The sequence below is a fragment of the Pristis pectinata genome, chromosome 40 (genome assembly GCF_009764475.1).
Source record: "Pristis pectinata isolate sPriPec2 chromosome 40, sPriPec2.1.pri, whole genome shotgun sequence".
NCBI classification, from domain to species: Eukaryota; Metazoa; Chordata; class Chondrichthyes; order Rhinopristiformes; family Pristidae; genus Pristis; species Pristis pectinata.
In genome coordinates, this window is record NC_067443.1 from 6,389,494 (window position 1) to 6,519,551 (window position 130,058).

The following is a 130,058-nucleotide window of genomic DNA, read 5'->3' on the forward strand; positions in this document are numbered from 1 at the left end:
GCACAACATGGTAGGGCGAAGGGCCTGTTCCTGTGCTGTTCTGTGTTCTAAGTGCTGGTAAATGGGATTAGTGTCAGCTGGTGCTTGACGTTCATTAAAAGTGGGCAAAGGAACAAATAAAAGAACAAAATTGTACAAGCATGTCCCAGCCGTGGAGTTGTCCAGCACAGAAACAGGCCCTTCGGCCCTTCTCATCCATGCTGACTGCCCATCAGAGAGAGGAAACTGGATAGACCCTGAAATAAGGTAGGGTTAACCATGTCCCTTAATCACAACAGTGACACACTCTAACCTTCAGCTGCCTGTTCACCTAAACGGGCCCCGTCTTGATTGCCTGTTAGCAATTCTGAACTTTCCTCAACAGCTTGGAGCGAGGCCTGTTAAGAGCTGACATCAAAGGCAGTGAAGAAGGATATCAAATAGGTAAATTGGTTTATTATTGTCACATGGCATTGAGGTAGTACAAGGGAAAACTAACAATGCAGAATAAAGTGTTACAGAGAAAGTGCAGTGCAGGCAGACAGACAATAAGGTGTAAGGTCACAACGAGGTAGATGTGAGGTCAAGAGTCCATCTTATCGTATTCAATAATCTTATAACAGCGAGATAGAAGCTGTCCTTGAGCCTGGTGGTACGTGCTTTCAGGCTTTTGTACCTTCTGCCCGATAGGAGTGGGGAGAAGAGAGAATGTCCGGGGTGGGGGGGGGGGGTGTCTTTGCTTACGGTTATGGGGGAGGGGGGTCTTGATCAGCTGGGTAAGTGGGCTGACGAATGGCAAATGGAGTTTAATTCAGGTAAGTGCGATGTGTTACAGTTCAGGAAGTCAAATCAAGGTAGGAATTTCACAGTGAACGGTAGGGCCCTGGGTAGTGTTGCAGAACAGAGGGACCCAGGAGTACAAGTACACGGTTCCGTGAGGTGGCACTGCAGGTAGACAGAGGGGTGAAGAAGGCGTTTGGCACTCTAGCCTTCATCAGTCGGGGCACTGAGTGCAGGAGTTGGGATGTTATGTTGCAGTTGGTGAGGCTGCATTTGTAATATTGTGTTCAGTTTTGGTCACCCTGCTGTAGGAAAGATATTATTTAAATTGGAAAGGGTGTAGAGGAGCTTTACAAGGATGTTGCCAGGACTCGAGGAATTGACATAGTGAGAGGTTGGGCTGGCTGGGATTTCATTGCTTGGAGCGTGGAGGGAATAATTAGCAAAAGTTAACGTGGGTCCTTACAGCGTGTGACAGGAGAAATTATACCAGGGATATGGAACGACTGTTTTGTTTCTGGCTTCACAGGAAACCTGAAAATACAGGAGCGATGCGGGTTCAGAGGGTACGGGAGCTAAGGAAATTGATGTTATTGCAGCAAATTACTGGGACTGAGGGACGAGAAATCCCAGGACCCGATGACCTACAACCCAGGGCTTTGAAGGAGGTGACGGCGGGAGCCCTCATCGTCCAAGATTCCATGGGTTCCAGAATAGTTCCCACAGACGAAGCTGTCAAAGGTAACCCCACTGTCAGCAGGAGAGGGGAAATGGGGAACTATGGACTGGTTCACCTGACGTCAGTAGTGGGGTAGGGACTTGGGCACTCCTGTACACAAGTCACTTACAGTTAACATACAAGTTTAGCAAGGAATTTACTGCCAGAGGACTGGAGTACAAGGGACCACTTGCTCCGGTTGTATGGAGAATTGGAGAGACTGCTTTGGAATATTCTGGACATCTGGTCTCCCCTCCACAGGAAGAATGGAGAGAGTGCAGCAAGGTTTAGTGTTGGTTTATTATTGTCACATGTACCGAGGGGACGCGGCCCAGCGCGTCACAGACACCAGCCTCCCCTCCACGGACTCTGTATGTATCTCTCGCTGTCTTGGTGAAGCAGCCGGCATAATCAAAGACCCCACCCACCCGGGACATTCTCTCTCCATCAGGTAGAAGATACAGGAGCCTGAGGGTACGTACCACCAGGCTCAAGGACACCCCACTGTGATAAGACTATTGAATGGTTCCCTTATACAATGAGATGGACTCTGACCTCACGATCTACCTTGTTGTGACCTTGCACCTTATTGCACTGCACTTTCTCTGTAGCTGTGACACTTTACTCTGTACTGTTATTGTTTTAACCTGTACTACATCAATGCACTCTGTACTAACTCAATGTAACTGCACTGTGTAATGAATTGACCTGTACGATCGGTTTGTAAGACAAGTTTTTCACTGTATCTCAGTCCAAGTGACAATAATAAACCAACACCAAGTACAGTGAAAAACTTGTCTTGCATACCAATTGTACAGATCAATTCATTACACAGTGCATTGAGGTCGTACAAGGGAAAACAATAACTAAATACAAGGTTGGCCGGATCGGTTCCTGGCTTGGCAGGTTTGTTGCATCAAGACATTAAGCAGACTGGGCCAGTACACACCAGAGTTTCGGAGAATGAAAGGTGATCCTATTGACCCCAAACTATCTGACCTCCCTGCATCAGGCCGATCGAGCCCTGGCAGAAAGAGACACAAGAGACTGCAGCCGCTGGAGGCTGGAGCAACGAACAATCTGCTGGAGGAGCTCAGCGGGTCGGGCGGCATCTGGGAGGGGTGGAACGGACAGTCGACGTTTCGGGTCTGGACCGAGAGAGAGAGAGAGGGAGGTGGCCTGTGCACGGGGGGGGGGGGGGGGGGGGGGGGGAGGGGTGAGTAAGCGACAGGTGGATCCAGATGAGGAAGGGGGTGATTGGTAGATGGAGTCAAAAGCTGGGGAGGGAAGGGAGGAGAGAGCAGCTCCTGCCCGCTGGCGGCACTGTGGTCCAACCCCTCAGCTGGAGGTACGGTGTCCCCGCACCCCCCCTCACCAATCGAGGACCTATCGATCTCTGCCTTCAATACACCCAATGACTTGGCCTCCACAGCCCTCTGGCTGAAGAAATTCCTCATCTCTAGAACTAAAGGGACGTCCCTTTATCCTGAGGCTGTGCCCTCGGCTCCCGGACTCTCCCACTGATGGGAACATCCTCTCCACGTCCGCTCTATCCAGGCCTTTCAGTGTCCGGTGGGTTGCAGTGAGTTTTCCCCCCTTATCCTGAACTCCATGGAGCTCAGGCGCAGAGACATCAGACGTTAACCCTTTCATTCCCAGTGTGGGGCCAGGAGTGGGAGATGTGGGGCTGGTGCTGAGAAGCTCAAGCCCGCCCCATGGGCGCAGGCAGCAGCCCAGTGTTAAGGGCAGAGGGTGTGCCCCACCCCACCAACTGCCCAGCCACCCGTCCCCACGACCGGCTCGTCGGTCAGCTTGGGACCCGTAGCGAAGCCCACAGCCGGTGCACAGACTCCTCCCGGCCGCCGGCGGCGCTGCGGGAGAGCCCTCGGCCGGTGCACTGACTCCTCCCGGCCGCCGGCGGCGCTGCGGGAGAGCCCTCGGCCGGTGCACTGACTCCTCCCGGCCGCCGGCGGCGCTGCGGGAGAACCCTCGGCCGGTGTACTGACTCCTCCCGGCCGCCGGCGGCGCTGCGGGAGAGCCCTCGGCCGGTGCACTGACTCCTCCCGGCCGCCGGCGGCGCTGCGGGAGAACCCTCGGCCGGTGCACTAACTCCTCCCGGCCGCCGGCGGCGCTGCAGTCCAGCGCCCCCCTCCCCCCCCCCCCCCCACTTCTCAGCCGGAGGGACAGTGAATGGAAACGGAAAATTACGGAAAAGATCGGTTAACGTTCCGGGTCGGGGACCTTCCGTCAGAACTGCGGGTGCGGTGATTCCGCGGGCGGCCAGCGGGCCCGCGCCTCAGCTGCTGGCGATGGAGCTGCAGTGATACCTCCCGACCGCCGGCGGCGCTGTGACGCCCCCTCAGGTGGCGCTGTATTGATACCTCCCGACCGCCGGCGGCGCTGTGACGCCCCCTCAGGTGGCGCTGTATTGATACCTGCCGACCGCTGGGGGCGCTGTGACGCCCCCTCAGGTGGCGCTGTAGTGATACCTCCCGACCGCCGACCGCCGGCGGCGCTGTGACGCCCCCTCAGGTGGCGCTGTAGTGATACCTCCCGACCGCCGACCGCCGGCGGCGCTGTGACGCCCCCTCAGGTGGCGCTGTAGTGATACCTCCCGACCGCCGGCGGCGCTGTGACGCCCCCTCAGGTGGCGCTGTAGTGATACCTCCCGACCGCCGGCGGCGCTGTGACGCCCCCTCAGGTGGCGCTGTAGTGATACCTCCCGACCGCCGGCGGCGCTGTGACGCCCCCTCAGGTGGCGCTGTAGTGATACCTCCCGACCGCCGGCGGCGCTGTGACGCCCCCTCAGGTGGCGCTGTAGTGATACCTCCCGACCGCCGGCGGCGCTGTGACGCCCCCTCAGGTGGCGCTGTAGTGATACCTCCCGACCGCCGGGGCGCTGTGACGCCCCTCCCACCCCCGGGAACCGGCCGCCTCCGAACACCGGGGCCTCGGAGACGGCGGGGGAGCCGGGCCGCGACATGGAGCTGGGGCTGGAGCTGGAGGTGAGCTGCGAGTCCGCGGCCGGAGCTGGAGGCCGGGGCCTGTGAGGGACCGACCGGCGGCCCGGTTCCCGCTCCAGCTCCGGCGCATCGCCTCAGAGCAGCGCGACCGGAGCCGGGGGGACGAGCGGGGCCGCCCCGCCTCAGGGAGCCGCCTCCACCCGGGGGTCCCGCCTCTCCCCGGGGTGCTGCCCTCTCTCTGTGGGACATGACCCCCCTCTCCCCTGGGTGCTGCCCCCGACATATGGGGAACAGGTCCCTCATCTCCCATGGGTGCTGCCCTTGACTGGCAGACGGGTCCCGCCCCTCCCCAGGGTGCTGCCCTCTCTCTGTGGGACATGACCCCCCTCTCCCCTGGGTGCTGCCTCTCCCCAGGGTGCTGCCCTCTCTCTGTGGGACATGACCCCCCTCTCCCCTGGGTGCTGCCTCTCCCCAGGGTGCTGCCCTCTCTCTGTGGGACATGACCCCCCTCTCCCCTGGGTGCTGCCTCTCCCCAGCATCGCCCCCTCTCCCTGTGGAACGGATCCCTCTATTTCTAGCCCCTCTCCCCACCCATCACATCTCCTCACATCCCCCCCCCCCCACCCTCTCTGTGCCGGCACCCCTCACCCCGCTCCCACCGCAGCAGCCGAGAGGTTCCCCTCGCACCTGCAAGCGCGCGTCAGAGGATCATTCACCACCTCTGAGTCAGCCGGGCACGTCCGCTGCTTCCCCGGGTTAGGCGCGATGCCTCATGCAGCCAAACAGCCCGGCAACTTTCACTTCCAGCACGCACGCTCGGGCGCAGTGACTTGTCTCCCGCGGGCAGATCGAGTCGGGAACACAGTTTGGGATTTTAAAAAAAAGCCCTTAATGTGCCCGGACTGTTCGTCCCGTAAACTGGAGTAAGGATCAGCAGCCCATCACGGGTCAGTAATGGGGGAGGGGGGGGGCTGGTAAATACGAAGGGGTCACTTGCACAATTTCCTACTGTGAATTCCAGTGTGGTTTGGAAATCAGCGCAGAACCATGCTGGGCGGTGGGGGGGGGTGGAACCAGGAGCAAGGGTGGCTCGATGAGAAGCGGCTGCCTGATGTGTCGTGACACGTCCGTGGCTGTTGTCGGCGAGAGGGGAAGCTGAGCGTTCAGTTTGTTGCTCGAGGCTGGACGGCTGCTATGGTTGTGGTGCAGGGTGAGTACCGTGGAGGAGCCTCGGTCGAGGCCCCAGCTGTGTCCTCGTCTGATATTGAAGCAGCCGTCCCCGACTTCCTTCCTTCCTGTCAGAATCTGTCACACCCTTCTCCCGAGGGACCTCTCGCTGACGGGGTGGGCGGTGGGGTGGGAAACGGGTCTCATTGTAACCCCAGGGCGTTGTATCCCGCAGATCCCTCTTCTCCCCAGAGTCCCTCCTCTCCCTGGGGACAGATCCCTTCTTTTCCGCAAGGTCCACTCTCTCCCTGGGAGGGGTCACCCTTCTCCCCGGGGTCCCTCTTCTCACTGGGGAGGGGTCTCTCCTCTCCCCAGGCTTCCTCCTCTCTCAGGGTACTTCCTCTGTCCGAGGGACAGACCCTCTCTAAACACCACTCACTGAACATTGGAGTTAGGACGGGCCATTGATGTGGGTTGTGCCTTGGGACTGACGGGGCCCAACGTGAGAGATTGCAGATGTGACCAAGTGTGATTAAGATATCCCCAATTTTCTTCTGCGCGGGGTGGGAACGAGAGGGGGATTTCCAGGCTTTGGGGAGGAGCACAACTTGGTGCACGGGAATTAGCAGATTCCAAGGCACATGTGCTATTGAACTCTGTGTGTGTGTGTGCACTCCGTATTCTGTCACTGTGGTGGGGTGGGGGTGGGGGGGGGGGGGGGGGTGGCAGCGGTGAGAGAGGGAACGAGCTGTCAGAGACCACAATGAGCAGCCTGTCTGCACCAACACAGGACCCAGTCTGCAGGCCACACCAGGAGGCACTAGGCTCCGGCACACAGCTGGCTCTGGTTCACAGATAGACGTCACTCTCTCTGAGGACTACTGTAAACATCTGGCCTTAAACTTATGTTTGATGCCCACCCCCGCCCCCCCTCACACCCTTCCCCAACATACAACGTCCTGGGGGACATCAATCTCACCGGGGTTCAGTACCGGTGGGGACGGGTCTGCCACTGTATAACACCGGGGTACGGTACAGGTGGGGATGGGTCTGTTGCTGTATAACACCGGGGTATGGTACCGGTGCGGATAGGTCTGTCGCTGTGTAACACCTGGCTACTGTACTGGGGGGGACTGGTATGTTACTGTATGTCACTGGGGTATGGTACTGGTGGGGATGGGTCCGTCGCTGTATAATACCGGGGTACAGTACCGGTGTGGACGGGTCTGTCGCTGTATAATACCGGGGTACAGTACTGGTGGGGACGGGTCTGTCGCTGTATAACACCAGGGTACGGTACTGGTGGGGACGGGTCTGTCATTGTCTAACACCGGGGTACAGTACTGGTGGGGACGGGTCTGTCGCTGTATAACACTGGGGTACGGTACCGGTGGGGACGGGTCTGTCGCTGTATAACACCGGGGTACAGTACTGGGGGGGCAGTTAATTCTGGGGTGGAGAGCGGTGACTCAGCAGGGAAGGTGCTGAGTCACCTGTTTCCCGGAAGAGGAAGAGGTGCAGCTTCCCCTCTGCGAGCCGGCCTGGCTTCCCAAAATGCAGAAGTGATCTGCGCTCTGCCTGGCTTGTTCCTCCTTCCGTGTAATCACCCCCTTCCTCCCAGCAACACGAATCCACTGCTATGATGCTGATCTTCCTCCAGCCTCCCTCCCCCACCCACACCCACACCCACACCCAGCTCTGAGCCCTGCCTGCTGTTCGCTTCCCAACTCGAGGCGGAAGTGGGGGCCGTTTCACCAGCAGGCGTGCGCCACTCTGTCCCTCTAACCTACCTCACTGTCTCATCCAATCAAAGCTTCTGCTGCAAATGCCTCTCCACCCTGCCAATCTCTCACTGACCTCTCCTCCTTTGCGTTTTCAGAATCTTTGTCTCCTTGCCTTTAAATATTCAGAATTTCTGCCCCCGCCACCCTTTGAGGAAGAGTCTTCCACTGTCTCACCACTGAGAGAGAGAAAGTAATCGCTTCACCTTATTTTTAAGAAGTGAGACCTGGTTCTCGATTCTCCCATGAGAGAAAACACTTCCCTCCACATCAACCCTGTCGAGACCTTCCTCATTATTGAAACAGAGCTCGGCGTGGTACTGTTGGGATCAGTGTCATAGACCGTAGAACAGTGCAGCACAGGAACAGACCCTTCACACTGTTGTGCTGGACTAATTAAGCTATTGGTATTGTTTATTATTGTCACTTGTACCAAGGTACAGTGAAAAACTTGTCTTGCAAACCGATCATACAGGTCAATTCATTACACAGTGCAGTTACACTGAGTCAGTACAGAGTGCATTGATGTAGTACAGGTAAAAACAATAACAGTACAGAGTAAAGTGTCACAGCTACAGAGAAAGTGCAGTGCAATAAGGTGCAAGGTCACAACAAGGTAGATCGTGAGGTCAGAGTCCATCTCATCGTATAAGGGAACTGTTCAATAGTCTTATCACAGTGGGGTAGAAGCTGTCCTTAAGTCTGGTGGTACGTGCCCTCAGGCTCCTGTATCTTCTACCCGATGGGAGAGGAGTGTCCCGGGTGGGTGGGGTCTTTGATTATGCTGGCTGCTTCACCAAGGCAGCGAGAGGTAAAGACAGAGTCCAAGGAGGGGAGGCTGGTGTCCGTGACGCGCTGGGCTGCGTCCACAATGACACCTCATCCCTTCTGCCTGCACATGGTCCATATCCCTCTATTCCCTGCGCCTATCTAAGAGCCTCTTAAGCCTCCACCACCACCCCTGGCAGCCCGTTCCAGGCACCCACCGCTCTGTGTAAAATAAAAATTTGCCCCACACATCTCCTTTGAACTTTCCCCTCTCACCTTAAATGCACACCCTCTAGTATTAGACATTTTGACCCTGGGGGATAAAGATACTGGCTGTGTACTCTATCTGCACCTCGTATAATATTATGAACTTCTATCAGGTCTCCCCTCAGCCTCTGACACCCAGAGAAAACCACCCAGGTTTGTCCAACCTCTCCTTGTAGCTCATACCCTCTAATGCAGGCAGCACCCTGGTGAACCTCTTCTGTCGTATCTGCTCTGCATTACAGTAAGATCGTGGCTGATATGACTAAATTCATCTCCTCTCCTCTTCCTGCCTCCCCATGGTAACTTTTCAACCTTTCCTCTCATGTCAACAAACGATCTACCCCAGCCTTAAAAATATTCAAAGGATCTGTTCCCGCTGCCCTTTTGAGTTCCAAAGACTCACTGCTCTCTGAGAAGAAAGAAGTGTTGTCTTAAATGGGTCAGCCCTTATTTTTAAACAGCGACCCTGGTTCTAGGTTCTCCCACAAGAGAGGTCCAGTGGATCAGTGTGTAGAGCCACTACCTCTGGTCCTCTGTGTGTGTGGCGTTTGCACGTTCTCCCTGTCACTGCGTGGGTTTCCCCCCGAGGGCTCCAGTTCCCACCCACATCCCAATGACGTGCGGGGTCGCTGGATCAGTCGGCTGCTGTAAATTTCCCCCCTTTGTGTGTGGGTGAGGGGTAGAATCTGGGCGGAGTTGCTGGGAATGTGGGGAGAATGAATTGGGATCAATGTAAACGACTGGTTGATGGTCAGCAGAGACTTTGTCGTTTTAATTGGTTTATTATTGTTCCGTGTAGCGAGATACAGTGAAAAACTTGTTTGCGTGCCATTAAGACAGATCATGTCGTACATAACTACATTGAGGTAGTAAAAAATAAAACAGAATGCAGAATAAAGTGTTACAATTACAGAGAAAGTGCATTGCAGGCAGACAATAAGGTGCAAGGGCTACAATGAGGTAGATTGGGAGGTCAAGAGCTCATCTTTTAGCAGATAAGAGGTCCGTTCAAGAGCCTTATAACAGCGGGGTAGAAGCTGTCCCTGAGCCTGGTGGTACGTGCTTTCAGGCTTTTGTATCTTCTGCCTGATGGGAGGGGGGAGAAGAGAGAATGTCCAGTGTGGGTGGGGTCTTTGATTATGTTGGCTGCTTAGGCAGCGGGAAGTGTAGACAAAGTCCATGGAGGGGAGGCTGGTTTCCGTGATGCGCTGGGCTGTGTCCACAGCTCTCTGCAGTTTCTCGCAGTCCCGGGCAGAGCAGTTGCCGTACCAAGCCACAAAGCATCCGGATAGGATGCTTTCTGTGGTGCATTTGTAAAAATTGGTGAGGGTCATCGGGGATATGCCAAATTTCCTGAGGAGGTACAAGCATTGGTGAGCTTTCTTGGCTGTAGTGTCTACGTGATTGGACCAGGACAAATTGTTGGTGATATTTACACTGGGAACTTACAGCTCTCAACCACCTCCGCCTCAGCACCACTGAGACAGACAGGCGTGTGCACTGTCCTGCTTCCTGAAGTCAATGACCAGCTCTTTTGTTTTGTTTTGAGGGAAAGGCTGTTGTCATAACACCATGCCACTAGGCTTCCTATCTCCTTCCTGTACTCCAACTCATCGTTTTCCGAGATTCAGCCCCAGCACGGTGGTGTCATCTGCAAACTTGTCGATGGAGTTAGAGCAGGATCTGGCCAGACAGTCGTGTTTCTGTGCTGTCTCTCTCGATGACTCAAAGTAACAAGCTCTCCGCACCCGCCCTGTTGAGGACCCCTCGGGATCTTGTATGTAGGCCATCCCCGATTTACAGGACAGCCCTGCTTACGAGCAAGCTCCCATATTGTCATTAAGTTCAAAAGTCTGACGTACGTATATGTGAATGGCAGTCTTGTTTCCCCTCCCTCCCCCCTCCCTCCCCCCCCCCTCCCTCCCTCCCTCTCCCCCTCCCTCTCCCCCTCCCTCTCCCCCTCCCTCTCACCCTCCCTCTCCCCCTCCCTCTCCCCCTCCCTCTCCCCCTCCCTCTCCCCCTCCCTCTCCCCCTCCCTCCCTCTCCCCCTCCCTCCCTCTCCCCCTCCCTCCCTCTCCCCCTCCCTCCCTCTCCCCCTCCCTCTCCCCCTCCCTCTCCCCCTCCCTCTCCCCCTCCCTCTCCCCCTCCCTCTCCCCCTCCCTCTCCCCCTCCCTCTCCCCCTCCCTCTCCTCCCCCCCTCCCTCCCCCCCTCCCTCCCCCCCTCCCTCCCCCCCCACATTTAATATTCCTTTTTCTGTGCTTTTGATATCGTTCAGTACAACACTGTGGAGGCGCCGTTGCCAAAGTGAGGGATATCTGTATATTTTCCAGCCTATTGGACAAAATCGACTAATGTGTGTCTGTAAAACCGGAGGCCTGTTCATTCCTGGGGGAAGACCTGTGCTGTCAGTGAAGTCCCTTCTCCCTCCAGAGGTACGAGCCCAGGCTGTGTGACCTTCACAAGGCAGCTGGCCTGCTCCATGTTCTACCCACCACTGCCGTTCGTGTTGGCTGCTTCACTGCCGCCTGTGGTAGTTGACGGGAGCCCCGTGTAGGTGTAGCACTGAGTACCCCGGCGTAGAATCCGGCTCCCACTGGCTATTGTGTGTCAGGGTGGAGTGGTTAAGGACAGGTAGAGGAGGGCACAGGTGTTGGCCTCTTTTCCCCCTTGCACTGCCCGTTACAATGTTGACTCCTCTCCTTGATCTGCCAGTTCGATGTTGACCCCTCTCCTCCCTCTCTGTTCCAGATGTTGCTGATGTAGCCATGGCGGAGGAGAATGCCCCACAGCTGGCAGACTACTTTGTGGTGGCGGGCCTGACGGAAGGCTCGAAGCCACTGGAGGAGGGAGGCCACCGGCTGGCCCGGCCGCTGGAGCCCATCTCCGACGTGGCCATCGTCATCCGCTCGCTGGGCGAGGAGGTGCCCGAGGGCTTCACCTGCATCGAGACCACCCCCAGCGGCCAGTCCGCCGACCTGAGCTGTGGCCTCCTCACCCCCTCCCACATGTACCTGTGCTACAAGCGGGGACGATGCAAGGCACCCCTCATCGACCTCGGGTCAGTCTCCCACCACCGCTGGGTCAGGTTCTGGGGCAACAGGCTGGAGATGGGCTGAATGGTCTGGTTCATGTGCGAGCCCCTGATCCCATCAAGATTCTTCTCCCTCCCCTCCCCTCCCCTCCTCTCCACAAAGTGCGAGGGCCACGACGAGGTAGATTGAGAGATCAAGAGTTTATCTTTTATTGTACGAGAGGTCTGTTCAATAGTCTGATAATGGGGATAGACGCTGTCCTTGAGCCTGGTGGTACGTGCTTTCAGGCTTTTGTATCTTCTGCCCGATGGAAGAGGAGAGAAGAGAGAATGTCCGGGGTGGGAGGGGTCTTTGATTATGTCGGCTGCTTCACCGAGGCAGCGAGAAGAGTAGACAGAGTCCATGGAGGGGAGGCTGGTGTCCGTGATGTGCTGGGCTGTGTCCACAGCTCTCTGCAGTTTCTTGCGGTCCCAGGCAGAGCAGTTGCCGTACCAAGCTGTGATACATCCAGATAGGATGCTTTCTGTGGTGCATCGATAAAAATTGGTGAGAGTCAACGGGAACATGCCGAATTTCCTTTGCCTTCTGAGAATGGTGGGTCAGGGGTGAGGGGTCATTGGCGGGGGGAGAGGGGATGTTGCTGTGGCTGACTCCCTGGCTGTTTAAGTGCAGGGTCCTCTGCGAGGGCAAGGAGAGGCTGAAGGCCGGATGCAGCACCATCGAGACCACCCCCTACAGCCGGCCCGCCCACATAAGCGGCGGGGGGGCGAGTCTCCAGCCCCGCACCTTCATCACCTTCCGCCGGGCCACCGACTGCCAGTCCCACACCAGCCTGGCCGTCACCGACATCTGCCTCATCGTGCCCAGCAAGGGCGAGGTGCCCCCACACACCTTCTGCAAGGTGGACAGGAACCTCAACACCGGCATGGTGAGGGGGCGCGGGGTGGGGGAGGGGGGCCGGGGACTGAGGGAGGGAGGGGGGCCGAGGGGGCGGGGACTGAGGGAGGGCGGCGAAGCTGGGGAAAGGGGTCTGAGAGGAGGGGGAGGGAGGGATGGGCTGAGGGGGGGCAGGGAGGGACCGGTGGGGGGAAAGGAGGGCAGGGAGGACCGTGCAGGGGGTGGAAGGGAGGGCAGGGCAAGGGGGTTGGGAGGGCAAGGAAGGACCGAGGGGGGGAGAGGGAGGTGAGGGATGACCTGGAGGGAGAAGAGGAGGGACAGGAGAGGAGGGAGGGAGGGACTGGGGGGGGGAGGAATAAAAGGAGGGGTGAGTGGAGGAGGGTCGAGGGAGCGGGATGGAGGTGTGGGGGTGGGGCACCGGTGTGGAGGGTCTGCGTCGGCGGAGGGACGTGGTGGGGAGTGTGGGGGTAGATCTGGGTGGGACACGGGGCCTGGGGCGGGATTTCTCGGCTGCCCCTCCCTCCAGCTCTGACGGACAGTTGGCTTCTGCCTGCAGTGGGGCCCTGGGATCTACCTGTGCTACAAGAAGTCCATGGCCAAGGGCACAGCTCTGACCTACGAAGCAGGTGAGGACGGTGAGACGGGGTCTGACGGGAACCAAACCCGGGTCTCTGCCAGAGAGTGACGGCAGGCAGGGTTCAAACCAGGGTCACGGGGTCAGTCCCATGGTGACAAGATCGGTCACAAGGTGATGGGGTCACACTGTCAAGGGGTCAGTCACACGGTGATGGGATCAGTCACACGGTGACGGGGTCAGTCCCATGGTGACAGGGTCGGTCATACAGTAACGGGGTCAGTCAAACGGTGATGGGTCACACTATCGAGGGGTCAGTCACACAGTGACGGGGTCAGTCAGGCGGTGATGGGGTAACACTGTCGAGGTGTCAGTCACACGGTGACAGGGTCAGTCACACAGTGACGAGGTCACACTGTCGAGGGGTCAGTCAGACGGTGATGGGGTGACACTGTCGAGGTGTCAGTCACAGTGACAGGGTCAGTCACACTGTCGAGGGGTCAGTCACACTGTCGAGGGGTCAATCTCACAGTGATGGGATCACACAGTCGAGGTGTAAGTCACACGGTGACCATCAATGGTCCTGTCTTCAGAGGGAGGGCTTTGTAAATTGGCAAAAATGATAGCAGGATTCCAAGGTTCAAATTACAAAGGCAGATTACAAATCGTGGGTTGGATTCACTGGAATGTAGAAGGTAAGTGGACAAAACTGAGGATTTGCAAATATTGAAGGGTGATTTGATCAGGCAGGGGTTCAGAAACCTGCTCAAGGAATCTGGGATCAGACTACCTGACCCTAATGGTTATCACCAGGGTTTCAGCATGGGCTTTGAAGTGCTTCAGGTGACCGCTGCCTCTCAGCCCCAGAGACCCGGGTTCGATCCCGACATCCACCGCTCTGTGCGTGTGTGTGCGTGTGTGGAGTTTGCATGTTCTCCCCGTGACCGCCTGGGCTTCCCCCGGGTGCTCCGGTTCCCTCCCACATCCCAACGACGTGCGGGGTCGGTGGGTTAATCGGCCGCTGTAAATCCACCCCTTAGTGTGTGTGGGTGAGGGGTGAAATCTGGGAATGTGGGGAGAATGAAGTGGAAGTGGTGTAAATGGGTGGTCGATTGTCAGTGGAGACTGTGCTGTATCTCTCTATGACTCTGACTGTGATGTCTATGTCTAGAGGACATTGGGAACTCTGGATCTGATGTTTGCCAGATCTCTTGTTAACTTTATATCTGAGCTTGCTCAACTTAGATCATAGAACATACAGTACAAGAACAGGCCCTTCGGCCCACGATGTCTGTGCCGAACACGATGCCAAATTAAACTAAATCCCTTCTGCCTGCACACGACCCATCTCCCTCCACTCCCTGCACATTCATGTGTCTGTCTAACAACCTCTTCAACATCTCTGTGGTATATGCCTCCACCACCACCCCTGGCAGCCCGTTCCAGGCACCCGCCACTCTCTGTGTAATAAAAAATTTGCCCCACACATCTCCTTTAAACTTTCCCCCCCTCACCTTAAATGCACGCCCTCTGTTGATAATTATGATAACAAGAATATTGGGGGTGAAAAATAGAATTTACTGCAGATGCTAGAAATCTAAAACAAAACCAGAAAATGCTGGGAAAGTGCAGGTCGGGCAGCGTCTGCAGGGAGAGAAGCAGTTGACGTTCCGGGTCATCAGGGCTGGGGACGAGACAGAGAAGCTCGTAAGGCTGCCGGAAGTGTGGGGTAAGGACGTCACTGATGGATGTAAAACCGGAGTGACCATGGGGTATAAGCTGTAAACAAGACTGCAGACGCCGGAATCCAGAGCAACAAACAACCTGCTGGAGGCACTCAGCGGGTCAAGCAGCGTCTGTGGGGAGAGGAAGGAATTGTCGACGTTTTGGGTTGAGATTTTCTGCCAGATTGCTTTGCCTGTTGCAATTTTTCATGCCCAATTATCCTTGTTATCAGAATTATATCAGAAATATCTGAATACTAGAGGTGAGAGGGGGAAAGTTCAAAGGAGATGTGCGGGGCAAGTTTTTTTTCACACAGAGAGCGGTGGGTGCCTGGAACGGGCTGCCTGGGGAGGGGATGGAGGCAGGACGGGTTTAAGAGGCTGTTAGACAGACACATGAACAGGCAGGGAACGGGAGGAATATGGATCATGTGCAGGCAGAAGGGACTTAGATTAATTTGGCATCGTGCTCGGTTCCATCAAGTACGGTCTCAACCCAAACATCGACTGTCCATTTCCCTCCACAGATGCTGCCCGACCCGCTGAGTTCCTCCAGCAGAGTGTGTGTGTGTGTGTGTGTTGCAAAAGGATGTGCCATTTGCAAAGTGCAGGGGATGGTGGGTGGGTGGGGGATTCCCCAAGGTAGAGGGGCAGAACGGCCTCCTGGTTGGAGTCAGTGGGATAAAGGGTGTCGTTTCCAGGGTTGGAATGTGACGTACTGACAGCTGCCATCTCTGTGCCACACTAGGACTGATCAGCAGGTACCCAGAGACTGACAGTGAGTCCTTCCCTCTGCCGCAGACCGTGCCCGTCTTCTGCCTGCCCATGGGGGCCGCCATCGAGAGCTGGCCCGCCCAGCCCAAGTACCAGCTCCCCGTCTTCTCCACGTTCGTGCTGACAGCTGCCACCGGAGTCAAGGTGGGGAGGGGGGGTGGAGGGGAGGGAGGGAGGGAGCTGGGGTTGGGGAGGGAAGGGAGAGATGCCTCACTTCAGGTGGGGTAGGGGTGGGGGGAGGCTCAGAAGGGAGCAGGGAGAGGGAACAGGTGAGTGGTGTGACCCTGACACTCTGCAGTGTACAGGTTTGTAGCTCTGACACTCTGCAGTGTACAGGTTTGTATCTGGTTTTGTGTTGCAGACAGGTTTTTATCTCTGATGCTGTTCCAATGCTGTGTACGGGTCTGTATCTGTGTGTGTGTGTGTGCTTGCTGGGTACAGGACTGTATCTGTGTGCGCTGGATACAAGTCTATCTCTGTGTGTGCTGTGTACAGTCTGTATCTGTGTGCTGTGTACAGTGTACAGTCTGTATCTGTGTGTGTGCTGAGTAGGGATCTGTGTGTGTGTTGTGTACAGGTCTATCTGTGTGTGTCTACTGGGTATGGGTCCCTATCTCTGATGCTGTGCTGCATACAGGTGTACGGCGCCGCCATCCAGTTCTACGAGTCATACGCACTGGAGAAGCTGTCGGACAAGCAGCGCCTCAGCCTGGGGCTCCTGAGCGTCATTGACCGGCGCCCCATCCTCACCAAGTCCGTCCAGACCAAGAAGAGCATCTGCGTCCTGTCCCACTGGCCCTTCTTCGACGTGTTCCAGAAGTTCCTCACCTTTGTGTATCGCTACTCCATCTCCGGGCCGCACGTCCTGCCCATCGAGAAGTGAGTGCCGACCTTCGCGGCTGTCCGCCCTCCCATTGGCTCAGCCGTTGCCGTGGGGACAAGGATCGTAGAACAGTACAGCACAATACAGGCCCTTCGGCCCACAATGTTGTGCTGACCTTTAAACCTCACCTAAGACTATCTAACCCCTTCCTCCCACATACCCCTCTATTTTAAATTCCTCCATATGTTTAGCTAGTAATCTCTTGAATTTGACCAATGTACCTGCCTCCACCACCACCCCAGGCAGCACATTCCATGCCCCCACCACTCTCTGGGTAAAAGAACCTCCCTCTGATATCTCCCTTGAACTTTCCACCCATTACCTTAAAGCCGTGCCCTCTGGTATTGAGCATTGGTGCCCTGGGAAAGAGGCGCTGGCTGTCCACTCTATCTATTCCTCTTAATATTTTGTACACCTCTATCATGTCTCCTCTCATCCTCCTCCTCTCCAAAGAGTAAAGCCCTAGCTCCCTTAGTCTCTCCTCATAATGCATACTCTCTAAACCAAGCAGCGTCCTGGTAAATCTCCTCTGCACCCTTTCCAAGAACTCCACATCCTTCCTATAATGAGGCAACCAGAACTGGACACAGTGTGGTCTAACCAGAGTTTTGCAGAGCTGCATCATTACCTCGCGGCTCTTAAACTGGATCCCACGACTTATGAAAGCTGACATCCCATAAACTTTGTTAACTACCCTATCATAAAAGCTTTCAAATCTTGTTTCAGGCACATCTCGAACTTCCTGCACAACGTTCCCTTCCCTTCACCGCAGCGACCCCGCATCCTTGTCCAGGTCAGTAGCGGTGGCTCGCGCGTCAAGTACTGTGTTGTGGGCATGTGCGTGCGCAGCCCCGGGTCCTGTGCACGTGCATTGGCCGGACGTGGTTCACTTCCCACATGGGCTGGCGCTGTGGCACAGCGGGTACAGCCGCTGTCTTCTGGCCCCGGAGACCCGGGTTCGATCCCGACCTCTGGCGCTGTCTGTCTGTGTGTGGAGTCTGCGCGCTTTCCCTATGACCGCATGGGTTTCCCCTGGGGGCTCTGGTTCCCTCCCGCGTCCTGACGACGTGCGGGGGTCGGTGGGTTAATCAGCCGCTGTAAATTTCCCCCCTGGTGTGTGGGTGAGAGGTGGAATACAAGGGATAGATTCTAGGGAAAATCAGTGGGAGGAATGGGCTCGATGGGCCTAATGTCATGAGGGAAGTTCGAAGAAGGGTCAGGGTCTGTGCTGGTCTTCTGAGCAATCCCGTCTCTCTCACTCCCTCCACACATTTCCCTGCAACCCCTTCTCCCAGCATTTAAACAGGCCCTTCGGCCCACAGAGTCCATGCCCACCCATCAACCACCCATTTACACTGATCCCATGTTATTCTACCCACATTCCCCCTGGCCTTCCTCCAGGTTCTACCCCTCGCCCACACATTCGGTGGGGGGGGGGGGGGGAGGTGTTAAGGGTCACAGGCAGGAGAATGGGGTCGTGGGGGGACAAAGGTCAGCCGTGATTGAATGGCGGAGCAGACTATATGGGCCGAGTGGCCTGATTTTGCTCCAATGGCTTGTGGTCGAATTGGTGGGGGGGCGATTTACAGTGGGCGATTAACCCCAGCCCCCCCCCCGCACATTGTTGGGACATGGGAGGGAACCGGAGCACCCAGGTGGTCACAGGGAGAAGGTGCAGACCCCACACACACACACACACACACACACACACACACACACAGACACACATCTCCAGAGGTCAGAATCGAACCGGGGTCGCTGGCGCAGAGGGGCAGTGGCTCCACCTGCCGCCCAAGTAGCGATAGGGAGTGGTGCGGGACCTGTTTACGACACTCAATGTGCCTGTGCCTTGTGTGTGTGTTCCAGCTCTCCCCCTACGACAACCTGCTGATCTGCCAGCCAGTGACCTCGCCCCTGCACCTCAGGTAAGTGCCTTGCGGACTCGGCAGAGCCGGTTCCTCCTTCCCATCCCCCACCCCGCAGCCCCCACACCCTCACCGCCCTCTCTCTCTCTTCCAGCGGGGCCAGTTACCTCAACCTGCTGCAGAACTTGGCGCCGGACAACACGGTCAGCCTACTCCTGGCTCTCCTCACTGAACAGAAGCTGCTGATCCACTCGCTGCGGCCTGCAGTCCTCACCAGTGTCTGCGAAGCCCTGGTCTCGGTGAGTCCTGGGAGGTGGGAGTGGGGGACGGGGGGGGGGTTAATCCCAGCCGGGGAGGCGGAGAAGAGGTTCCGAGCCCCGATTATTGCCGGAGTGGGCTCCAGCGGTCTCCCTGGATATTAGAGGTGGGGGAGAAGAGAGGGGAAGGGTATACTGGCTTTGGAGGCGGTGCAGAGGAGGATCACCAGGTTGATTCCGGAGATGAGGGGGTTAGCCTATGAAGAGAGATTGAGTCACCTGGGACTATACTCGCCGGAATTCAGAAGAATAAGAGGGGATCTTATAGAAACATATAACATTATGAAAGAGGTAAATAACATAGAGGCAGGAAGGTTGTTTCCACTGGGAGGTGAGACTAGACCTAGGGGACATAGCCTCAAGATTCGGGGGAGGAGATTTAAGATGGAGATGAGGAGGAACTGCTTTTTCCCAGAGAATAGTGAATCTGTGGAATCCTCTGCCCTGGGAAGCAGTAGAGGCTACCCCATTAAGTATATTTAATGCACAGTTAGATTTTTGCATAGTAGGTATTGGTTTATTATTGTCACTTGTACTGAGGTACAGTGAAAAACTTGTCTTGCAAACTGATCGTACAGATCAATTCATTACACAGTGCAGTTACATTGAGTCAGTACAGAGTGCATTGATGTAGTACAGGTAAAAACAGTAACAGTGCAGAGTAAAGTGTCACAGCTACAGAGAAAGTGCAGTGCAATAAGGTGCAAGGCCACAACAAGGTAGATCGTGAGGTCAGAGTCCATCTCATCGTATAAGGGAACCGTTCAATAGTCTTATCACAGTGGGGTAGAAGCTGTCCTTAAGTCTGGTGGTACGTGCCCTCAGGCTCCTGTATCTTCTACCCGATGGAAGAGGAGAGAAGAGAGAATGTCCCGGGTGGGTGGTGTCTTTGATTATGCCGGCTGCTACACCAAGGCAACGAGAGGTAAAGACAGAGTCCGTGGAGGGGAGGCTGGTGTCCGTGATGCGCTGGGCTGTGTCCACAACTCTCTGCAGTTTCTTGTGGTCCTGGGCAGAGCAGTTGCCATACCAAGCCGTGATGCATCCAGATGCTTTCCATGGTGCATCGATAAAAGTTGGTGAGAGTCAAAGGGGACAAACCAAATTTCTTTAGCTTCCTGAGGAAGTAGAGGTGCTGGTGAGCTTTCTGGGCCGTGGCACCTAAGTGATTTGAGCAGGACAGACTGTTGGTGATGTTCACTCCCAGGAACTTCAAGCTCTCAACCCTCTCGACCTCAGCACCATTGATGTAGACGGGTGCATGTACACCACCCCCTTTCCTGAATTAAGGGTTGTAGGGAAAAGGCATGATCTTGTTGAATGGTATAGCAGGCTCAACAGGCCGGATGGCCTCCTTCTGCTTCTATTTCACGTGATAGCCACGACCCTCCACAATACAGTTACGTAGCTGCCAGGGGTGAACGGTGAAGGTTACACTGGCAGGTCCGGCTGAACTGGGGGCTTCGTATCACTGGATACAGAGGCTTCTGTTTGATGGGCCGATCCACACTTCTCGGGGTGATTAATTCTCTCTCTCTCTCTTTCTCCTCTCCCTCTCACCCCAAACCCCCTCGCTGCAGATGATCTTCCCATTCCACTGGCAATGCCCCTACATCCCCCTGTGCCCACTGAACCTGGCGGATGTGCTCAGTGCCCCCGTCCCCTTCATCGTGGGCGTCCACTCCAGCTACTTCGAGCTGTATGAGCTGCCCCAGGACGTGGTCTGCGTTGATCTGGACACCAACACCATCTCGCAGTGAGTGCTGAGCCTGCCCCTCCCCACACCCAGGGCCAGCTGTGCTGGGGGGGCGGGGAGACCCTGGGGAGAGGGTCAGTGGGAGTTGCTGGATGCTTGGAGTGGAGGGTGGGGGATGGGACAGAACTGTGGGTGGGGGGGTTCACCTGTGGGTAGGGGAACAGGGACATCTCGGGGGCAAAGCTGGAGGGAGAGGGTAAGGGACAAGGAGCCGGGGGGGGGGGAGAGGGGGTCAGTGATGGGAGGGATGGTACTGGGGGTTTGGGCTGTGGGCAGGTAAGGGACGGGTGAGGTGGGTGGGGGGCAAGGTACGGGAGGGGAAGGGGAGAGGATGGAGGGATATGGGAGGGTGGGGGGAGGGGAGAGAGATGGGTGAGGGGAGAGAGAGAGGGGCTGGGGAGGGAGGGAGGGAAGGAGCTGGGTGGGGAGAGCGGATGGGGTGGGGGCAGTGGGGGAGGGGTTGCGGGGGAAGGGAAGCGGAGGTGGGAGGAGGGGAGAGGGGTGTAGAGGGGAGGGTGCGGTGGCTGGACTGGGGAGGGGTTCCGTGGGGCAAGGGGTTGCAGCCTGTCGCTCAGGGAGGGTGGGTGACTCCCCCCGCTCAGTTCCACCCCCTCCCCCCGCCCCCACCCACCTCTGGTTCTCCCTCCTGCCACAGGAACGAAGACAGGAAGAATTTGTCGGTGAAGTCTCTGCCCCGCAAACCCTACAAGGTCCTGCTCAGCTCCCTGCACCACCTGTACCAGCAGCTGGACCAACGTGAGTGAGTCCGCAGTGACCCCCTGACCCTCGCCTCCCTGACCCTCGTGCTGCCCCCCGACCCTCGCCCCTCTCCACGTCCACCCTACCAAGATCCCTCCGCATCACTCAATTCCCCTCTTGCTTCTCTGTTGACGGTGGGCTCACTCAGTGCAAGGAAGCCCCCCCTTGTCCTAAAGGCCGGGATGTTCAGGTAACGGTGCAGGATTGGCTGGACAGTGTTGAGGGAAGGGTTACAGCTGGATGAAGGGCGCCGTGTTGGGGGTACAGTGTTGAGGGAAGGGTGTGTGGTCAAAAGGAATTGTCGAGGGAAGTGCGTTCGGCTGGGCGGATGGTGAGGGAACGGTGGATGTTTTGATGAGTGGTGTTGAGGGCACAGTGTCCGGCAGTTTGACAGTAGTGTCATGGGAAGTGTGTACGGTGGGATGGACGGTGTGTAGAGGGATGGACGGTGTAGGGGGACTAGTATACGGTTGGATGGGTGGTGTGTAGAGGGATGGACAGTGTAGATGGACCAGTGTACGGTGGGATGGACAGTGTATTGGAGGAATTCTCCCTGCCTTTGGTCAGTCCCTGGGCTCTGACAGAACTGTGTTAGTGTTGGGGCTTCCCGTTTAAGGCACCTTCTCCCCTCTTCACTGTCGCCCCAGTGAACCACTCTGCCCAGACCTGAGAATCGAACCCCCGGGTTTGCGACGAGGAGGGTGGGGAGATCGCGTCCTCACCCCAGCCGAGCGCTCTGACCCTGCCGTGTCTCCTCGCAGTGTACAACAAGCCGGCGGAGGAGGCGACGCTGGAGTACCTGCTGACGGACTACGACCTGATCTATGGCCGCAGGAAGCAGCTGGAGCTGGAGATTCAGGAGGCGTTCCTCCGCTTCATGGCCTGTAGCCTCAAGGGATACCGGTCCTACCTGACGCCCATCACTCAGGCCCCCTCGGAGACCACCACCGACTCCAACTCCCTCTTCAACCTGCAGGGTGAGGCCCAAGCAGGGGGTTTCCGTGATAGTCGAGGTCCCGAGACCACTGCCCCTGGGTAGAGCCACTGCTTCTCGGTACTAAGGAGACAGGTTCAATCCCCACCTCCGGCGCTGTCTGTGTGGAGTCTGCACGCTCTCCCTCTGACTGGGTGGGCTTCCTCCGGTTTCCTCGCACATCCCAACCACTTGCGGGGTCGGTGGGTTAATCACCCCCCCCCCTCCTAGTGTGTGGGTGAGGGGCAGAATCTGGGGGGAGAATGTGGGGAGAATGACATGTTATCAGTGGGTGGTTCATGGTTAGCACGGACGGTGGGCCGAAGGGCCTGTTCCTGCGCCGTTTGAGCGTGGGGGGGAGTGATTACAGGGAAGGTTAGCTGGGCAGCGCGGTTACTCTGTGAGCTAGCAGAGACGAGATGGACCAAAGCGGTCACCTCGTGTTGTGAGGAAATGTGAATATCCCTCTCTCCCCCCTTGTTCATCCCCAGGTGGGCTTTGGTGACATTCTGCCCTTTGAAACCCCTCCCTGCAGTCGGGCGCCCTCCAGGGTGGAGTTATAGCGACTCGGCACCGTCTGAGTGAAGGTGCACCTTCTTGTCCCAGTCCTCACACTCGAACCCCTGCACCGAGACTGTAGACCCCCTCCGTTTTAGACACCCCAGTGACTCGAAGCAGAGCGGACCCAAGCACTTTGCGTGTGACCTTGCACGCGTGTTTGTGTGTGGAGAGAAGTCCCCGTCCACACAACCCCCTCCCCTCTCTTTCGAGCTCCCCCTCCCTGCCCAACAGTGTGACGACCAATCGGATCACAAGTTCACAAGACAAAGGAGCAGAAGTAGGCCATTCGGCCCATCGAGTCTGCTCCAGGAGCTAAACTAAAACTCTTCCTATCCAGCCCCAATTCCCGGCCTTTTCCCCATATCCCTTGATGCCCTGACTAATTAGATACCTATCAATCTCCTCCTTAAACACCCCCAATGATTGGGCCTCCACAGCTGTACATGGCAACGAATTCCATAAATTCACCACCCTCTGGCTAAAGAAATTTCTCTTTATTTTTGTTCTAAATGGGTACCCTCTAATTCTAAGACTGTGCCCTCTGGTCCTGGACTCACCCACCAAGGGAGTGAGGTTTTTGTTCGGATAGGTGTCGATCAGCCAATCTCACTGGACAGTGACTGGGTCTCTGGCTGTTGGGAAGACTTTCCCTCCCTCCAGGTCGGCGTGGCGTTCAGTCGTTGGGGATTAGGTGGTGGGGTGGGGATTAGGCTGTGGGATGGGGGAAGCCTTGATCTGTCGTGAGTTAACGGCAGCGACCTCTCCGCTCTCAGGGTTCCTCAAGAGCCGGGATCGGGCCAGCCTGAAGTTCTACACACTGCTGACCAAGACGCAGCTCTTCAGCCAGTTCATCGAGGAGTGCTCCTTTGTCAGCGACAGGCACTCCAGCCTCGAGTTCTTCGACGGATGCGTGGAGAAGGTCAGCCCTCCCTCACCGGGCTAAACCCACCGCCCGTTGCACCCTCGCCTGCCTTGCCCTCCTCTCCTTTCCCTCTCCTCCGGGGTCCTGGCCTGTCTCCCCTCCCCCTTGGGTGACGCTCCTCCGCGATCTCCCTCCTGCACCCTCGGGTGACCCCCTCTGCATTCTCTCCTGCACGCTCGGGTGACCTCCCCCCCACGATCTCCCTCCCGCACCCTCGGGTGACCCCCCTCCCCCCCCATGATCTCCCTCCCCCACCCTTGGGTGACCCCTCTGATCTCCCCCCAACCTTGGGTGACCCCCTTGGCGATCTCCCTTCCCCCACCCTTGGGTGACCCCCTTTGCATTCTCTCCTGCACCCTTGGGTGACCTCCCCCTGCGATCTCCCTCCTGCACCCTCGGGTAACCTCCCCCACCCTTGGGTGACCCCCTTGGCAATCTCCCTTCCCCCACCCTTGGGTGACCCCCCCCTTCCCTCCCACACCCTCGGGTGACCCCACCCTCCGCTCGGTCCCCCCCCTACAGGTGGACGTGGAGAAGATGGACGCCGTCCGCCTCATCGAGCTGGACGAGTCTCAGCGGAGCGAGCACACGGTCTTCATCATGCCCCCTGAGGTCCTGCAGAATCCCGATGGCAAGGATACGCCCCAGTTGTACAGGTATCACCTACCCCCTCACCCCACTGGCTTACACACTCCCATTCCCGTCCCCATTTGATGGGTGTGCCCCCTCGTATCCAGACTGGCCCACCTCTTCCCGAGTGCTCCTGTCTCCAGATGTGAACAAGAGTGGGCTATTCTCCCATCTTTCCACTCCCACCCAACGCTTGTCTCACCTTTTTCCTGTACTACGTCCGTGTAGCATGTCCGATCTCCATGCACACTGTACTACCTCCGTGCACCCTGTACTGCCTCCGTGCAGCGTGTCCGACCTCCGTGCACCCTGTACTGCCTCCGTGCAGCGTGTCCGACCTCCGTGCACCCTGTACTGCCTCCGTGCAGCGTGTCCGACCTCCGTGCACCCTGTACTGCCTCCGTGCAGCGTGTCCGACCTCTGTGCACCCTGTACTGCCTCCGTGCAGTGTGTCCAACCTCCGTGCACCCTGTACTACGTCTGTGCAGTGTGTCCAACATCTGTGCACCCTGTACTACGTCCGTGCAGCGTGTCCGACCTCCGTGCACCCTGTACTACCTTCGTGCACCCTGTACTACCTCTGTGTAGTGTGTACTACCTCCGTGCACCCTGTACTACCACCCAATGCTTGTCTCACCTTTTTCCTGTACTACTTCCGTGCACCCTGTACTACCACAACACACTCTCTAAGCCAGGCAGCATCCTGGTAAATCTCCTCTGCACCCTTTCCAATGCTTTCACATCCTTCCTATAATGAGGTGACCAGAACTGGACACAGTACTCCAAGTGTGGTCTAACCAGAGTCTAACCTCTGCCTTCTTGTTTTTGATTCCCCTACCGTGGGGGGGAGAAAGATTTTGACTATCTACCCTGTCGATGCCACTCATAATTTTATCTAATTCTCTCAGGTCAGCCCTCAGCGTCCGTTGCTCCCAGGGAAAACAGTCCCAGCCTGTCCGATCCCTCCCCAGAACTAACGTTCTCTGTCCCAGGCAACGTCTCCTCTGCACTCTCTCCAGCGCAGTCGCATCCTTCCTACGGTGTGGTGGCCAGAACTGCACACAGTGCTCCAAGTGCTTTGTAAAGTTTCAACGTGACGCCCCCAACTTTTATATCCTGTGCCCTGCCCTGTGAAGGCAAGCGTCACCAGATGTCGTCTTCACCACCCTGTCCTCCTGTGTGCCACTTTCAGGGAATGGTGAACTTGAACTCCTTGGTCTCTCTGCCCATCAACAGTCCTTAGCGCCCCAGCGTCTACTGTGTGAGATTCCATCGTTTGTGCAGTTTTGGGCCCCTTAGGAAAGATGTGCTGATGTTGGAGAGGGTTCAGAGGAGATTTAGAACATAGAACAATTACAGCACAATTCAGGCCCTTCGGCCCACAAAGCTGTGCCGAACATGTCCCTACCCTAGAAATCATCCTACGAGGATGATTCCCGGGATGAAAGGGCTTACATACAATGAGTGCTTGTCGGCTCTTGGACTGTACTCACTGGAGTACAGAAGAATGAGAGGGGACCTCATAGAAACATTTCGAATGTTGAAAGGACTGGACAGAGTAGATGTGGCTAAGCTGTTTCCCTTGGTGGGCACAGTCTTAGAATTAGAGGGTACCGGTTTAAAACAGAGATGGGGAGAAATTTCTTTAGCCAGAGGGTCATGGATTTATGGAATTCGTTGCCACGTACAGCTGTGGAGGCCCGATCATTGGGGGTGTCTAAGGAGGAGATTGATAGGTACCTAATTAGTCAGGGTATCAAGGGATATGGGGAAAAGGCCGGGAATTGGGGCTAGATAGGGCTAGTTTTAGTTTAGCTCCTGGAGCAGACTCGATTGGCCGAATGGCCTACTTCTGCTCCTTTGTCTTGTGATTTAAATAGACTGCAAAATGTTCTTATACAAATTCAGGGGCTCCAGTGCATTGAACCCACAAATAAACTCAGATGTGGGTGCAGCACGTAATCAGGAAGGGTGAGATGGGTGTTGGCTTTCATTGTGAAAGTAGGGAGGTTTTGATGCAACTTTACAGAGCACCGGTGAGCCCACACCCAGAGCACTGTGGACAGTTTCAGTTCCCGCATTTAAGGAGGGATGTACTTACATCGGAGGCAGTGGGAGGAAGGCTGACTGTGTCGATCCTTGGGACGGAGGGATTGGTGTACGAAGAGAAGTTAAGCAGGTTGGGGTTTGGAGAAACTGAGGCATCGGGTTCTGACAGGCGGGTGATGGGACGGTGCTCCCTCTAGAGGGATAATCTGCAACTAGGGCTTGCGGTTTAAAAATATGGGGTTGCCTACTTCAGAAAGGGAACAAGGAGGAAGTTCTTGTGTGCAGTTCTGGCTGCCCCATTACGGGGAGGATGCGGAGACTTTGGAGAGGGTGCAGGAGAGGTTCACCAGGATCCTGCCTGGATTAGAGGGCATGAACTGTAAGGAGAGGTTGGACAAACTTGGGTTGTTTTCTCTGGAGCGGCAGAGGCTGAGGGCAGACCTGATAGAGATTTATAAAATTACGAGAGACATAGATAGAGTAGACAGTCAGAATCTTTTCCCCAGGGTCGAAATGTCTAATATTAGAGGACTTGCATTTAAGGTGAGAGGCGGGAAGTTCAAAGGAGGTGTGCGAGGCAAGTTTTTTTTACACAGAGAGCAGTGGGTGCCTGGAACGGGCTGCCAGGGGTGGGGGTGGAGGCAGATACGATAGAGGGGGTTAAGGAGACACAAGTTTCTGCAGATGCTGGGATCTGGAACAGCACACTCAAAATGCTGGAGGAACTCAGCAGGTCAGGCAGCGTCTATGGAGGGAAATAAACAGTCCTGATGAAGGGTCTCAGCCTGAAACGTCGACTGTTCATTTCCCTCCATAGACGCTGCCTGACTTGCCGAGTTCCTCCAGTATCTTGTGTGTAGTGGCGTTTAAGAGGCTGTTAGATAGACACATGAATGTGCAGAGAATGGAGGAATATGGATCATGTGAAGGCAGAAGGGATTTAGTTTAACTTAGTATTGTAGTCAGCACAGACGTGGTGGGCCGAAGGGCCTGTGCCTGTGCGGTTCTCTGGTGGGAGAGTCCAGGAATTTAGAGATGGGCTTTGTTCCTCTCTTAGAATCCTTGGAATTCTCTGCCCCAGGGAGGGAGGCAGTTAAGATGGTCAAGGGGAGGATTGGACAGACACTTGAACAGGAAAGATGTGTGGGTGGGGGGTGGAAAGAACGGGTTTGTAGGAAGTCTGTCCATTAAGACAGACCCCGGCTGTCGACGAGCTGGCGTGATGATGGCTTCTCGTTCGTCCTTGCAGCTACGATGGGTTTCCCCTGCTCAAGCCCGAGCTGTTCGACGACCCCCGGGAGCTGCCGAAGAGCCAGCACTGCCTCAGCCAGCCCCGGAGCAGTGCGCCCAGCAGTCCTGCCCCCCGGCGAACAAAACAGGTACTGCAGCCCGCGGAAGTGCACGATGTACAGCACAGAAACAGGCCCTTTGGCCCAACTGGTCCATGCAGACCAAGGTTCCCATCTAAGTCAGTCCCGTTTGGCCCACATCCCTCCAAACCTTTCCTATCCACGTACCTGTCCAAGTTCCTTTTAAATTTTGTTAACATCCCTGCCTCAACCACTTCCTCTGGCAGCTCGTTCCATATACGACCAAAAGTTGCCCCTCAGGTTCCCATTAAATCTCTCCCCTCTCACTTTAAACCTGTGCCCTCTAGTTCTTGATTCCCCAACCCTGGGAAACAGACTGTGTGCATTCACCCTATCTACGCCCCTCATAATTTTATACACCACTATTAGATCACCCCTCATCCTCCTACGCGCCAATGAATAAAGTCCCAATCTCTCTCTATAACTCAGTCCCGGCAACATCCTCGTAAATCTCCCTCTGCGCTCTTTCCAGCTTAATGGCATCTTTCCTATGGCAGGGTGACCAAAACTGAACCCAATATTCCAAAATGTGGCCTTGCCAACGTCTTCTACAACTGCAACATCCCAACTTCTGCACTCAGTGCCCTGAGTGATGAGGGCTGGCGTGCCAAAAGCCGCCTTCACCACCATTGTTGAATAGGGGGAACCATGTGCTTGTACTCCGAGGTCCGCTGTTCTACAACACTCCCTGGGGCCCTACCGTTTGCTGTGAAAGTCCGACGCTCATTTGTCTTCCCAAAATTCAACACCTCGCACTTATCCAAATTAAACTGCATTTGCCATTCCTCGGCCCACTTACCCAGCTGATCAAATCCCCCTGTAAATCCTGATATCCACCGTCACTGTCAGCGACACCACCTATTGTAGTGTCATCTGCAAACTTACGAACCACGCCTTGTATACTCTCATCCAAATCATTGGTATGGATGACCCCGTGCTCTCAGCCGCAATTTGCACTGCGGCCGGCTATTCAACTGCAGGGGGCGTCACGGTCCTGATGCAAGACTAGGCGACCGATTTGCCGAGCACCTGCGCTCCATCCCCCGGATCTCCCAGTTAAGTTCCCCTCCCCGTTCCCACACTGACCTGTCTGTCCTCGGCCTCCTACGCTGCCGGGGGGAGGCTCAATGCAAACTTGAGGAACAGCCCCTCACGTTCCCCCTGGGTAGTCTGCAACCCAACAGCATGAAAAACCTGCTCTGCCTCGATCTCTTTCCTCTCTCCTCCTGATCTACCCAGTCCCTCTGACACTCACTCCTGTCCCCCATCACTCACACACCCCTCCCACTGGGATCCCCCCCCAGTTCCCATCTGCCCTCCCCAGCTCCCTTGTTTGGTTCCAGGCTCCACCTTCCTCTCCTATCAGATCCCACCGTCCGCAGCCCTCTGTCACCTCCACCCGTCACCTCCCAGCCTCTGTCGCTGTTCCCACCCACCCCCCTCCATCTGCCCGTCACCCCCTCCTCACCCGGATCCACCTATCGCCTCACCCCTTCTCATTTATTGGCTGTCTTCCCCTCAGTCGTAGATGAAGGGTCTCGACCTGAGACGTCGACTGTCCGTCTCCCCCCACCAGATGCTGCCTGACCCGCTGAGTCCCCCCGGTGTCTTGCGTGTTGCTCCAGATCCCAGCATCTGCCGTCTCCGGTGTCGCCACGAAATGGCTCCTGCCCCGTGGCCTCGAACAGGGCCTGAAGTTGTCGTAACGGAATCCCGTGGCCCTGTCAGCGCGGTCTCCCCATCTCCCACCCGAGCTCCGAGGCTGACCCTTCCGCGTGAGGCAAGAGGGCCACCCGACCCTTTGAGACTATCCCATCGGCGGCTGATGTGACCATGACCTCTGCTCCGCATTGCCGCCTGCCGCCCCCTTTGCTTGAAGAAGCCGTCTGCCTCTGCGTTAAAACACTCAATGCCCTTTGGGGAAGAGAAACCAAAGACCCGCCAACTGGCAAACCGCCCCCGTCGTGGGATCTTGCTGTGTGCCATGAGGAGCGGCAGCAGCTCATGGCACACCCGGTCAGCCTTCCGGCGCTGGAAGGTTCTGTCAGCGTCCCACAGAGCACGGAGACAGGCCCTTCGGCCCACTATGTCCGTTCCGACACTCCTGTACCTATCCCACACCAATCCCATTAACCCAGTACTCAATCCTTAGCCTTCCACGCCTCGGAGATTGAAGTCCTCGTTGCGAGAGTCTCTGCCTCCACCATGCCCTTGGGCAGTGAATTTCAGAATCCAACCGCCTCCAGATGGAAAAAATTCCCCACAAAAACTTCCTCTCCCCCTCCCCACCTCTAGTTTGGATAGCTTTGGAAAGTTTCTGACTCGGTTCAATTGCAAACAGAAACTGGAGGAACAGCTCCTCGTATTCCGCCTGGGTGGTCTACAACCCAATGGATTTCGGGTGATCTGCTCTCCCTCTGTCCATTTCAGCGCCTCTATTTCCTCAGGAGGCTAAAGAAATTCGGCGTGTCCCTTCTGACCCTCACCAATTTTTATTGATGCACCATAGAAAGCATCCTATCCGGATGCATCACGGCTTGGTACGGCAACTGCTCTGCCCGGGACCGCAAGAAACTGCAGAGAGTTGAGGACACAGCCCAGTCCATCACGGAAACCAGCCTCCCCTCCATGGACTCCTTCTACACTTCCCGCTGCCTCGGTAAAGCAGCCAACATAATCAGAGACCCTCACCTACCCCGGGCGTTCTCTCTTCTCCCCCCTCCTGTCGGGCAGAAGATACAAAAGCCTGAAAGCACGTACCACCAAGCTCAAGGACAGCTTCTATCCTGCTGTTATAAAATTATTGAACGGTTCCCTAGTACGATAAGATGGACTCATGACCTCACAATCTACCTCGTTTTGGCCTTGCACCTTATTGTCTACCTGCACTGCACTTTCTCTGTAACTGTTAGACTCTATTCTGCATTCTGTTGTTGTTTTACCCTGTACTATCTCAATGCACTGTGTAATGAATTGATCTGCATGGACGATACGCAAGACAAGTTTTTCACCGCACCTCGGTACGTGCGACAATAATATTCCAATTCCATTTCCGTTCTCTCTTCTGATCTGCACAGTTCTGACCCTAATGAGACTTTGCAGTTTGAACACAGGACACTACAGCACAGTCCAGGCCCTTTGGCACACGATGCTGTGCCCACATTTTATCCTGCTCTAAGATCTATCTAACCCTTCCCTCCCACATAGCCCCCTATTTTTCTATCATTCATGTGTCTACCTAAGAGGTTCTTAAATGCCCCTAATGTATCTGCCCCCACAACCTCTGCCGGCAGTGTGTTCCATGCACCCACCACTCTCTGTGTAAAGAACTTACCCCTGACATCCTCCTTATACCTTCCTCCAATCACCTTAAAATTATGTCCCCTTGTGTTAGCCATTGTCGCCCTGGGAAAAAGTCTCTGACTGTCCACTCGATCTATGCCTCTTCATCTTGTACACCTCTATCAAGTCACCTCTCATCCTCCTCCTCTCCAAAGAGAAAAGCCCCAGATCACTCAACCTATCCTCATAAGACATGCTCTCCAATCCAGCCAGCATCCTGGTAAAATCTCCTCTGCACCCTCTCTAAAGCTCCCACATCCTTCCTCTAATGAGGCAACCAGAACTGAACACAGTTCTAACCCGATCTATGCCCCTTGTAGGCCGAGTAGAGAGAGAAACAAGAGTTTGAAGTTTGAGGTCAAAGAGCTGATAACGGGTTTGCTTGCCTCCGCAGGAGATTAAGCTGGCACAGAAGGTGGCGCAGAAGTACTCCGTGATGCCCGAGATGTGGTCCAAGTGTCTCCTGGGCCAGTGCTACGCCCTGTGGTTCATCTACCTCCCCACCCAGGTGCGAGCCAGCCAGCTGAAAGTCCGAGCCCTGCACACCGCCTACGACGTTCTGAAGAAGATGGAGACTCGGAAGGTGGTTCTGCCTGACGAGGTGCGTGCTGCCCCCGCTCGCCGACTTCGCCCCACCCTCCTTCCACCCCGGTGTAGCAACTCCCAAACAGTCCCGCAGTCTGTGTTTCAATGGGACGTCAGTCAATACCCAAGGGCCTGTTCCTGTGCTACGACGCACCTTGAATTCCTGGAGGACTTTGTCGGCTCGGTGAAGCGTGCCGTTAGTATGGAGCGGGGTACCACGGGTGTGAAGTTAAAAGCAAAATGTAAAGAAGGACGTGGAAGCTATAGAAAGGGTGCAGAGGAGATTTACAAGGATGCTGCTTGGATTGGGGAGCATTCCTTATGAAAACAGGTTGAGGGAACTTGGCCTTTTCTCCTTGGAGCGACGGAGGGTGAGGGGGGACCTGACAGAGGTGTATAAGATGATGAGAGGCATTGATCGTGTGGATAGTCAGAGGCTTTTTCCCAGGGCTGAAACGGTTGCCAAAAGAGGACACAGGTTTAAGGTGCTGGGGAGTAGGTACAGAGGAGATGTCAGGGGTAAGTTTTTTACTCAGAGAGTGGTGAGTGTGTGGAATGGGCTGCCGGCAACGGTGGTGGAGGCGGATACGATAGGGTCCTTTAAGAGACTTTTGGATAGGTACATGGAGCTGAGAAAAATAGAGGGCTATGAGTAAGCCTAGTAATTTCTAAGGTAGGGACGTGTTCAGCACAGCTTTGTGGGCCGAAGGGCCTGAACTGTGCTGTAGGTTTTCTATGTTTCTAAGTCCCGTTGTTGGAAATCGGAAGTAAAATTGTTCTAAGGTTGTGGGGATGTTGAACAGGCCAGGCGGTCTGTGTGGAGGGGGAAAGAGCAGTGTTTTAGGTCGAGAGTTCGTCAACTTGAAGCGTTGGCCGTTTCTCAGATTCAAACGGAGCAAAACGAAAGTTGGGTGAGGATGTGTCACAGAGTCATACAGCACGGAACCAGGCCCGTCGGCCCAACTGGTCCATGCCGGCTATAATGCCCATCTGAGCTAGTCATACTTGTCCCTGTTTGGCCCATCTCCCTCTAAACCTTTGCAACCCATGCAAATGTCTTTTAAATGTTGTTACTGTACCTGCCTCACCCACTTCCTCTGGCAGCTCCTTCCACACACCCACCGCCCTCTGCGTGGAGAAGTTGCCCCTCAGGTCCCTTTTAAACCTTTCCCCTCTCACTTTGAACCTCTAGTTCTTGAATCATTTTCCTTGAGGAAAAGATTCTGTGCATTCACCCTGTCTATGCCCCTCATGATTTTTTTACACCTCTATGAGGTCACCCCTCATTCTTCTACGTTCCACAGGGTAAAGCCCCAGCCTGCCCAACCTCTCCCTTTCACTCAGGCCCTCGAGTCCTGGCAACATCCTCGTAAGTCTCCTCTGCACTCTTTGCAGCTGAATGACGTCTTTCCTACAACAGGGTGACCAAAGCTGTACACGATACTCCAGCTGTGACCTCACCAACATGGACTAGCTGTGTTGCTCTTAGAGCCAGTACATACTCAATGGGCCGAATGGCCTTGTTACATGCTTACTGACTGCCGTACAAATACGGGAGGGGGATGTCTCCCTTCCTTGCTCACTTGACGTTGGCACTCGGTGTCCAGAGCAGAAAGAAATGGCGGAAGGAGCTCCTTGGGGAAATGCCTCGAAGAACAGGCGTGAGAGGGTCCTAGAGGCCAGCTGGCACAGCGGGTAGAGCCGCTGTCTCACAGCCCTAGAGACCCGGGTTCAATCCTGACCTCCGTCTCTGTGTGCGGTGTGTGTGTGGTGCGGTGTCTGTGTGGTGTGTGCGCGCGCGGTGTGTGTGGAGTTTGCACGCTCTCCCTGTGACTGCGTGGGTTTCCCCCCGGGTGTTCCGGTTCCCTCCCACATCCCAACGACGTGTGGGGTCGGGTTAATTGGCCCCTATAAATCCCGCCCCCCCCCCCGAGTGAGGATAGAATCTGTGGGGAGTTGACGGGAACATGGGGAGAACAAAACGGGACGGGTGTAAAAGGTCAGCGCACTCTCGGTGGGCCGAACGGCCTGTTCCTGCGCTGCAGGAGCCGGGACGGGTGCGACCACTCCTCCCGTCTCCCTCCCCCTCCCCCTCGCCCTCCGTGTCTCCCTGTGTGACTCTCTGCCACCACCCCCCACCACTGGTTTGGGTGCCCTGTGCTGCCAAGTCCTCCCTCGCTCTCTCTCTTTCTCTCTCTCTCTCTCTTTCTTTTTCAATCTTTTTATTAAATTTTAAACGAATACACAATAACAACGGTAATTGTACACATGGTGCGAGGAGACCGGGATTACAGGAGTAACAGTCGACAGATACAACACACGGAGTAAAATGTATAATCTGAATCTCCCGGCCTCTTACTAAATGAACCTCATACAAAAGAATTTGAAAAGAAATTTGATTATATGAAAAGAGAACCCTGAAATTAAAAAAACCATAATAAAACAATAAAGATAAAGGATAATAAAAATTAAAGCAAACCAAAAACTTTAAAAAAAAAGCTGGACTGATATTTCTTCAGTTAAAAAAAACATTCTTATGCCATTAGCTCCGCTCCTCTGTATTCAAATAAAAGGTTATTGAAAGGGATTCGAAAGAGGTCTGCTTGCATCGCATGGAAGTACTGAATAAATAGGCTCCAAATTTAAGCGAAGGATCAACAGTGCCCCTCCAATTTTTTTCTAAGTTTAAACATGTTATAGTTTGAGAAAACCATTGAAACGTGGTAGGAGGTATCGGGTCCTTCCATTTAAATAGGATGGATGTCTTGGCCGTTACTGTAACGAACGCAATCCTTCGACAAGCTGAACCAGATAGGTGGCCGGAATCCATCGTCGGTAACCCAAAAATTGCAGTGATAGGATGAGGTTGTAGCCCTCTCTCTCCCCCCAGGTGTGCCACCGGATCCTGATGCAGCTGTGCGGGCAGTACGGCGAGCCGGTGCTGGCCGTCCGCGTGCTGCACGAGATGAAGAAGGCTGGCATCATCCCCAACGCCGTCACCTACGGATACTACAACAAGGTGTGTGCCGGGGGCGGGAGGGGTTCATGGGTCACGGGTGGGGGGTGGTGGAACCTTCACATTATCCCCTCTCCGCCTTGCCTGCCTCCCCCTCCCCCCACCCCGCCCCCCCCGCCTCACGTCCCCCTCCTGGCTTCCCCCCCCCGCCTCCCCCTTCCCCAATCCCTCCCTCCTTCCCTCCCCTCCCTCCTCCCCTCCCCTCCCCCCTCCTCCCCTCCCCTCAGTTCCCACCCCGCTCAGGACCATCGCTCACCATCGCCCCCCCCCCCCCCGTCACCCCCACCTCGGGAAGCCCGCTTTCACCCTCCATCAGTTCCCCCCCCCCCACCCCCCTTTAGGTTCCCTGTAACTACCCCCTGCTCCACACTGACCTCTGCCCCTCCCTCCCCACAGGCCGTACTGGAAAGTAAGTGGCCGTCCCGCAGTCAGGGGGGACGCCTGAGGTGGACGAAGCTCCGCAATGTCATCATGGCAACGGCACAGTTCCGCCGGCCCCTCCGGGAGCGCCAAGGGCAACTGGGGTCTCGGACCCCCCTGGGTGAGTAGAGGGCGGGGGGGGGGTGCGTTTGACTGACCCCCTCCCCTTCCCTGTGATGGAGGGGCCGGAGGGGGTCACGGAGACGGGGTTGGGGGGAGGGTGTAGGTGTAGGGGCTGGACTAACGTCAACTTCTCCTTCCCTTGCACAGACCAATCCCAGGAGGAGGAGGCTCCGAAGGCAGGGCCCCGGGCTGCTCTGCAGCGACACACCACCTGGGCAGGTAGCAGCGGCAGCCTGGAGGCCTGGGACGTGTGCAGACCCTCACTGGTCAAGAGCAGGAGCACCAGCTGCACCCGGGCCAAGAGCGGCCCCCTGCCCCCGGGCCGGACCCCCTCCCTCTCCTCCCCCCGCTGGGCCGGACGCCTGGTGGGCAGGATCAGCCGTTCCGCGTCTCGGGACCGTCTGCCCAACGGGCCATCCCGACCCAGGCACCCCAGCCCCAGCTCCCGCCCCCCGTCCCAGACTGAGGTCCCATCTCCTGAGGGTCCGGGGCAGCGGCGGGACGTCCGGTACAGCCGACGGGGGGCCAGGGAGCTGGACGAGAACTCCAACAACGTCCGGCTCACCACCCGCAGCCTGTCCCGGAAAATCCACAGCCTGCTGACCTCCTCGTCCAACCGGAGACCGGTGCACGGCGGGGCTGGCGGTCGCAGCCGTGGCTCCTCCCTGGCAGAGCTGACCGCCTCCACGGAGAGGCTGGGGCTGCAGTCGGCCAGGGACACGGACAGTGAGGTGAGTGCTGGTCGCTGCAGGGTCAGGCAAATCCCTGTTGTGAAGTGGAGGCGTGTGTGTGTGTGTGTGTGCGCGCGCGCCTGTGCCTATCTCCCTGTGTCTGTGTGTTTGTGTGCACCTGTATGTGTGTTTGTGTGTCTGCCTGTCTCTGTGTGCCTATCGGTGTTTGTGCCTATCTCTGTCTGTATGTTTGTGTATGTATGTGCCTATCTGTGTGTGTGTCTCTGCCTCTGTGTGTGCCTATCTCTATATGTGTGTGCCTCTCTGTGTGTCTATGTGTGTGTGTGTGTGTGTGTGTGTGCGCGCGCCTATCTGTGTGTGTGTTTGTGTCTGCCTGTCTCTGTGGTGTGTCTGCCTGTCTCTGTGTGCGCGTGTGTGTGCCCGTCTGTGCATACCTGTCTCTGCGTGTGTCTGTGTCACTGCGTGTATCTGTGTCTTTGTGTGTGTGTGTGTCTGCCTGCCTGCCTGCCTGTGTATTTGCATGTGTTTCTGTGTGTGTGTAGGAAGTTATAGGCTTCTATACTGCAGCAAAAATGATAAAATAAGGAAAAATCAGGTAAAGGCAGCCAAAAATGTAAAAACGGGTACGAAGAACACACTGGAACAAAAACAGAAAATGAACAGCAGGTCAGGCAGCATCTGTGAAGAGAGGAACAGTTAACGTTTCAGTCTGGAACCATTTGTCAGGACAGAGTGCCCGAGTGCGTGGTGGAGACAGACACTCTCACTACATTTAAGAAGCATCTTGACCAGCAATTCAGTCGTTAAGGCCCGGAAGGTTCCGGACCAGGTGCTGGAAGAGGATGAATGTGGATAGGTGATTGATGGTCGGCAGACACGATGGGCTGAAGGGCCTGTTTCTGTGCTGTGTGACTCTGAGATTGTTTCAGTGTTTAAAGGAAAAAGAACATGAACAAAGTGAACCCCAGGGAATGGGTCTCAGATAGTTGGATGGGTTCAGGGTGATAGGAAGGACGTATAGGTAGAGGGGGTCACAGAGTCGGGGAGGGGTGTAGGGGCCGGAGGGGGTCACAGAGACAGGGAGGGGCGTAGGGGTTGGAGGGGGTCACAGAGACGGGGAGGGATGTAGGGGCCAGAGGGGGTCACAGAGACGGGGAGGGCTGTAGGGGAGGGAGGGGGTCACGGAGAGGGCTGCAGGGGCCGGAGGGGGTGAGGAGCAGTGTAGGGGAGGGTGGGGAGGGTTGCAGGGGCCGGAGCCCCCCTGACCCACAGAGTGAGCTGACTCCCTGCTGTTCCCAGGACTGGGTGTCGGGGACGGACCGTGAATCCACCGACTTCGACTCGTCCAGCTCTGACCTGCGGGAGACGCCGGACTCCCGATCCCGGACGTCCTCCACCAGCCTGCAGACGGCCAGCATTGAGGTGAGGAGGGTGGGGAGGCGTCCGTCCTCTGCGTCACTCGAGGAGCCGCCCTCGACGGGTCCCTCGGCCTTACCCTGCCGCTCTCTGCTCCGCCTCCAGGTGCTGCTGTCGAGCTGCTCGCCCTGCACGAGCTGCAGTTCACTGGTGTACGACGAGGAGATCATGGCCGGCTGGACAGCAGACGACTCCAACCTCAACACCAGCTGCCCCTTCTGTTCCTGCTCCTTCGTACCTCTCCTCAACGTCGAGATCTACGAGCCTCAGCTCCAGCTGCCGAGGTGAGGAGCCCTCGTCAGCTCTCGGTCCCTCCGCTCCCCGTTCCCACAGCCCTGCTCCCCTCTCCCTCCCCCCTCTCCCCCTCCTCTCTCCCCCTCCTCTCTCCCCCTCCTCTCTCCCCCTCCTCTCTCCCCCTCCCCTCTCCCCCTCCCCTCTCCCCCTCCCCTCTCCCCCTCCCCTCTCCCCCTCCCCCCTCCCCCCCTCCCCCCTCCCCCCTCCCCCCTCCCCCCTCCCCTCTCCTCCCCCTTCCCCTCCCCCTTCCCCCTCCCCCCCTTCCCCCTCCCCCTTCCCCCTCCCCCCTTCCCCCTCCCCCATCGCTCCCTCTCCCCTCTCCCCCTCTCTCTCAGTCCACCAGTCACTGTCTCCTGTCTCCACTCTCAGTCCTGACGCAGGGCCTTGACCCCAAACATCGACTGTTCCCTCCCACCCACCCCCCACCCACAGATGCTGCCGACCTGCTGAGTTCCTCCAGCAGATTGTTGCTGCAGTTTCTTGTGTGTGTCTCTCTCTCCTATCTCCTGTTCCTCCTCCCTCGCTATCTCCGCCCCCACCCCCCCCCCACCACCACCACCACCACCTCCTCTGCCCCTCCTCTCCTCCTTGCACTTAACCCGCGCCCAGCCAGACACACCGTGAGCAGCGGAAGGGTTAACAGAGGTGTGGGCACTGTGCTTGGTTGCAGCTCGCGAGAAGGCTCAGTGAGCACCGCCAACATCCAGCCGTCCTTGACCGACCACCCCGGAGGCAGCGCACAGTCGCCGGTCCTCAGTGACCGCGGCCAGATCCTGACGGAGGATGAGCCCACGGCGGATGGTGCTGGCCGATGGAGCAGCACGCTGGTGAGTCCCGACGGGAGGGCTGTCTCCCTGCTACCTCTTCCCCTGCCGAGTCCTTGCATCTGCACTCCGCTGGGCGACGTTCAACCCAGACGCTGCACCGGCCCCCGGCGATCCCATTCGTTGAACATGTCCTCCCAATGAGGCTACAAGTCAGTTGGTGTTTCAGAGGGGCTATAAGCGCCAGACAAAATGCAACACCCTTCATTGCTCGGGGCATCGAGTCCAAGAGTCGGGAAGTCACGTTGCAGCTGGTTGGGCTGCACTTAGAGCATTGTGTGCAGTTCTGGTCACCCCGTTACAGGAAGGGTGCGGAAGGCTTGGAGGGGGTGCAGAAGAGGTTCACCAGGATGCTGCCTGGATTAGAGGGTCTGAGGTATCCGGAGAGGTTGGATAAACATGGGTTGTTTTCTCTGGAGCGTCAAAGGCTGAGGGTATTGGTTTATTATTGTCACTTGTACTGAGGTGCAGTGAGAAACTTGTCTTGCACACCGGTGGTACAGGTCAATTCATTACACGGTGTAGTTACACAGAGTTAGTACAGAGTGCATTGATGTAGTACAGGTAAAAACAATAACAGTACAGAGTAAAGTGTCACAGCTACAGAGAAAGTGCAGTGCAATAAGGTGCAAGGTCACAACAAGGTAGATCGTGAGGTCAGAGTCCACCTCATTGTATAAGGGAACCATTCAATAGTCTTATCACCGTGGGATAGAAGCTGTCCTTGAGTCTGGTGGTACGTGCCCTCAGGCTCCTGTTTCTTCTGCCCGATGGAAGAGGAGAGAAGAGAGAATGTCCCGGGTGGGTGGGGTCTTTGATTATGCCGGCTGCTACACCAAGGCAGCGAGAGGTAAAGACAGAGTCCATGGAGGGGAGGCTGGTGTCCGTGATGCTCTGGGCTGTATCCACAACTCTCTGGTGAATGGGATTAGTATAGCTCGGTCTGTGATGGTCAGCATGGCCAGGATGGGCTGAAGGGCCTGTCTCTGTACGATTAGGGGAAGGTGGGGGGGGGAAGACGGGGAGAACGCAAGGCGCTGTCTGCAATCGGATGAGGTGATGTCGGTCTGTTGGCTTTCCCCCTTCTACACGCTGCTGCAGAGCTGGTTGGGGTCCAGGCGCGGGGAGCTGAACGCAGAGAGGGTGACGGTGGCCTACGTCAGCCCGCTGGTCCTACGCAAGGAGGTGGAGAGCCTGATGGAGAACGAGGGCGACTCGGTGCTGTCGCAGGTCGAGCTTGTCGACAACCACCCCATCATCTTCTGGAACCTGGTCTGGTACTTCCAGCGGCTCGAGCTGCCTCACAACCTGCTGCAGCTGGTGGTGGGCTCGCACCACGTCCGCGCCCCGCCGCAGGTACGTGCTGCGCACCACGTCCGTGCCCCGCTGCAGGTACGCATGCACGCACCACGTCCGTGCCCCGCCGCAGGTACGCATGCACGCACCACATCCGCACCCCGCCGCAGGTACGCATGCACGCGGGCAACCATGCTTGACCATTCTCGCAAACTGTCCGGAGCGCAGCGGAGGCGGAGGGCAATGCCGGCTGGGAATGGTGCACCGAGCTCGACTTAAACTGGCTGCTCCACTCTGAGGAGGGGGTGGGGAGCTTGAGGAGGCGGGGGTGGGCGATGAAGGGTGGGTGCGCGCAGTGAGGATCTGTGAAAGTGTGAACACAACAAACTTTAATCTCAACATTGGGGGGGTGGTGGTGGGAGGTGTGTCTCAGTCTCTCTCCCTCCCCCTCTCTCTCTGTTCCTCTCCTCCCCTCCCTTCCTCCTCAGGATGACTGTGGAGTGAGGGGTCTGCCAATGGTGCAGTTTGTGGCAGTGCCAGCTGGAGCGTTGGGGATGCGCTGATCACCGGCGCTGTGTCTGTCTTTGCAGGAGCCGCCGGTCTGGGTGTGTGGTAACGTGATGCTTCGAGTCCGCATCCTGTGGGACGTGCTGACCATGGACCCCGAGCACTGCCCCCCGCTCTACATCCTGTGGAGGATGTACAGTAAGTCGCCCCCCTCACACCTCTCCGACTGAGACCCCCACACAGTCCCAGGCCTGTGTGCTGTCCGCTGGGGATAACCAGAGCCTCTTCCGGAGCAGGGAGGGTGGCGGATGCTCTGTGGGATGGGGAAGGCTCCCCACTGACCCATTGGATGGAGGGGGTTCAGCTGCTGAGTGGTACTGAGGCCGAGAGAGCCCACGGGCAGCTCCTGGGCTGGGGGAGGTGAAGGGGGGGCGTCGGTGTCTGTCACTCGCGTGGTGGGGTCAAAGTCAAAGCCAAGTTTATTGTCACACAAAAGTCTGTCTGTGCACGGGTGCAATGAAAAACTTACTTGCAGCAGCATCACAGGCATGCAGCATCAGATAAGCAGCATTCACAAGAAAAACATAAATTAAACACAATTTTTACAAGAACAGAACTAGAACCAAAGAAACACAGTCCATTTTAGTGCAAAGTGGTCCCAGTGTTGCTGAACTGTGGTGATTAGGGTTGTGCTGGTTGGTTCAAGAAACGAATGGTTGAAGGGAAGTAGCTGTTCCTGAACCTGGTGGTGTGGGACTTCAGGCTTCTGTACCTCCTGCCCGATGGTAGCTGTGAGACGATGGCACGGCCCGGATGGTGGGGATCTTTGATGATGGATGTTGCCTTCTTGAGGCAGCTCCTCCTGTAGGTACTCCCGATGGTGGGGAGGGATGTGCCCGTGATGTATTGGGCAGAGTCCACGACTCTCTGCAGCTTCTTGCGTTCCTGCGCATTCAAATTGCCGTCCCAGACCGTGATGCAACAGTCAGGATACTTTCAACTGTACCTCTGTAGAAGTTTGTTAGAGTGTTCGACGACAAGCCGAACCTCCTTAACCTTCTAAGAAAGTAAAGTCACTGGCGCGCCTTTCTTGTGATTGCATCTGTGTGCCGGGCCCAGGACAGGTCGTCCGAGTTGTTAACACCCAGGGATTTAAAGCTGCTGACCCTCTCCACCACCAATCACCCAATGTAGACTGGTGCCCGTTCGCCATCCTTCCCCTCTGTGAGGTCAACAATCAGCTCTTTTACTGACATTGAGTGAGAGGTTGTAGCTGTGGCACCACTCAGCCAGGATGGTGTTGACCGGGGTTGTGTTGCTCTGGCAGGTCAGATCCCACAGCACCGGTGGAGGACAGTCCAGCAACCCGTCACCCTGAGCTACCTGGAGGAGGTGGTCAGTCACGTGGGGCTGAACAAGGTGCACAAGGCCATCAGCCTGCTCCGGGACACACCGGGCCGGCAGGCAGCAGGGTCTCCACAGCAGAGGTAGGGGGCTGGGTGGGAGGTGTCCCAGTGGTGGGGGGGCAGTCGGCCCCTGACTTCACCTCGCCACTCTGAACCATCCCTCCCAATCTGCCCCCGAACCCTGCACTCCTCCCCTCTCTTTGTCCCCTCACCCTGCCCCCATTTGCCCCCAGGTCTGTCCCCTAACTCTGTCCCTTCCCCCTCACCCCCCCAACACACTGGTCTGTCTCTAACCCTGTCCCTCCAGGTATGTCCCTGAACCCTGCACTCCTCCCCCCTCTTTGTCTGTCCCCTAACCCTGCCCCCAGTTCCCCTCAGTCCGTCTCTAACCCTATCCCTCCAGGTCCGTCCCTTAACTCTGTCCCCCTGGTCTGTCTCGAACCCTGTCCCTGCAGGTCCATCCCTGAACTGTAACCGTGCTCTCCCCCTGGTCGTCCATCCCCTAACACTGTCCCCAAGTCCAATTTCTGTTGCTGCCTCACAACGCCCCCAGGTCCGTTCCCTAAACCCTGCCCAATCGGGGGGTCTCCTTTCCCTTTCCCCCACTGTTTGTCACCAAGAAGGCCCCCACTATCTGTCCCCTCCCTACTGGTCTGTCCCCTCTCCCTGAACCCTCTCCTGGTCTGTCCCTGAACCTTGCCCATGCTCTAGATCTCCCCTCCCCAAGCCCACCGCCCTGGAACCCTCCTACCCACACTGCCCTACCCCCATATCTTGCCAACCTCTCCCTATGTTCCACCCCTGCTCCATATCTTCCCTCTCCTCCCCCCCTTGCCCTCCCCCCTTGCCCTCCCCCCCTTGCCCTCCCCCCCTCCTGTACCCATGCTCCTCTGCCGCCTGTGGGGGACCTAGTCGATTAGGAACCCTGGAAGCCGATGGACTTGTTCTCTGTCAGAACCTCTACCCACTGAGCCAGTGGTGTGGTGGACAGGGACACACCAGCCACAACCGTTTAACCTTCTGCTCCCCCTCTCCTCCTGCAGGAGTCTGTACAGAGAGATCCTCTTCCTGACCATGGCTGCACTCGGCAAGGACAACATGAGTATCGGTGAGGATCAACAACGTACACCTGGGGGGTGACTGTGAATCAGCCGGGGGTCTGTGGGAAGGGTTCCTGTTCCTTGGTTTGGGATTGCCAGCGGGGGAAGTTCCCCAGGGACATGGCACACATCAGTCATGACATAGACAGCAGGTGCATCACTGTCGGCAGAATGATATCTTCAGTAGGGGTCAGACACAGGGTGAAGCTCCCTCTGCACCATCCCATCACACACTCCCGTGGTCAGGGACAAGGTGAACCTCCCTCCACACCAGTCCATCACACTCCCGGGGTCAGACACAGGGTGAAGCTCCCTCCACACCATCCCATCACACACTCCCAGGGTCAGACACAGGGTGAAGCTCCCCCTACACCGTCCCATCACACACTCCTGGGGTCAGACACAGAGTGAAGCTCCCTCTACACTGTCCCATCACACACTCCCGGGGTCAGACACAGAGTGAAGCTCCCCCTACACCGTTCCATCACACACTCCCGGGGTCAGACACAGAGTGAAGCTCCCTCTACATATCCATCACACTCTCAAACACACTTTACAGCATCATCTACGTGGGAAGCTTGTTGCTGGGATTGTGATTTCCAGTCACTTGTTTAATTTGCTGTGAATTCATCAATGCTGTTCATAAATAACTCCCTCTCCCTTCACTGTCCCCACACCACCATCCTCTTAAACCCTCTCTCTATCTCTCTAAAAACATCCACTCACCCTCCCTTTCCCCTCTCCCCCCACCCCATCTCCCCCCACCTCCGTCCCACTCTTTCTGCAGGCACTTTCGACAAGAGGTACCAGGCTGCCTGTGCGCATCTGTCCACTTCCCTGAGCCAGGAACAGCTCAGGCAGGAGCGCATCCTGCCTCCGAGCACCAAGGCCATCGACTGCCGGAAAACCTTCGGAGCCCTTCTGGAATGTTGAAACAGTGACCTCAGGAAAACGCTGCATCCAGGAGGCAGGAGCTGGTGTGTCGAAGACACCCCACCTGCCTGGGGTGTGTACATAATATATATATATTTATACATTATATTTTCTTGTGAGCCTAATCGGAATTGCACTGTGGGTGTGGCAAGTACGTGGCACCCTGTAAATATCAAAGTATTTAACTCTGCAATGTGATGTTGTGCGGGGTGCAGGGCAGGGCAGAGAGAGTTGATTAATGGACAACAGGAAGCTTGGAGGAATTATTTTTTTGATCTAGTCTGTGAAGCTGTGCGTGTGAACCTGTGTGTGTGTGTGTGAGCATGCACAACTGTCTGTGTGTGAGTGTGCATGTGGATGCCTGTGTATGTGTGTACACACATTTGTGTCAGTGTTTTAATTGTGAGCATTTCCATAACAAGCTATATGCACTCTGCGCGCGTGTGTGCGTTTGTGTGTGTAAACGCACGTCTGCGTGTGTGCGTGTCAGTGTTTCAGGCTGCGTCTGCCCCCCTGTTGCCCGCGCCGTCTCGTCTGCCCCTTGGGCCAGTGATGTTGACGCCGCAGGCTGGGCTGCCCTCCCAGAGCGATCAGCGAGCTCGCCGGGGACCGCCGATCGCTCGGCGCACCCAGGCATGAACACGGGGGAGCGGAACCTCCCCGCGTGCCCCTGCGGCTGGGGAATGGGCGTCGGTGACATCGGTCTCCACCCCACCCCCAACCCGCCCATCAAATCCCGTCCATTGCAGAAATCAATACCGGCCTCGGGACGTCAGGGAGGGAGAGGCAGTTCTACCCCTTCTCACACCACCCCCCACTCCCTCCCCACGCCCCCCCAGTGTTCCCTCTGATCGGCCTGGCTCCCACTGACAAGGTGGGCAGTGTGAGTGCGAGAGACCGGGCTGCATGAAGAGGCACCTGTTCCAGCCCTCCCCAGACCCCTGCTGTGCAGCTGGACAGGACCCATCGCCAACAGAGCCCCCTCCTCTGATGGCCTCCCCCTCCTCCCCCCAGCTCCTTTGAAAGCCCCGTTTATTTATTGTGTAAATAATCTCCAGAGCTGACACTGCTGCTGGGAGCCAAGTCCCCGCGTCCCGGCTCCTCGGTGACTGGGGGAAAGAGGGGTAACAGAGCGAGCGCCCGCGGGGTCCAAAGCTCCACCTGCTTCCCCTCTCCTGGCTTAAACCCCCCACCGAGGCAGCCTCCGTCTGACGTCACTGAAAGGCGCCCCTTCCCCTCCGCGTGTGGGTGTTGGAGGTGATTTTGAGGCTGGCCACTCTCCTCTCCCAGTCCTGTTCCCCACCCCCTCGCCAAACCCCAGGTTCCCATCGTCTAGTCCCAGCCAATACGCCTCCCCTGTCATCCCCCCATGCCGACCCCCCCCCTGCCCTCCCTCCTCACCTTCCCTCCCTCCTCACCTTCCCTCTGCTCCCACCCCAACCTCAATTTTCCCCCTAACCTGTTCCCCGCCGCGATGCACCTACCCCCCCGCTCGCAACCCAGCACTTCGTGGGTATAAGCCGTCCCGTACAGCCCCTCTCCCCTCGCCCACCTCTTGAATCTTCAACCCTCCCAGCCCTTAGCCTGCCACCCCTCCTGGCATCCTTGAGATGAAAGAGAGGGGAATGGATTTATTGATCCCCCTCTCCCCCCCCCCTCCCCCCAGCGGGATTGGCACTGGGGGGGCAAACCCAGCAGTGGGAGTGGCACTTGTTCGGTTGGCACAGTACGATTGGGAGGGGCTGAGACTCGGGCACCTGCTGGTTTGCACTGTTCGTTGTTCCTTTTGTTCGTATTTACCTGTGAAGCTGCTGAACGATCGGATTTACTGTATAAAGCCATCTGCTGATCAATAAACTAAGACCTTCGTGGCCAAGTCAGCAGCTGATCGTTTCATTCTCCTGACTCCTGAACCAGCAGACCAGTGTTGACACATCACATGTCGACAGGGCGGTGAAGGTGGCTTTTCACACGCTGGCCTTCATCGGTTAGGGCACTGAGTACAGAAGTTGGGATGTTATGTTGCAGTTGGACAAGACGTCAGTGAGGCCACGTTTGGAGTGCTGTGTCCAGTTTTGGTCACCCTGCTGTAGAAAAGGTGCCATTAGACTGGCAACCGTGTACAGGGGATTTACGAGGATGTTGCTGGGGCTCGAGGGATGGAGTTACAGAGAGAGGTTGAGCAGGTTGGGACTTTGTTCATCGAAGCGTAGGTGATCTTATAGAGGTGTATAAAATCACGAGGGGCATCGATAGGGTGAATGCACACAGTCTTTTCCCCCAGAACTAGAGGGCATGGGTTTAAGGTGAGAGGGGAAAGATTTGATAGGAACCTGAGGGGCAACTTCTTCCGTATATGGAACGAGCTGCCAGAGGAAGTGGTTGAGGCAGGTACAGTAAGGATACTTGGACAGGTACACGGATAGGAAAGGTTTAGAGGGATATGGGCCAAATGCGAGCAGATGGGACTGGATCAGATGGGAACCTTGGTTGGCACGGAACAGTTGGGCTGAAGGGCCTTTTCCTGTGCCATAGTACTCTACGATATTCCGCCTTGGACAATCAGAATCTTCCACCATAATGAACAAAGCCCAGTGGCAAAAAAAACCCCACAGGTAAGGTTGGGTGGTGAAGAAGGCAAGAGGTTGTTTCCTTCGTCAGCCTTGGCACCGTGTGTAAAGAGCAGGGAGGTAATGTTGTAGCTGGTGAGGGTACACCCAGACTACTGTGTGCAGTTCAGGTCTCCGCACTATAGGAAGGATATGGCTAAGCTGGAGAGAGTGCAGAGGTGATCCGCCTGGATTGGGGCGTTAAAGTTATGAGGGACTGGGTAGGCTGGGTCTGTGTTCCCTGCAGTACAGGAGCTGAGGGGTGACCAGACAGAGGTGTACAAAATCACGTAAGGTGCAGAGAAGGTGGGCAGAATCTGGAAATGTCTGAAAGAGGGCATGGGTATAGGTTGAAGTGTTTAAGGCCAGCACAGTGGGTAGGACCGGGTTCGATCCCGACCTCTGGGGTATTGTCTGTGTGTGTGTGACATTTGCATGCTCTCCCTGTGACCACGTGGGGATTCCCCCCAGGTGTTCCGGCTCCCTCCCACATCCCGACGACGTGCGGGGTCGGTGGGTTAATCAGCTGCTGTAAGCTGGCCCCCCCCCCCACCATTGTGGAGGGGAATGTGGGGAGAATACGGAGGAAATTAGTTGGGGTGAGGGATTAATGGGATTGTTCTGACAGCTGTCGCAGACTCGATGGGCTGAATGGCCTTGTATTTCATAAGGAAAACATGAAAGTGTTCAATTTCTTGGGTGTGGAATCTTACCTGAAAGATGTCGGTGCTGGTCAAATCGTACCCTCGCTGTTCTGGAGTATCAGCCTGGAGTAAGTCCGAAAAGCCCAACACACTGAGGGAGGGGCACACTGTGGTAGGGACTACTGTGGGAGTGCCACATTATCAGAGGAGCAATGCCATTAGAACTACTGTGAACACTTCCCACAGTTAAGAGGAGGATGCGGGAACATTGCACTGCTGATAGAGCAGTGCAGTCTCGTCAGCAGCGCCATGCTGGGGGAGCACTGCACAGACGTCATCACTGAAGAAGTGCTCTCAGAGAAACAGTGTTTAAACGAAACATTAAGCTGAGGCCCCTCTTTGCTCTTGGGTCGATGTCGCTGGTCCAGTGCCTCTTGAAGACGAAAAGATCAAAATAAAAGCTGCAAACTCAGAATCTGAAATAAAAACAAAACTCTGGAAAAAGCACTGCAGGTCAGGCAGCATCTGTGGAAGAGAAATGGGTAATGTTTCGGGTCAAATACTGAGGGGGAAGACAGGTTGGTTGAGGTAGCAGAGAGGTGAATGGGGTAGATCAGAGGGAACATCTCTGACAGGGTGAAACAATGTGGCTGCTAAGGAGCAGTTAAGTTCTGCTAATGTATTAAAGTCCAGGTAATATGTGGTCTACTGAGGTATGCCTAATGGACCAGAGAATACAAATAGACTTGCACCTTATTGTCTGCCTGCACTGCATTTTCTCTGTAACTGTAACACTTTATTCTGCATTCTGTTATTGTTTTTCCTTTGTACTACCTCGATGCACTGATGTGATGAAATGATCTGTATGAATGGCATGCAAAACAAAGTATTTCCGCTGTACCTCGGTACCCGCGACAGTAATAAACCAATTCACCAATCTGAAAGAAAACAAGGAGGAGAGAAGCTGCAGGCAAGATTGGCCAGGCAGTAAGAAAGAGCAAAGTTGGAGACTTCGATGCTGAGTCCGGCAGGCTGCAACCCACACGGACAGCAGATGAGGTGTTGTTCCTCGCACTTGTGTGGGGTCATATTTTACAGTACAGGAGGTCAGAGACAGAGGTATCAGCCTGGAGGTGGAATGGGGGAGTGGTATCGGTTTATTATTCTCACATGTACCGAGATACAGTGGAAAAACTTTGCGTGGCATCCAGACAGATCATTCTATACATAAGTACATCGAGGGAGTAAAAAGAATGCAGAATCAAGTGTTACAGAGAAAGTGCAGTGCAGGCCGACAATAAGGTGCAAGGGCCACAACGAGGTAGGTTGGGAGATCCTTAGCGTATGAGAGGTCCGTTCAAGAGTCTGATAACAGTGGGATCGAAGATACAAGAGATTCTGCAGATGCTGGAATCTTGAGCAACACAACGTGCTGGAGGAGCTCAGCAGGTCGGGCAGCAGCTATGGAGGGAAATAAATAGTCAACGTTTTGGGTTAGTCATCGGGATAGAAGCCGTCCTCGAGCCTGGTGGCACGTGTTCTCAAGTTTTTGTATCTTCTGCCCGATGGGAGGGGGGTGGAGAAGAGAGAATGACCGGGGTGGGAGGGGTCCTTGATTATGTTGGCTGCTTTCCCCAGGCAGTGTAGACCGTTTGGGTCCCTCAAAGGTGGGGGGGAAAGGACAGATGGTTGCATGGGTGAGTGCCACATGATAGGGAGTGGTGGGCCTGGATGCAAGAACAGAAGGAGTGATCCCTTTGAAAAGAGGAGTGTGGGGGGAGATGTGTCTGGTGGTGGAGTCTGGTTGGAGCCAGTGACAGATGATCCATTGAATGTGGAGGTAGGAGCTCTGTCATCTTTCACCCCTCCTCATTCCACCAATCACCTCGGACTCCTGTCTCACCCCTCCCTCTCTGGCCACCGTCCCTCTGCCTCCTGTAGATGCTGCCTGACCCGCTGAGTTCCACCAGCAGATTGCTCCGGATTCCAGCCTCTGCCGTCTCTCGTGTCTCCTCCGTTCTTGCTCTGTCCCGGGAGGAGAAAGGGGTGAGACGCAGGAGACTGCAGATGCCGGAAAAGCAAAGCAAACTGCTTGGAGCCAACGAACTCGGCAGGTCGAGCAGCATCTGTGGAGGGGAAAGGAGTGGTTGACATTTTGGGGTTGAGGCTGTAGGAGAAGGGGCAAGAGGAGACGTGCAGGGAAGTCGTTCAGATATTCTCTGCTGTGGTTGGGGGAAGCCGCAGTTTGAGAAAGGAAGGTGTTTGAGATGCACTTGTGCGTTATGTCCCATCGTCGGTCTCCTTGGCCCTTGGAGTTGATGTGACATCCCAGTCAGGGTCACTGGAGCAGATACTCTGGCTATTGTCACATTGCTATTCATGGGATCTTCCTGTGCTCAGTTCCCGACATGAATAGCAACATTTTTGGAAGCATTTCATTGGCTGAGGCACTTTTAGGAAGTCCCAAGGAGGCCCAAAGTTAATTTTTGGCCAATTAAAAATCACGGTGATATCCCTTTAATGAATGACAGCAAGCGCAGCGAATAAGGTGGTTTGTTTATCTCCACCTGCAAATGAGCTTCCACCAGAGGCGGGCATTAGGGAAAGACCAATTACAGAGTCCAACCCAAACACTTTTTTTAAGGGAACGACCAATCACCTAAGGCTTTACAACGCTGCTTCCCTCGCTATTACTGGGTAGGCCGATGTTGTGAGTGACAAGCACGGGAGCCTATCAGGCGGCAGGAAGGGCGGGACCATCAGTGCCGGGGGGGGTAGGCGGGCTTGAATTGATGGATGGTTCGGGTGTCCAATCAGACCGGCAATTTACTCCCGCTGGCCAATCAGCTGTAGAGTGAAGGCGGGAGCGGAATTTCGGCGGGAAAATGGAGTCGGGAGCTGCTGAGGCCGTCCCGGTCCGGGGGCCGGAGACTGAGGCCCAGAGTCCGGCGATGGGCCCGGAATCCGAGGCTCAGGCGCCGGACGGAGGCCTGAAGCCCGGCGGCAGCGGACAGGGCCTCCCCCCAGACACGGCCGCAGGAGCGGCGGGTGAGGCCGGGAGCTCGAAACGCCTCAGACTGTTCTCGGTGGTGATGGAGACCATGGTGGAGAAGCTGCTGGAAACGGCCAGGTATCGGGGGGAGGGAGTGAGTGGGGGAGGGAGTAGGGGCGAGGGAGGGGGTGGGGGGCGGGTGTGAGGGGTGGGGTAGGGCTGGGTGGGGGGCAGGGGAGGGAGGGGTGTGTGGGGGGCAGGGCTGGGTGGGGCCGGGGGCAGAGGGGGTGGGTGGGGGGGGCGGGGGCAGAGGGGGTGGGTGGGGGGCAGGGGCGAGGGGGTCAGGGGGTGGGGGGCAGGGGCGAGGGGGTCACGGGGTGTGTTGGGGGCAGGGGCGGGAGGGAGGGGTGGTGTGGGGCAGGGGTGGGGGGCATGAGCAGAGGGTGGGGTTGGGGGGCAGGTGGAGGGAGGGAGGGGACTGCCCCTTTAAGAACAAAATCCAGGAAGCCCCCCCCCCAATAGAAAGCCCCTCTTTGAGGGTCTCACCTCACACTTATGGTCCTTCAGCCCTCACTCTTGATTGACTGTCCATTTAATAACACCCCTAAAACTAAACGTGCAGGAACCCCCCCCCACCTTCGTCATTTTATGACAGAGGCAATAAAACGGAGCAGAGTTAATTGCTATTTGGGGAAGTTCAAGTGAAAGTTGGTGTGGAAAGAGGGCACAGACGGGTTCAGTGTGTGGGCAACAGTGAACAAACATCAGCTTGTGTTTCCGCAGAAAGTGAGGGGTAGACTATTTAGGACCAATGAAAAACTTCTTAACTCGAAGTGAACCATTTGGAGTTCTCATATCACTGAGATTCAGCTGTTGATTTTATTGGAAATTGATAATGGTAGATTTTTGGACATTGAAGGAATCGAGATGCGGGGAGGATGCAGGAGAAAGGCACTGAGGTTTTTAAAAGTCTAGTTTATTGTCATCTGCACAAATCCATGTGTGCACAGGTGCAATGAAAAACTTACTTGCAGCAGCATCACAGGCATAGAGCATCAGATAAGCAGCATTCACAAGAAAAACATAAATTATACACAATTTTTGCAAGAAAGAACACAATTAGAACAAAAACAAAGTCCATTTTAGTGCAAAGTGGTCCTAGTGTTTCTAAACTGTAGTGATCGGGGTTCTGCCGGTTGGTTCAAGAACTGGATGGTTGAAGGACGTAAATCTTGATAAATGACAGATCTACTGTCCGGGGGCAGGCATGGTAGTGTAGCGGTTAGTGTAACGCTTTACAGCGCCAGCCACCTGGGTTCAATTCCGGCCACTGTCTGTAAAGAGTTTGTATGTTCTCCCCATGTCTGCGTGGGTTTCCTCCGGGTGCTCCGGTTTCCTCCCACATTCCAAAGACATACAGGTTAGGAAGTTGTGGGCATGCAGTGTTGGCGCTGGAAGTGTGGCGACACTTGCGGGCTGCCCCCAGCACACTCTACGCAAAAGATGTATTTCACTGTGTTTCGATGTAGATGTGACTAATAAAGATATCTTATCTCATTTATAATGCTCTTTTGCAGATAGTTCTTAAAGTTCCGTAAAATAGCTGTTAGCCGTGTTAAATCATGGGATTAAAGGGAAAGTGAAAGTCGGCTGTTGGACAGCAGAGAGTAGAGGTTAAATGGGTGCTTTTCTGTATAGGAGATGTCTTTTTCCGAGGTGCAAGTATTGGCACAGCTCTGCTCCTCGATGGGCAGGTGCTGGACACAGGTACAAGGGGCAGCTTCAACAGATTAGACAAACCCCACCAACTGACCCCCCCCCCCCACCCCCGAGAAACACAGTGAGGAATTGAGAGAACTGACGGCAAGAGGGGGTCCTGGTGAAGTCGGAAGGTGAAACTTGTCACAGAAATGTGAAGCAATGTTTGGAAGGGAGAACGTTGCATTGAAAGGACACATTTTACTGAACTATCCCCACATCTCTCAATTCCTTTAATGTCCAAAAATCTACCAATATCAGTTTCAAATGATCGACCTCATTCAACAGGATTCCTGCACGAATATCTCGCTGTGCTGGAAGACCAACAGGTTTCAGGCAGACCAAAGAGTGCCTTTCACCAAACAGATGATCTTCCAGCAGCACTTGGTGTCTGTCGTGGTGTGTAGTACAGGGAACAGCCCGTAGATCAGACAGATTGTCAATGCAGAGAAATCGCGGGCATTTCCCTGTTGCTCAAGGACTGCTGGTTTTTGGGATGACTGAGGTTCCTTCCTTGCCATTCCAAGTCACTACGTTTCACCCAGGCCGTGCTGTGATGTGAGTTCTTTAATAATGGGAGCCCTCTTCCACCTTCTCCCTCTCTCCCCTGCAGCTTCGAGAGGTTCACTCAGTGCTACAAGCCCGTTCACGAGATTCAGCCGCAGTTCACGCACAGCGTCTACAAGCAGCTTGTCTCCCAGCTCCAGACCTCCATCCGGGTGAGAACCACAAAGTCTGAGGACTGCTGTTGTCCCGATTGCGATAGAGTCTTTTAAGGGACCGTGCAATTTGTCCGGCTTCTGTGCCCTTTCTCCCCCAACCCCTTTGTTGAATTTATTCAACTCGTCTTTGAAAGTTCAGGCTACCTTGACCATCCTTTCAAATCAAGTCAAGCTTATTGTCACGTGCACACGTGTGGTAAGGTACAGGTACAATGAAAAACTTGCTTGCAGCAGCGTTACAGGTACGTAGGTACAGACGACACACAGAATATACATTATACGAGGCAGTGAAGAGAGGAGGAGGAAAAAAAAGATCTTAGTTCAAAACAAAAGACACAATCGGAGACGTCCACAGCAGTGCAAGAGGTGGTCCATAGTGTTCTGTTGCTGAGGTCGTGTTAGGGCTGTACAAGTCAGTTGTAGGGAAGTAGCTGTTCCTGAAGCTGGTGGTGTGGGACTTCAGGTTTCTGTACCTCCTGCCTGACGGTGGCAGCGAGAAGATGGCATGACTGGGATGGTGGGGATCCTTGATTGCAGATGCCGCCGCCTCGAGCCTTCCCTGTGACAGCACTTCCCTTCTGAGGTACTGGTTCACGCCGGAGTAAACAGAGTCGTCGGGACTGGGAATGCCTGTATTAAATCGCCCCTTGACCATCTCTGTGAATGGTCCCTGCCCCTGTCTCAGCTCCTAGTGGAGCCGAACATCTTTAGAACGGGCCACAGGGTCAATTCTTCCTGCTCGTCCAGAGCGTCACGAGTCCCCACGACGTTCCTGTCTGGGGCCGCCTCTCTCCCCACTTGGTCTTTCCCCACCCCTGCCTCCAGAGTCTGTCCACCTCCCCGTTTCATGGAACCTACAGCTCGCAGGGCAGTGGACCACAAGGGGAGGAAAATGGATGGAGCCCACCATTGGATGGGGTCAGCTGTGGTTTTATTTAATGGCCACACAGGCTCGATGGGCCGTGGCCAACTCCTGCTTCTCTTTCCTTTCGCTTGCTCGTAGGATCATCACAGCGCAGGGGAGGCCATTCTTCCCAGTGCACCCATGTTGTTCGGTGTGGATTGTCCTGCTCTTTTCCTAGAGTCCCGCAAATTAGAGGCCATAGGTTATTAGAGTCGTATGGCATGGCCCTTAGGCCCACCGTCCGTGCCGACCACCTGCCGTCCATTTACACTGGTTGCATTTTTACCCTCCCTACCTTCCTTGTCAGCTGCCCCCAGATTCTACCCCTCACCCACACGCACACTGGAGGCAAATCACGGCGGCCAGTTAACCCACCGATCCCGCACGTGGTTGGGATGTGAGGGGGAGCTGGGGGAAATCCACGGGGAGAACGGGTGAACTCCACACACAGAGAGCGCCGGAGGTTGGGATTGAACCCGGGTCTCTGGAGCTGTGAGGCAGCGGCTTTACCCACTGCGCCATTGTTACCCAGGTACTTCTTTCAGGTACCTGACTAGTTCCCTATAGGAAGTCCAGATTGACTCATTTTCTGCCAGTGGCAGATCATCAATGTGTCCGTCACGACAACCAGCCTCCCCTCCACTGACAGACACAAGAGACCGCAGATGCTGGAGTCTAGCGCAACACACATACGCTGGGGGAGCTTAGCGGGTCAGGCAGCGTCTGTGGTGGGAAATGAACAGTCGACGTGATGCTGCCTGACCTGCTGAGCACCCCTCCATTGACTCTGTCTACACTTCACACTGCCTCGGGGAAAGCAGCCATGTTGGCTTATCATATACAATAAACATTATGTTAACCAATGATCCCCTCCCACCCTGGTCAACCTCTCTTCTCAAAGTCAAGTTTATTGTCATCTGCACAAGTCCATGTGTGCACGGGGCAGTAATAAACAGCATCACAGGCACATAGCATCAAATAAGCAGCATTCACAAGAAAAACAAATTTAACACAGTCTTTCTAATCTAATCTGAAATCTAATCAAGTGGTTCAGAAAGTTCATTTTTACAAGAAATAACACAATTAGAACAAAAAAAAGTCCATTGTAGTGCAGTGGTCAAATTCATAGTGTTGCTAAACTATAGTGATTAGGGTTAGAACATAGAACATAACAGCACAGTACAGGCCCTTCTGCCCATAATGTGCTGACATTTTATCCTGCTCTAAGATCTATCTAACCCTTCCCTCCCACATAGCCCCCCATTTTTCTATCATTCATGTGTCCATCTAAGAGTCTCTTAAATGTCCATAATGTATCTGCCCCCACAACCTCTGCTGGCAGTGCGTTCCACACACCCACCACTCTCTGTGTAAAAAAAAACTTACCCCTGACATCCCCCTTGTATCTTCCTCCAATCACCTTAAAATTATGCCCCCTCATGTTAGCCATTGTCGCCCTGGGAAAAAGTCTCTGACTGTTAGTTCGTTCAAGAACCGACTGGTTGAAGGGAAGTAGCTGTTCCTGAACCTGCTGGTGTGGGACTTCAGGCTTCTGTACGTCCTGCCTGATGGTAGCTGCGAGAAGACGGCACGGACTGGACAGTGGAGATCTTTGATGATGGATGTTGCCTTCTTGAGGCAGCGCCTCCTGTAGATACTCCCAATGGTGGGGATGAATGTGCCTGTGATGTGTTGGGCTGAGTCCATTCCCTTCCCCTTTCATTGGGCAGAAGGTACAAAAGATTGAACAGGTACCACCATGCTGAAGGGTACTGTTATCAGACTCCTGAATGGACATCTCGCATGATAAAGATGAACTCTTGATCTCACAATCTACCTGGTCGTGGCCCTTGCACCTTATTGTCTGCCTGCACTGCACTTTCTCTGTAACTGTAACACTTTATTCTGTATTCTGTTTCCCATTGCAGTACATCGATGTACTTGAGTTGCTAAACTGTAGTGGTTAGAATATAGAACACTTTAGCCAGAGGGTGGTGAATTTGTGGAACTCCTCGCCACGTATAGCAGTGGAGGCCAGATCAGTGGGGGTGTTCAAGGAGGAGATAGATAGATATCTAAATAGTCAGGATATCATGGAGAGGAGGCCGGAAATTGGGATTAGAATAGGTTTTTTTTGTTTCCCCCCCCCATTCCCCATTTCTCATTTCTTTTTTCCCCTTTTCCTTGGAGCAGACTCAATGGGCCAAATGGCCTGCTTCTGCTCCCTTGTCTTGTGATCTTGTGAGCACAGTACTGGCCCTTCGGCCCATAATGTTGTGCCGACATTTTGTCCTGCTCTATGATCAGTATGGATGGCACGCACACAAAAGCTTTTCATTGTGTCTCGGTACGTGTGACAGTAATAAACCAATTACCAATTATTTCTCATGCTTCCTCCCCTCTGTATCTTGTTTGTCCCCTCTGGGAGAGATCTTCCTTCCATCTAATCCAGGATCTCATCCATTTCCTCTTCAAATCTCCTCCTTACCGTCCCTGCTCCAAGGAAAAGCGAATGCTATGTGGGCATTCATTTCGAGAGGTATCGCGTATAAAAGTAAGGAAGTGTTGATGAGGCTCTATGGAGCACTGGTGAGGCCTCATTTGGAATACTGTGCGCAGTTTTGGGCCCCATATCTTAGGAAGGATGTGCTGATGTTGGAGAGGGTTCAGAGGATGATTCCTGGAATGAAAGGGCTTACATACGATGAGCGTTTGTTGGCTCTTGGACTGTACTCAGTGGAGTACAGAAGAATGAGAGGGGACCTCATAGAAACATTTCGAATGTGGAAAGGATTGGACAGAGTAGATGTGGTTAAGCTGTTTCCCTTGGTGGGTGAGTCCAGGACTAGAGGGCACAGTCTTAGAATTAGAGGGTACTCATTTAGAACAGAAATGAGAAGAAATTTCTTTAGCCGGAGGATCATGGATTTATGGAATTCATTGCCATGTACAGCTGTGGAGGCCCAATCATTGGGGCTGTTTAAGGAGGAGATTGATAGGTATCTAATTAGGCAGGGTATCAAGGGATATGGGGAAAAGGCTGGGAATTGGAGCTAGATGGGAATAGTTTAGCTCACGGTGAGGTAGTGGTGCAGACTCGATGGGCCAAATGGCCTACTCCTGCTCCTTTGTCTTGTGAGAACGACCTCAGTTTCTGCAGTCTAACTCCAGATCCCTGGAACTGTTCCGGTAAACCTCTCCCAGCGCACCCCCTGCAATCCCGCTCAAAGTGCAGTGAGCAGAGCCGGACCCTTGATTGACATGTGTTGTAGGATTTAATACTGTAGAGTTGGGGAATAATTCTGAGGTCCCTGTTCCCCAGAATACATGGCTCACAGTCCTGACCCTAACCCCGCTACCTCTCCCCCCGTAGGAAGAGATTAATCAGATCTCCGAAGATGGACTCTTTGAACGAGCGCTCCCTAAACTTGATCAGCTGGAGAGGGAGTCTGAAGCAAGGATGGTGCAAGCTTGGTAAGTGGGAGCCTTGAGTCGGCTTGGGGAGGTGGCAGAGGGCAGACAGCGTTGGTCCATGCTGACGTTAGGCAGCTTCCTGCTTGCCTTGGTGTAGTACAGAGGGGAGGCAGGTGATGGGAATCAGCCGGGGTTCCTGCCTCCCCATCACTGCCCAGTGACCCCAGGGGTTAGAGAGAGAGGGGGAATCAGCTGGGGTTCCTGCCTCCCCATCACTGCCCAGCGACCCCGGGGGTTAGAGAGAGGGAGGGGGCAATCAGCTGGGGTTCCTGCTCCCCGTCACTGCCCAGTGACCCCAGAGGTTGGGGGGGGGAGGGCGGTATCAGCCGGGGTCCGTGTTGGTTGGAGCCTGGCTAATGGTGTTTGCCCACACTCTGTGCTCTGGGTGTGGTAGTGTGTGGGTGTGGAGCGCTGCCAGCTGGGGGAGGCTGGCCCAGGCATTGCCCAGGTGCTGAGGATACTGTTGATACTGTTGCCCTCTTTTCCGCACCCACACCTCCCCCCCCCCCCCCCCACCCACAGGCGTCCCACAGGCGCTCCAGCCGAGGACCTGCGCGCCCACCTGGTGCCCTGCCAGCTGCAGCAGCGCCAGTACCTGCAGCTGAAGCTGAAGAGGGCACGGGAGGAGAACACCACCCTGGCGCAGGAAGTGCTGCAAGGCAGGAGGCGGGTGCAAGATCTGCAGCAACTGCGGGACGATCAATGCCAGGCCTGGGAGGTCAGTGACTGCTCGGCAGGGGGTGTGGTGGGGGTAGTGTTGGCTCGGGGTCACCACCGAACCTCCAAGGCCCTTCGAGCCTGCCCTGCAGTCCAATACAGTTGTGGCTGAACTGCCCTGTGCCCCATCTCCTCTTCTGTTCCAGTTCCCCACAGCCCTCAATCCCCCCCCACCCCCGATCGTTCCCAAACATTATAGGGATTTCCCACCCTCCTGCACACCTCGGCCCCCATTGACCACCAACCACTCCCCCCCCCCCCCCCCCCTCCACTACGTCCCCTCCTCCAAGCCACTCCTACTGGTGGAACCGTGCCCCCTCGAGATCTGAGGTGTCGCAGTAAGATCACCCCCATCACTCTTCTACCCTCCAAAGATCCAATTTCTTGAGCCGCTCTTCACAGGACAGCCCCCTCATCCCAGTGAATCTCCCGGTGTTACCTCCCAACGCCAGCGCCCCCTTTCTTAAAGGGGACTGACACTGTGCGCTGTACTCCAGGTGCAGCCTCACCAACACCCTGTACCACTGCAACAGTCCGTCCCTCTTTGTGAACCCCAGTCCTCCTGTAATAAAGGCCAATGTGCCATTTACCCTCCTACCCACTAGCTTCACCTGCCTGTTGTCTCTGCGATTCATGCTCTCGATTCCCCTAAACTTCACTCAAATGCAGTCTTTCTCCATTTTAAAAAAAACCCTCCTTTTGTTTCCTCTCACTGAGGTGCCTGACCTCGCCCCTCGCCCTTCCCCACATTAAACTCCACACCAGGAATTTTCTCCCACTCACTCCCCCCCCCCCCCACCCCCATCTATATCCCCTTGCAGAGTCCCAAACACTCTCGTTGTTGCGCATCCTCCCAGCTATTTCATTGGCAAACTGATCCGCATTGTGGGGGGGATGGGGGGGGTGGTTTAAGGTGGACGAGCTGTGTGGTGCCGTGTTTGGTGGTTCAGTGTCTGGGGTCCCAGTGAGGGACCGAGGGGGGTCCCAAGGAGCTTGGGTGAGGAGGGGTTAGTTGCCCCCGTGTGCAATGCCGGGGGGGTGCGGTCGAGGAGAGTTTGGGCTCGCAGTGTGCAGTGGGGGGACAAGGGGGTGGGAGTTCATGTTGCCTGTGTGGAGCCTCCAGAGTCGTAGTGTTACACAGCAGGCCCTTCGGCCCAACTCATCCATGCTAACCAAGTTACCTACCTGAGCTAGTCCCATGTCTGTGTTTGCCCCATGTCCCTCCAAGCCCTTCCTATCTGTGTACCTGTCCAAATGTCATTTAATTGTATGCACCTCTACCACTTCCTCTGGCAGCTTGTTCCATATACCCATCACCCTCTGCGTGGGGGGAAAAAAACTTGCCCCTCGGTTCCCCTTCAAATCTTTTCCCTCTCACTGTGACGAGACTATTGAACGGTTCCCTTATACGCTGAGATGGACCTCACGACCTATCTTGTTGTGACCTTGTACCTTATTGCACTGCACTTTCTCTGTAGCTGTGACACTTTACTCTGTACTGTTATTGTTTTTACCTGTACTACAACAATGCACTATGTACTAACTCAATGTAACTGCACTGTGTAATGAATTGACCTGTACGATCGGTTTGTAAGGCAAGTTTTTCACTGGACCTCAGTACAAGTGACAATAATAAACCAATATCAATAAACCTGTGCCCTCAAGTTCTAGACTTCCCGTCCCTGGGAAAACCACTGCAACTATCCACCTTGTTTGTGTCTCTCATGATATTGTATATCTCTATAAGGTCACCCCTCAGCCTCCTCCGTTTCAGGGAATATAGCCCCAGCCTCTCCTGACAACTCAAGCCCTCCTGTCCCAGTCACATCCTCGTGAATCTTTCCTGCACCCTTTCAGGCTTAATGATGTCCTTCCTATAGCTGGAAGACCAGAACTGCCCACAATACTCCAAGTGTGGTCTCACCAACGATTTGTACAGTTGTAACGTGACGTCCCAACTCCTGTACTCAATGCCCTTGCCAATGAGGAGTTGGGAAGCAGTCTGTGCATGAGATGGGGTTGTGGTTGGGGCGGGGTTGTTATTCACACAGTGGGGGTAAGGGCTATGTTGTGCTCCGGTGATGAGGGTGGGGTTAAAGTGGGAGTGGGGTGGCAATTTGGTTCCCATCCTCGCCCCCAACGGTGAGCATGTGCCCCTCGTACGGAGGGGTGCTGTAGTATTCCGAGCTGCCGGTCGCTGATCCCGGTGTCCGTTTGTTTCCCAGGAATGTAACTGCATCTGTCAGAAGTTGAAGCTGAGCTGGCAGTGAGGAGCGGCCAGGGTGCGGATCCCTGACCCGGCAGGGAGTCCCCGTTCGTCTCCCTTCCCGCTGACTCCTGAGAGAGGTGTGAACCTTCCCTGTTCCTGATCCCACTGGCACCTGCCCAACAGACTGATGAGGCCTGGAGAGGGAACCGGACGGGAGGGCGGGGTCTGCGTGGTTTTCTCTGTTTCACCCATGATTCTCTAGACCCCAAACTTATAGGCTGTGCTGCCCTTGTAGGGTGAAAATTTAATGTAGAGGGAGCTTCACCCTGTGTCTGACCCCAGGAGTGTGTGGTGGGACAGTGTAGAGAGAGCTTCACCCTGTGTCTGACCCTGGCAGTGTGTGACGGGACAGTGTGGAGGGAGCTTCACCCTGTGTCTGACCCTGGGAATGTGTGATGGGATGGTGTGGAGGGACCATCACCCTGTGTCTGACCACAGGAGTGTGTGATGGGCAGTGTAGAGGGAGCTTTATCCTGCATTGACATCCCCTTCCATATTGGGACACAGACTGTGTGCAGCGTTACTCAGAGCCTTGTAGCCCCGGCACCTGGTAAAGTCTGGGACGGTACATGGCTCCTCTCTTGTACCTGCACTGCAGGAGTTGGTCTGCCCCCGGGCAGTGAAATGTCGATGCCTGTGCACCCACAGCTCCCAACCCCAGCTCCCTGTGTGTCAGTACATGTACTGAATCAGACTCGGGCACCTGCTGAGTGCGAGTTTGTCTGGGATTATTGTAGGACTGGGGATGGGCTGACCCACCAGCCAAATGGCCTAATGTCTCCCCCCACCCCTCCCCCTGCATTGCTTCACCCTGCTGCAGTGCTTCCTTGGGTGGTATCTGTTGGGCAGAGTTTTCCCCTCGGGGCGCATCTTCCGCACCACCTCGTTCCCGTTTGACGTCGACCGTTTGGACCTGTAGTCGGATGGGCTTTCCAGGACTTGCGGCTCTCCAGTGCCGAGCTGTGCTGGCGTTGGGGAGGGGAGGGGTTGGCAAATGGAGGTGGGGTTAGGAGAAGGGGGAATGATTGTGTTGCAATTAAAAGGGAGCTGTCAATTCCAAAACCTTACTGTGTTCTGTCTTTTCACTCCCTGGCCCCTCTTCCCCCCTGTGGTTCTTACCTAGACCAGAAGGGGAGAGCTGGGTGGCGCAGCGGGCAGAGGCGCTGTCTCAGCACCAGAGACCCGGGTTCGATCCCGACCTCCGGTGCTGTGCATGTGTGTGGAGTTTGCACATTCTCCCTGTGACCGCGTGGGTTTTCCCCGAGTGCTTCTGTTTCCTCCCACATAACAAGTTTGTGTGGCGTTAATTGGCAGCTGTGAATTACCCTCCACTGCAGTAGAAGAAGTGGGGAGGGTGTGTGATGCGATGGGCAGGCGACAGAGAATAGATCACAGGGATTGCTGTGAGAGCTGGCATGGATTCGATGGGCAGAATGGCCTCCAGCGTCGTGTTGAAACGCGAAAGATGTTGAAGACTCGTTGTCGTTCAGAGAGATCTGGGTTTCCTCGTATGTGGGTCACAAGGCTGGTGTGTGATTACCGCCAAGTAATCGGGGAGGGAAGTGGAACGCCAGCCTTTTCTGCGGAGGGAGTGTGTTGGGATGGGGTAGAGGGAGCTGGAACGCTTGGCTGCATCCACGCAGGGCTCACCTGGAGAAATGCACATGGTTTTGGCCTCCTGGTTTAAGGAGGATCCTTAAAAACCGGAGAGAGTAGAGAGAAAGTTCGATGGGTGGGTCAGTGGGTGGAGCCACTGTCTCAGAGCTCCAGAGACCCGGGTTCGATCCCGACCTCTGGCGCTGTGTGTGTGGAGTTTGCACGCTGTCCCTGTGACCGCGTGGGTCCCCCCCCCCCCCAGGTGCTCCTGTTCCTTCCCATGTCCTGACAATCTGCAGGGTCGCTGGGTTATTCAGCCTCGGTGTGTGGGTGAGGGGTAGAATCGTGGGAGCATGGGGGGAATTAAACTGGCTTGGTGTAAATGTTCGGCACAGACTTGACGGGCTGAAGGGCCTGTTTTCCGCGCTGTGCCTCTCGGTGAACTGATGACAGGCCCCCTCAGTTCCAGGGTGGATTTTGGTCCCTCAGCCAACATCACCCCAACGCTGCCTGCCGTGTTTTCCTGCTGGTGGGATCTTCCTGTCCACCTTTCCCTTCGTGCGTCCTGAGGCAAGGAAAGGTGCTGCAGCAATGTGGGAATGAGGAGGGCGAAGACCTGGGGGGGGGCCATGTGGAGGGGGATCTGCATCCTGCTCCCCGCAGCCACCTCACCACCTAATCTTTGCACTCCTCCGACTGGGGTGGCCATACCTTCAGATCCCTGCCCCCTCCTGGCTCCGGAATTCTACCCCCCCCCCAAACTTCTCAAATTCCCTCCCTAAAATTCTCCGAGGCATCTGGGTGAACTTTTCCCCAACGTGATAACTGGTCGGGGGTGTCAGTCACAGTGTCCCGAGTTCCAAGCTGGGACTGTCCATAGTTTAAAGTCGGAGAACTCTCCCCCCACACACCTCCCACTCTGACACCACCACCCACCATCCCCCCCCCCCCCCCCCACCCCCCGAAACAATGTCAGACCCTGGGACCAGCAGTGGCAGATGTCACCGGGATGAACATCTTCCAAGGGGGAGAGCCGAATCCCACTGTCTCCCAACACAAAGGAGACGAAGTGACTCTCCACCCGGACGCTCAATAGCAGGTTAGAGGAATGTTGTTACTCAAGCCTGTGTGAGACCACTGTGACAGTCACCCAGCTAATGGGGTGAGGGGCAGTGAGCTCACACAGCCTCTGCCCTCCCCTCCATCTCCAGCCCTGCATATCAGTCTCCGTTGCCGGGGTATCTTCTGTTTTTGGTTTTGTCTCAGGCTGAGGAACACGGGAGGGGATTTGAGGACAGGGAGTGTGTGTGTGTGTGTGTCTACAGGGAAATCCACTCACTGCACACCACCCCCCCCCCCCCACCTCCCACCCTTTCCTCTTTCAAAGGCCAAGCTTTTCCAGCTGAACGAACAATCCTTTGGGTTCCCTCGTTCCCCATTGTTAGCTCCCCATTGTCTATCGAGTGACCCGAACAAAAAGGCAGGCTCGCATCTCTCCAGCGCCCTCCTCCACCCCCCCTCCCCATTCCAACCCAGGACCTCCTGAAGCTCAGCCACCACTACATCAACTTTGGCCACTTGTAGGGACTACGCAGTTTAATCAGCTGTTGATTCAAACAAAAGTCTTTCCTTCCTTTTCCCCCCCCCCCCCCCCCACCTTTATCTAAATACTTGCCCCTTGCTATAAAGCTCCCGTTATGGTTCAGAAGGGATGGGAAAGATTTTTGAGAGGGGGGACAGGGTGGATGGAGGGAAAAGAAATGAGTAGACAAAATGAGTCCATGTTTACAACTCCAATACGTCGATGTGAGGCTGCACGTGTCCCATCTAAGGGGACGGGTGTGTGCAGGCTGCTCTGTCCCTGGCTGCCTGCAGCACCGTGTTACCCTTCTCTACCGAGGAGTCCCGCTGTCCCCAGCAGAATGAGCTGCCTCTCCTGATCTCTGACCCGAGTGCTTGTTGTCTGATTACAAGACTCCGCGGGAAGCTGTTAAACTGCTTTATGCCGCGTTGTTTTAGCATCGAGTTAATTACCTAGTCCCAATCTATTTCCATGTGGTAATTGGCTTCAGTGTGATTTGTAATCCACCCTAACCTACCCCTCCTCCCCTCACCTTGCTCCCTCCTTGCTGCTCTCACATATATCAGTGTCTGTTCCTTTGTTTACCCCTCATTCAGGAGCTGTCAATGAGGACTGGGGAGGGGATGGGAAGAGGAGGGGGTGAGGCCAGTCAGACTGGGACAGTGAGCAAGGGAGCAGGGCAGGAGGAAGGACTAACCCAGAGCAAGCAGGAGGATAATGCCGGGAGTTCGGCTGCCGTGTCCGTCAGTTGGTTAAAGAGCTTCCCGCAGAATGAAGGGGTGTCCGCCCGAATCAGGGGCAGGATTCACCCTGGCCGCCGTGATGCTGTTGCTCTCCGTGGGTGAGTTTTTTTTCCGGAGGGAGTTAGTGGGGGGAGCCACCCCTCTGCTTTTTGTTACACGGACCAGGGTGGGGAGGGGAGGGTGTGTCGACAGAACTCCACCGATTCCCTCCCAGGCCCTGGGCAAGTTTGGTCTGGGTTAAATCAGTGTCTGCTTTGTGGAAATTCTAACTGAGCAGAGTTGGGTGCTATGGAAGTAGGATCAAGCCAACAAGGGATCCTGAGGAAAAATACCAAACTCTCCAACAGGCAGATTCCTCCAACTATCCGTTTCAGGACTTCTCCCTGTGGAGGTTAACCCTGTTGTTCCGAGGGAATCTGAAAATGCCTTGCCTTCGTGTTATTCCGCGGGTGTGCCTAACATCTGATCGGGAAGGCGCAGGTTCCGATGGGAGATTTGCAGGACTCTGGGAGAGGGGGGGGTCGACAGATGTTCACCATTGCTATAAGAAAGGTGCCATTGAGCTGGAAAGAGCGTAGAGGAGATTTACGAGGATGTTGCCAGGACTCGAGGGACTGAGTTACAGGGAGAGGTTGAGCAGGCTGGGAGTGTAGGAGATTGAGGGGTGATCTTGTATAAAATCATGAGGGGCATTGATAGGGTGAATGCACACAGACTTTTTTCCTCCAGACTTGGGGAATCAAGAACTAGTCCAAGTCAAGTTTATTGTCCTACACACAAGTCCATGTGTGCACAGGGGTAATGATGAACTTACTTGCATCAGCATCACAGGCACAGAGCATCAGTTACACAACATTCACAAGAAAAAGATCAATTAACAACATAAATTATACGCAATTATACAAGAAAACACAATCAGAACAATGAAAAACAAAGTCCATTATAGTGCAAAGTGGTCCCACTGTTGCTGTACTCAGGCAGTGATTAGGGTTGTGCTGGTTGGTTCAAGAACTGAAAGGTTGAAGGGAAGTAGCTGTTCCTGAACCTGGTGGTGTGGGACTTCAGGCTTCTGTACCTCCTGCCCGATGGTAGCTGCGAGAAGATGGCACGGCCCGGATGGTGGGGGATCTTTGATGGCAGATGTTGCTTTCTTGAGGCAGCGCCTCCTGTAGATACCACTGATGGTGGGGAGGGATGTGCCCGTGATGTATTGTGCAGAGTCCACGACTCTGCGCATTTGAATTACTGTACCAGACCATGATGCAACCAGTCAGACCACTTTCAACGGTACATCTGCAGAAGTTTGTTGGAGTGTTCAGTGACATGTGGAACCTACTTAAGCTTCCAAGAAAGTAAAGCCACTGGCACGCCGCCTTTGTGATTGCATCTGTGTGTGCTGGGCCCAGGGCAGGTCATCCGATACGTTAGCACCCAAGAATTTAAAGCTGCTGTGCATTCACAACGTTTAAAAGACAATCGGACAGGTACACGGATAGGAAAGGTTTAGAGGGATATGTGCCAAACGCGGGCAAATGGGACTAGTTCAGATGGGCACCTTGGACCAGTCAGAATCAGGTTTATTGCTGACATATGTCGTGAAATTTGTTTTGCGGCAGCAGTACAGTGCAAGACGTTTTAAAAGTTACTATAAGTTACAAAAATAAATAAATAGTGCAAAATAGGAATAAGGAGGTAGTGTTCACGGGTTCATAGCCTGTTTTGGACCAGACCATGATGCAGCTGGTTGGTGACGGCAAGGGGTTAGATCTGTTCTCCTGTTAAACTACTTCCTTAGTGTGACCCTGAAGTCTCCTCTGGCTAGAGGGAGACGGGATTCCAGCCCCTGATACCTGTACGCCAATGAGGGCGGCTCTCTAGAATGCTCTCTCAGGGACAAGAGAGAATTTAAACACTCCCCACCACCAGTGATTCGATAGGAACCCAAGAGGCAACATTTTCACGCGGAGGGTGGTCAGTATATGGAACGAGCTGCCAGAGGAAGTGGTTGAGGCAGGGACGTTAACAACATTTAAAAGATACTTGGACAGGAAAGGTTTAGAGGGATATGGGAAATGTGGGCAGGTAGGACTAGCTTAGATTGGCATCTTGGTTGGCATGGACCAGTTGGGCCGAAGGGCCTGTGCTGTATGACTACGACCACTGAGTATAATTACATTTATTCCCAAGTCCCACCCTATTCCTAACACTTCCCTGCAGACAGTAAATAGAACACAGAATAGTACAGCACAGGAACCACATCATGGGCCTTTCAACCCATGATGTGGTGCCAAACCGGTTAAACGTCTAACTAAACTAATACCTTCTGCCTACACAAGGTCCATCTCCCTTCGTTCTCTGTACATCCATGTGCCTATCTAAGAGCCTCTTAAACACCCCTATTGTATCTGCCTCCACCCCCCACCCCTGGCAGCACATTCCAGGCACCCACCGCTCTCTGTGTAAAACAAAAACTTTCCCCGCACATCTCCTTTGAACTTACCCCCTCTCATCTTAAAGACGTGCCCTCTAGTATTAGACTTTTCGATCCTGAGATGTTTCTAATCGTGGAGAGAGTGTTGAACAAGGGGACATACAGGCCCTCCCCAAATTACGAACGCCCGACTTGTATACAGCCCGTACGTACGTACGAACCAGCATTTGGGAGACCAGTGGGATTGGATTTGCTGGATGGGAACTCGGTTTCCGGCCACATTTCCGACTTGGGAACCGTCTGGGTTACAAGGAGTTCACGGGAACATATCCCCGCCGTAATTTAGTGGGGACTGTAGTTACAAGATTAGGGGGTGGCCGTTTAAAACGGAGATGTGTATGGAGGATGGCGAATCTCTGGAGTTCTCGATCCCAGAGAGACGAGGGGGATAAATATTTGAAAGGTTGGGGAATTCAGGGCAGAGGGCAGCTGGCACAGAAGAGGTGACGAAGCCCGGGGAAGATCAGCCACGATCGTGTTAAATGTCAGAGCTGAGTGAACTTTCCCTGCTATTTTCTTGTGTTCTCTGGCAGCTGATGAACCTTTCCTCACTGTTGGTAATTGGTTTATAATTGTCCCATGTACCGAGATACAGTGAAAAGCTTTTGTCTGTGTGCCATCCAGACAGACATTTCCATACACAAGTACATCGAGGTAGTAAAAAGGAAAACAGAATGCAGAATATAGTGTTACAGTCACGGAGAAAGTGCAGGCAGGCAGACAATAAGGTGCAAGGGCCGCGACGAGGTAGATTAGGAGTACAGTCAAGTTTATTGTCATCTGCACAAGTACATATGTGCGCAGGTGCAGTGAAAAACTTACTCATAGCAGCGTCACGGGCACAAAACATCAAATGCACAATGTTCGCAAGAAAGACATTAATTAACGACAGAAATTATACAAGAGAGCACAATTAGAACAAAAAAAATTAAGATTTCTTTACGAGTCACATGTACATCAAAACACACAGAGAAATGCATCTTTTGCGTGGAATGTTCTGGGGGCAGCCCGCAAGTGTCATCATGCTTCCCACGCCAACATAGCATACCCACAACTTCCTAACCTGTACGCCTTTGAATGTGGGAGGAAACTGGAGCACCCAGAGGAAACCCACGCAGACACGGGGAGAACGTACAAACTCCTTATAGACAGCAGCCGGAATTGAACCCGGGTCACTGGCTCTGTAATAGCGTTACACTAACTGCTGCGCTACTGTGCCATTGTAGTTCAACTTCTAGCATATGAGAGGTCTGTTCAAGGGTCTGACAGAAGCTGACCTTGAGTCTACTGGTTGTATTCAGAATCAGATTCATTACCACTGACTTACAACGTGAGATTTGTTGTTTTGCGGCAGCAGTACAGTGCAAAGATGTAAAATTACTATAAATTACAATCATAAATAGTGCAAAAAAGGAATAACGAGGTGGTGTTCATGGACCGTTCAGAAATCTGATGGTGGAGGGGAAGAAGCTGTTTCTGAATCGTTGGTCTGGCCAGCTTCTGTGGGCTGAGGGGTAGGAAGGAGATGCCTAAATCCACCTCCCCCCACCCCCTCGGCAGTTATGAAGCTAGTGACCTCCTTGCCCAGGCTGCTGTAATGATATGGGCCGTCTGAGCGAGAGGCCTGGGTGCAGCGGCAGCTGTGCTGAGCCGTGCATTCACAGCCTGTCACCGCACACAATGACCCAGGCAGAGGGCTCGGCTCCCATTCAGCCGGAGTCATTTGTCAAGGCTTCGTGCGGTCCCAGGACGTCAGCCGATTGTCGAGGACAAACCCCAGCCCAGGGGGAGTCCAGTCCCACTGGGGGGAGCGGACTGCCCCTCTCCTTCCCTCCCCACCCCAGTACCCTGCCCTGTGAGAGCTTCACTGGCTGCCTGACCACGTGGAGCATTTCGTCAGGGAGGGTGGATATCACTGGCTGTTGATTGCCCTTTGAGGTGGGGGGCTGCCTTCTTGAACTGCAGCAGTCAGTGCGGGGAAGGTGTTCCCATTGGGGAGGGGGTTCCAGGAACTTGACCCAGCGATGATGGTTATTCGCTCAACAGGATATGGGCTGAGCTGGCGTTTAGTTGCCCCTGAGAAGGTGGTGGTGAGCTGCCTCCTTGAATCGCTGCAGTCCTTGAGGTGTGGGTGTACCCCACAGTGGTGTTAGGGAGGGAGTCCCAGGGGTTGGACCCAACCAGTGACGGTGAAGGAACGGTGATATATTTCCCAGTCGGGGTGGGGTGTGGCTCGGAGGGCAACTCCCAGGGGGTGGTGTTGCTCCAGCTTTTGCTGCCCTCGTCCTTCCAGCCGGTAGAGGTGGTGGGTTTGGAAGGCCCAGTCCTCAGCCTGAAGACCCACACTCAACGATTCAGGAACAGCTTCTTCCCCTCCACCCTCAGATTTCTGAACGGCCCATGAACACTAACTCGTTATTCCTCTTTTGCACTATTTCATTTTTATGTCTTGCACTGTACTGCTGCCGCAAGACAAATTTCACATCATGTGTCGGTGATAATAGTTCTGATTCTGTTGTCTCAGGAGCCTTGGTGGGTTGCTGCAGTGCCTCCTGTAGATGGTACAAATTGCTGCTACTGTGTGTCAGTGGCGGAGTGAGTGGTTGTGGATGGGCTGCCCACCAAAGCAGGCTGTTACGTCCTGTATGGTGTCGAGCTTCTTGAGTGTTGTTGAAGCTGCCCTCGTCCAGGCAATACTGATGTACTTCCAAGTTGGATAGTGCATGACTTAGGGGGGAACCTGGTGTTCCCCCGCTGCCCTTGGCAGGAGAGGTGGCAGGTTTGGGAGGTGCTGTCGGGGGTAGCCTGGGTGAAGAACTGCATTTTGAAGACTGCGCACTGCATCGACTGCACACTGGAGTGTTTAGTACGGTAGTTGGAGTGACAAGCGGGCCGCTTTGCCCTGGGTGGCGTGGAGCTGCATTCACCCAAGAGACTATCCCCTCACGCTCCTGACCAATGACTTGTAGGTGGTAGAAAGCTTATCTGCCACAGGGGAGGGGGACCCCAAAACCCTGTATACCAGTGCCCCTGCAAGAGGAAAGCCAAACTAAAGCCTCTAAATTTCAACACACACAGTATTCGTAATGAGGGAGGGGAATTCACAGCATAAATACAACTTGAGACTTGGTTAAAGGTGACCAAGAAAATCAGGCAGAAGATACAAAAGCCTGAAAGCACGTACCACCAGGCTCAAGGACAGCTTCTACCCCACTGTTGTAAGACTATTGAACGGCCCCCTAATACAATAAATTTGACTCTTGACCTCACAATTTACCTCATTATGGCCTTGCATCTTATTGTCTGCCTGCACTGCACTTTCTCTGTAACTGTAACACTTTATTCTGCATTTACCTTGTACTACCTCAATGAACTGTTGAATCAGGATCTGATTTGTTATCACTAACATACAATGTGAAGTTTGTTTTGCTGTAGCAGTGGTACAGTGCAAAGACATGAAATCTATAAATTACAAAAATAAATATATGGAGCCAAAAAAGAAGGAATAACGAGGCAGTATTCCTGGGTTCATGGACCGTTCAGAAATCTGATAGCGGAGGGGAAGAAGCTGTTCCTGAATCGCTAAGTGTGGGTCTTCGGGCTCCTGTACCTCCTCTCTGATGGTAGTAACGAGTAGAGGGCATGTCCCGGATGGTGAGGGTCCTCAGTGATGGATGCCGCCTTCTTGAGGCACCGCCTCTTGAAGATGTCCTCGATGGTGGGGAGGGTTGTGTCTGTGATGGAGTTGTCTGACTCTACAACCCTCTGCAGCCTCTTTTGATCCTGTGCATTGGAGGCTCCGTACCAGGCAGTGATGCAACCAGTCAGGATGCTCTCCGCCGCACCTCTGTAGAAATCTAAGATAAGATATCTTTATTAGTCACATGTACATCGAAACACACAATGAAATGCATCTTTTGTGTAGAGTGTTCTGGGGACAGCCCGCAAGTGTCACCACGCTTCCAGCGCCAACATAGCATGCCCACAACTTCCTAACCCGTACGTCGTTGGAATGTGGGAGGAAACCGGAGCACCCGGAGGAAACCCACGCAGACACAGGGAGAATGTACAAACCCCCTACAGACAGTGGCCGGAATTGAACCCAGGTCGCTGGCGCTGTAATAGCGTTACGCTAACCGCTACACTACCGTGCCTTTGGTGACATGCCAAGTTTCAAACTCATAATGAAGTAGAGCCGCTGGCCTGCCTTCTTCCTGATTGCATCAATGTGTTGGGCCCAAGATAGATCCTCCGAGATGTTGACGCCCAGGAACTTGAAGCTGCTCACCCTTTCCACCGCTGACCCCTCAATGAAGACAGGTGTGTGTTCTCCCGACTTTCCCTTCCTGAAGTCCACAATCAGTTCCTTGGTCTTGCTGATGTTGAGTGCGAGGTTGTTGTGACACCTCTCAACCAGCCGATCTATCTCACTCCTGTACACTTCCTCATCACCATCTTAGATTCTGCCAACAGCAGTGGTGTCATCAGTGAATTTATAGATGGTGTTTGAGCTGTGCCGAGCCACACAGTCACAAGTGTAGAGAGGGTAGAGCAGTGGGCTAAGCACGCATCCTTGAGGCATGCCTGTGTTGATTGTCAGCAAGGAGGAGATGTTACTACCAATCCACACTGACTGTGGTCTCCCGATAAGGAAGTCAAGGATCCAGTTGCAGAGGGAGGTGCAGAGGCCCAGGTTTTGAAGCTTGGTTATTAGTACTAAGGCAATGATGGTGTAATGCCAAGCTGTAATCAATAAACAGCAGCCTGACGTATGTTTTGCTGTTGTCTAGGTGCTCCAAACCAGAGTGGAGAGCCAGTGAGATTGCGTCCGCTGTAGACCTGTTGTGGCGGTAGGCAAATCGCAGCAGGTCCAGATCCTTGCTCAAGCAGGAGTTAATTCTAGCCATGACCAACCTCTCAAAGCATTTCATCACAGCAGATGTGAGTGCTACCGGGCGATAGTTGTTAAGGCAGCTCACCCTGCTCTTCTTGGGCGCCGGTATGACTGATGCCCTTTCGGAGCAGGTAGGAACCTCCGACTGCAGCAGCGAGAGGTTGAAGATGTCCTTGAGCACTCCAGCCAGTTGGTCGGCACAGATTTTCAGTACCCTCCAGGTACACCGTCAGGGCCTGACACCATGCGAGGGTTCACCCTCTTGAAGGATGTTCCGACGTCGGCCTGTGAGACAGAGATCACAGAGTCGCCGGATGCTGTGAGAATTCACACAGGTGTAGTGTTATTCTCCCTTTCAAAGTGAGCCTAAAAGGTGTTGAGCTCATCAGGGAGTGAAGCTTCACTTCCATTTGTGCTGATAGGTTTTGCCTTATAGGAAGTAATGGTATTGCAAACCCTGCCACAGCTGTCGTGCAACCAATTGTGTCTAACTTCAATCGGAATTACCTTTTCGCCCTACCAATGGCCTTCCGTAGGTCATACCTGGCCTTCTTGTAGGGTTCTGGATCGCCGGTCTTGAACGCCACAGATCTAGCCCTCGGCAGACTGCGAGTCTCCTGGTTCATCCAGGGCTTCTGGTTTGGGAAGACTCGGTATGTTCTCAAAGGCACACACTCATCCACGCAGGTTTTGATGAGGTCAGTGACACCCGTGGCATATTCAGATCCGAGGATGAATCCCTGAATGTGGCCCAGTCCACTGATTCAAAGCAGTCCTGTAAACGCTCCTCTGCCTCCCTTGACCAGACCTTTGCAGTCGTCACCACCGGTGCTGCGGTGCTCAGTCTCTGCTGGGACTAGAAGTTGTAATGAATCAATCTGTACGGACTGTATGCAAGAGTGGTTTTTCACTCTACCTCAGTACAGGTGACAATAATAAACTGATTTACTGTGGGTGAACTTAATCTTCATTAGACATCGAGCAAATCAAATTTGCAAAGGGTGAGTGTAGTAGTTTGTCAGCTCAAACAGGGAACTCAACCTCAGATCTGGTCACATGTAATGAGACAGGATTAACTCGTGATCTCGCCCGTAGGGGACATGATAACAGGACAGAGATGGAGGTGAGAAACGTTGGTTTGAAACTAGTGAATTGAGGGTAAATTAGGGTGTTTATAAGAGGAACAGCTTAAAGTGGAGACTTTCATATTGGAAAACAATTGGTATATTATTGTCACATGTACCAAGATACAGTATAAATCTTTGTTTTGCACACCATCCATACAGATCATTTCAAAACAAGTACATGGAGGTAGTACAAAGAATCAAGCAATAACATTGAGTACAGGAATTGGGACATAATGTTGCAGTTTAAGTCGTTAATGAGGCCGCACTTGTGGATGATACAAAATTAGGAGGTGGTGTTGATAGTGAAGAAGGTTGGTGTAGATCACAGGGGGAGTCTTAGAAACATAGAAAACCTACGGCACAATTCAGGCCCTTCAGCCCACAAAGCTGTGCTGAACATGTCCCTACCTTAGAAATTACTAGGCTTACCCATAGCCCTCTATTTTTCTAAGCTCCATGTACCTATTCAAAAGTCTCTTAAAAGACCCTATCGTATCCGCCTCCACCACCGTTGCCGGCAGCCCATTCCACACACTCACCACTCTGAGTAAAAAACTTACCCCTGACATCTCCTCTGTACCTACTCCCCAGCACCTTAAACCTGTGTCCTCTCGTGGCCACCATTTCAGCCCTGGGGAAATGACTATCCACACAATCAATGCCCCTCATCATCTTATACACCTCTATCAGGTCCCCCCTCATCCTCCGTCGCTCCAAGGAGAAAAGGCCGAGTTCCCTCAACCTGCTTTCATAAGGCAGGTTAGGAGAGTGGGCTGGGGAGCAACACATGGATTTCAATACAGATAAGTGTGAGGTGATGCATTTTAGAAAGTCAAACCAGCGTAGGACTTATACTGTGAATGGTCGGGCACTAAGGAGTGTAATGGAACAGAGGGACCTAGGAGTACAAGTGCATAGTTGGTTGAAAATGGTGTCACAGGTAGACACGGTGGTGAGAAAAGTGTTTGGCGCGCTGGCCTTTATCAGTCAGGGCATTGAGAATAGGAGTTGGGACATTATGTTGCAGCTGTACAAGTCATTGGTGAGGCCGCACTTGGAGCACTGTGTACAGTTTAGGTCACCCTGTTACAGGAGAGATGTGGTTAAGTTGGAAAGTGCAAAGGAGATTTACGAGGATGTTGCCAGGACTGGAGGGCCTGAGTTATAGGGAGAGGTTGGCCAGGCTGGGTCTTTATTCCTTGGACCATAGGAGAATAAAGGGAGACCTCATAGAAGTGTTTAAAATTAGGCATAGATAAGGTGACAGTCTTTTCCCCAGGGTAGGGGAGTCCAAAACTAGGGGGCACAGGTTTAGGGTGAGAGAGGAAAGATTTAAAAGTGACCTGAGGAGCAACTTTTTCACGCAGAGGGTGGTGAGTGTATGGAACGAGCTGCCAGAGGAAGTGGGTGAGGCAGGTACAATGGTATCATTTAAGAAGCACTTGGATAGGTACATGGTGGGCTGGGGCTTGTAGAGAGGTGGGCCGAACGCAGGAAATTGGGACTGGCTGGGTGGGCACCATGGTCGGCACGGACTGGTTGGGCCGAAGGGCCTGTATCCCTGCTGTATTGCTCTATTGACTCTCTGTGACTCTAATCACAGAGGAAGTCCTGTGCAGGTAGACAATAAGGTGCAAGGGTACAAAGAGGTAGATTGAGAGATCAAGAGTTCGTCTTTATCATAAAAGAGGTCTTTTCAAGAGTCTTATAACAGTGGGAGAGGAGCTGTCCTTAGGCTGTGCATGTTTTCATGCTTTTGTGTTTTAACAATTGGGGTTCAGAGCTTGGATCTCGACTATATCTGTGCTGACTGGGAGGAAGGGAGTGCCTGCAAAGTCAAAGTCGAGTTTATTGTCACCTTCACAAGTCCGTGTCCTCTGGGTACTTGCAGTGTGGCCACATTCAGTGACGGTGCAGATATGGGTGAGGGAGCAAGCTGGGAGGAGCATTCAGGGGGGATATAGCTAGGTGCAGTGACTGGGTATCGAGTTGGCAGATGGATTACATCGTGTGGTGGCCCACTTTCAGAGGGAGGTGTAAAGCAGAATATCAAACGGAGGGAGACCTGTAGACACCTGAGGGACCTGGGGATGCCCGTACATGAACCACAAGCTTAGCATCAGGTACAGCAAGGAACTCGGATGGGAAATGTGGAATGACAAAAGCAATGCAGCATAAAGGTAGGAAGGCAGAGTTGGATGTTGGAGAGGTTGGAGCTGGAACACTCCATAAGGTTCTGGTTCCTGAAGGAGAGATCCACATGTTCTGGAGAGAACATACATGGGTAGACCCCTAGGATGAAGGGATTGTCTCATGGGAATTTGTATGAAGCCCCCAAACACTGAATTAGCTGATCTTACTCTGTGTCTGACCCCGGGAGTGTGTGACGGGACGGTGTGGAGGGAGCTTCAACCTGTGTCTGACCCCGGGAGTGTGTGACGGACGGTGTGGAGGGAGCTTCACTCTGTGTCTGACCCCGGGAGTGTGTGACGGACGGTGTGGAGGGAGCTTCACTCTGTGTCTGACCCCGGGAGTGTGTGATGGGACGGTGTGGAGGGAGCTTCACCCTGTGTCTGACCCCGGGAGTGTGTGATGGGACGGTGTAGAGGGAACTTCACCCTGTGTCTGACCCCGGGAGTGTGTGATGGGACGGTGTAGAGGGAGCTTCACTCTGTGTCTGACCCCGGGAGTGTGTGATGGGACAGGCCCCCATTTTTCTATTTTTTAAAAATAAATTTATCAACAAAGCAAATTAAAATGTGATACCAGGCAGCAGGACAATAACTGCTCCGTGCCACGAGGTGGGTAATGGTTCCACCCTGGGCCACCAAGGTGGAATTAGCGGGCTGGAGATTGGCACAGTCTCCGAATCGTGCCCTATCTCCACACTGGCCAGGCACTGTCCTCCTCTGAGCTCCAGAAGATGCGGCAGGGACCTGGGACTGAGCGTGAAGACGGAACTGCAGGCACTGGAAACATTCAGCGAGTCAGGCAGCATCTGAGGAGAGCAGAACTGTTACCACAATAATTACTGTATTGTCGTTAAGACCCCACGTGTTTCACGAATGTTGTATGGGAGAAGGAATCTGTTGTCCGTGCCCAGTCTGGACTCCCCTGTGACTTCAGATCCCAATGTTGGTGACTTTTAATTGGCTGAGTGAGCTATTGGCTTCAAGGGCACTGAAGGGTGGAGAGCAGAGACTCCCAGACCAATCCCGTGTCTCTGAACCACCTTCCGAAAGGGCCCAGAGAATCCATTCCTGTCACGTTTGGGCAGAGGAGGATCTGATCACCGAATCCAGTGGCGGGAATGTTATATACCCGACACTGTTGGACTTTCAAGGTCCTCCTGGCGGACATCCGGAGATCTGGTTACAGAGTTGGACCAGCGTACACCGTGCTGGACGCCCCCATCACGTCCCTGGGATGGGTCCAGTCTCACCCACCAGAGGAGGGGTCAGTCCTTGGTCCTCAACATCGACTGCAGGCCCCAGGATGTCCCAGGTCACCAGGTCGAACTCTGGCAAGGACACCTCCTGAATCCCACCTCCCGCTGAGGAACAACCCCTCCTCCATGTTGGACAATGCTGGGAAGAGGCGGTGGGAGCTGTAGGGGTGTTGGGTGGGGACCTCACCGTCCATCACCAGGACTGTAGGGTCTGTATCCACACTGTTGCTCTATGACTGGGTTTGGTCAGTGGGCCAAGGAGTGGCAAATGGTGTTCAATCCAGACAAGTGCGAGGCGTTGTGACTTGGGAAGTCAGTCCAGGGTAGGGCTTTCGCGGTGAACAGTCGGGCCCTGGGGAGTGTTGTAGAACAGAGGGACCTCAGAGTACAAGTACGTGGTTCCCTGAAAGTGGTGTCGAGGGTTAGACAGGGGGTGAAGAAGGCTTTTGGTACCCTGGCCTCCATCAGTCAGGGCACTGAGTACAGAAGTTGGGACGTTGTAGTTGAACAGGACATTGGTGAGGCCGCACTTGGAGTATCGTGTTCCGTTTTGGTTGCCCTGCTGTAGGAAAGTTGCCATTAAGCTGGAAAGAGCGCAGAGGAGATTTACGAGGATGATGCGGGGACTTGAGGGATTTCAGAGAGGTTGGGACTTTATTCATTGGAGCGTAGGAGAATGAGGGTGACCTTATAGAGGTGTATAAAAGCATGACGGGCATTAGACGGGGTGAATACACACAGTCTGTTTCCCAGGGTTGGCGAATCAAGAACGAGAGGCCATGGGTTTAAGTGAGAGGGGAATCTGAGGGGCAACTTTTTCACCCAGAGGGTGGTCAGTATATGGAACGAGCTGCCAGAGGAAGTGGGTGAGGCAGGCACATTTACAATATTTATAAGACACTTGGACAGGTACATGGATTAGCAGGATGTGGGCCAAATGGGACCAACTTAGATGGGAATCTTGGTTGGCACAGACCAGTTGGGCCAAAGGGCCTGTTTCCCTGCTGTATAACTCTAAATTCATGTACTGAAGGTCCAGAAATAGCTGTGCCTCTGGCCAGACAGTTCCAGTCCAGTTACAACACTGACATCTGTCCCACAATGGCCCAGGTTGGTCCTGTTCACAAATAACAAGGCAAATGCAATCCAGCTCATCACCACTCAGTCTGTCTACTCAGAACGAGCTGAAGGTTCAATCAGCACTGCCTTCGAGTAGCACTCAAGTTGAGTCTATTCTCATGTGCACAAGTACAGTGAGGTACAGGTACAATGAAAACCTTGCAGCAGCATCACAGGCACCTCGGCACAGACAACACACAGAACAAAGTATACAAGACAGTGAAGAAAAAAACTGCAAAACAAGACACCAGTGCAAAAGCACAATCAGAGAAGTCTGTGGGAGTGCAAGAGGTGCTGTAGTGTCCCATTGCTGTGTTGGGTTTCACCAAGATCCCTTGTCTCCAGAGCAAAGTCGAAGTCAAGTTTATTGTCATCTGCACAAGTCCGTGTGTGCACAGGGGCAGTGACAAACTTACTTGCAGCAGCATCACAGGCACAGAGCATCAGATAAGCAGCATTCACAAGAAAAACATAAATTTAAAATAAATTCTGCACAATTTTTACAAGCAAGAACACCATTAGAACAAAAACAAAGTCCGTTTTTAGTGCAAAGTGGTCCTAGTGTTGCTCAACTGTAGTGATTAGGGTTGTGCCGGTCGGTTCAAGAACCGAATGGTTGAAGGGAAGTAGCTGTTCCTGAACCTGGTGGTGTGGGACTTCAGGCTTCCGTACCTCCTGCCCGATGGGAGCTGTGAGAAGATGGACCCAGCACAAGTGAGACGGCTCGGTTCCAGAGGTGGGAGTGACTGCCCTCGTGGTCGAGGCAGCGTTTGACCCAGTGTGAGGCACTGGGGAGCCTGGGCCAAGCTGGTCAGTGGGCTTCAGTAGATGGAGTCGGACTCCAGCTATAGTTTGGATGTCCTAAACCCTTCTTGAAAGGGAGCAGAGGCACTGGGTGCAGGGACAGAGGGAGGGTTTGAAGAGGGATGGCTTGGTTTACAACAGCCCTGGGAGAGCAATATTGATGCCCCACAGATCCTGGATGTCCAGACAGTGGAGGGGTCTCCCCCTCGCATATTCACCCCACCCCAGCTTCGTCTACCCTAGACCAGGTCACTGGGTCAGGGAGGGAGGTTCATGGGGCAGGCACGGGAGCCCCATCCTGGGAGAAAGCCCAAAAACTCCAGCACGGATAGAGAATTCCTGCTCCCCATGGAATGGCAAACACACAGCAGATCAGGCAGTGGCTGTGGAGAGAGAGGGAGAGACAGGGTGACAATTCAATCCGATGACCTGACGTCAGGGCAGGACATTGACCCCACTGTTTCCTACTCCACGAGCACTGACCAACCCACTGAGTGGTTCAGTGTTTTCTGTTTGTGCATCAGAATCCCGGTTGTTGCTTGTTCCGTGAGGTGGTCTCAGGTGTAGAGGGAGCTTCACCCTGTGTCTGACCCCGGGAGTGTGTGATGGGACGGTGTGGAGGGAGCTTCACCCTGTGTCTGACCCCGGGAGTGTGTGACGGGACGGTGTGGAGGAAATTCACCTGGGACCTTAATCAGCAAAGAAAGTTTCTTACTCAACCTTATTGGATCGACATGAAATCCTTGCTGAGGTCACTTGTTAACTTACCTTACTCAAGGAAGAACTTGGTGTGTCTGACCCGTCCTCAGGCGTTAACCCTTTGTGGACTGGAGGGCTGTACGCTGCCAGGGTGGGCGCCTCTCTGAGCCCGGGTGCTGTGTTTTGGTTCCAGGCAGGGGGTGGACGTCGGAGCTGTCCTTCCTGGAGGAGCCGAGCAACGTGATTGCCGTGCGCGGGAGGCCGCTGGTGCTGCACTGCCGCGTGGAGGGAGAGGAGCCCATCAGCATCAGCTGGAGGAGGGGTGGGCGCCCTCTGTCGCCGAGCCCCCGGCGCTCGCTGCTGGCCAACGGCTCCCTCCTCATCACCAGCTTCCTGAGCAGGGAGAACGAGTCCGACTCGGGGGAGTACGACTGCACCGCGCAGAACCGCTTCGGCCTCTTGCTCAGCCGCAGGGCCCGGGTGCAGGTGGCAAGTAGGTGGCTTCACCCCCGACCCCTCACCTCTCATCCCCAACCCCTCACCTCTCACCCATCCCTTTTACTGCTCACCGATACCCCCCACCCCTGCCTCTCTATGGCCCTTTGCTTCTTAAAAAAATGTTTTCTCCCTCCCCTTCTATCTGCATCTGTCTCCCACTGTTCCTGTGACTGCTTCTCTCACCCCCTCTGACTATCCAGCCCTCTCTCCCTCCCCCCAAATTTGTTCCCCTCGCTCTTTCACCCCCTCGCTATCTGTCTCTCTCTCTCTCTCGTTCTGTCTCCCCGTCTCCCCTCACTCATCCCCCTCTCTCTCTCTGCCCCCTCCCTGCCCCCCTCTCTCTCCCTGCCCCTCTTTCTCTGCCCCCCCTCCCCCTGTCCCCCTCTCTCCCTGTCCCCCTCCCTGCCCCCCTCTCTCTCCCTGCCCCCCCGCTCCTCTCTCTCTCTCTGACCCCCCCTCCCCTGCCCCCTCTCTCTGCCGCCCATCTCTGCCCCTCTCTCTCTCCCTGCCTCCCCTCCCTGCTCCTCTCTCTCTCTCTCTCTGACCCCCCCTCTCCCCCATCCCTGTCTTTGTCTCCTTTTCTCTTTCTCCTGTCCTATCTTTATCACCCTGTCATTTATACAGCATGGAAACAGGCCCTTTGGCCCAACTCATCCATGCCGACCCACTTGCTTCCATGTACCTGTCCAAATATCTTCTAAATGTAACTGTACCTGCCTCACCCACCTCCTCTGGCAGCTCATTCCACCTACCCACCACCCTCTGTGGAAAACTTGCCTCTTAAACCTAGGCCCTGTAGTTCTGGACTCCCCCACCCTGGGGAAAAGACGGTGACCATCCATCAATCAAGAGCCTATCAATCTCTGCCTTAAATACACCCAGTGACCTGGCCTCCACTGCCCCCTGTGGAAACGGATTCCACAGATTCACCGTCCTCTGGCTGAAGAAATTCCTCCTCAGTTCTAAAGGGACGTCCCTTTATTCCGAGGCTGTACCCTCAGATCCCAGACTCTCCCACTGATGGAAACATCCTCTCCACGTAGGTGGAAACATTCTATCCAGTGGGTTTCAATGAGATTCCCCCTCATCTTTCTGAACTCCACTGAGTACAGACCCAGAGACATCCATCCAGTTAACATACAACAGTGCAGCCAGCCCTCCAATCTCAGGCTTCCAGTCTGAATAAATCTATCCTGGCTTATTCATCCTTCCTCTTCTCAATACCCCTCCCCTGTTACTTTCCCTTTCTCTCCCACTCCTCTTGTGTCTACAATCGCCCCCTCCCTCACCCTCTGCAGCTCTCCCCCAAGTCTGAAGCCCACTCCGTGAGGTGTCTGTGAACGTGACGTCCTGACCGTGTTCCTCTCTCTCTCTTCTCTCTCTCTCTCTCTCCCCCACCCACCCAGCCCTCTCTCGGTTCCTGACCCACCCGCAGTCCATGAGAGTTCAGCTGGGAGGTGTGGCTCGCTTCCAGTGTCAAATCAACGGTGTTCCCAGAGCCACAATAACCTGGGAACTCAATCGTGTTCCCCTGAACATGGATGACAACAGGTAAATTGGTTTATTATTGTCGTGTGTACCGAGGTACAGTGAAAAACTTGTCTTGTGTACCATTCATACAGATCATTTCATCACACGGTGCATTGAGGTAGAACAAGGGAAAACAATAACAGAATGCAGAATAAGGTGTCAGCTACAGAGTAAGTGCAGGCAGGCAGACAATAAGGTGCAAGGGTCATAACGAGGTAGATTGTGAGGTCAAGAGTCCATTTTACAATTCAATAGTTTTATAACAGTGGGATAGAAGCTGTCCTTGAGCCTGGTGGTACGTGCTTTCAGGCTTTTGTATCTTCTGCCCGATGGGAGGGAGGAGAAGAGAGAATGTCCAGGGTGCGTGGGGTCTTTGATTATGTTGGCTGCTTTACCGAAGCAGCGGGAAGTGTAGACAGAGTCCATTGGAGGGGAGGCTGCTTTCTGTGATGTGCTGAGCTGTGTCCACAACTCAGGGATTGCAGCTTCGAGGTGTGTGTATATTGATGGAATCTGTAGCAATCCGCAGCCGGGCGACTGGATGTTAAACCCATTCATCCATTTCCCCATGTTATATTCCTATGTCAACATTCACAATGGCAACAGCCTATGTAAACACGTCACGCTGCAGTTAGGGCTTTCCGCCACAGGTGGCGCTAGAGAGTGATTGTGACCGTTTACATAGGGAAGCCTCCGTTGCGAGTGGGGGAATGTTGGGATCTTCCTGTGCTAATTTTGGCCACTTGCTGTGGAGGGGGGGGGAGCGTGGTGTTGGGGGGGGGATGGGGGATGTGGGGCATCAGGCGGACCCCAGACTGACGATCTCCGCCCTGGTTTGTCAGGTTCACCCTGCTGCCGAGCGGTGTGCTGCAGATCACGGGGGTTGGACAGCAGGACCTGGGGGACTACCGCTGCGTGGCAGCCAACGCGGCCAACTCCCGGGCCAGTCAGGAGGCTCGGCTCACCCTGGCAGGTGAGTGCCACAGAGGGATGCGCCGGACGCCCACACCCCCCCCCCCCCCCCCCCCCCCCCCCCAGCCCGTCATCCGCCCCTCCCAAGCCACTGGACGCCCTCCCCACTCACCCCCACTCCCACAGCCGCTCCTGACTGCCATTCTGTTCCCAGGGTGGTCTCCCCGGACGGACCAGGAGCCCGAGATCCTGTCGGGACCCCAGGACCTGACCCTCACCGTGCACCAGACGGCCATCCTGGAGTGTATCGCCACCGGCAACCCTCGGCCCATCGTGTCCTGGAGCCGGCTCGGTCAGTCCACGGGGCAAGAACTGTGGGCCCAAATACTGGGGGGCTGTCGTGGGTAAATACTGGGGGAAGGGGTGTAGGGGGTAAATACTGGGGGGTCAGTAAATACTGGGGGAGGGGTGTCAGGGGCAAATACTGGGGGGTAGGGTGTTGGGGGCAAATACTGGGGGGTGGGGCTGTCAGTAAATACTGGTGGGGTCATTTCTGGGGTAAATACTGGGGGTGGGGCGAGTCCAAGGCAGATATCAGAGGGTAATGGGGCACCTGGGGGGGGGGCACGTAAGTGCTGGGGCTGTGACCTCTGCCTTGGACCAGCTCCTGATTCCCGCTCCACGTCCATCCATAGCAATCCACTGACCCTGGGGGTGGGGGGGCGCCGGAACACAGCCCTCGGGGTCACTCCGCATCCCTCCCACCACCCCAGGGGTTTGTGTGACCTCCGCTGTTCACTGTGCCCTCTCTCACTCAACACCTCCTCATGCCCCACATTCTCTCTCCTCCCCTCCCTCTCCCTCCCGTCCCCTCCCCTCCCCACACCTCCCACACCCCTCCCCTCCTACATCCTCTCCCCTTCCACCCCTCCCCACCCTCCCCCCACCTCTACCCCTCCTCTCCCCCTCTCTCCTCTCCCCCACACCCCTCCCCCTTCCATTCCCTCCCCTCCCTCCACCCTTGTCTCCCCCGCCCCCCTGACACAGATGGCCGGTCGATCGGTGTGGACGGGATCGAGGTCCTCGGCACCGGGAACCTGAAGATCTCCGACGTGACGGTTCATCATTCCGGGGTCTACGTCTGCGCTGCCAACAAACCCGGCACCCGGGTCCGCCGCACCGCCCAGGGGCGCCTGGTGGTGCAAGGTACCCGCGCCCCCACAGCTCGGCACGCGGGAGGGGGTGTGTGGGGTGGGTGTCCTGTGTCCCGGGAACCAGTGGCACACATGACCCAAAGTCACCGAGATTCCCACACTGGGATTGACTTGGACAGTGACTGTGCCCTGGGACACGCACAGTCTTTCCTCACCAGGGAGGTCTACATTGGGACGCATTACGTGGATAGAGGTGCGCAGGCTCTCGGTGTTCAGGGGGACCCGGCAGTCCCCGTACGTCAACCACTGAAGACTAACGCAAAGCTCCGGCCAGTCACAGTACCGCGAGAGGATTTGCCTGAAAGACGACAGACGCCTCGCTCCAGTGACTTGGGATCCTGATATTCCACACCTGGAATACTGCCGTACAGCAGGGAAGCAGGCTATTCGGCCCAGCTCCTCCGAACTGACCTGTCTGTATTAATCCATTGCCCGGCCAAATCCTGAACTCTTTAAGGCAGTATCAGGAAGGGTCGATGAGGGTGGCGTGGTAGATGTAATATATTTAGAGTCGTAGCGCCATACAGCAGAGAGACAGACCATTCAGTCCACCTTTTGATTTCTCTTACCGAAGTGCACCACCTCACACCTCCCCACATCAAGTCCAATACCTTCCCTGTACTTGCTGTACTTGCAACTTTCTTTAAATCCATTGAGACCTGGGACCTGCCTCCAGACCCACTAATTTTCCCAACAGGTTGCCTCTCATAATAGTGATTGTTACAGGTTTTACCACACTGTCTGAAGCCCGTCAGAAATCTTTGGGTTTTCTGTAGTAACGTTGAAGTATGGTGGAGCTCGTTGAAAGCAGTGTCACAGATTGACAGGGTGGTGAAAAGGGCGTTTGGCACACTGGCCTTCATCAGTCAGGGCACTGAGTACAGGAGTTGGGACGTTATGTTGCAGTTGTACAAGTCGTTGGTGAGGCCGCACTTGGAGTACTGGGTACAGTTTTGGTCACCCTGTTGTAGGAAAGACGTGGTTAAACCAGAAAGAGTGCAGAGGAGATTTACGAGGATGTCACCAGGACTAGAGGGCCTGAGTTATAGGGAGAGGTCAGCCGGGCTGGGTCTTTGTTCCTTGGAAGGTAGGAGAATGAGGGGCAACCTTATAGAATTATGAGAGGCATAGACAAGCTGGATGGTCACAGTCATTTCCCCAGGGTAGGGGAGTCCAAAACTAGGGGGCATAGGTTTAGGGTGAGAGGGGAAAGATTTAAAAGGGACCTGAGGAGCAACTTTTCACGCAGAGGGTGGTGAGTACATGGAACGAGCTGCCAGAGGAAGTGGGTGAGGCAGGACAACAGTGTCATTTAAGAAGCACTTGGATAGGTACATGGACGGGGGGGGGGGGGGCTTGGAGGGATATGGGCCGAACGCAGGGAATTGGGACTAGCTGGGTGGGCACCGTGGTCGGCATGGACTGGTTAGGCCGAAGGGCCTGTATCCCTGCTGTACGACTGACCCTCCGTCATAAAGACCGTTGCAAGATATCGGTTTAAATTTCCTTCCCTGCCCTCCGTCTCCCTCTAGACGTCCCACACTTACCCCATTTATTTTTAGGTGAGTCCTTGCTGTTTGCTCTGACGTTCCTTGCCACTCTCTCCCTCCTAATTAACGTTCTCTCACAGCCGGTTCCTGTAAAGTTCCCCAATCTCTCACTGCTCTTAAATCAAAGATGAGAGAACATACTTTCCTGGACCTTTGCTAACCACGGGTGGCTCACCTTTCTCCCAGGATACCTCTTTCTAACACCTTAGGAGAATGAGGGGCGAACTTATAGGATTATGAGAGGCATAGATAAGGTGGACATCTTTCCACCGTGCGTTTTGAACCGACTGTTCCCGCATCTGCCGCCGCTTGTGCACACGTCGTCTTTCCTCCCGGTCCACTCTCGACGACTTCCCCCTCAAGTAATCGCTCTTATTGCGGGCATTGGGTCCGGACCCTGGCTGCTTGCTCCCAGACTGTGACCAGAATTCTATCATGTTGTGATCACTATTCCCCAGGGAATCCTTTAAGCACAACCATCTTACATCTAAATTAGCCCGTTCCCTGGGTAGATTCTGTAACGCGCTGCTCTGCTCCCTGGCACACTCTGCAAGCTCCCCTTCCACTTAATCTGCTGATTTCAGTCACCCATAATAATTGAAACTTCCTCCTTGGTGTTGACACTTCAACATTTATACCTATGGAGAAGCAGCTCCCTAGGGTCCTAGAGACCACCCCCACGTGTGTCTTCCTCCCCTGCCTTTCGTTATTCATCCCCAACCAGTTCCGCATCACTATTCGCTCCCTCCGTAAAAGCACTCAGCACTTTGCCGATAAAATGGTAAATTGGTTTATTATTGTCTCGTGTCCCGAGGTACAGTGAAAAACATTGTTTTGCATGCCATCCATAGAGGTCATTTCATCACATCAGTGCATCGAGGTAGTACAAGGGAAAACAATAACAGAATGCAGAATAAAGTGTGACAGCTACAGAGAAAGTGCAGTGCAGGCAGACAATAAGGTGCAAGGTCACAACACAAAGGTTGGTGGAGGTGTGAACAGTGAAGAAGGTCATCGAAGGATACAGCTGGACATAGATCAGTTAAAGATGTGGGCGGAGAAGTGGCAGATGCAGTTTAATCCGGGCAGTATGATGTGTTGCACTTTGGGAGGTCAAATGTAAGGGGAAAGTATACAGTAAATGGCAGGACCCTTAACAGCACTGATGTACAGAGAGATCGTGGGGTCCAAGTCCACAGCTCCCTGAAAGTGACCACGCAAATAGGGTGGTAAAGAAGGCGTACGGCACGCTTGCCTTCACCAGTCGGGGCACTGAGTTCAAGAGTTGGGAAGTCATGTTGCAGCTGTATAAGACTCTGGTTAGACCGCACTTGGAGTATTGCGGGCAGTTCTGGCCGCCCAGTTACAGGAAGGATGTGGAGGCTTTGGAGAGGGTGCAGAGGAGGTTCACCAGGATGCTGCCTGGATTAGAGGGCATGTGCTATAAGGAGAGGTTGAACAAACTTGGGTTGTTTTCTCTGGAGCGGCTGAGGCTGAGGGGAGACCTGATAGAGGTTTATAAAATTATGAGAGGCAGAGATAGAGTCGACAGTCAGAACCCTTTTCCCAGGATGGAAATGTCAAATGCTCGAGGGCGTGCATTTAAGGTGAGTGAGGGAAAGTTTAAAGGAGGTGTGCGGGGCAAGTTTCTTACACAGAGAGCGGTGGGTGCCTGGAATGTGCTGCCAGGGGTGGGGGTGCAGATGCGATGGAGGTGTTAAAGGAGCTCTTAGACACATGAACGTGCAGGGAGTGGAGGGATGTGGACCATGGGCAGCCAGAGTTTAATTCAGCATCGTGGTCAGATATTGTGGGCTGAAGGGCCTGTTCCCGTGCTGTACTGTTCTGTGTTCCATTGACTTCCCGGTCCCGGCCACTGTCCCGCCACATCTCTGTGGTAGACATTAGACCAAACCCATGTGTTGCTGTCTGTGCCGTAAACCATCTATCTTGTCACAACTGCTTTGTGAATCCACACAAAGAGCCTTGGCGCTTTTGTTACTCCTGGTTAACGTTCAGCCGCACATCTCCGCTCAAACTTTCTGCCCCTTCCCGGCTTTCACGTCCCCCCCCCCCTTCGCCCTCCCGCACCACCTCGCGCTCCCCCCGTCTCCTCACCCTCATTGCATCTGGGTTTATTAAACCCCATCCCCCTCCTCTCGCCCCCCCCCCCGCACCAATCAGATTAAAACCCCGTTTATGCGACGCACCAGGATGCTGTTTCCCAGCACGGATCAGGTGAAGCCTGCCCCAGTGGAACAGCTCCCTCTTTCCCCAGTGCCCCATATATCAGAGCCCATGTACCAGGCTTTGAGCCACTGGTTTACCCCTCTGATCTCATTTACCCTCTGGACAATTTGCACAGCACTCGGGTTATAGTCCTCGGATTCTACTCTTCAATTCAACCCAAGTCTCGGAACCCCTCTCCCTCGTGCTGCAGATGTCGATAGTGCCCACGTGGCCTCTGGTAACTGCACCCCCTCCCTGTTATGTTTATTCTGCATCAAGAGACAAACTTTTCTTGGGTTTAACATCTGAACATTTTATTAACCAACATCAGACGGGCTTCCTTTCCCTCTCCTTTTACAGCCACCTCCTGATCCTCCATGTGACCCCTTGCCTTTCCTACTGGGAACTGTAGTCCTTTATTATAACTACACAATAACACACTCCCCTCCTGATTTATTCTGCAGCCCGGAAGAGATGTCCTTAAACTTAGCACCAGGCGGACACCACAGTCTTCGGGATTCTATCGTTGCTGCAGTGAACTGCCTGTTCCCCTAACTATGCTGTTCCCTACGACTCCACCCTCCCCATTTGAATGGCCCCCCTGTCCCGTGGGGCGATGGACAGTTTGCACTTCCTGCCTGCAGCCCCCACACCGGGAACAGGGTCCCTGTACCCGTCGGGGCTGAGGTGGTGTCCTCTGCACGCCTTCACCCGTCCCTGCCGCAGTCACGCCCTCCCTGTCCCTGAACACCGACCGCACTTGAGGAAATCGGTCTACAGGGTGTGGCTGCCTCCTGGAACTCTCACCCTCCTCGATGTTCGAACTCGGGACTCCAGCTCATCAACTCTTGAGCTGAAGTCACTCAATCGGCCAATCCTGCAGAGGACTTGATCACCCTGAACCACCGTGGGGTCCATCAATTCCCAGGCATTGCAGCAACCACAGATCTCCTGCCCAACCACTCCTCTTCTATTGGATTAGTGTGAATTCAACTATTTTAACCTGCTACACCCCTTGGCTACAATCATACCCATGTATCAAATCTCCGAGCCAATCAGAAGCGTCTCAGAAGAAATTATTGTCATTTGTACCGAGGTACAGTGAAAAACCTGTCTTGTACACTGATCGTACAGGTCAATTCATTACACAGTGTAGTTACATTGGGTTAGTACAGAGTGCATTGAGGTAGTACAGGTAAAAACAATAACAGTACAGAGTAAAGTGTCACAGCTACAGAGAAAGTGCAGTGCAATAAGGTGCAAGGTCACAACGAGGTAGATCGTGAGGTCAGAGTCCATCTCATCGTGTAAGGGAACCGTTCAATAGTCTTATCACAGTGGGGTAGAAGCTGTCCTTAAGCCTGGTGGTACGTGCCCTCAGGCTCCTGTATCTTCTACCTGATGGAAGAGGAGAGAAGAGAGAATGTCCCAGGTGGGTGGGGTCTTTGATTATGTCGGCTGCTACACCAAGGCAACGAGAAGTAAAGACAGAGTCCAAGGAGGGGAGACTGGTGTCCGTGATGCGCTGGGCTGTGTCCGCAACTCTCTGCAGTTTCTTGCAGTCCTGGGCAGACCAGTTGCTGTACCAAGCTGTGATGCATCCAGATAGGATGCTTTCTATGGTGCATTGGTAAAAGTTGGTGAGAGTCAAAGGGGACAAACCGAATTTCTTTACCTCCTGAGGAAGTCGAAGTATCAGTGACTTGGGTGAGAATGTACAAGGCGTGGTTTGTAAGTTTGCAGATGACACTAAGGTAGGTAGTGTCGCTGACAGGGACGATGGTTATCAGGAGTTACAGGGGGATCTCGATCAGCTGCGTAAGTGGGCCGAGGAGTGGCAGATGGAGTTCAGTGGTGTTACATTTTGGGAAGTCAAACCAGGGTAGGACTTTCGCTGTGAACAACGGGTGGTGTGGAACAGAGGGGGAATACAGGGACATGGTTCCCTGAAAGTGGCGTCACGGGTAGACAGGGCGGTGAAGAAGGCGTTGAGCACGCTGGCCTTCATCAGTCAGGGCGCTGAACATAGGAGCTGGGATGTTAGGTTGCAGTTGTATGAGATGCTGATGAGGCCGCACTTGGAGCGTTGTGTTAGTTTTGGTTACTCTGTTATGGGAAAGATGCCATTAAGCTGGGAAGAGCGCAGACGGGATTTACGAGGATGTTGCTGGGACTCGAGGGACGGAGTTATAGGGAGAGGTTGGGCAGGCTGGGACTTTATTCCCTGGAGTGTAGGAGACTGAGAAGTGATCTTACAGAGGTGTATAAAATCATGAGGGGCAGAGATAGTGTGAATGCGCACAGCCTGTCTCCCAGGGTTGGGGAATCGAGAGCCAGAGGGCACAGCTTTAGGGTGAGAGGGGAGATTTAAAAGGCGATGTTTTCACGCAGAGGGCGGTGGGTACATGGAACGAGCTGCCAGCGGGAGTGGGCGAGGCAGGTACATCAACAACATTTAAAAGACAGTTGGACAGGAAAGGTTTAGCGGGATATGGGCCAAACGTGGGCAAATGGGAATCTTGGTCGTCATGGACCAGTTGGGCCGAAGGGCCTTTTTCCTTGCTGTGTGACTTGTACGTATGTATGTCTGTATGACATACATGCACATGTAGGCAACACACACAGGACACACATGCACCACACAGAGCGCCCAGTCACCCTCTGGGAACAGACGGCCTGACACCCACTGACCCGTCCCGAACTAAAAGGTTAAAAGTCCAAGCTGTTCTCACGCAGCTGCCGGGCACGGCTGGGGAACCCGGGGCAGCCTCAGCCAGTGTCTAAAGCAGGGTCACAACCTCCAGCCTCCGACCCCTGACCTTCCGTGGGCAATGAGCTACCAGACAAAGCGGGCTGTCTGTGGCGGGGGAGACGTCTCTCCCCAGCCTCCGCTCTGTGGGTGGGGGTGGTGCGGAGGCCGGGAGCCCTCGAGGGTAATTAATCAGCCAAGTGAATGGAGGGAGCTTTAGTTATGGAAAATGCAGGCGTTTGTGTCACTGGGACTGGGATACAGATCTCTGGCCGCGTCTGATCTATGGGTAGGAACATCAGGGCCCCCCTGTAACCCAGTGCGGACCCCTCTAACACCTGTGCTCGGACAGGGGAAGAGGCATCTCCCCTACCGGGATCGACCTATCCCTCGTGCTTCACCCCCACCTCCTCGATCCATCGGTCACCTCCTGCCTCCCCCTCACCTTCTCCCCTTCCCGTCCATCTCCCCTCCCCACTCAGCCCTGATTGTCGGGTCTTGACCCCGAAACGTTGACAGTTCCTCTCCTCGATGTTGCCCGACCCTCTGAGTCCTCCAGTGGTTTGGGGGTTGCTCAGAAGGAACTGTAGTTGCTTTATTATTGTCACTTGTACCGAGGTCCAGTGAAAAACTTGTCTTGCAAACCGATCGTACAGGTCAATTCATCACATGGTGCTTTGAGGTAGTACAGGGTAAAACAATAACAGGACACAGGGTAAAGTGTCACAGCTACAGGGAAATGGAAGCTCCATCAGTGCAGAGCTCGAGGTTCACTGACTTCACCGCACATTTTACTCGGGGCTCCATCCAGGACAGAGAAGCCCGCTCGACCGGCACCCCCGTCCACCCCACCAAACTCTCCCTCCCTCCACCACTGGCACACGGTGGCTGCACCTTCTACAAAACGCACCGCGGTTACTCTCCAGGGCTACACGGACTGCACCTCCCAAACCCGCCGCCTCCCCCCGCCCAGGGGAACACCACCACCCGCAGGTTCCCCTCCACCAAAGAAATTCTTTTCGGCACCTCACCAATTCTTATCGATGCACCGCAGAAAGCATCCTACCCGGATGCATCGCGGCTTGGTACGGCAACTGCTCTGCCCGGGACCACAAGAAACTGCAGAGAGCTGTGGACACAGCCCAGTGCATCACAGAAACCAGCCTCCCCTCCATGGACTCTGTCTACACTTCCCGCTGCCTCGGCAAAGCAGCCGACATAATCAAAGACCCCTCCCACCCCGGACATTCTCTCTTCTCCCCCCCTTCCCATCCGGCAGAAGATATAAAAGCCTGAAAGCACGTACCACCAGGCTCAAGGACAGCTTCTATCCCACTGTTATAAGACTATTGAACGGTTCCCTAGTACAATAAGATGGACTCCTGACCTCACAACCTACCTCGTCGTGGCCCTTGCACCTTACTGTCTGCCTGCTCCGCACTTTCTCTGTAGCTGTAACTTTTATTCTGCATTCTGTTATTGTTTTACCCTGTACTACCTCGATGCACCGTGTAATGAATTGACCTGTACGATTGGTACATAGGACAAGTTTTTCGCTGCACCTCGGTACAAGTGACAATGAGAAACCAATTTACCACGGGGATATACCAGCCGTCGCTTCGCCATCCCCGGACCTCCCTCCCTGACCCAGGGAGCACCTTGTCCGCACAGACTGGGGCGGTTCCAGGTGAAGGCTCAACCCCAGCTTCTCGCTGCAGAGTCAGCGATGGGTGAGGAATGCTGACCTTGCCCGGGACCCCCACAGACGGGGAGGTGGGGTGGGGGGTGTTCATTGCCCCCCCTGCCCTGGATATTCAGTGTCTCCTGCTGCCCTCTACAGCCCCTCCGGAGTTCGTGCAGTGGCCGCAGTCGGTCAGTAAGCGGGTGGGCAGTACGGCGGTCTTCACCTGCGTGGCCCAGGGGGTCCCAGAGCCGCAGCTGGTCTGGCTGAAGAATGGCCGAGTCCTCGCTGCTCCCAGCGACAACATCAAACTCACCCACAGCAACAGGTAACCGCGGGCAGTGGCTGCAGGCACCAAGGTCCCGGGGCGTCCTCTCCGCCCCTCCCACCGCAGCGTGTCCCCCTCGCCGGCGCTCCCCCCTCTCCGCCCCAACCCCCTCGCCACCCCTCCCACCTCACTGCCCCGCCCACAGCGCTCCCTCCTCACCATCCCCCCCTCCTCACTGCCCCCCCATGTGTTCCCACCCCACTGCTTCACCACACACCCACCCCAGCCCACAAGCGCTCCCCCTTCACCGCCCCCCCTCCCATGGCACAGCACATGTGAGGGGAGGATCAGGTCCCCGGGGGTGGGTTGGGGGGGGGGGGGTGGTTGGTGGGGTTGCGGACGAGAGATTTCTGTGACCACCCCCCCCCCCTTTGCCCTCAGCACCCTGATTATTAACCGTGTCACGGGCTCGGACGAGGCCATCTACCAGTGCATCGCCCGCAACAGTGCCGGCACCAACCAGGCCAGCGCCCGGCTGGCGGTCACCCTGTCCCAGGAGCTACCCGCCGCCCCCGAGGGGGTCCGCGCCGAGCCCGTCTCCCCCACCGCCATCCGCCTCTCCTGGAGGGAGCCCTCGCACTCCGTCACTGAGGAGATCATCGGATACGTCCTCCACATCCGGCCCGCCTCAGGTGGGGGGGGGGGGCAGGAGGGAGGGACGGGGAGGGATGGGGGGAGGGATGAGGGATGGGGAGGGGGAAGGTGGACAGGGAGGGGGGAGGTGGACGGGGGGGGAGGTGGACGGGGGGAGGTGGACAGGGGGGGAGGTGGACAGCGGGGGAGGGAGGGTGGAGGGTGCAGGATGGGGGAATGAAGGGGAGGAGAGGAGAAGGAGGGACTGTGATGCCCCACACAGTTGACTGACCCTGCGCTGGCTGTGCAGAGCCGGCCGGGAAGGAGTTGCAGGAGGCAGTCGGTCGGACTACGTTGGAGCACATCTTCACCAACCTGCAGCCCGACACCGAGTACTCCATGTACGTCAAGGCCTATTCGCCCGTGGGAGCCAGCGGACAGTCGCAGCTCGTCACCGCCAGCACTGGGGGGGAAGGTGAGGGTGGGGGTCTGCGGGGAGGGGGGTGGGATAGTGAGAGGGAGACATCACCTTCATAGTGAATTACACCAGGCACAAACCGGGTGCGCGGCGCTCCCTCCTCACCGCCCCTCCCGCAGCGCGGACCCCCCTCCTCACCGCCCCTCCCGCAGCACGGACCCCCCTCCTCACTGCCCCTCCCACTATGATCAGGGAGGTGAACCCAAACAGTGGGGTGGGGATCTGCCCCGTACCTTGCCCTGACCACACGTTGGGTGCGATGCCTACCACAGTTGACCAGCCTGTGTGCCCCTGGGATGGGTGTGTGAGTGCCCCGGTGGTGTGGGTGTGTGTGTGTGTGTGTGCCCGGGGGTGGGCGTGTGAGTGCCCCCCGGGGGTGGGGGGGAGGTTGTGAGTGCCCTGTGCCCTGGGGGGGGTGTGTGAGCGCCCTGGGGGGGGGGGTGTGTGAGTGCCCGGGAGTGGGCGTGTGAGTGCCCCCCGGGGGTGGGGGGGGGATTGTGAGTGCCCCCAGGAGTGGGTGTGTGAGTGCCCCGGGGGGGGGGGGAACGGGTGTGTGAGGGCCCCTGGGGCCAGTGCCCAGGTATTTGACCCTCTTCCCCTCTCAGTTCCAGATGTGATGTTCTTCGCCCAGGTGTTGAACGGGACGGCGGTGCAGGTGTTCTGGGAGCCCTCCCCCCGGCCCAGGCTGGTCAGGGGCTACAAGCTGTACCTCAGGAAGCTGCCGAGCTCCCGGATCCTGGGTCCCACCCTCCTGCCCAGCTCGGCCAACACTCACACCTTCACTCAGCTGGGTGAGTACGTCACCGCCAGCACCAGTGGGGTCTCTCTGCAGACACCGCCTGACGAGGACGTGCATTTGTAAAGTGCCCTGTGGCCATTGTGGGCAGCAAGATGCCACACCCTGCAATGTGACCCTTCTGGGGTGGGAGTGGGTGGGGAGAGGTGAACAGCTGGAAGGTGGACACTCGGCAGGTCAGGCAGCATCTGGGGAGAGAGAAACGGCTCGGGTTTCAGGTGGAAGAATGTGGATCTTCTGAAGAATCCCAGACCTACGACACTGAAAGTTTGTCTCTCTGCCCAAGTATTCCCAGTTTTCACAGGAGGGAATTAAGTTCAGGAATTCCTTTCCAGTGGGAAGGGTGAGCAGCTTCAAGTTCCTGGGTGTCAACTTGGGGGATCTCTCCTGGGCCCAGCACACAGATGCAACATGATGGAGGCACGCCAACACCTCTACTTTCTTAGAAGTTTAAGAAGCTTTGGCATGTCATCAAAAACCCTGACAAAGTTCTGCAGGTGTGCAGTGGGAAGCAGTCTGACTGGATGCATCACGGCCTGGTGTGGAAGCTCCAATGCACAGGAACGCGGATGCTGCAGACAGCGGTGGGACGCAGCCAGTTCCATCACGGGTACTGCTCTCCCCACCATCGAGGAGATCGACGAGAGGCGATGTCTCAGGAAGGCCACATCCACCATCAGGGGCCCCCACCATCCGGGCCGTGCCCTCTTCTCGATGCTGCCATCAGGCAGGAGATACAGGAACCTGAAGACCCACATCTCACGGTTCAACAACAGCTTCTCCCCCACTACCATCAGGGTCTTGAACCCACCTGAGGAACCCCAACACAACCTCAGACTGTACTTCCCGCAACTTACACTATGTCATTATATGTTTATTCTGTCGTGTGTGCTGTATAATTAATGGTGATTTAAGTTTATGTCCTGTGCTGCTGCTAAAAGTTAATTTTCATGGCATTTATCCCCTGGTACATGTGCCCATGACAATGAACTTGAACTCAATGGCTGTGGATTCTTTTATCTCAAGCTGATAGGGTGGATGGATCACTCTGTTTAACAACTGGCAGAACAACGTTCCCTTGGCGAGTCCCACAGCCCGGCACTTAATTTCACGGCTTTAAGCGTCGAGAGTCACACTGCCCAGCGAGCTGGACACTGCTTACGCCGCGCTCTGACCCTTTTCTCTTTGTGGTTGCAGAACCCTCGGCCTTGTACGAGATCAAGATGCAGGCATTTAACCAGCACGGTGATGGGAACAGCACTGTCCGCTTTGTATCTCTCGGAGAGAGCACAGAGAGCCCAGGCACGTTCAGTGTCACTGTGTGTGTGTCTCTCTCTCTCTCTCTCTCTCTCTCTCACTGTTCATACCCACCTCTCGGTGCATCAAGTAACCACACTACTAGGTTTAGCAACAGCTACTTTCCTACAGCCACTGGGTTCTTGAACAATGAACAATGAACCTGCACACCCCTGACCCTACCTCAGCAACGGAACACGACACACCTGCCCAGTTATTTGTCATCTATATCAATGATTTGGATGAGAATGTACAAGGCAGGGTTAGTAAGTTTGCAGATGACACTACAATAGGTGGTGTCGCTGACAGTGATGGTGAATATCAGAATTTACAGAGGGATCTTGATCAGCTGGGTAAGTGGGCTGAGGAATGGCAAATGCAGTTTAATTCGGATAAGTGTGAGGTGTTACATTTTGGTAAGACAAGTGAGGGTCGGACTTTCACAGGGCCCAGGGGAGTGTTGTAGAACAGAGGGAGTACAAGCACATGGTTCCCTGAAAGTGGTGTCGCAGGTTAGACAGGGGGTGAAGAAGGCGTTTGGCACGCTGGCCTCTGTCAGTCAGGGCATCAAGTGTAGAAGTTGGGATGTTATGTTGCAGTTGTACAGGACCTTGGTGAGGCTGTATTTTGAGTATTGTGTTCAGTTTCCATCAGCTGATAAGAGTGCAGAGGAGTTTACGAGGATGTTGCCGGGACTCGAGGGACTTCCGAGGGTGAACAGGTTGGGACCTTTTTTCACTGCAGTGTAGGAGAATGAGGGGTGATCTTATAGAGGTGCATACAATCGTAGATACGGTGAATGCAGTCTTTTTCCCAGGTTTGGGGAATCAAGAACTGGGGGCCAGGGGTTTAAGGTCAGAGGGGAGAGATTTAATAGGAACGTGAGGGGCAACTTTTTCACCCAGAGGGTGGTCCGTGTATGGAACGAGCTGCCAGAGGAAGTGGGTGAGGCAGGGACATTAACAACATTTAAGAGATACTTGGACAGGTACATGGATAGGAAAGGTTTAGCTGGACATGGGACAAACACAGGCAAATGGGACTGGCTTAGATGGGAATCTTGGTCGGCATGGACCAGTTGGGCCGAAGGGCCTGTTTCCGTGCTGTGTGACTCTATGATCTCTTGCACTGCCATGGACTTTGAATGTGTGGGGTTTTTTGCACTAAGGTCTTGTATTTGCAGTCTTTTCCCACTGTATGGTGTAATATATGTTCTGTGAGTTGCCTGTACCTGTGTGCCTGTGATGCTGCTGCAAGTTTTTCCACTGTACCTGTACCTCACTGTACCGGCACTCATGACACTGTCCTGTTCCTTCCAGCCCTGCAAGACCCTGGCTGCGACTGCCAGAAGCCCCAGGAGGCCTCGCTGAGCGGGATTGTGGTCGGCATTCACATCGGGATTGCCTGCATCATCTTCTGCATCCTGTTCCTGATGCTGGGGTACCGCAGGAGGTAGGCAGCGGAGGGAACTGTGACCCGCAGATAGGTTCTGTTCCTTCTCGGTGGCGGATCTGCCCCCCACCCCTTCCCTCTGACCCCCCCCCCACCCTTTCCTCAAAGAAAGAAAATAGCATCGCAAAATTGGAGCAGGGGAGGCCACTCGATCCCACCCTGACATTCAGTGTGATCATGGCTGAAGTAATTGAGGGTGAATACACACAGCATTGGGGAACCAAGAACTAGAGTTTATAAGATTACAAGAGGCAGGGTCCTTGCCCCAAGGCGGCAGTGTCAAATACTTTGTGAGAGGGGGAAAGTTCACAGATGTGCTGGGCAAGTTTTTTTTTTTACACACTCGGTGCCTGGAACGGGCTGCTGGAGGTGGTGGCATTCAGCATTGTGGTCGGGACAGACACAGTGGGCCAAAGGGCCTGTTCTCTACGTGTGCAGCTGGGGAGGGGGTTTTACGCAGGGGTCTGAGCCCTCCCTCCCTCCCTCTCTCTCCCCCACACACAGGCTGTTGGGCTGTCGAGGCATCAAGGAGAGTTGGTCGGTCCCCCAGCCTTGGCACAGCACGGCCCAGGAGGGGCAGAACGGTCACCTGGGGCTGGAGGGGAAGGACGGCCGGGAGCTGGAGCTGACCGAGCTGGTGAGTGCCTCGGGGCCGCCTTCGAGGGGAAGGGAGGGGGGGAGGGGGGTTCCTCCAGCCGCGCTCTGATGACAGCCTCTCACTCTCTTCCAGAAGGGGAACCCGGAGAGGACTGGCAGCCCGGCTCAGCTCCAGCAGAGACCCTGAGGAGCCTCGGACAGAGAGAACAGCACCTCCGCCCCAAGGTGCGAGCTGCTTCAACTCCAAGCCAAAAGGACCGACACGCGCCTGGAGCCCAGTTAAAGCCCACAACCCAGCTTTAACTAGCTGCTAACCCAGCTTTAACTAGCTGCTAACCCAGCTTTAACTAGGTTCCCATCGCTCGTCGTAATTAATGTGGTGTGAGCAGCCTTTCCAAAGATTCCTACCTCAACTGACGTGAATGTTTCAAACAAGCCATTGTTCTGCTACCTCTCTGATACCGAAACCTCAATAGCTGACCCTGCTCCCCCCCCCCCCCCCCGGCTCTGTCCTCCCCACTGTGGGATTCCCCCACACTCCCTCTTAGCCTCCCCTTCCAAGTGGGGCAGAGAGTGGGAGCCGGGGAGGACAAAGCTTACCCCCGACAGCATCCAAATATTCAAAACCAGCCGCAGAGCGTCCAAGATTGTTTGTCGAGAGGCCGAGGCCATCCTCGGACACTGTGAACCTGTGTGCCAAATGACTCTTTGTGCTTCAGGGTCGGGAAGTCTTGGAAGCCACTGAGCCCCGCTCGCTGGTGGAGTGGGTGGCGAGGAGGCAGAGAAAGTTCCTTGCTCTGTAACCAGACCAAAGATGCAGATCCTGGGGAGGGCGTGCTCCCTGCTCCACTTCTGCTGCGAGTTCAAGGATAATTTCCCGCCTGCTCCCCTCCTTCGCAACAGACACCCACAACTGCAGTGGCAGTCACAGCTCCTCGCTGGACTGGCACTCCTTCCCTTCAGTGCTGGGGGGCAGGAGTTGGGTGTTCCGTCTCCTCAACCCTCGGTGACTGAAACGGAAATGGACAAGAGGTCTCACCAGGCTAAATGGTCACCTCCTGCCCCCAGTCAACACCTGCCCAGTGCTCAGTGCCAGCCAACAACTCCCCTGTATCCCGTCAGCAAATTTAACGATCCAAAAATAGTTTAAATCTCAGTTAACCAAATGTTGCCTGATTACTACCAAAGTTGCCCCTGACTTTCCCGGTTGTTCTGTGGGAAGGAAGGTTGTCTGACTGCGTGTGTGTGTGGTGAGAGAGAGAGAGGGAGGTGAATGTCTGCAAGGGGCCGGGGGGCAGCCCACCCTCTGACTGGCTGTTCCGTGGGATGGGGTCTTTGCTTCAACCCGAGGTTTGGGTGGGCAGATCCCTCCCTCACACCTGGTTTGCACCCTCCTTCCCGCTCCCGGCGTGGGTCTGTTTGGGCACCGCGTTTCCACACATTCCTGCACCCGCTTACAAACGGTGAAATGAATTCGGAATTCGGTTAGTGTTTTTGATGACCTTAGTTTTTTGTTAATTATATTTTATGTACTAGGGTTAGAAAGGAGTGAACACTACTTGTCACAGGAGGGGCTGGGGGGAGGCAGTGCCGGGGCTGCTGTGACCAAGAACTCTCTGTACACATTCCGACGGTTCCCCACCCTCTAACGCAGCAGGAGGGGGTGAAAATCCAAGCCCCGGTCCTTACACCCGGGCCACTGACGGTCCTGGTCCCAGAGAGGGCAGGGCATTCAAACCCTCGGTCTTTGCCCAATTCAGTGAACCAATTTGGGTAATTTCTTCATCTAGCAGTATGAGCTTTAACATTAGCAGTTCCAAATGCATCCCTACTCCTGCAGACATTTCCGAACCAAGATCGTGACTCCGACCCAGGGGAGTAACTGCTCCAGATCCTCCCTGGCCTTTACACTTAATATCTGGGAAGCCAATTAAATCAACTTTAACCCTTCTAAATCCCAGCAGAGGGAACACCCCTGTGATACCGAACCCACAACAGCGTCTCACCTGAAGCAGATGAGGGCAGGATGGATGTGTTTCTCATGGAGAATGACTCAGTTTTACAGTCCCGGCCCAGGAAAGTGTGTGTGTGTGCCAAATCCACAGCCAGAAAGCATGTGTTGTGACTCCCCTGTCACAGGCCAGTCTGTTTCAATAGGAGGAGGGTTTCTGTTTTCTCTTCGCCCTGTCTGGGTGGAAACGGTTTCCCTCAGATCCCCGTTCCTGTACTGCTTGGTTATTGACCACCAAGTTCAGGGGAATAGGACCCTGTCATAACTCAAGTAAATCCACCTTCAAACTCTTCTGTTCCAAAGAACTCAGCTGAGCCGGTCTCTCCTGTCCATGGTTCTCCAGGTGCTGGGTTGGACACAGTACTCCAACTGTGGCCAGTATAGTCCCACCCTGAGCTCCCACTGTCCTGCCGCTCTCGGGGATCCGTGGACATCGTGGTCCCCCTTTCACCTTGCTGTTTAGTCTGCCTGGCCAGCTCCCCAATCTCTCTCTCCGTCAACCACCAAGGCCAACATCTGTAGCAGCTGCAACTCAAGTCAGCTGCAGGGAGGGAGACCATTGATCTTCAGTCAGGAAAAGCCAGGCATCGAGTAGACCCTGTGGACCCCACCATCGGTTGCCTGCCACTCAGTCCAGTGAGGGTCCCACCCACCCCATTTCCCTGGGCTTTGGCTGAGAGATTGAAGAGCATCAAGGACTAGGTTTCCACGCCCTCTTCCCACAGAGTACTGGGCTACCTTGCTGCAGTGAGAGAGAGGAGACACTCTCCTTCCCAAACACACATGGGTCAGTGGTCTCTAACCACCGGGACCGTGCCTGGTGATGCCAGCTGAATTTTCATCCCTTCCCTGCTGACATCTCCCAAAGACACTCATGTAACCCCCAAACCCGCAGCTCTGAGCTGTTGGGGCTGTTACTAAAACACACAATGCACCAAAAAAAGTTTCTAATTAGCAACCAGTGAACGAACTTGCCTGTGACAGACGTGAGTGGCTCTGGGCAGACTTGCCCCTTGAGATCAGCCTTGACCCCACAGCACCAGCCTCCCCCCGTTAGTGGGACAATGTCGCCCAGGCTGGGCCACATCACTGTCGTATTTAGAACAATGGATGCTGGAAAAATGTTTGTTAAAAGTCTGCAAAATGATCACACATTGATTGTGCACACAATGATTACAGAACTCGGCAAAGCAGTTCTCCCTCCTCATCACCAGGTTTGTTATAAGACACATCGTTAAGGGCTCTGGAGCGATGGATGGGGGAGGGGAGTACGAGTTCCAAATTCGTCCTGTTAGACACCAGTCCCCCTCCACTGATTATGTCCACCTTGCCCACTTCCCACAACGGATCTCCTGATTTTAAGAGTTCACCCGTTGTCCCTCCCTCCCCATCCGAACAGTCCAGCTCCCCACCAAACCAAGCCGGTTCACCGCAAAGACCCTCTTTACAAACTCTTTACTCAGCCCTCCAGCTCGATTCTACTCCGTGAAGGACCCCTCACATTTTTCTTTAAATTGAGGGGAACCAAACAAAGATCCTCAGCTATCGTCACCACTTCCCTAACACCTTATCCCAGAAACATCTCCCTGGCCGGGATTTCCACCCCAGCTCAGTTCATCACGTTCCCTGTTGCTGTTCAGTCCATACCAGCTCTCCAACCAACTCTCTCAGACCCAGCAGCCTCTGAACCCCCCAATCCTGGTTCCCCATCTCTGCCCCCTGCCCTCACGTTTCCACCTGCCAGCCTCCCTCAGGCCGATCCGGCCCCTGCCTTTTACCTCTATCCTGGCCGTCTTCTCTCCGCACTCGGTCCTGACGCAAGGTCTTGACCTGAAAAGTTGACCGTCCCGTCCCCCCACAGATGCTGCGCGACCCGCTGAGTTCCTCCAGCAGATTATTTCTTGCTCCACTCTTCCAACCCTGGTGGCCCCCCCACCCCCACCTCTGGAAAAGTCTCATTCAATCCACTTCCATTTTTTCTCTCCAGATTTCCAAGCATCTCATCATTTGCCCACTCAGCCCTACAGATCTCCTCAGCCAGCCCGTCCCCACTGAACCCAGCGCACTGCCCCGGGCTAACCCTCCCGCCCAGGGGCGCAGATGCATCAGTCACAGAGCTACAGCTCGGAAACAGGCCCTTTGGCCCATCGAGTCCCTGCTGGCCATCATTTACACTCATCCTACATTAATCCCATTTTATTCTCCCCACACTCCCATCAACTCCAGCCCCCCCCCCCCCTTACTCACACACTGGAAGCAATTAACTCACCAACCCTGCACGTTGTTGGGACGCGGGAGGGTCACAGGGAGAACGTGCAAACTCCACACACACGGCACCGGAGGTCGGGATCGAACCTGGGTCCTGGTGAAGCAGTGGCTCTACCCTTGCCTGAACTCACCCCGAGTCCCCCTCCCGACCCATGCTGGCTCATGTCCCCTCCTGTCCCATACTGACTGTGGGTTTAGTTGTGCGGGATGCTTTGTGAGGTTAAAGCCCACGGCACAACTACAAGGTGAAAACGATCCCCCTGATTTGGTCTTCCCTCCGCGGTTATGTCCAAGGAGGAACGTTTGCTCCTCCACAGACTGTGGGTGGGGGTCAGTACTGCCCCCTGCCCAACACCACTGTGGTTCCTATCGCCACCGTTTTAACCAGGAACTTGTCCTCCCTGAGACTCTCGTCCTGCCCACAGTACAGCAGCCTCCAGCCACACAACAAACTGCCGATGACCCGCCAGTTTAACGCACCCTCCGACTGCATCTCCTCCCAGTGACTGTGTTTCCAAATAAAGTTGTTTCACTAAAACCGCTGCAAGGTGCTTATTTCAGTGAGTCCGCGTCGTGGTTCTGGCAGCACTCTCCACGATCGGAGGCAGCACGTACACGCAGGGGGATCCGTTCCACACGCCCACTGGTGAGACCAGGGGACTGAGCAAAGGCACAGTTCTGTAGACAGAACCAGACTGGTAACACTCATAGATACAGCAAGGAGACAGACCCTTCGGCCCACCAACTCCATGCCAACCATCAACCACCCATCCAGATGAAGGGTCTCGACCTGAAACATTGACTGTCCACTTCCCTCTGTAGATGCCGCCTGACCCGAGTTCCTCCAGATCCCAGCATCTTGTGTACCCATTTACAATGATCCTATCTATTCACACCAACTGCCCCCCAGGTTATATCTCTCACACACACACAAGGGGGAGGGGGGGGGCGCAATTACCCACCAATCCCACACGTCATTGAGATCTGGGAGGAAACTGGAGCATCCAGGGGAAACCCATGCAGTCACAGGGAGAACGTGAGCTGCAAACACACAGAAGAGCTGGTCACTGACTTCAGGAAGGGAGCGGTGCACATGTTACTGTTTACATTAATGGTGCAGATGTCAAGAGGGTTGAGAGCTTCAAGTTCCCAACAGCCTGTCCTGGTCCAACCACATTGATGCCACGGCCAAGAAAGCTCACCAGCGCCTCTACTTCCTCTAAAGAAATTCAGCGTGTTCCCTTTGACCATCATCAATTTTTATCGATGCTCCATAGAAAGCATCTTATCACAGCTTTGTACAGCAACCCCTCTGCCCAGGACTGCAAGAAACTGCAGAGAGTTATGGACACAGCTCAGCACATCACGGAAACCAGCCTCCCCTCCATGGACTCTGTCTACACTTCTCACTGCCTCGGCAAAGCAGCCGACGTATCAAAGAACCCACCCACCCCGGACATTCTCTCTTCTTCCCCCTCCCAGAGGGCAGAAGATACAAGAGCCTGAAAGCATGTACCACCAGGCTCAGGGACAGCTTCTGTCCCGCTAAGACTATTGAATGATGAGATGGAATCTTGACCTCACAATCTACCTCATTATGGTCCTTGCACCTTATTGTCTCTGCACTTTCTGTAACACTATATTCTGCATTGTTATTGTTTTCCCTTGTACTACCTCGATGTACTGATGTGATTGAATTATCTGTATGGACGGCATGCAAAACAAAGTTTTACACTGTACCTCGGTACATGTGACAATAATAAACCAATTTACCAGACAGTGCCAGAGATTGGGATGGAACCCGGGTCTCTGGCGCTGCGAGGTAGCAGCTCTAACCCCTGCGCCACCCTCAAGATGCAGTGCAACAGCGATCAATGGGAGGCTCGAAGAGGAGGAGGTTGGGAAGGGGGGGAGTCTCCCAGCTCCTCGAATCCAAAGTTAGCCAAAGCAGCCAAATTCACTGGGCAACTGGCTAAACACCTCTCCCTTCAACGCCGGGTTAAAATGCGCGCCGCAGTTGGAACCTCTAACCTGGGTGTCACGCTCAATGCACCAACTGCGCGTAGTGCTCCCCGGACTCGGGGTTCAGTCACCTCGAGAGCCAGCAGGACCTGGGTAGGCCAGTAAGACATGGGCCAACGCTCCGAGAAAGCTCAGGAGGGGAAAGAGAACAAGGTTCAGCTTCATTTTATTTACAAAGGGCAGAATAAAATATTTGTCACAGTATTTACAGAAGGCCAGAGAATAGAAGGTTATAACAACCCAGTAACTGACCCTCTCACAGACTGAGCCCACCACACTCCCCTGGACCACAATCAGCGTCTGACTGGTGCTTAGATGGGTTAGGGGAACATGCATGGCTTTAATATTCCAACAGGGGCCGAGGCCAGGACTGGCTGTTAATGCTGCCCCCGCCAAAACATCACCTGGGGCGCACTGCCCTGCAAGGCCAGAGGAACGGCAGCCAGCTGTCGCACAGCAAGCTCCCGCACACGGGCTTCTGTGACACTGGCTGGTCAAGTATTTCGTGGACTGGGCAGTGATGTGCTCCATCCGAGATGTGTCTCTCAGCACTGCCGGAGAGATTCGGGAAGGAGTGAAGACCACCGCAGCGCTCCAGCTTTAACCAGCTCCCGTGCTTTCCCGAGGGATGGACATTCAACACAGGACCCCAAACCAGCACAGGTGGCTTGAGAGGAAACACCATGAGCGAGTGAGGAGCCTTTCTGCGTGCCCGCAGTATCGCTGCCTCTGCCCGTAACCAGCGCTTGGGACGTGATCAAACTCGTGTGTGAGTAGCAAGCAAACAGGGTGGCAACGAGGGAGCCCCTCATCAGGGCAACAGTGGGTCCCACAGGGCGAGGCAACCATGGACACCCCACATCAGTGGGTTTCTCGGCCGGTCTGCCCCAGGACAGCAGTTAACAGGACTGAGTCCCTTGTTGCTGTCATCAGGGGGACAACCCATCGTCCCATGGCTCTTGCCCCCACAGAAGGGGAAAGACGGGCATCGTCTCTGGGTGGGAGTCCTGTCCCCAGGCACAGAGGGGGCAAGTGATCGGGGAACGTCAGGCAGTGCAGAGGGGGCTCAACCCACTCCCTTTCGCAGCCCCGTAGCGGACTCCTGCCCCTTGACATATCGTGCAAAGCAGCCCCCCCCCCCCCCATATGCCGTCCCCCCACCTCCCACATCAGCCCCACAGTTACCAGCTAAACAAGGAGTAAGTACAAACAAAAAGAGCAAATTTGCGACTTTTAGAGAACTAAATACTTTGGGAAAACTTCCCCTGCCCCTCCACCGCTCCCCAGCAACCGCTCTCTCTCCTCTCCACCCCACCCCTACCCCGCCCCCAACAAGCACAAATACATCAGAGCTCTGGCACTCTACGCCCTCGGACCACATGGACACCCAAGCCCCGACACGCTGCGACAAACCCAGTCTGCCTGCCAACAGTCGCCGGGGCTGCAGTGACTCTCAGGCTGGGAAGGGGCTGCTGGCCCTCAGTCCTGGGCCGAATGGAGGGGGTGGTGGGGGTCTCTAGGGTGCCATCCAGAAGGGCATCTGCTGCTGAGGCCGCTGGGCAGGTAGCGCGTAGCGGCAGCCGGCACTCCAGCTCTGCGCCGCGCCAGGTCGCTGCCGGGACAGCTCATCCTCCTCGTCTGCGGGGTCTCTGCCGTAGGGCGCTGGCCGGGGTCCTTGCTCGCTCCCTCTCCTCATCTTCGCCAGGGGCTCCTCGGGGCGATCTAGAGAACGAGACACACACACGCACGCGCACACACACACCCGTATACACACCATAGTCCCAAGAAACAACGGCTCAGGGAAAAGAAAAACCAGTTTGTTATTGAGGGAGGGTTTGTAGTTGTTCCCGTGGTCCATGAAGCGCGTGGCAGTCCGGCACACACAGGAGGCGGGTGAGCACAATCAGTGATTCGTCCCCACAGCAACAGCAGAACCATGGAGAGGGAGAGAAGGGGAGGGAGAGAGACAGAGAAAGAGAGAGACACACACAAACAGAAAGGCGATGTTAGAATGGGCACCGGTAGCTCTCCCGTTCCCACGTGCAGGGCCGACTGTGACCAAGGATGGGGGTCCCTGAGGTAACCCCCCAGCTGTAACCGGGCTATCAGTGAAACGCAGGCACAGACAGCAGCGGGGGTGGCAATGGGGGACGTTGCTGTTGAGCCTTCCCCAGCGTCCTGTGTGGTCTCCCTGCAGTACACATCCCTCTGTACCCCCTTCATTGGGCAGTGATGGGGAGCAGGAACCCCGGCTGATTCCCCCCCCCCCCCACCAACCCCGGGGTCAATGGGCAGTGATGGGGAGCAGTAACCCCTGGTTGATTCCCTCTTTCTCTATGGCACTGGAATAGGATTCAGGACCCTGAACCAGTCTGGTGAGACTCCCACCTGGCAGATACTTTTCCCCACTACACCAGAGATACAGTCCCCCACATTTATAAAGAAATAACCCCCGTACGAGGGAGTCAGTTTCCAAATGCAGAGGCCGGGTGAGGGGGACCTCCCCAGCAGTCCCGTCCCAGGGCGTGTGCCAGCAAGTGTCCCAGGACCTGCAGCTTCCTGTCCCGCACCATGTGTGGGCCAGAGCCCAGAGACTCACTCACCCAGAGACGCCGAGGGCCCGTACATCCGCTGGTGGTCCTCCGACTGCGGGAATCCTTTGTCCAGGAGCTGCATTGGGGGAGGCATCAGCTGCCTGGGTGGAACACAGCGCAGCCGGCGTTAGTGACACGCAGAGGTCCTAACAGGGAGAACAACGCAGCATCCCGGGACACAGGCAGGGCCAGCACCCGTTGCCTGAATTATCCTCCAGGCAGAGATCAGCCACCTCCCTGACAACCGAGCGATTTGTGACGTCAAGACACAAGAGAAGGGAGATGCTCTGATCTGGAGCAATGCACAGAACGCTGGGGGAACTCAGTGGGTCAGGCAGCATCCGTGGGGGGAAATGGACAGGCGATGTTTCGAGCCCAAGAGACAGATGGTCTAAAGAGGTGAGGGGCAGGAGCCGGCAGGTGATGGGTGGATCCAGGTGAGGAGGGGTGATGGGCAGGAGGAGGAGGGAGGGTGGAGATAGCGACAGAGGCTGGGAGGTGATGGGGCTGCAGACGGGGATCGAGTGAGGGAGGTGGGAAGGGCAGATGGGAACAGTGGGGGGAGGGGTGTGTGGGGGTGATGGGCAAAGAGTGGGAGGAGGGGAAAGATACAGCGTGCTGGGGGGCCTGGGGTGGGTGTAGGAGGAACTGGGTGAGAAAAGGGACGGCAGGGGGGGAGAACAGGTTGCCTGAAATTGAGCATCCAACTTTGTAATCTGGATCATGAGCAAACCCAGGTAAGGGCAGGGGACTGTGTGTCCTGGGGACATCTGACGTTATCAATGCCAGCTCACTGTGTCACACCATCATACAGCATGGAAACAGGCCCTTCGCCCACTGAGTCCATGCTGACCATCAGGAACCCATTCACACTGATCCTTTTATTCAAGGAACTGCCTTTTAAATAGCCACGATGGGATTTGAACTCATGACCAATCGGTTCCACTGGTTGACCTGTACCTTAACTATTCTTCCCTTAGATAACACACGATAAAACCAGAAAACATGCTGGAAATACTCAGCAGGTCAGGCAGAGTGGTTGCCTTATACGATGAGATGGACTCTGACCTCACCTTGCACCTTATTGCACTGCACTTTCTCTGTAACTGTGACACTTTACTCTGCACTGTTATTGTTTTTACCTGTACTACATCAATGCACTCTGTACTAACTCAATGTAGCTGCACTGTGTAATGAATTGACCTGTACGATCGGTTTGTAAGACAAGTTTTTCACTGGACCTTGGTACAAGTGACAATAATAAACCAACACCAACGTTTCAGCTCGACCTGAAAGGACAGCTCCATTTCTCCTCCTGCATACACTGCCTGACCTGCTGAGCGTTCCTGCACGTTCTGGTGATATTTCAGAGCTCCAGCATCTGCAGTTTGGACGATTCACTCTTTGTATCAGCACTGCCCATTTACCCCTCTCACCCTGGCTGGACCACGCAACGTTACACAGACGTCACTGCATTAACAGCACATTACACAGAGGAAAGACCCCCTGCTCCTCAACGGCCACGTTATCCACCCCCGCGCCTCCCCCCTGTCACAGAAACTCCCCCTGCCCTCCCCCACCTCCTCTGCTACCAACCTTATTCCTCTCTCTCAGATCTGACCTGTTTTTCTCTCTCCACAGATGCTGCAGTTTTCCAGCAGTTTCTGGTTTTATTTCAGATTTCCAACAGCTGCAACTTTGGCTTTTACTTTCCCTTAAAGTCCCTAGGTGTGCGGCGGCGAGCACTCTGACTAGTTGCACGGTATAACATCCACTGCCCCTTTGCCCCCCGCAGACGCTGCCTGACCCGCTGAGTTCCTCCAGCAGTTTTTTTTTGCTCCAGATTCCAAAATCAAGGCCGAGCAAAGCAATTACTGCAGAAGTACCTGTCCGTCTCCTTCTCCCTGCCGGAGGAGTCGGCGAAGATCACACCAGCTCCGCTTCTCCCAGTCTGAGGGGACCCTGTACCTAAATTAGTCATATGAATGGGTCCATGCTATGAGCAGAAAAAAGCAGCAGCATTAGCAGCAGTAACCACGCTTCCCCCACCACCGCAAACATCCTGTTGCTAGGCTGCAGACGTGAACACACCCTCGCTACCGTACAGTCTACAAAAAGGGGCGCTCTCCAATCTGCTGAGCCCCTCTCTCGGGACATAAGGGCACGGATCACAGGCTGGTGTCCCCTGGCCTGTATCCTGGCACTGCTCAGTCCTTTGGGGGGGAGCAGGAGAGGCTGCAGCAAACCACGTGGCCAGGACTGCTGTTCAGTTCCTCAGCTAAACAATCACCTGCGCTTCCCCAGGGATTTCCCAATGAACAGGCAGCTTACACTGAGCAGCCCTTGGCCTGCTGAGTTCAGCACATCGATGATAAAAACACTACAGCAGTAACTGGCTACAGGTCGGGAAAACCGGCTTCAATACAAGGCCTGAAGTTAAGGTTTGGAAATTCTTCAAGGACACTGACCTCAGATTAAACCCTCCAGTTCAACTTTCACTGGTGGTCACACTCCTGGGAGTGTGTGATGGGACGGTGTGAAGGGAGCTTCACCCTGTGTCTGACCCCGGGAGTGTGTGATGGGACGGTGTAGGGGAGCTTCACTCTGTGTCTGACCCCGGGAGTGTGTGATGGGACGGTGTAGGGGAGCTTCACTCTGTGTCTGACCCCGGGAGTGTGTGATGGGACAGTGTGGAGGGAGCTTCACCCTGTGTCTGACCCCGGGAGTGTGTGATGGGACGGTGCGGAGGGAGCTTCACTCTGTGTCTGACCCCAGGAGTGTGTGATGGGACAGTGTGGAGGGAGCTTCACCCTGTGTCTGACCCCAGGAGTGTGTGATGGGACGGTGTAGTGGGAGCTTCAGTCTGTGTCTGACCCCGGGAGTGTGTGATGGGACGGTATAGAGGGAGCTTCACCGTGTCTAAGCTGTGCTGCCCCTGCCCTGGGAGTTTCATGGGACGGTGTAGAGCCCACTATAGCCTTACCTGCTTTATACTTTTTTTTTAACTTGGCAGCAATGTCTGCTGCCCAGCCACTAATGAGACCTGCTGGATATACAGTGCTGGCTGGCTGGTTGAAGCTCACACTCACAGCCCGATTGGATCACTGTGTGTGCACCAACAAGAGACCTCAGGATGTCTGGCTCCTTAAGGAATCAGCCTGTGCTGTTGAAGAGACCCAGCTCCCTCTACTGCAGCCCACTGAGAGATGCACGACAACCACTGCCCTTCCACGCTCTCTGGGGCTGAACACCTGCACGTCCATCGTTCACCACAAGGTACACTGAATGCAAGGAACACCCGTGGAGGATTACACACGCGTGCCCCTACAGGGCTCAGCCCTCGCTGTGCACTGGGAGGCAGATTCTGCCCACGGTCTAGCTGTTGGGGCAGGGGACGGGACTGCCGTCAGCTCACCCCCATGCGGGGAACGGAAGGAAGAGCACAGGGTGTTAGGGAAGTGGGGGTGGGGGCTTCGGCAGAGCTGCCGCCCAGCGCGAGCACAGGCTGGTGCTCCTCTGATGGACCGGATCGCGCACATTCATTCAGCCTCCGTTTTTCCCTGCAGCAGGAAAGGGCGCATCTCCCACCTGGTAACCCAGCAGCGCCGACTCCTCTTCGCTCTCCTCCGTGAACCGCCTCTTGTGCCCCTGGGGTGGCGGGAGAGGGCCGGGTCTTCCCGCGGCCGGCATCCCGCTGTAACCGGCCGTGCTCACGGGTAATGGCGGGGCGTATCCACCGATGGCGGGCTTCTGGCAGACAGGGAACAGGAGCAGGGTTTACTGGGTGTAATCTGTGCTACCAGGCACCCGGCGGCCACCCTTACCTCACTCACCTGACCCATCCAGAGACTGAGAGCCATCAGCTATTCGTCTAAGGAAGGCTTCGTAGCTGAGGCCAATCTTGCCTCCCTACCCATGCTATCCCAACAAGTGGTAACTCAGTTGGACCACTGCAGGCAGTAGGGCTGATCCACAAGGGCAGCGCATAGCTCCAGTGCAGTCACGGCTTCGGCCCGCACGGTCAGGGATCTAGCTAACATGATCACGGATCCGGATTCAGCTCACATGGTCACAGATCCAGCTCACATGGCCACGGATCCGGCCCGCACGGCCACGGATCCGGCCCGCACGGCCACGGATCCGGCCCGCACGGCTACGGATCAGGCCCGCACTCGCACCCCCTCCCAACACACTACCCGTGCCCAGCTCCTGCCCCACCCACCCCTCTCCCCCCCACCACCCTACCGTTGACCCACCTGTGCAGGGATCCCCAGCGGCTGTGCGCCCCCCGACACTGGGAAGGGCGCCGCACTGGGACCGCACTGCCTCGGGTACGAACTCGGAGAGGGCTGGACTGGAACGGGGTTCATTGGGTAGCCGGGGTGGTAACCCTGGCCTGGGTAATAAGGCGGCTGGGAAACTCCTCCTGGGACCTGCTGGTAACCTGCAGAAGAAGAGGCAAAGGGGAAAGTACACAGTAAACGGCAGGCCCCTTGGGAGCAGTGATGTACGGAGGGATCTTGGGCTGCAAGTCATTAGCACCCTGAAAGTGGCCACGCAGGGTGGTAAAGAAGGCGTACAGCACGCTTGCCTTCATCGGTCAGTGAAATGAGTATCAGAGTCAGGAAGTCACGTTGCAGCTGTATAAGACTTCGGTTAGGCTACACTTGGAGTAACGTGGTGCAGTTCTGGTCGCCCCATTACAGGTAGGACGTGTGGGTTTTGGAGACGGTGCAGAAGAGGTTCGCCAGGACGCTGCCTGGATTAGAGGGCATGAGCTATAAGGAGAGGTTGGGACCAACGTGGGTTGTTTTCTATAGAGCGTCTGAGACACAGAAACATAGAAAAACCTACGGCACAATTCAGGCCCTTCGGCCCACAAAGCTGTGCCGAACATGTCCCTACCTTAGAAATCACTAGGCTTACCCATAGCCCTCTATTTTTCTAAGCTCCATGTACCGATCCAAAAGTCTCTTAAAAGACCCTATCGTATCCGCCTCCACCACTGTTGCCAGCAGCCCATTCCACACACTCACCACTCTCTGAGTAAAAAACTTACCCCTGACATCTCCTCTGTACCTGCTCCCCAGCACCTTAAACCTGTGTCCTCCTGTGGCCACCATTTCAGCCCTGGGGAAAAGCCTCTGACTATCCACCTGACCAACGCCTCTCATCATCTTATACACCTCTATCAGGTACCCCCTCATCCTCCGTCGCTCCAAGGAGAAAAGGCCGAGTTCACTCAACCTGTTTTCATAAGGCATGCTCCCCAATCCAGGCAGCATCCTTGTAAATCTCCTCTGCACCCTCTCTATGGCTTCCACATCCTTATCATCTTACACTGTTTCAGATACAGAGCTCCGCAAACAGAGGAACGTTCTCCTCAGGAGCACTGGCATCGCATGGCCTGTCTGCCTGCGTGGACGGACACCATAAAGATGGCGGAAGGGAAGAGGCAAAGGCTTCACCAGGGCGAGAGGATCTGCTATGGAGGATCCGCGGATGGGAAAGCCTTAGTCCATTCTGATTCCGAGAGTTACCTTGAGGTGGCATGGCTGACGAATTCATTTGACTGAGGAACCGGGAATGCTCATTATGGACCTAAGCAGAAGCAGAAAGGACACGTGATCACTTGGCACATACACAGCACCCTTCATCCACTACTTTGGCAGGGCAGTGGGTAGTACTGCTGCCTCGCAGTTCCAGTGACAGCGGTTCGATCCCAACCACGTGTGCGTGTGGAGTTTACACGCTCTCCCCGTGACCGCGTGGATTTTCCCTGGGTGCTCCGGTTTCCCCCCCACATCCCCACGACGTGCGGGGTCGGTGGGTTAATCGGGCGGCTGTAATTTGTCCCCCTCGTGTGTGGGTGAGGGATTGAATCAAGGGGAAAGTTGGTGAGCGTATGAGGGAGAGTAAAGTTACAGGGAAATAAGTGGGGGAATTGTTCCAGGGCCCATCAGACACCCAATGGGCCAAACGGCCTTGGTCTACGTAATAAGGGATCGGCACAAAGTTTACTTCAGAGAGTCCAAACTCTTAAACCTGATGTCATATGACACAAATCAGAGGGTCAGGTTACATGCAGAGGTAGCAGTGAGTGACTGCAGCTCAACAACCACAGCTTGCGGCGGAGCAGCTGAAGATACCACAGGAGGACAGGAGCTTGCTCGCTGTGAGCCCACCCCACCCACCCAGTCGAATATCCCGGAGATTCACACTGCCTCAAGATGCACCCCAAGGCAGGGGCAACTTCAGGCTGAGGTGACTGCAGCCCACAAATAAAGTCAGGAACGTCAGGTCTGGAACATGTGCCAGCGGCCAGCCCATTACTCACAGTCTGCAGTAGGCTCTCACACAGCTTCCTTGCAGCCGACAGACCCTCTGGCTTGGGATGACTGAGAGGAACAGAATAGAAATGGACACGTTAGTGGTTCCGCCAACCACACAAGGTCCAGCCCAGCTGCCACTGCACCCGCTATTCAGACAAGAGAAGCTACAGACTTTACTCACTCCCGGGCAGTAACACTGCGAGAGAGGTAAAGCTCCCATCACACTGCCAAAGTCAAAGTCGAGTTTATTGTCATCTATGGAAAACTTACTTGCAGCAGCGTCACAGGCACAGAGCATCAGATAAGCAGCATTCACAAGAAAAACATAAATCACACACAATTTTTACAACATAAAAACACAATTAGATATAAGAAAAGTCAATTTTAGTGCAAAGTGGTCATAGTATTACTAAACTGTAGTGATTAGGGATGTGCCGGTTGGTTCAAGACCGAATGGTTGAAGGGAGGTCGCTGTTCCTGAACCTGGTGGTGTGGGACTTCAGGCTTCTGTACCTCCTGCCCGATGGGAGCTGTGAGAAGATGGCACGGCCCGGATGGTGGGGACCTTTGATGATGGACATTGCATTCTTGAGGCAGCGGCTCCTGTAGATACTCCCGATGGTGGGGAGGGATATGCCCGTGAGGTACTGGGCAGAGTCCACGACTCTCTGCAGCTACTTGTGTTGCTGTGCATTCGAATTGCCGTCCCAGACCATGATGCAACAGTCAGGATACTTTCAACAGTAACATCTGCAGAAGTTTGTTAGAGTGTTCGGTGACAAGCTGAACCTCCTTAACCTCCTAAGAAAGTAAAGATGCTGGCACGCTTTCCTTATGATTGCATCTGTGTGCTGGCCCAGGACAGGTCATCTGATACATTAACACCCAGATCCCCCAATGTAGACTGGCGCAAAAACTCTCCTAACCCTGTGACACACTCCCATGGTAGGGACAGCATGGGTTAGATATGAAGTCAATCTTCCTTTACACTCCCTGAACGTTTGATCACTACTTCAGATCCACCAATGTAGCATCTTCAGCTTCAGAGTGGGACTGGAATGTTATGGACAGCAGCTAGTGCAGGCTGCCACGTACAGACACTAGAGTCTAAGCGTCTAGACGAGCACTTTAATCACCCAGGCATAGAGGGCTCTGGGCCAAGTGCTGGAGGATGGGACTAGTACGGGTGGTGCCCGCTGGTCAGTGTAGACCGAATCGGCCAAATGGCCTGTTTCCGTGCTGTATTGAACTTGCACAGTTGGACAATGCACGGGGGATACAAGCAACAGTGGTGTAATTAGTAGATCCGCTGCCTCACAGCACCAGAGACCTGGGTTCAATCCCAACCTGTCTGTTTGGAGTCTGCACATTGCCCCTGTGACTGCGTGGGTTTCCCCCGGGTGCTCTGGTTCCCTCCCACAGGATGGGTAAGATCGGTGGGTTAACTGTCCGCTGTAAATTGCCCCCAGTGTGTGGGTGAGGGGTAGAATCTGGGCGGAGTTGATGGGAATGTGGGGAGAAATAAAATGGGATCAGTGTAGGGTTTGTTACTGGGGCCAGAGTGTTCGAGGAGAGGCTGGATAGGCTGGGACTTTCTTCCCTGGAGTGGAGGAGCTGAGGGGTGACCTTCTACAGGTATCTAAAATCACAAGGGGTTCCTAAAATAAATAAGGTGAATAGCCAGAGTCTTTCTCCCCAGGGTGGGGGAGTCTAAAACGAGAGGGTATATAGGTTGAAGGTGAGAGGGGAAAGATTTAAAGGGGACCTGAGGGGGAAGTTTTTCTACACAGGGTAGTGGGTATGTGAATGAGCTGCCAGAGGCTGTGGTAGAGGTGGGTACAACTTAAAAGACATTTGGGCAGGTACATGGAAAGGAAAGGACATGTTCGGCACAGCTTCGTGGGCCGGAGGGCCTGAATTGTGCCCTAAGTTTTCTATGTTTACAGGGATACGGGCCAAACGCAGGTAAATGGGACTAGCTCAGGTAGGCACCTTGGTCAGCACGGACGAGTTGGGTCGCTGTACAACTCTGTGACTCTATCAGTGTAAATGAGTGGCTGCTGGTCGGCACAGACTCAGTGGGCTGAAGGGCCTGCTTCCATTCTGAATCTCACCATGAATCTATAAGAACAGCTGAAAATAGATACCTGATATAGATGTACATTGGCTCAAAGGCCTCTCTGCCAGAGGCGGGCTCCAGGCAGCCCGAGCCCTTGCCACGGAGGAAGACCTTGGCGCCGGTCTCGGCTTGGATGTGCTGCAGGTAGGAGCCACCTGGACCCTCCACCTTCTCCTTGATGTTAAAGGCTGGCGTGGTTTGCTCAAGACCCACAAACACCTTATCCTGCACGTAGTGCATCTGCCGAGCGAGAGAAGGGGCTTGTCATGCACAGATTTTGTTTTAATATTTTAAGAACACTCATAAAACATATACAAAAAGGAAAAAACAGTGCAAAAACCTTTCACGTTATTAGTGTCATTTGGTTCATACATTCAGTAGTGTTAAAACAACACACAAAGGAGCTGGAGAAAATGATACACTTCGGGGGATTCGAAGGCAGAATACAAGGTTAATGGCAGGGCTCTCGGCAGTGAGGAACAGAGGGATCTTGGGGTCCACGTCCATAGATCCCTCAAGGTTGCCGCGCAGGTCAATAGGGTTGTTAAGAAGGCGTATGGTGTGTTGGCCTTCATTAGTCGGGGGATTGAGTTCAAGAGCCGTGAGGTGACGTTGCAGCTTTATAGAACTCTGGTCAGACCACACTTGGGAGTATTGTGTTCAGTTCTGGTCGCCTCATTATAAGAAGGATGTGGAAGCTTTACAGAGGGTGCAGAGGAGATTTACCAAGATGCTGCCTGGATTGGAGAGCATGTCTTATGAGGATAGGTTGAGTGAGCTCAGGTTTCTCTCTTTGGAGAGGAGGAGGATGAGAGGTGACTTGATAGAGGTGTACAAGATGATAAGAGGCATCGATCGAGTGGACAGTCAGGGACTTTTCCCCAGGGCGACAATGGCTAATACAAGGGGACATAATTTTAAAGGTGATTGGAGAAAGATATAAGGGGGATGTCAGGAGTAAGTTCTTTACACAGAGAGTGGTGGGTGCATGGAACGCACTGCTGGCAAAGGTTGTGGGGGCAGGTACATTAGGGACACTTAGGAGACTCTTAGATAGACACATGAATGATAGAGAAATGGAGAGCTATGTGGGGAGGGAAGGGTTAGATAGATCTTAGAGCAGGATAAAATGTCAGCACAACATTGTGGGCCGAAGGGCCTGGACTGTGCTGTAGTATTCTGTGTTCGAACTCAGCAGACCCGCTGCTTGTGTGTTGCTCCAGATTTCCAGCATCCGCAGTCTCATCTTCAGTAGTGTTAACACTTTCTTTAAAAAAATTCATAGCACTGTTGCCACTCCTGCAGCCCCCTGGGGTGATGCACCCTTCTGTTGCTTCAGGGGCTTCCCACCTGACTCAGCTCCTCCACCTCCAGGAGCAGAAGGAGCCTGGACTGTGGTCCTTCCCCCACAGAGCTGCGTTGGCTGCACCGCACCGAGTTTACTCTGCACAGACAGCAGTGCAAGAGAATCAACCCCCTCTCCCCATCCCACCACAACCTCTCCCCGTCCATTCATATCAAGCATCTTCTGAGAGAAGGGTCCTGGTTTCAGCTCTGTCTGTGCAACTTGACTGCCACCACCTCTGCACTCCCAGTTCACTTCCAGGCTTCACTCACTCGAGCCCAAGGGTGGGAACTGCCTTGTAAAAGGCACAGATGAGATTTCAGATGGAAGGAAGCCTACAACCAGCTACAGGGAGGGATATCAAAGCACAGGAGGTGCTTGAGGGAATGTCTGGGCAGAAGGGAGCAAGAAGTGTGGTGAAGTGTAGAGTGAAGGGATCAGGATCCAGTGGACGGGCATATCCCTACCCAGTCATGAGCTGGAATTAGTGTACAGAGTATCATGGTACCACAGCATGAAGCAACAGTCAGCCTTCCAACCGGAACATTCCAGCATCTAAAACCTTTAATCAGTAATGTTACTGTTAAGCCGCACAAGTGAACCCCCGGCTTTGGCTAGAAGTGGGGGTGGTGTCTATCAGCTCAGTTCCTGTAGGAGAACAGCATCAGCAGAGCCACATACACTGCACACACTCCACTTCCTTAATTCTCCAGATCGCTCAGGCGCAGCACAGTGCAAAATGCAGCTCCCAGAGCAGGGACACCGGTTGGGTACAGAACAAAGCTCTCACCACACTGTCCCATCAAACACTCCCAGAGCAGGGACACAGGTTGGGTACAGAACAAAGCTCTCACCACACTGTCCCATCAAATATTCCAAGAGCAAGGACAATACAAGTTGGATACAGCCTGAAGCTCCCACTACAACGTCCCAGAGTAGGTACAACACAGGTTGGATACAGAATACAGCTCCACCTACACAGTCCCAGGGAAGTGAGAACCGGCGGACGGGGTGACGGTGGCACTGCGCCGGACACGTGTGCGTACTTACCCCAGCCTGCGATTTTGTCGTGGCCGTCGAAGGGTGCGCAGCCGGGGCTGGCTGATGGTACACGGTAACCATGGCATCGTTGAATGTGGAGGCAGAAGAGGCCTGGGCTTTCACCACCCCATTCGCAATGATCTCTTTAATTCGATTAACCGCCTCTGCAAAAAAAGTTGGGAGCGTCCAGTGTACAAATGACAAAGCTGCCTTGTGCTAGCTTCAGTACAGAGTGCAAGAGCCCGTGAGTACCCCAATCCTCCCACAGATCCCCCTTTTCTGCCCTCAGTGACACGCTATCCAACAGCCTCTCATGGAACTCGTGGACACAGAGCTCGCTGGAAATCTGACACAGTTACCCGTCAGGCAGCAGCTGTGGAGAGGGAAGCATGAACCCAGCTTCAAAATAAGATCACCGACTCCAGATATTAATCCTGCTTCTCTCATTCCAGGCACTACCTGACCTGCTGAGGATTTCCAAAACTACTGCCTTCTTATTAAGAATTGGGTTCAAGACCTCGGTGCCCACCCCAACCTCTACCAATGGCTTGAAATTATAGAACAGTACAGCACAGGAGCAGGCCCTTCGGCCCACCATGTTGTGTCGAACTAATTAAGCTAATGACACCTAATCCTTCTGCCTGCACATGGTCCATATTGCTGTGCGTATCTAAGAGAACTGTAAACCCCTCTATCGTATCTGCCTCCACCCCCACCCCAGCAGCGCATTCCAGGCACCCACCGCTCTCTGTGTAAAAATAACTTGCCCACACATCTCCTTTGAACGTTCCCCTTCTCACCTTAAATGCACGCCCTCTCATATTAGACATTTCGACCCTGGGGAAAAGGTACCAGCTGTCCACTCTATCTGTGCCTCTCATAAACACACCTCAGGTCTCCTCTCAGCCTCAGCCGCTCCAGAGAAATCTACCCAGATTTGTCCAACCTCCCCTTATAGCACATGCCCTCTAATCCAGGCAGCGTCCTGGTAAACCTCTTCTGCACCCTCTCCAAAGCCGCCACACCCTTCCTATAAATGGGCCGACCAGAATGGAATGCAATACTCCAGATGCGGCCTAAGCAGAGTTTTATAAAGCTGCATCGGCAATGCAGAGAGAGGGAGAGAGAGAGAGGGGGGGAGAGAGAGGGAGAGAGAGAGGGAGAGAGAGAGAGGGGGGGGGAGAGAGAGGGAGAGAGAGAGAGAGGGAGAGAGAGAGAGAGGGAGAGAGAGAGAGGGAGAGAGAGAGAGAGGGAGAGAGAGAGAGAGGGAGAGAGAGGGAGAGAGAGAGAGACGGGAGGGAGAAAGAGAGAGGGAGAGAGAAAGAGAGGGAGAGAGAAAGAGAAGACTGACTTCTCCCGAAAGTGGAATGTAGCCCTACCAATAATCTAGGAAACATCCACCTCTGAAGAATGATAATGTGATTACAAGCAGGTAGTGAGATGGGAACAGAAGTACTGGAAACTCTCAGCAGGTCTGGTACAGCAACAGAGTTCATGCTTCAGGTTGATCACCTTTCATCAGAAGTGCACTGGTGAAAGGTACTTGATCCAACACCATGGCTCTCCTCAGATGCTGCCCGACCCGCTGCTTGTCCCAGACGTCTTTGTTTCTAAATTGCAAACTTGCAGCACCTGCCGTCTTGTGCTTTTCAAATCTGTTTTAATGAAGGTCAGGGGATAAATGGAAGCAGGAGGGGGCTGCAGCTGTTCCAATCTGCAGCAAAAGGAAAGGCGGCGGAGGAACCCAGCGGGTCGGGCAGCACCTGTGAGGGAGACGGACGGTCAGACCGTCATCGCTGACTGTGTGTTTCCCTGCGCGGATGCTGCCCGACCCGCTGAGTTCCTCCAGTAGTTTCTTTGTCAGTCAATGAATATTGGCAGGACATCAGGGAGAACCTGCAGGCTCGATTGCAGGCATCACCTGGAGTAGTGCGGCACTCCCTCCCCACTGCCCCTCCCACAGTGACCCTCCCTCCCTCCTGCCCCTCCCACAGTGACCCTCCCTCCCCACTGCCCCTCCACAGTGACCCTCCCTCCCCACTGCCCCTTTTTTGTATAAAACATTTATTAGCTAAAAGCACTACAGAAGACTACAATACCAAATATATCCATCCAATACGGAAAGGACCAGCTAGTCAACGGCAGAACTTCAGAGAGTACCATAAACTAACACCCGCGAAAACACACATACGTCATTACGCGCGCTACCGCCACACTCAACACTCCCACTGCCCCTCCCACAGTGACCCTCCCTCCCCACTGCCCCTCCCACAGTGACCCTCCCTCCCACAGTGTGACCCTCCCTCCCACTGCCCCTCCAGTGACACCCCCTCAGCACTGCCCTTCCACAGTGCAGCTCTCCCTCAGTACCCCGCCCCTCCCACAGTGCAGCTCTCCCTCAGTACCGCCCCTCCCACAGTGTGACCCTCCCTCAGTACTGTCCCTTCCACAGTGATACTCCCTCAGCAACCACCCCCCCCCCCCCACAGGGCAGCGCTCCCTCAGCACTGCCCCTCCCGCAGCACCGCCCCTCCCAATGCAGCAGTCCTTTGACAACGCCCCCACCCCACCCTTTACAATTCACTACAGTAACTCAGGGCCTTAAGAAGCTGTGAGCTCTGACTCCCGTCTACAACGCCGACTTGTACGGCTGTCAGGCTGTGCAGTGAACGCCTGGCTATGACTCGAAGCGAGGGTTGTTCTCTCAGCCTGGTTTCTGTAGGAGGACAGTATCAGCGGAGCTACATACACTGCACGCACTCCACTTTCTTCATCCCCCCGAGCCCCCCACCCAAATATTTCAGCCCCGCTCCCTGCTCGAGGTGCAGGCTCTGAAAATGGCAGAGGTCTCACTGATGCCAGCTGCTCCCAGTACCATCCCACAGTCGCACTCTCAGCAGCTTGGCCACCCACAGTAAAGCCTCGAGAATCCACTGTCCGAAAATCCTGACGGTTGACCATTAGGCTCACTGCACAATCCCTTCCCACCCACTGGGGCCCTGGTTCCCACGCTCCCCTGAAACTCTCCAGGCCCCAGTTCTCACACTCCCTTTAAAGTTACCAGGTTCACTGGGAAACTAACATAATACCACCAGATTCACCAGGACAGCTTCTATCCCGCTGTTATCAGACCTCTCACATGCTAAAAGATGAACTCTTAATCTCCCGATCTACCTATTTGTGGCCCCTTGCACTTTATTTGTCTAACTGCGACACTGCCGAACGACCCAGAGGTCGGGACTACAGGCACCACAATGCCACGGGCACATACTCACTGTCGACAACGTCACGCGTCTGGCCTTGAATGTGAGGCACAGGGCTCGGTCCCTGGAGAGAGAGAGAGGGGGGGGGGGGGGGGGGGGGGGGGGGGGGGGGGGGGGGGGGGAAGAGACTTCAGAAATTTACCAGGCAGTTGCCACAACCACCCCTCATCCCCTGATCTTGCATCACAATCAAGTGGATAGAACTGGGAAGATAATCGAAAAGGAGACGCAAGAGACTGCAGATGCTGGAATCTGGAGCAACAAATAATCTGCCGGAGGAACTCAGCGAGTTGAGCAGCATCTGTGGGGGGGGGAAGAGGAATTGTCGACATTTCAGGACGAAACCCTGCATCAGGACCCTGCAAAATAAAAAAAAACTGCAGATGCTAGAAATCTGGAAACACTCAGCAGGTCAGGCAGCGTCTGTGGTGAGAGAAACAGAGTTAACGCTTCAGGTCAGAGACCCTTCGACAGAGCTGGAAAGGACACAAAAGTAGATGGTTAAGCTGCAGGGAAGGGGTGTCTCTGATGGGGGTAAAACCAGGGTGACCAAGGGGGATAAGCTGTAAACAAGGTGATGTGGTCTGTGAGTGAATGGGAGCAGTTTAGAGAGCGGGAACATAGACCAAAAGATGTAGGGAGGTGTGAAATGCAGAGCAGGAAGACATGCCCGGCAGGTCCAGGCTGCGATGTCCTCTCCCAGAGGGGAAGAAAGGGGGAAAATGAGGTGAGCCAAAATCACAGATGGACAACAGAAGAGGGATAGTAGCGTGTAACGTCGCCACTGGACGGTGGTGAGCACCTCGTTCTATCTTCTGTGCACAGTTCTGGATGACCAAGGTATGCACTGGCTGGCAAACCTCAAAGCCCTCCAAAGGCATGCCACACCCTCAGTACCCCCCTCCGACAGTGCAGTGTTCCTCTAACACCGACCCTTCCAACGATGCAGCATTCCCCCCGCAAGACACCCACCCTCCCCACACACAGCAAAATAACCGATTCCACCCCTTTGCTACTGGAGTGCCCCTCCGACAGTGCAGCATACACCCCCAGCACAACCCCTCTGACAGCAGAGCACTCCCCTCAATTCCTTCCTCACGACAGTGGAGTGCCCCTTCACAACCCATTCTGGAGACGACGTGCACTCAGGTATCTGGGAGTGGCCTTTAACACAATGATTTTAGAGGCAGGCGTGGATCAGTAAACAGAGATCCATGTGGCCTGAAGCGATGGGGGAGGATTGCTCACTGAGTTGGTACATACCCAGGGGTGGCTTGTGCTTTTTCCTCCGGAGACATAAACCTCCCGCGTGTGGACACAGCAGCTCCTGACAACCGACTCACCTGCACGACGAGGCAGAGAAAGGTAAGGGATTTCCACTCAACTGCCCGCTACTGTATGTCTGTAACCAAATAAACAACCCTCCCCCGACCCCCACAACCTGTAAGGGAATGAAACCAGCTCACGAGAAAGCAGGGGCCAAGCACAAAGGGCGAGTGGGTCAAAGTGAGTTCAGAGGTGGGCTGTGGTGACAAATAACCCTTGTGACAGAACTTACTGCACACAAACAGTTGCACAGGTACATGGATAGGAGGATGAGAGGAGACATGATAGAGGTGTACAAAATATTAAGAGGAATAGAGTGGACAGCCAGCGCCTCTTTTCCAGGGCACCAATGCTCAATACAAGAGGGCATGGCTTTAAAGTAATGGGTGGGAAGTTCAAGGGAGATCAGAGGAAGGTTTTTTGCCCAGAGAGTGGTTGAGGCGTGGAATATGCTGCCTGGGGTGGTGGTGGAGGCAGGTACATTGGTCAAATTCAAGAGATTGCTAGATAAGCATATGGAGGAATTTAAAATAGAGGGATATGTGGGAGGAAGGAGTTAGATAGTCTTAGGCAAGGTTTAAAGGTCGGCACAACATTGTGGGCCAAAGGGCCTGTATCGTGCTGTACTGTTCTATGATTCAAACGCAGACAAATGGGACCAGCTTAGATGGGCATGTTGGTGAGCACAGTCGAGTTGGGCCAAAGGGCCTGTTTCCGTGCTGTACTACACTGTGATAAACAGCTGACTAACAGGCCCCTTCCCCTGTTTATGAGGGGGTGCTGGAGGCAGAGACCCTCACAGCATTTAACAAGATGACTGATGAGGGTAGGGCAGTGGCTGTAGTCCACGTGGACTTTGGTGAGGCATTTGACAAGGTCCCTCACGGTGGGCTGATCCAGAAGATTAAGATGTGTGGGATCCACAGTGACTTAGTAGTTTGGATTCAAAACTGGCTTGGCCATAGAAGACGGAGGGTAGTGGGGGAGGGTGTAATTCTGGCTGGGGATCCGTGACCAGTGGTGTTCCACAAGGATCTGTGCTTTGTGATACATATTAAAGACGGACGGAAGTGTAGGTGAGCGATTAGTGAGTTTGCGGATGACAGAAGTATTGGTGGAGCTGTGGAGAGTGACGAAGATTGTCAAAGGTTACAGTGGAATATAGATCAGTTGCCGATACGGGCAGAGAAGCTGCAGATGGAGTTTAATCTGGGCAAGTGTGAGGTGTTGCACTTTGGGAGGTCAAATATAAGGGGAAAGTGTACAGTGAATGGCAGGATTCTTAACAGCATTGACGTACAGAGGGATCTTGGGGTCCAAGTCCATAGCTCCCTGGAAGTGGCAACACAAGTAGACAGGATGGTAAAGAAGGCGGACGGCACGCTTGGCTTCATCGGTTGAGTATAAGAGCCAGGAAGTCATGTTGCAGCTGTATAAAAACTTTGGTTAGGTTATTATGTGTAGTTTCTGGTCGCCCCATTACAGGAAGGATGTGGAGGCTTTGGAGAGGGTGCAGAGGAGGTTCACCAGGATGCTGCCTGGATTAGAGGGTCTGACCCACGAGGAGAGTTTGGACAAACTTGGGTTGTTTTCTCTGGAGCGGCGGAGGCTGAGGGGAGACCTGATAGAAGTTTATAAAATTATGAGAGGCAGAGATAGGCTCAAATAAGGTGTGTGGGGGGGGGGGGGGGGGGGGGGGGGGGTGGGGGGGGAGTTTAAAGGAGATGTGCGGAGCAGGTTTTCTCCCCAGAGAGTGGCAGGTGCCTGGAACGTGCTTGCCAGGACTGGTGGCGGAAGCAGGTATAATAGAAGACACAGCATTTACGAGGCACTTAGGCACACGAACATGCATGGAATGGAGGGATACGCTTCACGTGCAGGAGGATGGGTTTGGTTTAATTTGGCATCATGGTCAGCACAGACGTGATGGGCGGAGGGTCTGTTCCTGTGCTGCGCTGTTCTGTATTATACATTATAAGTACGGAGACAAGCCCTTGAATGTCCAGCTATAGAAGTGCACAGACCAAGTGCTGGTAAATCACATTAGTACAGATGTCTGTGTGATGGCCAGAGGGCTTGTCCCAGTGCTGTGACTCGAGGATGAAGTCTCTCCCTCCCCGAAACTGGTGGATAAGGTGGGAACAGGATGGTGGACAGGTTAGTACTTCATCCTCCCAACGTCCTGTCAGTCACAGAACACCACCCCACCACCCCCGCCCCCACCCGAAGACACGGAGAGAGAGGCAGACCTCTCCCACCACAGCACCCTGACCCACACCACCTCTCCGGCGCACCTCGTCCTGAGTCTGTCCACGGGTCAGCAGGTTCCGGCAGCTGATGGGGACGTCGTTGATCTCCACCTCGGCCACCACCAGGTCGTCCTTGTTTTTGGTGCCAACCCCCATCTTGCCGGGAAGCGAGACCTGCAGGGGACAGAGCATTAGCGACGCAGGGCAGCGAGCAGCAGGTGCGTGGGAGCAAGAGGGGGAGGCCTCTCGACACACCTCCCCCTCCCGCCCGCCCCCAAACTGATCCGCTGTTCAATACGTTTAAACAGGTGATAGGCAGGAAGGTTCATGGGCCGGATGCAGGCAAATGGGACTAGCTCAGTTAACACACCTTGGTCGGGATGGATGTTGGGCTGAATGTCCTGATTCCATGCTGTGTGACTAAGACAGGATTGTTTCCCTAACTGCTTACTGTATTTGTACATTAACTGTGATTCCTGTTTGAGGGACCCCAAACCCTTCTGTCTCCCACCTCCCCCAGTTTCGGTGCCCATGGGCCCTCCCCCCACCGTCCCCACATCCCTCCTTAGATACGGGGCCCAAAATCGCTCACAGTGTGGACTGACCAACGCCATATAAAGTCTCAGCATTACATCTTTGCTGTTATATTCTTGTCCTCTCTAAATGCATCTACCTTCTTTCCTACAGACTCAACCTGCAAGTTAACCTCGAGGGAATCCCGAACTGGGACTCCCCAGCCCCTTTGAGTTCTGAATTTTCGCCCCATTTCGGAAATAGTCTGCGCCTTTAATCTTCTTCCCAAAGTGCGTAACCCCACACGTCCCCCTCGCTGTACCTGCCACTTCTGTGCCCACTCTCCCAACCTGTCTGGAGATTCCCTGCCTCCGCGACACTACCTGCCCCTCCACCTATCTTGGTATTGCCTGCAAACTTGGCCTCAGTGCTGTCAGTCACAGATCATTGATGTATAAAGTGAAAGCTTGTGGTCCCAGCACTGCAGAACAAATGCTAACATTGCACTTGCCTTCGTTACTACCGACTAAACCTCATGGGCAAGTCCAGCACTGATTGCCTGGCTTTGGGGCGGTACAGACGGAAGCTTTCAGACGAGTTCAGTGCCCGGCCGGCCGTACCTGTTCGGGAACGCTCGGGCTGGGCTTGAGTTTGCCCTTGGCCATCAGCATGGCATTGATCTTGGCTGCCACTGCTGCCGCTGCGTCCAGAGCTCCAGAGGCGGGGGTCACGGACCCCGACCCCACCCCAGAGCTCGGAGCTCCGGTCCCAGGGACAAGGGGCGCTGTTGGCATGGAAACCGGGGCGGGCATCACCCCCGGAAGGGTGCCGTTGAAGCTGGGCCCCGGTTGGTCCCACTTGCTGCGACGTCTGGAAGGGAAAAGTCTCGAGTTCATCCGCTTCTGGGAGAGATAATGGTACACGGGGTGGGGGGAACCGTACCTCCTCCTCATAACCCCCCCCGCACACCAAACTCTCCCGTACCCCCCCGCCAACTCACAACTCCCCATCCCTCCTCACTCCGCTCTGCATAAACCCCACCTACCCCTACCTTCATCCTTGCCCCTCTTCCCCCACCCTTCCCCTCACACTCCCTCGCCCGATTCCTCACCCCACTCACTCTCTCGGTCCCCCTCTTCCTCCCCTCCCTCTCTCTCGTCCCACAACTCCCTCTCTCCCACACTCCCTCCCCCCTCACCCCTCCTGCTCAAACCCCTTCCCTCATTCCCCCATTCCCTCCCCTCCCTCATTCCCTCCCCATAATCCCCCCTCACTCCTTCCCCTCAGTCCCATGTCCCCCCCCTCCGCATCCCCACCCCCCTCTCCCCCTCCCCACCCCCCTCTCCCCCTCCCCATCCCCTCCCTCCCCATCCCCACCCTCCCTCTCCCCTTACCCCCACCCTTCCTCCCCTCACCCTCCCACCCTTCCTCCCCACCCTTCCTCCCTCCCCCTCCTCCCTCCCTTCCCCTCCCCCCCCAACCCCCCACCCTTCCCCTCCCCCCCCAACCCCCCACCCTTCCCCTCCCCCTCCCCTCTCCCCCTCCCCCCTCCCCCCCTCCCTCCCTCTCCCCTCCCTCCCCTCCCCCCCCCTCCTCCCCCCCTCCCCCCTCCTCCCCCCTCCCTCCTCCCCCCCTCCTCCCCCCCCCCCCCCCCCCTCCCCCTCCTCTCCCCCCCCCCTCCCCCTCTCCTCCCCCCTCTCCCCCCTCCCTCTCCCCTCCCCCCCCTCCCTCCCTCCCCCCCCTCCCTCCCCCCCTCCCCTCCCCCCCTCCCCCCCCCCCCCCCCCCACCCCCCCCCCCCCCCCTCCCCCCCTCCCTCCCCCCCTCCCCCTCCCTCCCCCCCTCCCCCTCCCCTCCTCCCCTCCCCCCCCCTCCCTCCCCCCCCCTCCCCCCTCCCTCCCCCCCCCTCCCCCCTCCCCCCCCTCCCTCCCTCCCTCCTCCCCCCCCCTCCTCCCCCTCCCTCCCTCCCTCCCTCCCCCCCCCCCTCCCCCCCCTCCCTCCCTCCTCCCCCCCCCTCCCTCCCCTCCCTCCCCCCCCCTCCCTCCCCTCCCTCCCTCCCCCCCCTCCCTCCCCCCCCTCCCTCCCCTCCCCTCCTCTCCCCTCCCTCCCCTCTCTCCCCTCCCCCCCTCCCTCCCCTCCCTCCCCTCCCTCCCTCCTCTCCCTCCCCCCTCCCTCCTCCTCTCCCTCCCCCCTCCTCCCTCCTCTCCCTCCCCCCTCCTCCCTCCCTCCCTCCCCCCTCCCTCCCTCCTCTCCCTCCCCCCTCCCTCCCTCCTCTCCCTCCCTCCCTCTCCCCCTCCCTCCCTCTCCCCCTCCCTCCCTCTCCCCCTCCCCCTCCCCTCCCTCCCTCTCCCCCTCTCCCTCCCCCTCCCCCTCCCTCCCTCTCCCTCCCCTCCCTCTCCCTCCCCCCTCCCTCTCCCCCTCCTCCCCTCTCCCCCTCCCTCCCCTCCCCCCTCCCTCCCTCTCTCCCCTCTCTCCCCTCCCTCCCCTCCCTCCCCTCCCCCTCCCCTCCCCCTCCCCTCTCCCCTCTCCCTCCTCTCCCTCCCCCCCCTCCCTCCCTCCCTCCCCCCTCTCCCTCCCCCCTCCCTCCCTCTCCCTCCCCCCTCCCTCCCTCCCCCCTCTCCCTCTCCCCTCCCTCCCTCTCCCCCTCCCCCTCTCCCTCCCCCTCCCCCCTCCCTCCCTCTCCCTCCCCCCTCCTCTCTCCCCCTCCCTCCACCCTCCGCCCTCCGCCATTTTCCCTCCGTCCTTTCCAGAACAATCCGACAGCCGCTGCGGCTCCCTCTCACGTCACTTCCGTGTCGAGGCGACGACACATCCGCTCCGCTGCCAGGACCCGCCAAACCGTCACAGCGGCGCTTCCGCCAGGATGCGGGCGGCTTCCGCCCCCCCGACCCGGAAGTACCCGTTTCCAGCCCTGGAGGGCAGTGGAGAGGGGGCAGGAGACAGGGGCAGGAGAGGGGGCAGGAGACAGGGGGCAGGAGACAGGGGGCAGGGGGATGGGACAGGTGAGAGGGGCCAGGGGACAGGAGACGGGGCATCACCTTCCAGCCCGGGCAATGCACAAGTTTTGCAGCCAAGCTGCTGGGAGGGGGAGGAAGGGGGGGGAGGGAAATGTAGCAGCCAGTCCAGGATGGGCAGATGTCCGGATGTCCCACGCAAGGACTGGGTTCCCAGCTCCCTGCACACGTCCCAGGGAAGGAAGTCACTCCCGGGCTCGGTGAGCAGAGGAAGCCCCTCGGGGTTATGTGCACCTGGCAGGGGGCAGAGTCAGTGGAGGGATCAGGAACTGTCCCAGGTCTTCATTGCCCACGCTGGGATAAACATTGTCCCTGTCATCTGTCTCATTCCCAGTATCATTGTCCTGGGAATATGCCCCGTCCCAGTAACATTGCCCTGGGCATATCCTATTCCAATGTGATTGTCGAAGAGTAATGTGTCACAGAAACAGACTCTTTGGACCAATTCATCCTTGCCGACCAAGTTGTCTACATGGGTTAGTCCCATTTACCCGTTTGGTCCATATCCCTCTATCCATGTACCTGTCTAATTGTACCCGTCTCTACCACTTCTTGTGGCTGTTCCATCTACCCACCACCCGCTGTGTGAAGAAGTTGCCCCTCCTGAGAACGTAACCCGTCCCAGTGTCAGTGTTACATCCCAGCATCATTGGCCCAGGGAATCTGCCCCTTCTCATTAGAGTCATATAGCACACTGCACTCAACCACCTCCTTGCACCAATCGCCACATCCACGTCAACTACCCCCAGATTCTACTTTCGCCTCACCCACACGTATCTAAGGAAGTGTGCTGGCATTGGAAAGGGTCCAGAGGAGGTTTACGAGAATGATCCCGGGGATGAAAGGATTAATGTATGAGGAGCATTTGATGTTTCTGGCCTGGGATGGGGGGATCTCATTGAAACCTACCGAATATTGAAAGGCCTGGATAGAGTAACGTGGAGAGGATGTTTCCAGTAGTGGGAGAGTCTCAGACCAGAGGCACAGCCTCAGAATAAAGGGACGTCCCTTTAGAACTGAGATGAGGAGGAATTTCTTCAGCCAGAGGGTGGTGAATCTGTGGAATTCATTGCCACAGACGGCTGTGGAGGCCAAGTCACTGGGTGTATTTAAAGCGGAGGTTGATAGGCTCTTGATTAGTGAGGGCGTCAAAGGTTACGGGGAGAAGGCAGGAAAATGGGAGGAGAATGGCAGGAAAAACAAATCAGCCACGATCGAATGGTGGAGCAGACTCGATGGGCCGAATGGCCTTACACTGGGGCAATTTTCAGCAGCCACATTGAGGAAGAAACCAGAGCACAGACAATAGCAGAGGTTGGGATCGAACCTGGGTCTCCAGCACTGTGAGACAGCGGCTCTACCCACTTTGTCAGCCCAGTGCCCAAGGATTCTTTCTCATTTCAAGATCAACAGGCAGGAGTCTTGGCATCACCATTGGAGAATATCCTTTCAAGTTGACACCAAGGAAAAGCATTCCAGCACCCAGGGAATGGTCGGCACAATTCCTGACTCCACGATTGGGACGGGTGAGAGGATGTTTAGTACCAGTCAATTAAGAATCAATTGCAAAACCCTTCCTGCTGATGTGCAGACACTCTCCAATTTTTGTAATGAGTTGACCCTCACCAATTTTTACACAGAAAGCATCCTATCCGGATGTTGCAGCATCACCAACAGCCTGTCCTGCTCAAATCACGTAGACGCCACGGCCAAGAAAGCTCACCAGCGCCTCTACTTCCTCAGGAGGCTAAAGAAATTCGGTTTGTCTCCTTTGACTCTCACCAACTTTTACCGATGCACCATAGAAAGCATCCTATCCGGATGTATCACGGCAACTGCTCTGCCCAGGACCGCAAGAAGCTGCAGAGAGTTGTGGACACGGCCCAGCGCATCACAGACACCAGCCTCCCCTCCTTGGACTCTTGTCTTTACCTCTCGCTGCCTTGGTGAAGCAGCCAGCATAATCAAAGACACCACCCACCCAGGACATTCTCTCCTCTCCTATCGGGTAGGAGATCCAGGAGCCTGAGGGCACGTACCACCAGACTTAAGGACAGATTCTACCGCACTGTGATAAGACTATTGAACAGTTCCCTTATACAATGAGATGGACTCTGACCTCACGATCTACCTTGTTGTGACCTTGACCCTTATTGCACTGCACTTTCTCTGTAGCTGTGAGACTTTACTCTGTACTGTTATTGTTTTTTAACCTGTACTACATGATGTAACTGCACTGGGTAATTGACCTGTACGATCAGTTTGTAAGACAAGTTTTTCACTACCTTGGTACAAGTGACAATAATATACTAATACCAATCCCGGCTTGGGACGGCAACTGCTCTGCCCGGGACCACAAGAAACTGCAGAGAGCTGTGGACACAGCCCAGCGCATCACAGAAACCAGCCTCCCCTCCATGGACTCTGTCTACACTTCCCGCTGCCTTGGGAAAGCAGCCGACATAATCAAAGACCCCCTCCCCACCCCGGACATTCTCTCTTCTCCCCCCTCCCATCGGGCAGAAGATACAAAAGCCTGAAAGCACGTACCACCAGGCTCAAGGACAGCTTCTATCCTGCTGTTATAAGACTATTGAATGGACCTCTTGTACGATAAGATGGACTCTTGACCTCACAATCTACCTCGTCGTGGCCCTTGCACCTTATTGTCTGCCTGCACTGCACTTTCTCTGTAACTGGAACACTATATTCTGCACTCTGTCATTGTTTTCCCTTGTACTACCTCAATGCACTGATGTAATGAAATGACCTGTACGGATGGCAGGCAAAACAATGTTTTTCACTGTACCTCGATACGTGTGACAATATTAAACCAATTGCAATATATAAACACAGTCAGAGGCAGAGACGTTGCAATTTATAGAGATATAGAGGTTTTATTTCATGTTATATTTATTTGAACATTCTCAGTCTCTGCAACCTGCTCTCTTGCATCCACCTTCTGCCACCCAGTTCCAGCTGAGATCCTGTGTCCCACATCCAGCATGGTGCAGAGCAATCCCCCATGATGAAAATCCCAGCCACTCTTTCCCCCGATGGAATTTCCCCACCCGAGCTACATCCTCAAACGTAAACCTGAACAGTCAGGGACTGTGAACTATTCAGTTATAGACTGCAACACAGAATTAAATTCTCGCAAAGCCTAATTTGAGAGTAGGATCAGCTCCCTCCGCACCGTCCCGTCACACACTCCCGGGGTCAGACAAAGAGTGAAGCTCCCTCCGCACCGTCCAATCACACACTCCTGGGGTCAGACAAAGAGTGAAGCTCCCTCTGCACCGACCCGTCACACACTCCCGGGGTCAGACACAGAGTGAAGCTCCCTCCGCACCGTCCAATCACACACTCCTGGGGTCAGACACAGGGTGAAGCTCCCTCTATACCATCCCATCAAATTATCCGGGATCTCTCCCAATCCTGGGCAGAGGACTCTCCTGGTCCCGACCCCCAGCCCTGACCCTTGCTCTGTTGGACCCCCGCACTCACCGGTGGCACTCCCAGCACTGCAGAGAGATGGCATGCGTCATGTAAACCCTAACCCCGCCCGCGGTTCCCCAGCCAGGCCGACAGCACCAAGCAGTGTAGTGAGCAGTGACCCCTCCCCTCCCACCCCATCCCAAAGCTTGCAACCCAACAGACCCCACCCCAAGCCAGTGGGGCCTCAGATCCGCCCCTCTCTGCCCCGTCAAATGCCCGCTCTGGGGGCAAGCAGTCAGCAGTCTGGATATAAACCCGTCCCTGTTCACACTGGAGACATGCAGGACTGGCAAGCGTTGCCCCACGCCCTCGCCAGTCATTCTCCACCCACCCCATCCCGCCATGGAGGACGCAGGGAGGGGGGCATCCAATCGGAGGCAGTGACCCCCTTGCCCAGGTGAAAGGGAGAGGGCACTGAGCCGCCAATCTGCCCAGCAGGAAGCTGTCCGTGCCAACCTCTTGCTCCCTCCCGTCCCACCAAATATTCCCAGCCAGGACGCCACAGGTGAGGAACTCCTCTCCTCAC

The 130,058-nt window shown here is 55.0% G+C and overlaps 4 protein-coding genes across 11 annotated transcripts; 3 read left to right on the top strand and 1 right to left on the bottom strand.

Annotated features, from left to right (window-relative positions):
- Positions 1 to 4,394: 4,394 nt before the first annotated feature.
- On the top strand, positions 4,395 to 45,340 carry LOC127587339 (DENN domain-containing protein 4B-like). Of its 6 annotated transcripts, none has more exons than XM_052045589.1 (28): positions 4,435 to 4,482; positions 10,755 to 10,856; positions 11,173 to 11,482; positions 12,129 to 12,384; positions 12,910 to 12,979; positions 15,400 to 15,569; positions 16,063 to 16,304; positions 17,035 to 17,101; positions 18,175 to 18,233; positions 18,328 to 18,472; positions 20,071 to 20,246; positions 20,902 to 21,002; positions 21,767 to 21,982; positions 23,313 to 23,458; positions 23,984 to 24,117; positions 27,390 to 27,519; positions 31,247 to 31,453; positions 34,328 to 34,456; positions 34,850 to 34,994; positions 35,144 to 35,727; positions 36,988 to 37,110; positions 37,210 to 37,388; positions 38,069 to 38,225; positions 39,324 to 39,578; positions 40,109 to 40,223; positions 41,353 to 41,512; positions 42,475 to 42,539; positions 43,319 to 45,340. In XM_052045589.1, the coding sequence occupies exons 3-28, from the start codon at positions 11,190 to 11,192 to the stop codon at positions 43,462 to 43,464; spliced, it is 4,470 nt and encodes a 1,489-aa protein (XP_051901549.1). In that variant the 5' UTR covers positions 4,435 to 4,482; positions 10,755 to 10,856; positions 11,173 to 11,189; the 3' UTR covers positions 43,465 to 45,340. The 6 variants fall into 6 exon arrangements, with proteins under 6 accessions (XP_051901548.1, XP_051901549.1, XP_051901551.1 ...); XM_052045590.1 differs by lacking the exon at positions 4,435 to 4,482 and adding an exon at positions 5,492 to 5,650; XM_052045588.1 differs by lacking the exon at positions 10,755 to 10,856 and having other exon boundaries at positions 4,395 to 4,482.
- A 4,184-nt stretch (positions 45,341 to 49,524) lies between these two features.
- On the top strand, positions 49,525 to 78,392 carry si:dkey-6i22.5 (polyamine-modulated factor 1). Of its 2 annotated transcripts, XR_007958778.1 has the most exons (6): positions 49,584 to 49,847; positions 52,081 to 52,186; positions 56,467 to 56,567; positions 57,090 to 57,285; positions 59,510 to 59,630; positions 78,250 to 78,392. XR_007958778.1 is itself a non-coding variant. In XM_052045796.1 (5 exons), the coding sequence occupies exons 1-5, from the start codon at positions 49,603 to 49,605 to the stop codon at positions 59,552 to 59,554; spliced, it is 693 nt and encodes a 230-aa protein (XP_051901756.1). In that variant the 5' UTR covers positions 49,525 to 49,602; the 3' UTR covers positions 59,555 to 60,857. The 2 variants fall into 2 exon arrangements, 1 of the variants encoding a protein (XP_051901756.1); XM_052045796.1 differs by lacking the exon at positions 78,250 to 78,392 and having other exon boundaries at positions 49,525 to 49,847; positions 59,510 to 60,857.
- Positions 75,297 to 96,176, top strand: LOC127587406 (immunoglobulin superfamily DCC subclass member 3-like). Its single transcript, XM_052045705.1, has 14 exons — positions 75,297 to 75,595; positions 78,254 to 78,549; positions 79,961 to 80,105; positions 80,927 to 81,057; positions 81,211 to 81,348; positions 82,044 to 82,202; positions 90,579 to 90,747; positions 91,129 to 91,379; positions 91,631 to 91,795; positions 92,404 to 92,589; positions 93,792 to 93,905; positions 95,210 to 95,342; positions 95,847 to 95,979; positions 96,073 to 96,176. The coding sequence occupies exons 1-14, from the start codon at positions 75,297 to 75,299 to the stop codon at positions 96,124 to 96,126; spliced, it is 2,373 nt and encodes a 790-aa protein (XP_051901665.1). The 3' UTR covers positions 96,127 to 96,176.
- Positions 96,177 to 102,389: 6,213 nt separating this feature from the next.
- On the bottom strand, positions 102,390 to 125,787 carry LOC127587457 (KH homology domain-containing protein 4-like). 2 transcript variants are annotated; one of them, XM_052045792.1, is made up of 13 exons: positions 125,734 to 125,787; positions 123,643 to 123,892; positions 122,555 to 122,683; positions 118,947 to 118,998; positions 115,681 to 115,835; positions 113,314 to 113,525; positions 111,172 to 111,232; positions 110,375 to 110,435; positions 109,091 to 109,278; positions 108,423 to 108,581; positions 106,721 to 106,830; positions 104,844 to 104,935; positions 102,390 to 103,962 (listed from the first exon to the last, which is right to left on the bottom strand). In XM_052045792.1, the coding sequence occupies exons 1-13, from the start codon at positions 125,748 to 125,750 to the stop codon at positions 103,757 to 103,759; spliced, it is 1,692 nt and encodes a 563-aa protein (XP_051901752.1). In that variant the 5' UTR covers positions 125,751 to 125,787; the 3' UTR covers positions 102,390 to 103,756. The 2 variants fall into 2 exon arrangements, with proteins under 2 accessions (XP_051901752.1, XP_051901751.1); XM_052045791.1 differs by having other exon boundaries at positions 108,423 to 108,584.
- Between the last annotated feature and the right edge of the window lie 4,271 nt (positions 125,788 to 130,058).

What these genes read in the sequence shown, in the direction of transcription:
- LOC127587339 (XM_052045587.1), top strand. An exon ending in GGAACCTCAACACCGGCATG is followed by an intron (nt 12,385 to 12,909) that starts GTGAGGGGGCGC and finishes TTCTGCCTGCAG; the next exon opens with TGGGGCCCTGGGATCTACCT. An exon ending in CCTACGGATACTACAACAAG is followed by an intron (nt 34,457 to 34,849) that starts GTGTGTGCCGGG and finishes CCCTCCCCACAG; the next exon opens with GCCGTACTGGAAAGTAAGTG.
- si:dkey-6i22.5 (XM_052045796.1), top strand. Translation starts at nt 49,603, where the DNA reads ATGGAGTCGGGAGCTGCTGAGGCCGTCCCGGTCCGGGGGCCGGAGACT. An exon ending in GCAAGGATGGTGCAAGCTTG is followed by an intron (nt 56,568 to 57,089) that starts GTAAGTGGGAGC and finishes CCCCACCCACAG; the next exon opens with GCGTCCCACAGGCGCTCCAG. An exon ending in ATCAATGCCAGGCCTGGGAG is followed by an intron (nt 57,286 to 59,509) that starts GTCAGTGACTGC and finishes TTTGTTTCCCAG; the next exon opens with GAATGTAACTGCATCTGTCA.
- LOC127587406 (XM_052045705.1), top strand. Translation starts at nt 75,297, where the DNA reads ATGTTATATACCCGACACTGTTGGACTTTCAAGGTCCTCCTGGCGGAC. An exon ending in CCACATCCGGCCCGCCTCAG is followed by an intron (nt 91,380 to 91,630) that starts GTGGGGGGGGGG and finishes CTGGCTGTGCAG; the next exon opens with AGCCGGCCGGGAAGGAGTTG. An exon ending in TCACACCTTCACTCAGCTGG is followed by an intron (nt 92,590 to 93,791) that starts GTGAGTACGTCA and finishes TTGTGGTTGCAG; the next exon opens with AACCCTCGGCCTTGTACGAG.
- LOC127587457 (XM_052045791.1), bottom strand. An exon ending in CGACAAAATCGCAGGCTGGG is followed by an intron (nt 113,526 to 115,680) that starts GTAAGTACGCAC and finishes CTCGCTCGGCAG; the next exon opens with ATGCACTACGTGCAGGATAA. An exon ending in AGGGAGAAGGAGACGGACAG is followed by an intron (nt 104,936 to 106,720) that starts GTACTTCTGCAG and finishes TGTTCCACCCAG; the next exon opens with GCAGCTGATGCCTCCCCCAA.